The sequence below is a fragment of the Leucopleurus acutus genome (genome assembly GCF_964270905.1).
Source record: "Leucopleurus acutus genome assembly, chromosome: 9".
Classification (NCBI taxonomy): domain Eukaryota; kingdom Metazoa; phylum Chordata; class Mammalia; order Artiodactyla; family Delphinidae; genus Leucopleurus; species Leucopleurus acutus.
In genome coordinates, this window is record NC_139144.1 from 106,383,555 (window position 1) to 106,526,712 (window position 143,158).

General features: G+C 44.9%; 2 protein-coding genes across 2 annotated transcripts in view; one reads left to right on the forward strand and one right to left on the reverse strand.

Moving 5' to 3' along the window:
- The first annotated feature begins 8,366 nt into the window (after positions 1-8,366).
- Positions 8,367-119,494, forward strand: RBM33 (RNA binding motif protein 33). Its single transcript, XM_082846999.1, has 18 exons — positions 8,367-8,691; positions 22,395-22,473; positions 28,699-28,747; positions 30,187-30,263; positions 32,257-32,569; positions 48,376-48,547; positions 53,930-54,138; positions 57,993-58,281; positions 64,797-64,855; positions 84,345-84,477; positions 84,878-85,215; positions 86,654-86,917; positions 88,248-88,538; positions 91,923-92,561; positions 106,361-106,570; positions 108,911-109,099; positions 118,338-118,426; positions 118,645-119,494. Exons 1-18 carry the CDS (start codon positions 8,649-8,651, stop codon positions 118,691-118,693), a joined length of 3,492 nt encoding a protein of 1,163 aa, XP_082703125.1. The 5' UTR covers positions 8,367-8,648; the 3' UTR covers positions 118,694-119,494.
- A 20,760-nt stretch (positions 119,495-140,254) lies between these two features.
- The window catches only part of SHH (sonic hedgehog signaling molecule), a gene marked incomplete at both ends in the record, with an annotated part of 9,218 nt that continues 6,314 nt past the window's right edge, over positions 140,255-143,158 (reverse strand). The window contains one exon of the mRNA XM_082846590.1: positions 140,255-141,069. Within this exon, the coding sequence (XP_082702716.1) occupies positions 140,255-141,069 (815 nt within the window). The remainder of the gene's footprint in view (positions 141,070-143,158) is intronic.

Sequence of the window (143,158 nt, forward strand, 5' to 3'; positions counted from 1 at the left end):
ACCAGTCACTCTGCAGAATGGTTGTTCTACTTTATGCTTCTGTCGGCACCCGCGGCCTCACCAGCACTTGGTATTGTCCAGCTTTTAAATTTCTGCCAATCTGATGGGTGTGAATTTGTTTCAATTCTTATACTCCCTGACACAGAGTGAGGCTTCCCAGCTTCTCGTATTGTCATTAGCCATTTGAGAGTCCTCATCTGTCATCTGTGTGTTTATATCCTTTGCCTATTTTTCTATTGGGCTATTTGTTTTTATTATTGTTACCAATTAGTGTGTATATATGTGTACTCTGGGTACTAGTACTTTGTTAGTCATACATGTTGCAAATATTTTTTCCTAGTTTATGGTGTGTCTTTTCACATTTAAGTGACATTTTTAAACAACGGAGCAGTTTCAAATTTTAATGAGCTCCAATTTACCAGTCTCTGCCTGTTTTTGTTTTATGTTACGTTTTTTTAAATTCTTTAAAAATAAATCCTCATTTACCCACTGAATCGATATAATTCTATGAGGCAAACATTTATCAAAGCATTATTATTTTCCCTTAAGTTCCAATGTAGGTCAATGAGAGTTTTTTGTTTTTGGCTGCATTGGGTCTTCGTTGCTGTGCGTGGGCTTTCTCTAGTTGTGGAGAGCGGGGGCTACTCTTCGCTGTGGTGCGCGGGCTTCTCATTGCGGTGGCTTCTCTTGTTGCAGAGCACGGGCTCTAGGCGCGCAGGCTTCAGTAGTTGTGGCGCACGGGCTTAGCTGCTCCGCGGCATGTGGGCTCTTCCCGGACCAGGTATCGAAACTGTGTCCCTTGCATTGGCAGGTGGATTCTTAACCGCTGCACCACCAGTGAAGTCCTGGTCAATGAGAGATTTATTAGTGGCTTTTCCAATGCTTGCACTTAGATTATCTTCATAATCAGTCCTATAATTGTCTAAATGTTAACACTAACACTTTCTAGCAGCAAAATCTTTTTATAAGTGTTTTTCAGTTAAAACAAGGTATCCTATCTGGAAGTGATCTTTTTTAAAAAGAAGATCTTTTAAGTGCTTAGGTATCTAATTCAATACTGAGGACCTGAAAAGTAACAATGGCTTAGCATGTGTTCTCGGATTACCCATAAATCCGGGCACTGCTCCCCTAGATCCGCCCAGGCTGCTATTCCCTGAATGCCTCCCTTTCTTCCAGCTACTCCTCCAATTGCCTGCTGTTGCTTCACATTGATTTTTCCCTGGTCTCTTTAGCCACATTAAAAACTCCTTCTGACCAGATGTAGCTTAAACCGCTGTTTTCAGTCCCAGCACTTAGTGTAGTAGTTTATAAATGGAAGATGGTAAATGAAAAATTGAACAAACATTTGGTGTGCGCCACTTGGACAGGATTGTTTAGATGTCATACAGCTGGTAAATATTTATCTACAGCTCAGAAAGCAGCGATCCACATTCTCTTCATTTTCTGCTGGTGAAGATTCCATCCTTTGCGTAGTACAATATGTTAGCCTGACTTTGAAGTCGCGAGAAATTATTTTTGGACTCTGTCATTCCTGCCTCTTCCTTCCCCTCTTCTGAGCCCAGGGCTCCTGCCGTGGGAAGGCCATGGCCACTGACATCTTTCAGGCCACACTGTCCCAACGTCATTGTGTGAAAAACTATCCCCCCCCCCCACCAGCCACTCTGTGCAGCATCCTGAGGGCCCCGGCTTGGGTTACATACCCACCCCCGCGGACAGTCTCGAAGGTGGTAGGAGGGGGAGAGTGACTTCAGTTCTATTATACAGAAGCTACAGGAACTTCATAGCTCACTTTCTGTGCTCATGGTACGGGACTACGTGCCTTTTATGCGTAAATGAGGAAATGAAGGTGCAGACATGTAAGTGGCTGCCGTCAGGTTAGACACCATAAAAGGCACCCCAAAATGCTCAGGGCTCCCACGGAGGTGTGGCTTCGTGAGATTTCTCACTAGTCACAATGATGAACAGCAGTTTTAATTTTTAGTTGCAATAATCAATAACCATATTTCTTTTTCCAATCTGCAGTCAGTACTCGAGGAACTAAATTTATGGGTATTAGAACGCCAGCGCCAGCTATGGAACGCGGGGATCTCTAATTTCCTTCAGTAAGAATGTGTTTTAATGATTTGGTCTTGCAGCTTCACTCCGGGACCGGACTGTCCTCGCGTCAACCACACAGAGCTGTTGGCTCATGCCAGACGGGGACATCCTGGGGCAGGGCAGGATCTTGGTCATTTTGGCGCCTCCACTGCCCAGCCCCAGCCTGGCACACCTGCGCACGTGGTGGCTGGGTGGGTAGCTAATGTTAATGGGAAACGAATAAGCCAGAAACTTGGGTCCTCTGCCCTCTGGAAGGTAACCCCGAAGGTGAGGAGAGCGCACCCAAGCAACTACTTATCAATTGGTATAACGGGGGAGGGAACGGAAGAATGACGAGCATTCGGACAAGACAAATCATTTGGACTTGGAAAGATAAAACAACGTTAGCAAGAAAAGGATGGGAGCCTGAACTCACATCGGAAGCAAGATGTGTAGCATGGACAAGTGGTGAAAGATGAGCTATATTCCTAAGCGGCTAGGAGAATTAATTTAGAAAGTTAATATTCCCACTTTCAGGAGCACTGTTTTTCTTTTTGTTTTTACACAACTCTCAGTTTCGTTATTCACATTATGCAGTGACTTCACACAGCTCTCCACAACATGGGGGAGGATCAGACTGGAATCTCTCCTGGGTAGACCGCTGAGGTAGTGAGGAAATCTTGCGGGCTTGGTCTTATTCTCTGTTAAAACAGTGAAGGAAGACGGTAACAAGGTTGGGGGACCAGCCACTGCCATCTGTGACTCCCACGAGCACTGTCCAGAGTAACACTTTAAACAAGCTTCTGAAACACGACAGAGAACACCAACGATGTGTGTGTGTCACACAAGTCACCATTCGCAAAAAGGATGAAATCGTGTTTCAGAAACCATCCTGGTGCGAGTGTAGTTTCATTAGCAGATTTATACTTAAGAAGTGGGATACTTTTTGGAGAGGACCTTAGGCTAGAATTGAGAATCAGGCTTACCGTTGCTCTGTAATCAATTATCAGTTACCATTTAGGCTTATACTTAAATGCAACTGAAATTCAAGCAAACAGTGAAACTCAAGAGCTTGGATTTGCATACTACTGCACAGTTGCTTGTTCAGGTGTGTATTTAACATCTCTTCATATTCCAGTTGCCATTACTAAATGCATTATTTGACATCTTAAATTGAAAATCACTCAATTCATATGGGATATTTTAATCTTATCAATATGCATTAGGGTGATATCCTTTTAACATCTTTATAAAGAAAATGTTCCTAATAACAAAAGAAAAAAATAGGCTAAGAAAAAAAAAACACCATAAAAAGAAAATTAACTATGTTGAAAGTAATAACTGAGAAGTAAAATATAGGATATATGATTATGAAGTTTCTTTCTTTGTAAGCAACAGTAATGCATCCCTCGAAAGGATCGTACAGCAGGTATCTGTTGTAGCCACAGCTACCTTCTTTGCACCCAAAGCTCCCAAGTCCTCCAGTGATGCCTCGTGCTGGAATGAGGGCTGGGGTGCCGAGATGTGTCTGTTTGTCCCCTGGGTTGGGGTCTTCTCTTTGCACTGCACTCCCTGGAGAATCAGTCTTTGCAGCTCTCCCAACTGTATTCCACTGTTAGTTTTATTTGACGTCTGTTGGGCTGGTGGCAGGAGGTGCGAGAGGGGAAATCCGATGTTCTCTGTCAGCCTCTTTGGGCCGGCACAACGTCCTGCCCCGGGTCTCAGGGTGTGGACTCCAGTATTCCTGCTTCCACCTGTCGCCCGGGCTCCCCTGTGAGCTGTCCCCTTCTCAGAGTAGAAATGGGTTCCCCATTGTCCCCAGGCCACCGTTTTTGTTGCTTTTCCCTCTGAAGATTACAGCTTATTTTTATTATTATTATTATTTTTTTGCGGTACGCAGGCCTTTCACTGCTGTGGCCTCTCCTGTTGCGGAGCACAGGCTCTGGACGCGCAGGCTCAGCGGCCATGGGTCACGGGCCCAGCCGCTCCGCGGCATGTGGGATCTTCCCAGACCAGGGCACGAACCCGTGTCCCCTGCATCGGCAGGCGGACTCTCAACCACTGCGCCACCAGGGAAGCCCTACGGCTTACTTTCAGAGGGAAGATGAGGAGGGGTGTGCTCGGGACTCTGCCCATCTTCCCAGTCAGTGCCTGGTGGGGTTCATGGAGAAGAAGCTTGCAAGACGGTGCAGGTCTCTCTGCCTGTGCAGCCCTAAGGGGCTTCACACTCTCATGCTAGCCCACACGTGGCCTTTAGATGTCACTGAACATTTTTAGCTGAATCTTAGTTCCAGCTTCTATGGCATCCGGCCTTGTCTGCCCCAGGGAAGCAAAGGCTCAGGTCCTGCTTTTCTTTGCAGACGTCTGTCTTTCTCTTGATTTCCAGTTGGTTGCTCTGAAATCTTTTAATTCTCTCATTAAAGGCTCGAGGACATTGAAGGTGGTTGTAATTTTTCCTTGTTGTGAGCTTGGGAGTGATGCTCTTTCCAGCTCTCTATGTCTCTCAGATGAAACTGGAAATTTCTAATCTGCTTTTATTCCTATCCACTGAATAGTTAATTTCAAATATTGCATTTTTCAGCTCTAGAAGTTCCACTTATATCTTCCATTTCCTTCCTCATTATGGGCCCATTTTTCCTTAAATCCCTGAGCACATTTATAATTGTTAGAAATCCCTGGCCTGCTAATTCGGTCACCTGTGTTTCTATTGATTAATTTTTCTCTGGTATTGGTCATATATTCCTGCTTCTTCCCTTCACTAGTAGTTTTTTTTTTTTTTTTAATTAAATGCGACTATGTGAATTTTACTTTATTGAGTGCTGGGTTTGTTTTTCTTTAAAGAAAAATGAAGTTTGTTCTGGTAGGCCATTAAATTACTTGCTGATTAGCATAAACTATTTCGAGAGTTGTTTTAAAGCTTTGTTAGGAGATTCTAGCACTGGTTTGTCCTAGTCCTAATGCATTGGCCCTTCTTGGGTCTCTCCTGAATGTCCTGGGTGGTCAGCCAGGATCATGCACTCTGGGTGGTTGAAGGTCAAACATCTCCCAGGCTCTGTGTGAGCTCCGGGAATGGTTCCACTTACAGCTTTCTGGTTGTTCTGGTCCTCTGTTTATTCTCATGGGGTTCTGCCCTGCAGCAGCACATTCAAGGTGTCCCTGTGTGGATTTCTGGAGCTCTTCTTCAGCATAGCTCCATCATTTCCACTACCACCTCCCCACAATGCCCCATGTTAGGCCCTCTAAATTCTGGTCTGTCTCCTCAAGTCTTTAAGACAACTGCGTTTCACGTGTGTTTCCCCTCCTGCCTCATGATCCAGAAAGTGTTCCCAGGCAGAAAGCTGGATGATTGCTGAGGCCCGCTTCATTGGTTTCCTTTCTCTCAGTGACCACAGGCCTGTACTGCCTGTGGCCCAACATTGGAAAGCAGTTTTGTTTTCTCAAATTTCTCTACTTTTCAAGTTATGATATAAGGGCAGTCTGTCCCAGCATCTTCATCATGACCAGAGGTGGCAGTTTCTTTATGGTTGTTTTAAGATCTCCTTTGTGGATGCGGTTCAGTTTCACCACATATGTATAGGCATGAACTTATTTTTCTTGCTTGATATTTGTTATGCCTCCTGTATTTGTGGGTTTATATCTTTCACCAGTTCTTAGAAGTTCTCAGGAATCATCTTTTCAAACATTGCCTCTTTTCCATCCTCTTTTTTATCTACTTTTTGGAATTCCAATTTGACATTCGCATTCCAACCTCCCAATTTTGAAACCTCTCAGTCATATTGTCCCTCTGCTCCCCCACTTTTGTGGCATATTTTGGGAAATCTTTTCCTACCTGCCTGTAATTCTAAAATTCTCTCAACTGTCTCTTATCTGTTTAACTTTTCTTTTGCATTTTACTTCAACAATGAATTTTTTTAGTTTTATTGAGGCATACTTGATGTACAAAAAACTGCACATATTCAATGTACATAATTTGATGTGTTTGGATATGGGTATATACCAGTGATGCTATCACCACAATTAAAGTGGCATTTAAAAAAATTATTTATTTATTTTTGGCTGCGTTGGGTCTTCATTGCTGCACGTGGGCTTTCTCTGGCTGCAGTGAGCAGAAGCTACTCTTCGTTGTGGTGCGCAGGCTTCCCATTGCGGTGGCTTCTCGTTGCGGAGCACGGGCTCTAGGCGCACGGGCTTCAGTAGTTGTGGCTCACAGGCTCAGCAGTTGTGGCACATGGGCTTAGTTGCTCCACAGCATGTGGGATCTTCCCGGACCAGGGCTCAAACCCGTGTCCCCTGCATTGGCAGGCGGATTCTTAACCACTGTGCCACCAGGGAAGCCCTAAAGTTGCACTTTTAAACAATGTTCTCTTTGGTTCTTTTTTGTTGTGAAGCAGTAGAAAACAATATTTAATTTTATAGAAAAATTTAATATAGAGTAAAATTAAAACCCTTTTATTACGATCCATTTGAGAATAAGTTCCTGACTTGAAGCCCCATCACCCCCAAGTACCTTTGTAAGAGGGAAGAACAAATCTGACTCCATATTGGATCTGTTTCTTTTACTTTAACCTTTGTATTCTATTGCTTTTGCTACACATTAAGAATGTTGCCTATAGCCTGAACTATACAGGGTAGCCCATTCTCAGGGCTCTGACCTTTAAAGGTATAACAATTTTCCATTCATGTAGAATGAAAACGAGATAAAAAGTTGCAGAAGAGAGAATAACATTTGTCTTGTTGGAGGTTTATAAGGACATTGTGACCAGACCTCTGTGGACAGCTGCAAGAAAAAAGGATTCTGGCCCAAGAAGGTTGCAGTAATCAACCACACCCCCACCCCTTTAATATAAAAGAAGCCTGAATTCTAACTCAGGTAAGATGGCTCTTTGGGACGCTAGTCCATCATCTTCTTGGTCATCTGGCTTTCTGAGTAAATTCACTATTCCTTGTCTCAACACCTCATCTCTCAATTTATTGGCCTGTCCTGCAGTGAGCAGTATGAACTTGGATTCTGTAACACTTAGTATTTTCTACAAAGACTTTCTTCCTGCATATCACCTACAATCATCAAAATAAGGAAGTTAATTCTGCTATATAACTCCCATCTTATCTTCAGACTTCATCAATTTTTGCAACTTGTTCCAATAATATTCATTACAGTGAAATGATCCAGTTCAGAATCATGCATTGCATTCAGCTGTCATGTCGTTTTTTTTCTTCAGTCTGAAACAGTTCCTCAGTCTTTCCTTGACTTTCATAACTTTAACACTTTTGAAGACTAAAGGACAATTGTTTTGTAGTATGTCCCTCACTTTTTTTGTCCTTACTTCTTCAGGATTAGGTTCAGTTAGGTATCTGTGACAGGATCAGCACATAAGTGATGCTGTTTCTTCCTATTGCATCTTTTCAGGTGGGACACAATTTTGATTTATCCCATTGCTGAAAATGTTTACTATCATCAGTTTAGGTGGAGTTTTGTAGGCTCTTCCACGAGAAATTATTCTTTTCTACTAATACGCCAGCGCCCACGTATACTGCTTGCAGATCTGGAATCATATGAAGTCATTGGACACCTCTGCGCCTTTGCTCAGCCTTCTCTTTCTACCTAAAACGACCCTTTTCTCTCCCCATAATCCCCACACTCGTTGTTTTGGAACCAACGTCTGTAGCTTGTGGGTACGTAAAGGCCTAATTACATTCACCCCCCCCCCCCCAAAGGCCAACAAGTCATAAGTCGTCTTCGGACGCCTTATCCTGAGAAGCCCTCACTCTTCTCCGCATTACTGTCTGGTCCCTTTTCTGTCACTCAGTAGCATCTTGCTCTCCACCTTTGTCGCTGCTCAAACGCAAATTCTCCCGCACTCGCTCCGCGACGTCTGTCTTAGGGCCGTACCGGCTCAGCGCACCCGCCTCTGCCCGCAGTCCGCAGTGCGCATGCCCGGCACCTCCCGGCCCGCCCCAGGCGCGCTCGCTCCCCGCGTCGGTCCACCGCTCAGTTACTCCGCCCCCACCCCGCGCCGCACAGTCTGAACACAGAAACCAGGCTCAGGTCCCGCTGCGGGGCGCGGGTCCGCTCCCTCCCCCTTCCAACGAGACTTCCGCCGGCCGTAAAGCTCGGCGCCAACTGCTGCAAAGCGCCTTGCGACAGAGCCCGGGGCCGAACTACAGCCGGTAACCGCCCCCGCGTTAAACAGTAGGCTATCAGGAGCCGAGGAAGGCGGCCGCTCGCGTGTTTGATTTCCGCGCTCGGCCTGCGTTCCCCGGAGGTGGCTCGGAGCCGCCGCGGCCAGGAGGGGAGGGCCCGCGCCGGCGCCTCCCGGCCGCCATCATCCCGGCGTGCACCGCGGCGGCGGGCCGAGCCGGCCGCCATGTTGCGATAGTTTGTTGTTTTCTTCCTGAAGAGGAGCAGGCCGTAGGGCCAGCAAGCCGCCGGCCGCGCAGCCATCCACCCCCAGGCCCGGCCCGCTGCCCCCCGTGTCTCGTCCCCCGCCGTGCGTCTCCAGGCCCCGGCTGGCCCGGCGGCCCCCACAGCTGGCTTGGTGGGGCGAGGCTGAAGGCCGGGCCCAGCGAGCACTATGGCGGCCGCCCTGGGAGCGGGCGGAGGAACCGGCGCTGGAGGTAAGTGAGCGGCCCCGCGAGGGAGGCGGCGGCGGGGGCGCAGCGGGCCGCTCCTGGCCGTCTTTGTGCCCTCGTGTCCCTGCCTTCACGGCGGTGAGGGCTCAGGCTCACCTGAGGCGGCGGGCGGCCTGCGCGGGGGGCGGGGTGACAGCGCCCGCCCCCGGGCCCTTTGCGGGAGGGTCGCGGCCCAGGAGGTGTTGTCCTGTTGGGCTCCGGGTGGTTGACAGCCCTGCACTAGGCTCATCTACGTGAGGGGATGTGTTTGTGCGGAGTTTCGGAGAGCAAGGAGTCTGAAAAATATAACCTCCCCGGGCTGGTCTCGTTTTCCATGAACTCCTTAGTGGTCTGATACCGACCCATTAGGGCTTCGTGATCAGCGTCCTAAGAGATAGAAACGGGGCCGAAAAGGGTCAGGTACTGATGCAGTTCCTCTGGGTAGTTTGTCTTGTTTTCCTAGCGTAGATGAGTTCGATAGGGGACCTAATTCAAAACAGATTTCAGGTCAGATCACTTTCTGGTTGCAATCACATTTTGTTGATTGAGGTTTTTTTTTAACGTGAGAAAAACACTTGAAAGTGACTTTTACGATAGTTCGAAAACTTGGATAAAGGAGACTCTTAACTGGTAAAGTATGAACAACAGCAGTGTTTGGGCTTGGTTCTCATTATTGAAACCATCCTACTGCGTGTTCTTTAGGAATGCTTATTTATGAGTACATTGCAATAATCCTGTCTAGGTCTAAGTATTTTGGGCTAAGTATTGAAGCGCTCATATGGTGCAATGGAAAAACCCACAGACACTAAATGCAAGAAATGTCACTTCTGGCAGTATGATTTGGTGTATGCCATTTTTCTGTCACGTGATTTTTTTCCTGAGGCTTTCTAGTTAAATTTTGAAAATACTTGGTTTACTTTCCTTACTTGGTTACTTTCTGGGGTTCAAAATCATGGTTCTGTATCATTTTCAAAGTGTAGTCTGGGAACTCCTGGGTCAGAAGTGTTTCCGTTAATAGTACTAGTGTCACTTGCACGTTTCGCTCTTTCACTGGAGCACAGTGGAGTTTTCCAAAGGCTGCGTGACACGTGAAGGCATCGTTGTACAGGTGGCCAATGGAATGTGTGCTTGCATAGCCTTTTGAGTTTCTCATTTTTAATTTCGAAAATAACAAATGTCAGTGAGTGTAATTCACATAAACAAAAGCTTTTTGGTGTCTTCAATACATTTGAGTCCAGAAAGTTTTTGAGAATGGCTATTTTAGAGGATTAAGTAGGTTTTGTCCTTGATGATTTGGAGTTTTTCCTTCCATTTTGTCACAGGTGCCTGGTTTCCCATTGCTTTTAGACTAAAGGCAAACTCCTTACCAAGACTTGTGAGTTCTGCGTGACTCGGTCCCCCAGCCTCCCCAAGCTCTTGGGTCAGCCTGCTTCCCTCCAGGAGGACCGCCCCTGCCCTCCTTCTGGCTCTTCATCCCCCAGGCCTCAGGCTCCTTGGGAGGCCTGCCTTGAGCGTTCTTTCTTCCGTCTCAGATATGTCCATCTCGTGCTTGTGTGTCTCCCTCACCTAAATTCTGTGGCACCCTTCTTTCTTCAGAGCATTTATCTGAGTCTGTGATTTTTATTTGGTTATTTATTTACTTTTTTAAAATCTCCCTTCCCCAGGAGCCTGTAAGCCCCTTGAGGACAGGAATGCTGCCTGTTTTACCTGCCGTTTATTCCAAGTTCCCGGCATGTAGTGTATGTTCAACAAACACTTGACAAATTAGTGATTAAAGAATAAAGTATTTTCTTCATGAATCCCTTTGCACCCTTTTCTGTGCATATGTAAGTTGCACATTTACAGCTGTGTGGCTTTTTATGGTATGAATGGAATCCCGTAGTGCGCCCCAGTTTGCTTTGTTCACTTAGTAGTAGGTCTTGGTGATCTCTCCTGTGTTAGTAGGTGAGAGTTACATGGATCCACCATTTATTGATTAACCATTTTTGTATTGATGGGCATTTCAGTTATATGTCCTTTTCCACTGCTGTGGAAAATTCTGCACTAAACGTCTACAGGCACATCTTGGTGTGCTTAAGCAAATATTTCTGGAGGATTGATAACTCTAGAAGTGGAAATACGGTGTTGTAGGCTACATATATTAAAAACTTTTTTTGTGTGTGTGTTTTTTTGTTTTTCAGCCTTGCCTCTCGGCACGTGGGATCTTAGTTCCCCGATTAGGGATTGAACTGATCAGGGATGGAACCCGGGTCCACACCAGTGAAAGCCCGGAATCCTAACCACTAGGCCACCAGGGAACTACCGCTCCCACCCAAGTTTTTTTTTTTATTGAAGTGTAATTGATTTACAAAGTTGTGTTAGTTTCAAGTGTACAGCAGAGTGACTCGTTTATATATAATTACACATATATATATTTTCTTTTTCAGATTTTTTTTTGTCATTTGTTTTCATAAATTTTTTTCGTAATGGTGTCTCCATGCCAAGAGTTCCTCTGTGCTTTTAATACCTTATGCTTATGTACTTTTTTATGTTTAGCTTTTATTGCATATGGAATTTTATTTTGGGTGTGGTGTGAATTTGGGGCTTCTAACAGTTCTAATATGATTTATTGAATTCTCTATCTTTTCCAACTTTAGAACATATTAAATTCTCATTCATAGTTTTAAAAAATTACTGCTCCATGGTGTGTGTCTATATATATTATAGCATGTTTTTCAGAAATTTCAATGAGCTCTGCATTTAAAAAAAAGATAAACTTCAGAATCATCACATTCTATAAAGAATTCTGCTGAAATTCTTACTGGGATTGCATTGAGTTTATTAATATAACTTTGGGATGATGGTTACTTTTACAATATGGGTTCTTTCATTCAGCAACAAGAATGTCTTGCTGTCAAGCTCTTTTTTGCCCGTCAGTTATCTACCACATTTGTGAGTACCTGCTCTGTGCTGGGCACTGATCTAAGAGGTTGGGATACATAAATATTGGAATAGAAGAGATTGCAGATACGAAGAAAATTTTACTTAAGGTAAGTTCCATAGGAGAAGGGATCTCTGTCTTCTATGGAACTTAACCTTAGTAAAATTTTCTTTATATCGTTTTCATACATTTCTTGTTAGTTTTATTCCTAGATATCTTGTATTTGTTGTTGTGGATGGTATAGTTTTTCATCCTATTATATTCTGAAATTTGTTGCTGATCTACTATAGAAAAACTTTTTTTTTTGGTTATTGTGTATAACTGGCTTATTGGAATCTTTTTTTAAGAGTTTGGTGCTTTAGATTTTCTAGTCAGACTGTCATATCTGCAGTCTCTTCTATTTCAGTATTTATGTCTCATTTCTTTTTCTTGTACTTCTCGTTCTAGAACCATTCCTTGTCAAGTCCTCCAATATAATGTTGGGTAGTAGGGGTGATGACAGGCATCTTTGTCTTGTCATCCTGTCATGAGTTTAATGAGCGTTCTTTTAATATTTTACCAGTGAGTATAGTGTTTGCTGTAGTTTTCTGGTAGTTACTGTTTGTTTAGCTCAGAAAGTTTATTTTTTGAGTTGGGGTTTTAATTTTATCAAAGCCTTTTCTGCATCATTGAGGTGACCATGAGGCCCCTTCTTTAATATCTTACTGTGATGTATTGATAGATTTCCAATGCTGAATCAATCATGCAATCTTGTGTTCAGAACCTTCTGGTTCTGTAAGTCCTTTTCAGTGTTTTGTTGCTTTTCATTTTAGGGTTTATCTGTGATCATAAGAGAGATAGGCTTATAGTTTTGTATTTGTGTGTGCACATGGTGCTATCCTGTTTTTTGTAAGATAGGCTGACTTCCTAGAATGAGTTGTGAGATTTTCTGGACATTGTAAAAATCTTTTTATTAAATGTCGGAAGAGCTGTTGTCTGCAAAGCCATTTGGATCTGTTGCCTGTTTATTTTTCAGTTTCTTCTGATATTATTGGTCTATTTAGCTTTTTTAAATCCATGGGTCAATTTTGCTAAATTTTTCTGGGAAAATTATTCTTTATGTTTATATTTTCAAATGAACAAATATGGAGTTACAGGCTTCAGTTTCCTAAGAGTGGGTGTGTTGAAGGTAGGTAAATTTTTGAGACCCATGCATGTCTGAGTAAATTCTTACTTTATTTTCATACTTGATTGATGATTTGGTAGGCTCTCGAACTCTAGATTTGACTTAGATTCATTTTCCTTAGATTTTTGGTAGTACTGCTGTGTTGTTTTCTGGCTTCCAGTTCTGCTCTTGAGAAGTCTGATGACATTCTGATTCCCTGTCATTTGTATGTGACCCTTTTTCTCTTCCTGGAAGGTTTTAACGGTTCCTCCTTATTGTTATAAGATTCATTAGCATAGGTCTTTTTCTATTTCTTGTGCTGCATTTGGTGGATACCTTAGTCTGGAAATACGCATCCTTCAGTTCTGGGAAATTTTCTCACGGTACTGTTTTTCTCCTTTCAGTTCCTCTGTTCTCACTTTCTGAAATTCTTATTATTGGATTTTGATACTTCATTTGTATACAAAAGATAAGCATGATGAGACAGTTCATTAAGATTCTTTTGGAAGGATAGATATTTTGGTAGTTCATAGAGTCACATAAAGGAGTTGGACAACTAAGACTGCAGAACAACGGAAGTCAGGGTGGTGTGGGCCTTGGGCGGGCTTGCAGCTGCTGATGGGGCTTCTCCAGCTAGGCTCTGTGGCTGCCACTTCCTCGTCACTTACTCTTCTTATAGACACAGGAATTTTGTTCCTGTTTGGCCAGGTGCTGTTCACCTTTAGCTGATTTAGCTACAGCAGAATGTGGGTCCACTGTTCTAGATCTTTTGATATTTTTATTTTTTTGGAAGAAGCTGTAACTCTGGTACTTATATATAATTATATTTTTAAAATATTGGCAACCAAGTTGATTAAAAAAAGACAACATAATTCAAAGAGAGTGTGTGTCTTCTAGGCCAGCAGATTGCATCCTGTGCTTTAGAGTGATTCTGCCTTCATGATTTTGTAGGTTCCATGAATTAGTGGTCTTCCTACCTAAACATTCAGGAAGTTATGGTTACCCTTTAATATTTTTACATAGGAAATCAGGGTTTGTTACTGCAGTTGCTTCCTGAATAAATTCAAGAGCGTTGTACTTCGTGTTTGGTAGACCAGAGTTTAAATCTGATTTTGCTGTTAACTAACTTTGATTAGTCTTACTTTTCACATCTGTAAAAGGAGAATTTGGGGATGGATTAAATGAGAAAACAAATATAAAAATGCTAGCTTGTTGAAGTAAAATGAAACCTCTCTTCAGCTCTTCAGTAGTGCTAGGCTTATTTGAGCTTTATCAGTCTTGTTTTAGTTAGGACAGAGGCCATGCCTTGCATTCCAAGTATGAAGGGTTTTGACACAGGAATTAGAGGCTTGTACAATCCTTGGAAAGGCTGGGGGTGTGATGGTCAGGAAAACTTAGTCTGGTTATCTGATACTGATGGTTGGGAGCTTGCCCGGAAGCCCTTGTAACTGAAGACTATTGCGGAGGCTCCAGTGGACTGTCTCAAGTCTGCAGTACTGGAGGTGTTGACTTCTGATGGTATCGAGTCTCAAGAAGCTCCCACTGACCATCACAGCACCTACAAGCCCGGATGCCACACATGGTGTTCAAGAGCACATTCTGACCTCTGAGAACCTCCTATCTGCAGTGTGTGTGTCCGTCCGTCATCTGTCCTGCCTCTGCCTCATCAGAGTAACTGATGATAATTGTGACTCAAAGCTCCTGTGACTGCCTTACCTTGCATACTCTAACTCAGAACCACACAGGGAAGGAGGCTCTGGGAAGTCTACTCCTCCCATTCTCTGCACCATTGCATAGAGCGGTGGGGACCACAGTCTCAGCAGAGCTGTTACTTCTGTCTGTGGAAGGAAATACAGATGGGTAGAAGGAAATTGTCCCTTTCTTTGACATTTTTTCCCTTACACTTCACCAATTTAGCAACTAATCTTTAGCAATTGAGAAGGTTTCACTTTTTAAAAAGAAGGTGTGGATTCTTGGGAAAAGAAATGGGGTGTCATTTTCTCTAGATTCTAAGTCATGATGGGAACATTCAGTTGGCTGAGCTCTGACTTCTTGTCCTCTCCCAGCCTGCCCGGGCCAGTAGAGAACTCAAGGGTCTAGCTTTTATGGCTTCCGTAATTGGGAGGCAGAGCCCTGCTCTGTCTTCCTTCAGGACTCATACTGCGATTAACTTCCAACACAGGAAGAGGAAATTCAGTTGTAAGACCCGCAAACCAAATTGTCAGTGTGCACTGCACTTCATAAGCGAAATACAAAGTTCACTTTAGGGAAACCTCTCCAAGGTCCCATGAAAGTAAGAGAGTTTTAGAACAAGACTACAAATAATTTTTCAAGTACATGTTGTAGGGGTGCTTTCTGAAAATTTTGCTTGGTTACTCAAAATTTGGTAGTTATACTATAGGGCAAAGATGCTCACTTTGAATGTTCTTAAATATTAGTCCAATTCCTTCCTCTAGTTGCTGTTTAAATAAAGGGTCTGGATTTCCTCACTTATAAAATATGGAATTTTGACTCAGTTAGTGATTCAGAATATGAGCATGTATACGTGAGAATGGTGTTGAGGCGAAAGAAAGAAGGTTAGAACCTTTGGACTAGAGCAAAGATTGGCAAACTTCGTAAAGGGCCAAATGGTAAATATTTTAGGCTCTGCAGATCACAGGGCTTCTCTTGCAATCCTCTGCTGTGCCTTGTAGCTTGAAAGACCTATAGAGAATATGTAACTGAATTAGCATACAGTGTTCCAATAAAAGCTTATTTACATAAGTCAGGCAGTAGCCAAATTTGGACAAAAAGAGGTGGCAGACCCTACGTGGCCTGTGGACTGTAGTTTGCTGACCCTTGGACTAGACAGTTGCTAGAATCCTGTTCCAAGCTAATATTCTATAAAATTTCTAATCTAAGCTCCAGGTTCCTGGAAAGGATGAGGAAATAAGAATGATAAGTAAAAGAGTTGTGTTCGTTATAGATATCTAATTGCTGTGTAATTGAAGATTGTAAAAATTCCAGTAGCTATTTTTAAGTCTTGCAGATGAGGAAAGTTGATTCCCTTAATAACATAGCATGTCTGGTATAATGTTTAGCCTTAGAAGGAGAGTTTCTAGGTAAAGGCATTGACCACTCTTGTCCTGCCGAGTTAATCTTCCCCTTGGTCTTCAGGGATGTGCTGTTCTTCCTTTAAAACTCTGGATTAGTGTGGACATGCTTGGTTCTCTTGGTTCTGCTCAGTATGACAGATATAAACTAGAACTTTAAAAAAAAAGGATTTGTTTATATTCTAAAGGGAGAACAGAAGGGAAGTGATGCAGAAAATGTAAGAAGAATAAAAATAGGCATACAGAGTTCTTGTCTTAGTTTGTTTCTTAGGATTTTGAGTTAGAGTTCTTTTCATATCCATTTTTACATTCCATATTCCAGGTGGAAAGAAAGTATGTTTTTGTTTTCTGCTTTATCAGGTGTGGTTTTTCCTTTGCTTAATGTGGTTTTGTCCAAGCACAAGGTTACCCACATTTGCAACCTTTTGTGTCTCCTTTTGGGAATTCTAGTTATTTTCCTTTAGGTATTTAGTTTCTCTCGGCAGTGTTTCATAGTTCTTAATTTATAGGTCTTTCACAAATTTTATTATGATTATCCCTAGTATGTATTTCATATTTTTAAGCTAGTACAAGGATTTTTTTAATTTCCAACTGCTCATTCCTTGTTTGTAGAAAAACTTGATTTTTTAAATATTGTTCTTATATTCTGTGACCTTATTTCATTCACTGAATAGTTTCAGTACCTTTTTTTCATAGATTCCATATGATTTTCTCCATAGTTGATCATGTTTGCTGTGAATGATGACAGTTTTACTTCTTCCTTTTCTATCTGAATTCCTTTTATTTCTTTTTCTTGTCTGGTTGCACTAGGTAGAACTTCCATTACAGTGCCGAATTGCAGTGTAATGGAAGCCCAATCCCAGTCTTGTTCCTGATTCCAGCTGAAAGCACTGAGTCTTTGCCTTTACCTGTGATGTTTGCTATAGGTTTTTCTTACAGATGCCCTTTGATCAGGTTAGGGAAATACCATTCTATACTTAAATTTGATGAGAGTTTGTATAAGGAATGTGGATATTGGGTTTTAAAAAAAAATAAATTTATGTATTTATATATGTATTTATTTTTGGCTGCGTTGGGTCTTTGTTGCTGCACGCGGGCTTTCTCTGGTTGTGGTGTGCGGGCTTCTCATTGCGGTGGCTTCTCTTGTTGTAGAGTGCAGGCTCTAGGCGCGCAGGCTTCAGTAATTGTGACATGTGGTCTCTAGAGCGCAGGCTCAGTAGTTGTGGCGCACGGGCTTACTTGCTCTGTGGCATGTGGGATTTTCCCGGACCAGGTCTTGAACCCGTGTCCCCTGCATTGGCAGACGGATTCTTAACCACTGTGCCACCAGGGAAATCCCAGATACTGGGTTTTGATTAATGCTTTTTCTCCTTATATTGAGATGATAATTGGGTTTTCTACTTTTAGTTTGTTATTATGACACATTACATTGATTTTTAAAAAGTATTGATTTTTGGATGTTAAACGAACCGTTCATTTCTGGGATAAACCCATGTGGTCATGATGTGTATTATCCTTTTAATGTATTATTGAGTCCTATATGCTAATTTTTTGTTTTGTTTTGTTTTGTTTTTTGCTATATGCGGGCCTCTCACTGTTGTGGCCACTCCCGCGGAGCACAGGCTCCGGACGCACAGGCTCAGCAGCCGTGGCTCACGGGCCCAGCCGCTCCGCGGCATGTGGGATCTTCCCGGACCAGGGCACGAACCCGTGTCCCCTGCATCGGCAGGCGGACTCTCAACCACTGCGCCACCAGGGAAGCCCTATGCTAATTTTTTAAAAATAATTTTTGCATGTATGGTCATGAGGAATAATGGTCAAATTTTTTTTTAATATCTTTGTTTAGTTTTATAGTGGCCTCAGGAATGAATTTGAAAGTGTTTTACTAGTCTGTTTCATGTATCTCTGCTGTAATCTTTTTTTATTTAATGGACACAGTTTTCTCTTTTAAATACTTATTTTTTATTTGTTTATTTTTGCTGCACCAGGTCTTAGTTGTGGCATGCGGGCCTCTTTTTTTTTTAAATAAATAAATTGGTTGATTGATTGATTGATTGCTGTGTTGGGTCTTCGTTGCTGTGCGCGGGCTTTCTCTGGTTGCAGTGAGTGTGGCCTACTCTTCATTGCGGCCCGTGGGCTTCTCATTGCGGGGGCTCCTCATTGCGGTGGCTTCTCTTGGTGCGGAGCATGGGCTCTAGGTGCAGGGGCTTCAGTAGTTGCGGCATGCGGGCTCAGTAGTTGTGGCTCGTGGGCTCATTAGTTGTGGTGCGCAGGCTTAGTTGCTCTGTGGATGGAATGTGGGATCTTCCTGGACCAGATCTTGAACCCATGTCCCCTGCATTGGCAGGCAGATTCTTTTTTTTGTGTGTGTTGTATGCGGGCCTCTCACTGTTGTGGCCTCTCCCGTTGTGGAGCACAGGCTCCGGCCATGGCTCACAGGCCCGGCCACTCCGTGGCGTGTGGGATCTTTCTGGACCGGGGCATGAACCCGTGTCCCCTGCATCGGCAGGCGGACTCTCAACCACTGCGCCACCAGGGAAGCCCGGGCAGGCGGATTCTTAACCACCGTGCCACCAGGGAAGTCCACATGCGGGCTTCTTAGTTGCCACACTCGGACTTCTTAGTTGTGGCATGTGGACTCTTAGTTGTGGCTTGCATGTGGGATCTGGTCCCCAGACCAGGGATCAAACCCAGGCTTCCTGCATTGGGAGCATGAAGTCTTACCCACTGGATCACAGGGAAGTCCCTCTGCTCTAATCTTTATCATTTACTTCCTTTTGCTATCTTTTGGTTTAATTTCCTTTTCTTTCTCCAGTTCCTCAAGATCTAAATTAAGGTTGTTGATTTGAGATTTTTCTTCTTTGTTAATGTAGGCAATTATAGCCATAAATTTTCCTCCAAGTACTGCTTTTGCTGCATCCCATAAACTTTGGTATGTTGTATTTTTGTGTTCATTTTTCTCAAAGTACATTCTTATTTCCCTGTTTCTTATTTCTTCTTTGACCTATGGGTTGATGAAGTGTACTGGTTAATTTCCATGTATTTGTGAATATTTCAGTTTTCCTTCTTCTGTTTATTTCTAGTTTTATTATACAGTTGACCCTTGAACAATATAGGGGTCAACTGCAACCCTCTATGCAGTTGAAAATCCACGCATAACTTTGCAGCTGGCTTTCCATATCCATGGTTCTGCATCTGTGGATTCAACCAATCACAGATTGTGTAGTACTGTAGTACATATTTATTGGCAAAAAATACACACATAAGTGAAACCTATGCAGTTCAATCCGGTGTTGTTCAAGGGTCAACCATTCTTTAGTCAGGTTTGTATGCTTTGTATGATTTTGACCTTTTGAAACTATTAATTAAGAATTGTTTTATGGCCTAACATATATCCCAGAGAATGTTCCGTGTACACCTGAGAAGAATGTATATTCTGCTGCTGAGTTGAGTGTCCTGTATTTATCTGTTAGGTCTAATATCCAGTATAATCTCATCTTTTTAAAGAAACGATAGTACTGTACCATTTATTTTTAAAACGAGCTTTGCAAAGTCTTAAATTTCTATTTAACTTCCAAATACTCTGATCTTGATTATGTCTGCAGAGACCATGTTTCTAAATAAGGTCACATTCACAGGTGGGGGAATGGGGAGGTAGGACTTAAATGTGTCATTTTGGGGCACACAGTTCAATCAACTACAGAGTCAGTTAGCAACAGATTTCTTCTGTTTTTGTTTAGCTGTGAATGTCTTTTTTTCACCTTTATTTTGATAGTTTTGCTGGATATAGAATTCTTTGAGCACTTGGTATATGCCTCTGACCTCCATTGTTTCTGATGAGAATTAGCTGTTAATCTTAATCGCATTTGTTAAGTGATGAGTTGTTTTTCTCTTGCTGCTGCTGAGGTTTTCTCTTTGTCTCTGAAACATTTTGACTATGATGTGTGTATTTGTAGATCTCTGTGTTTATTTTACTTTGAGTTTGTTGAACTTTTTGAATGTGTAGATTAATATTTACAAATAAATTCGAGAAGTTTTCAGCTATTACTTCTTCAGATATTTCTCCCTGCTTCTATTTCTCTTTTTCTCCTATTACACATATATTTGTGTGCTTAATGGTATCTCATGTTTCTTTGAAGTTATGTTCATTTTTCTTCATTTTTTTCTTTCTTTTTCTTTCTTTTAAGTGAAGTCTGTTCCCACCCCACGCCCCACTCTGGGCAGTGTGAAGCTTCTGATGTCACTCCTCAAGGGGGCCACAGCCTTGGGCATGCCCACAGGCACCCTGGGATGGTGGTGCTTTGGCTGGGCTCCTTCTGTCTTTTTCTCTGACTACACCTTCCACAGTGCCCTGGGCCATAATTTCCTTTACAGACTGACCAGTCAAATTCAGACTCCTTTGATTGGATAGTGTCTGAGGTCAGTGATTGAGATCTGTTCTAAGTAAGTGAGGGCACTGGCCCCTGTCTCCTCATTTCTCTGGTCCACTAGGCATCCTGCAGTTCAGTCCTTATCTCCAGTGACTCTTATCTTTTTAATAATCTCTCTCCAAAACCTTCACTGTTTCTGAGAGTGCCTTTTGCTTAGGACTTTTTCTGTACTCTGTTCATAACGAAGTTAGTTCCTCTTAGAGAGTTTTGGAGCTCTGTTGTTACAAGGTTTGCTTTGCCTCTTGGGCTGACTCTGAGCCCCAACTCTTGTGCTGTGGGTGGGGACAGTGATGTACTTGTCTCTTGGGTGACACCCTTGCTCTCGGAGCCGAGTGCCTGGGTGGCAGCAGGGTGGGGGGCGGGTGCTGGCAGTAGCCCTGGATCTGCTTGCTTACCTCTCGGTATGAAATCCCCACCCCGTGAGCTGGGGCAGGGGTGATCTGGGCGCCGGAGGCGTCTGTACCACACTTGGGGCCTGGGTGAAAGAAGGGAACCCCTGCCTCCTTCTCACGCCCAGGAGTTAGCCTAAGTGCCAGGCAGGTTGCGTAGGGGGAGGAATGCGGAGGTGTGTGTTCTTGGCTGCACTGGTCTAGAGGGGATGGAGTTGATGCCTCACTGAGCTGCGAGGGGGAGGAGTGAGTGGGTCCTGGTTCAAAACCCACAGAATCCTGTAGCCGTTCTTACCAAATTTGAGTAGATTTCTTGAATGAGTGTTTTCCATTTAATGTATGCATTTAGAATCAATTCCAGAGACATTAGTCATTTCATCAAAAATAATTTTCACCAGTTTCACAGAGAGTGGGTTCGTGGAGCTCCTCCTGATGTTATACTGGAAGCAGAATTCCCCAAGGATGCTAATTCTTTAATCTCTCTCATTCTTCTTCTTTTTTTAAAGCACCTATTCTGTTTGGTAGTGTATGGTAGGAATTGATGTATGACCTTGCTAGAACTTTATTGGTTAATTTCTAGCCCAAGGCTGAAAAAATTCCTGGGGTTTTATGTTTATGTCAGCTCGCTCCCCTAGGTAGACTCTCTGGGGAGACATGCTGCTGCTTCTCAAGCCTCTTTGCTTGCATGTGTTCTAAGATGAAAAACTTAAATTCCAGTTTTTTGATTTTCCTAATAATATAAATTTGAAAATGAGGTAGGAGATGTGGTGTATATGTGAAATATACACTCAGTGTGGGAAAAAATGTAAAATATCTTAATCTTTTCTGTATCGAGTACATGTTATAATGATGTTTTTGATACGCTAGGTTAAAATGTTGTTAACATTTAACCTGTCTAAATTTCGTCTTTATTTAAAATTTTTTTTAATTCTTTTTTTAAAAATTGAAGTATAGTTGATTTACAATATTGTGTTAGTTTCAGGTGTACAGCAAAGTGATTCAGTTATTTTTTTTCAGGTTATATTCCATTATAGATTATTATAAGGTATTGAACATAATTCCCTGTGCTGTACAGTAAATCCTTTTTGCTTATGTATGGTAGTTTGTGTTTATTAATCCTGTACTCTTAATTTGTCCCTCCCTCCCTCCGTCGCTGTCCCCTTTGGTAATCATAAGTTTGTTTTCTGTGTCTTTTTCTTTTCACTTTTTAAAATGTGAACAGTAGTAAAATTTAAAATTGTGTATGTAGCTTGTATTGTATTTCTATTGTTTGTTAATTCTCTACATTATCTCTACTGCCCTTAAATAGGGTCTTTGTTTTCCATGATTAATTTGGAAAAATGTAAAAATTTCAAAAAGTATTAGAAAAGTCTCTTTAATTTTTGCAAAGGCGGCAATTTTCCCCTTTTATATAGTTGTAGTAAAAAAATATGTACTCAAAAACCATTGTTTTATAAAGAAAACAGTTTTACTTAAATTTATGATTTTAAAAAACTATTCTGTCAGTTTTCATGCCTAATAGTGTTTAGTAAGTTGATTTTCTTTAGGTAGATATGTGCTTTAAAATTTTTTAGTTATTAAAAATGGCTAAAGCATTTATAATTGTTGTATATGAAATTTTAGTATTTTAAAATGTCGTGTCAGGAATCCTTAAATGAAACAAGTTGTTTCAGTATTTGAATGTGTGTCTGTTTTAATTTAGTAAGACTGACTTTCGTGGCCTCTCGCTCACAGATGATGACTTTGACCAGTTTGATAAGCCTGGTGCAGAGCGGTCCTGGAGGAGAAGAGCTGCAGACGAGGACTGGGACAGGTGCGGAAACCCCTGGTTACGTGCAGGATCCATGCTGATTTATCTCCTGTCGCTAGGCCACACAGAGATCTTTACTGAGCAGTGTGTTAGCTAGTGATGCTCTTTCCTGGGTAGGCTGGTCCTTACTGGGCTAAAGTAGGGCAGGGGTGAGCACTCCAGGTGGAAGGCTTTGTAGTGGGCTTCTACCCCAGGCCTGTGCTGTCTCAGGGCTGCCAGCGGAGCACGGGGGGTCTTATCTCTCTGTTTTTATACAGTGATGGTATTGAGTTGGTGGGCACCCAGAGCTGTTATTGGAGTAATTGTATGCCTGCAACAACAATAGCAACAGAATTCCTCCACATCCTACATAATATTTGGCTAGACGTTAACATTTTTGCTATTTTAATTTGTGTAAAATGGTATCTCATAGTTTAAATTTGGATTTCTCTGATAACTAGTGAAGATGGAAATCTCTCTTTAGGAATACACACACACACACACACACACACACATACACACACACACACTCTATTAAAAATGTCGACAGTTATGATAGATGTCAGTTCCATGGAGTGATTACTTCTGGGAAGGCGCTCTAGTAGGGGTTAGAGGGATGTGCACTGGAGAAGTGCACAGAGGCCTTCATTTGAGTTGGAGGAGTTCTCAAATGATGACTATTCGTTACATATTTCTTACTATCTTAAATACTGTGTTGAAAATGTGAACATTACCTTGGAGTTGCAGTCAGAAAGTTTGATAATGAAGGTCAATAGACCTGAATAAGGAACAACAATGATATACTGCTGTGAAAAGAATACCTGGTTGCTGTTTGAAAACTGTGATGTCCCAGAAGTTTTACTGAAAAATCTACATTAAAAACTGTGTAATTCTTATAGTCTACATAAAGTTGATTACCCTCAATGACTCTTAAGGTTAGTCCATAAAAAAGTGAGAGCTTAGAGCAAAGTTTTCTATATAAGCAGTGGTCCTATTGGGAAGTACTGATAACTAGTTTTATTTAAAAGACTGTGATGGGGAGCTGAGTCAAATCTTGTGTATTTTCATAGTTTACTCATCATTTGGACTTTCTGTTCTGTTAGTCATCTGATAGTATTCATGTCTTTTTCTTTTGGGTTGTTTGTCTTTTCCTTATTGATTTTAGGGATTCTTTATACTTTTTGAAATTTGTTTTTTTGCACTTAGAGATATCTCCTTCCAGTCTGTGGCATGTATTGTCTTAAACTTAATAGTCTTCAAGTAGGTTTTTATAAATAATATCATTATAATCTTTTCCTGTATGGTTTTTGTTTATTTTTTTAAATTAAAATATGAAAAATGTATTTGGAAATCATTTTCAGACTTATGGGAAAGTTGCAAGAAAAACCCAGGAATTCTTATAAGCCCTTCTTTCAGACTCACAGTTGCTTTTTGTCATATTCCTGTTATTCTCTCCCTCTTTACATGCTCACATACACACACATAGAACATTTTTCTTTCCTGCACCTTTTGACAGTAGTTTGCAGTAGTTTGTATCATGCCATTTTCTTCTGAATCTACATTGGTTATCCAAGGTTTGTCAGTTGTCCCAGTAATGTGCTTTCTAGCCAAAAATGAGTTTCTTTTCCTCCTCTTTGTTCATCTGGAAGAATTCTGTCTTTAAAGACTTCTGTAAAGGCTTCTGTAAAGGCTTTGTCTTTAACGACTTGACATTTTTGAAGAGGACACGCTGTTTATCTTGTAGCAGCCCTCAAGTGTGGTTTTGCTAGTGTCTCCTCAAGCCTAGATTCAGGTTGTGCATTTGGTAAGTAAGGTGCGCTCTTCGGTGACACTGTGGCCTTCCTGAGGCCACCTCTTCAGGAGACATGTGATGTCAGTCAAGCTGCTTTCTGCCTTTTGTCCTCAAGAAATTCTTCCCTACCCTGTATTCTGTATGTTCCTATGAAAGTTTTAAAGTGTTTTTTGGTCTCCATCCCTCCCTCCCTCCCTCCCTCCCTCCTTCCTTTTCTTCCTTCCTTCTGTCCTTCCTCCTGAAATTGATTAAATTGTTTTTTTTTTTTTTTACTTATTGAGAATTTCAAGTGTATATGAGAATAGTACAGTGCAGGCAATATACCATCCTTCAGCTTCAACAGTGTCAGTGGGAAGCACTCTTGTTTTATATGTGATCTCTGTAACCCTCCTCACATCACAGACATAATTTCATCTGAAAATACATCAGATTGTATTTCTCTAAAAAATGAAGGATTTTTAAATATAGCCATAATAGAGTTATATCTAAAAAGAAGTCCCTTAATAGGAATGTCTTATTAATGTTCACATTTCCCTGATTGTCTCATGTATATATAAGTATATTACAAATACACGTACATATAATGTGGATATGTGTCCTTTTATAGTTTGACTTGGAGTCCAAATAAGATCCATATATCATAATTTATTTGTAGGTCTTTTAAGTATTGGTTCATCTGTAAGTTCTCTCCACAGTTTTTGTTAGTTCCCTGCAGTTTTTGTCGAAGAAACAAGGGGTTTATCTTGGAGAATTTCTACTTTTGGTGATTGCATCTCTTGGAGTGTTTTTAGTATGTTCCTTTATCTTGCATTTTCTGTAAATTCATAGTTAGATCTGGAGGTTGATCAGATTCAGGTTTGAATTTGGGCAGGAGTAGGGGCTCTGCAGTGTCTTAGTTGGTGGTATGTTCCTCCATCAGGAGCTTCACAATATCTTGTTAACTTTTTGTGGTGTTACCAGCCATTAGATGATCCAAGTGGTGATATTCTCATTCTGTCATTCCTTCTTTTTCTGTTAGTTGTGGTAATTCTGTAAACTACTTGGTTCCTCTGAGGTACAGAATAAGTGCTTGATTCTTTACTTTTATTTACCAGTTTTCAAAAGAATAGGTCAGTTCCTTAGCATCCTCGAGGTGAGTTCTAGTTTTGAATCATTTCAAATTCATAGATTTAAATACTGCATGTGTTTTTTTAATCCATTGTAGTTATTATTCTTATTAATGTTTGAATTGTCCCAGTATTTGTTCAGTGGGAATTTATTTTGGTTGTCATGACATTAGTTGGTCTTCTGCTATGAAGGAATTGGGTTTTGTTTGCAGTGAGACAGGGCTCTAGTTTTTCTTGTTCTTTCCAGTGTGACTAGCATTTGTCCCAGTGCCCTCTCTTCACTCATCTTCAGTGCATGTTTGCATATGAAGATTCTCTATCATATGTATTTCTTTATTTGATATTTTTAAAGCATAAAATAGCCTCTTCCATGTGCTGGATGGTAGAGGAGAAGTTTGAAAGTTTAGAAGAGTGAGTCAGAAAACATCAGTGTACGTCCCGGTAGGAAAGAGCATGTTGAGAAGGTCTCCACTGAAGGTCATTTGATGACGGGGATGTTTAGGGGCAGGGCTAAAGAAGCAGGTGTGACACTGGGGGAGCAGCCGCAGGCCTGCGGGGGAGGGCTGTCCGAGGGCCTAGCCAGGGCTGCGCTTTTGTGGGGTGGAACTGGAGCTGAGCAGGTGGGGGGGCAGTCTCTCCTCCCGCTTTGTGACATTCCGTTGGGACCTCCCATGGCTGAGCCCATCCAGAAGAAAGGCCAGGGGGAACGGAGAGCCCATGGGAGCCGTTCCCGGAGACCCCATCCAGGGCCTGGAGCCGGCAGGGACCAGACGAGGGTGGCCTGGAGTAGGCAGGCACAGAGACGATGAGCTCACGTGCAGTCTTTGTTGTCACTTAGATTTCTCATTTTGAAAGCCTGCAGCCAGGTGACTGCCTGCAAAATACCTGTTTCCTGAAAAAGTCTTTTAGTATAATTCTGTTTGTAGTAAAAATGTACTTGCTCCCTAAGAGATCGTTGTCTCTCATCTTTGATAAGAAATACCTGCCAAAGAGGTTGTTCTTCCTCCAGTAGTGTTTACTGGTGAAATCTTGTGGGAGCTCTGCCGGTGAATGCAGGAAGCCTCCTCATGCTTTTGGTACTCCTTTCACTTCCGAACAGTTACCGTTATTGTCCACGAGCATAACTGCTCACCCCTTTGAAAGGACTCGATTTGGACCATTCAGTCCCGTTGGTTCATTGTTGCTTTTGGTGACCCTTGGTGTAATTTTGGTAGTGTTTCGTAGTTTACAAGTTTCTTCCCTTTTGTGTACCTCTTTGTAAGGATCCAACTTTATAATAACAATAGAGAACTAACTACATTTAACTTTTGTGGGGTGTGTGCATAGATAGTAGTTAGTATTTGGACTCTGGAGCCAGACTGTCTCAACTCATCTACTGGTTTCTGACTTGGAAGCAGGGTGACCTTGGGCCAGTTCTTTAACATCTTGGCGTCTTTGTTTTCACGTTGAAAAAAATGGAGAATGATGTAGGTGTCTGGTTGCTGGGGTTGTGTTATGTCAACAAAAGAGCGAGTATGTGTGAAACGTGTGGAGTGGTTCTTGGCATGTAGCACACTGAATGGGCGTTAGTGATTTCTTGAGCTATAATTTATGCATATTGTAGTCGCGTGCACTTAATCCTTCTGTCTCCCGTCTTGCTTTCTTATTTCATGCTATTATTGCCTTTGTTAGTCATGGAAACAACTGTTCTCCACCTCTGTACACTCCACTCATTTACAACTGGTAAAGTTTTCATTTATCTTCTTTTAAAAAATGCTTTTGTTTAGAAAAAATAGGTGGTAGTCCAAGACTGATTTCTTATTTCCATATATTTGTCAGCAACAAATACTTTCTAGATTTTTGCTTATATGATTACCAGCACCTGTTCATATTATGGTTTTAAGAGTTCTCCTCAATTAGTTTCCCTGGGGCAAATGGGATTACCTCCCCTTTTCAGTTATTTGGAGGGATGCTTCAGGGGGTGCTTGTCCTCAAAGTGGTGCTTGTATTTTTGGGGGGTTATCTGGAATCAGATTCTCAAATGCGCTTATTGTAAATATTGTGACTAGAAAGCACTTTTTCCTCGTCCATGGAAAATGATTGTAACACTGAAGATACAAAAATTGTATCTGAAAGATGATTAGGTGATTTGTGGATTGAAAATGTTGGAAGAAGTTATACATTAGTCTCTAATAACTGTTTTACTTATACAGGTCCATGAAAGATTTTTTTCCATGAGCTAAGTTCTTGTCCTGAGTCTGTCTCTGCTGTGTGACCTTGGGCAAATCATTTAACCTTGTCCTTATTTCCTTTATCTATAAAATAATGGTATACGATTTATGTAGGGTAACATAAAATAATGAAAGAGGTATTCAGTGCATGAATGAAATGACTTGTTGTTTCTGGTTCTAAAAAGTAGTATATAGAATTTCTGTTGTAACTTCCTGTGTGCATTCCAGGATATTCTGGCATTCTGCACAGTAGCACACTAGAAGTAAACATGGGTTTTGGGTAAAATAGCACTCAAAACCTATAGAACTTATAGATATTTGTAACCAGAGCCCTTATTGAAAAAGTAGCAAATCATAATAAGAACATTGGTGCAGTTAAATCTCCATTGGCATTTGTACCTAGAATCATAGCCTAATTGCGTTTCCTCCTTTCTAGTTGTTGGTCCTTAGTCATCTGCTTTTAAAAGATGTAATTTAGTGGTAGCCATCTTCATCAGTTAGAGAAACATACAGTGGGAAATGTCTTCAGGTTTTTCATCTGGTAAGGGTTTCTATTTTAATTATGAGAAAAACTCCTTCTGATTGCTTCAAAGCATAAATATGCTGACAAAAAATTGCGGACAGCTGACATGACTCCCATGTTATAAAGATAATTCTCTTATGATTTACTTGAATGTCCTCATCAGCATTGATTTTTCATTTTTAAACTTCCTCAGTTTTCGCAGTTTGAGTGTTAAATGGTCTTTCAATGATTTTGGTTTTTAATTTTCCTAGTTAATGATGTTGAGCATCTATCTTTTCCTATTTCATCGTAGGTAAGAGAAAGCATAGATATTGTATTATAGTTTCTTCTTGCTCATTAATGAACAAGTCCAGAGAAATTAAGATCTCATATTGAGGTGAAAAAACTAAGATTAGAAGTCTAGTGAGAGCCGCTAGTTATAGCAAAGCTTCCCATACTTAAAGGACCAGATGTTCCCTATGTATTTGAAAATATGTTTTCATTATTAATAAAGGAAAATATAGCAAACTTAATGTGAAAGTACCCAAACCCTAAAGTCCTGGATAAATTTCCCAGTGGTCTACAAACTTCGCAGTGTGTAATAGGAATAATACATTGTCATGTCTCTTTTTTCCACAGTGAACTTGAAGATGACTTACTTGGAGAAGATTTGCTCTCTGGCAAAAAGGTAAGAAATACAGGTCTTCCTAAAACTAAATGATAGTTATTTAATTGCATTTAAAATATAGGAATACATCTTATGCATGGGATGTGTTACTGGAAAGTTGGGTATAGATTAAAATTTTGTGAATCGAATTACTTTTTAAATGCACAAAGAGTTGAGTGTTTAATTTGTTAGTAAGTTCTTTGATAACTTAGAATTCAAGCCCTAAACCCTTTGAAGCAAGTACTTTAGCTCCTGCTACGACAAGGCACTCTAGCAGGCACTGAATCTCTGAAGGCGGCAGCAAAGCTGCCACTTGCCTGAAGGAAGCGGCAGCTCCTTCCTTAACATTCATTGGTTAATATTTGCATATTGGAGCTGGGATTTACTTTTTGGGAATATTCAGAGATAAGCATAAAAATAAACATACTCAAATATGATACATTTTCAGATAAATAAGAATAAAAGTCTAAAACCTGATGTAGGTTTTTCTAAACTCTTGATCAAGTAAAAACTTGAAAGCAGTTATTGTTGATGTGTATATCTATTTATATATCGTGTGTGTATATGTATATACGTAACTCTACATATATATATATATATATTTTTTGGCTGCGTTGGGTCTTCATTGCTGCGCGTGGGCTTTCTCTAGTTGTGGCGAGCAGGGGCTGGTAGTCATGGCGCACGAGCTTAGTTGCTCTGCAGCATGTGGGATCTTCCCGGACCAGGGCTCGAACCTGTGTCCCCTGCATCGGCAGGCGGACTCTCAACCACTGCACCACCAGGGAAGCCCCATTTTTTTTTTTTTTTTTTTTTTTTTGTGGTAAGGAAAAATTACTTGTTTATAGGATACTGCCAAAGGACTCGTTCCTTTTTTTCTTTCATTAAGAGTTACAGTAAATATGATCATTATGCTTGCTGCTTCTATACTTATTTGACTGGGCATCTAAAAATTAGTCTGGGGTTTCCCTGGTGGCACAGTGGTTAGGAATTCGCCTGTCAATACAGGGGACACAGGTTCGAGCCCTGGTCCGGGAAGATCCCACGTGCTGCGGAGTGACTAAGTCCACGCTCCACAACTGCTGAAGCCCACACGCCCTAGAGCCCGTGCTCCACAACAAGAGAAGCCACTGCGGTGGAAAGCCCGCGCACTGCAACGAAGAATAGCCCCTGCTCGCTGCAGCTAGAGAAACCTACGCACAGCAATGAAGACCCAACACAGCCATAAATAAATTAATTAATTAAAAATAAATAAATAAAAATTAGTCTGGGGTAGTTAGCCAGTATGCCATATGTAGAATCTCGACTGGCAAATGGTTGTATCAAACTGAGAAAACTTTCTGAATGGTAGATGTTTTAATAACAAGGTTAGAAACAATCCAGTCAACGTAATTTTGCACTTTTGTAACAAGTCTTTTTTTGTGGAAGTGACATGCATTAATTAGATTTCTTACTTTAATTAGAATCAATCGGATTTGTCAGATGAGGAGCTAAATGATGATCTTCTGCAGAGTGATAACGAAGACGAAGAAAATTTCAGGTACTCAACATTAGCTCATTAAAAATGTTCTTTATGTAACTAAATTTCTAGTGACTAATTTATAATTATAGTGGGATATAAATGATAATGTAGTACTGTATCTTTAACATGATTATATTGTAAACAGGATATTAATATAACTCTTTGATGTGGAAGCCATATATATTTTTCTATAAATAGATCAACTGTTTAAAATCAGTGTTGGTCTTGCATTTAATGACCTCTGAGAGCTCTGTTGAGTGCTGGTTATAAAAGTTCAGTACAGGTATATGCACCGCTCTTTTAAAGAATTCTTTTATTTGGACGGGGGGCAGTGGCCCCCCACTCTTAATACTGTTGGTCACAGTTTGATGTTACTGCTTTTGTCTTCATTTTAGACAGTTTTTATCTATACATATCTAGTAACTGAATTGCCATTTTGAAAACTCCTTTGGACTGTACTTCGCCTCTAGTTGACTATCTGAATATAGTTGTTTTCGTCTGTTTGGGCTGCCATAACAAAATTTCATAAAAGGGTAGCTTACAAAGAACAGAAATTTATTTCTCACGGTTCTGGGAGGCAGGAAGTCCTAGGTTGAGGTGCTGGCCTGGTTGTGTTCTAGTGAGGACCCCCAGCCCTCTCACTGTGTACTCACATGGTTGGAAGGTGTGAGGGAGCTCTCTCGGGTCCCTTTTATAAGGGCACTGATCGTATTCAGAGGTTCCACCCTCATGACCTAGGCATCTCCCAAAGGCTTCACCTCCAGACACCATCACATTGGGTTTTAGGATTCAACACATGAATTTGGAGGGGGCGGGGCACAAATACTCAGTGCATGGCAATAAAGAATATCTTTCTGTTGCCGACATAGTAACGCAATTAGAAGAGGAAGAGGCATTTAGTATACTCTGTTAGGTGGAACAATTTTTTCAGTTTTATGAGGAAACATTTATTGTGAAAATATAGAGACGCTTCTTGCTTATAGATGTAGTTAACAAATATATTCCATTCATTGTTGAGCTATAGATTTGTAATAGTTTTTCTAACATAATGGGTAACAAGTTTTAAACTAATTTATTTTGTCAGTTATTTGTTTCCCAGTTCCATTCCATGACATCATTATTATATTTTGATCTTTTGAGTTAGTTAAATTGCCCTTGAAATAAACCTTTGGAATGTTTTTAGCCATATGTCTTCAAGTGTATGTGGCATGTTCAATTTTTTGTTAGGATTGGATACTTAATAAGTGTGAACTTAGATTTAGCTACAAATCCTTGTGTTTTAAGTGTTATTATGCATTTTTAATTGTTTGACATTTATCTGTTGTGATTTAACAGGTGGAATGTGATTTCTTCTTTTGCAGTTTTAAAACTGCCCTCGTTTATTTTACTCAGAAATTAACTTTTTAAAAAAAATTTGTGGCTAGTATAAACTTTAGTTGAACATTGAAATGTATTTTCATGCAGATTTTTAATATTTTGATTTCTTAAATAGGAGTTTATAGTTTGCGTCATAGATTTAAAAAAGAAAACAAGTTGTTCTTAAAATTCCATCTATGATTTTCTGTTTATAGAGTAATAATACTCCTAGTTTTACCTGGATGTTTTAGAAAATAGATACCACCCATTTCATTCTGGAAGTTAGAATGAAACGTAGTCTGTTTGCTTTCAGTCCTGGACTTTTGCCAGGTAGACCTGTTTCCCATGGTTGCTCTGATTCTCCTGGTCAAATACGCTGCAGCTGATGATAGAGGGGGCGCCTTATGCAGTAGGAGTCTGGTGCTGGCCCTGGCTCAGTGTAGTGCACTGAGCTGTGCGGTGTGCAGGAGGGCTTTGTAGTGCTGGCTTAGTAGGGAGCACATTGAGTTTTGCTTGCAGTCGTTGTTGTCACTGTGCATTGAGCAGCCACTGGAGTAACTTTTCACTGGTCTTTCTAACAGTTAACTTATGCAGTGATTTAGTTTTGAGCTTCACTCCAGTTGCCTGCCTTTCTTTGTATTTTTGTCCCCTCTAGTTCTCAGGGTGTCACAATTAGTCTGAATACCACATCTGGCATGGTCACATCGTTTGAACTGTCTGACAACACTAATGACCAGTCTGGAGAACAGGAATCCGAGTATGAACAAGGAGAGGATGAACTCGTTTATCCCAAGTCTGATGGATCTGAACTGTATGCTCCTGAGTACCAGGAAGAAGGACAGTATGAAGGCCACGGTGCTGAGCTGGCAGAAGACCACGTCGAGTACGCGGGGGAGCCGGAGGGGGAGCCGCTGTACAGCGACGAGGTGTTAGACATCGAGGTCAACGAGCCTTTAGATGAGTTCACAGTGAGTCTTTCTCCTTTGTATGGCCGAAGAGAGCATGGCTGCCTGGGTACAGGTTTCTAGACTGATTTGAAATCTGTTTCCCTCCCCTGGGAGGGCGGGAAATTAGACCTTATTATCACTGTCTGCCAGTTTCTTTATCTGCGCTCTGACAAAGTTTGTGTTGACAGCTTGTTTGGCCGGAGGTAATGCTCCTTTGTCATCCTGGAAGGCTGCACAGAATCGTGACCTTGAGGAAGAAAACAGCTTTGTGTGGTGGAGATACACTGTCAATTGTTAGAAGTACTTAATGCAGGGCTTTTATCCAGGCTTTAGACAAGATCTGATAAAGTCCTTCTAAGGTGAAAAGATTATTGACCTGCTAAAGACATCTTTAAGGTGCTAATATTCCAGAGTGATTGATGTCCTGTTCATTCATCCTTTTTTGTAACTGAGAACTGTCTAAACATGAATAAAGAGATTGGAGGTTAGTTTAGGAAATGTCACACATAATTTGTTATCTGTAATCAGGAAGCAAAGATTGCACTGATTTTTATTTCAGAAAGGTGGTTTTGGTTGGTAGCTTTTTTTTTTAGGTTGAACTGTCAAGAAAGAAAAAGGTATTATTGAAAGATTGCTCATCTGTCTTCATGATTTATCATTAAAAAAGATTTGTTTTTGAAATAAGCATTAAAAGAAATTTATGTTGGAAGGGCATGACCTCCATAGGTGCAGTAGAATCTTAGGGTTTTCAGGGTGCTGGTCTCCCCCAAGGTGCAGTGTGAGTGGGGCTGCTGGAATGGGGTGGAGGCATGCAGCATTAGGGCTAGAGTTCTGCCTTTATCTCTTAATGTTTCTATTCAGAGTAGGTAATTTTTCATTTGATAAAAAATTTGTGTGTGTGTAGTTTTGAAAGACACTAATCGTTTACGTGGAGCCTTAGAATATTTAGTTCCAAACACAGTTGCATTTATATATCGCAGTGTTATTTTTAAGATTTATTCTTTTTGAATGCTTTCTCTTTAGTAGATATAGTAATGAAAAAATATTTCTAGGTTTGGTAAACAGAATCCTGTAAAAGGCATCATGGGTCCTTGTTTTTTCGATAACTCTGTAATGGTTTCTTTTGGTAATAAATCCTTCAGTAGTGTGGACAGGTGCTCTCTGGTTTACTGGTGTGTCCATATACTATGTTAAAGTGAGACACTGTAAATTAAAATGATTCTTAAAAATTAAGCCAAGGTCTTTAAAAAATGTGCCCCGTTATTCCCTGGTTAGAGCGTTTTAGTATTTCTACTGCTCATCCCTGAAATAAGATGGTCAGTCAGTCACATCCCTTGTAAATTCAAAAGCTCAACAGATCTTTACCAGTGTCCAAGCAGTGGGGACGTAAGTATTGCTGAAATATGAAGCATAAAGCGTGGCCCCTGCCTTCTGTGAACTTAGACTTTAGTGGAACAAATCACAGTGTGGAAAGTGCTTGATAGCACTTATACATGGTCACATAAGAGGTATCTCTCACTTTGGTGTTCTTGCAGAGTTTGTTGTAAAGAGAATTTTTAGTAAGTGAGGACTTTCCCTCTCTTATTTTCCAAACTTGAGGTTACATTTAGGCCCCTTGTTGTATAAAATCCAACTTAACTATCCAGCATCTTGTGCCTAAGATTCACGTATTGAAAAGACAAAAATGCAAATTCATTATACTCACAGTACTTCTCCGCATTAAAATAAATTTTTTCAGAATTAAAAAAATCTTAAAGTAAATAAATTTACTTAACTGAACGTGTCCACATATTTTCACAGAGAGTTGTAAAGTTTAAAGGTACAAGGCGAAGTTAAATGTCTGTGAGCAATGTCAGCTCACCTCAGTATATCCGGCTTTACAGCCACACTCATTCTTTCCTTTCTTTCCGGTTTCTTTAAGATTATTGGTTTCTTTATAGACATCACAGTGGTAGAATCTGGCACTGCCTCTCCTTTGCATGTGAAGAGAAAAATGGACTTAAGCTGTGAAATACTTTTCTCCAGCTCTGCAGTGCGGGCCTCTTACTGTCTTAGGCTGTCACTGGTGCACAGATTAATTAATTATTCATTATTAGAGTAACGAACATATGAGTAGATTGCAGTCCTGTGTATCCCAGTGGTATTTTAGTTTATTAAATGGTTTATTTAACTGTGGTTCATGTCCTGCTTAGGACTTGTTAACTCATACTCTAAAGCTAGAATTAACTCTGTACTCATCACGAGTATGTTCTGTCTATTTGAGCTCACACGTAACGTCACAGGGAGGAATTTTGTGTATAACTGGGAGTGGAATCATAAAATCGCAGAATTTTACAATTGGAAGGGACAATCTTACATATGAAGAAACTGCATTTTCCCATAAAAAGTTGGTAGTAAATTGTGGTGTTCTTTCCTTTCATACTCAAAAAAATTTTTTTTGAATTTTGCTGTCCTAATCTTGAGAGTGAATTGGGATTTGATGTAAAAACTTGTATTCTTGTATTAGGAAGAGATGTATATTATTTATTATTCAACAGAATATGAGAACACTGTCAGATGATTTATACTTTTGAGCACAACCAGATTTACTTAGTGCCTTTAAAGTTAACATAGATTGAGATTTCATAAGACATTGTTCTGTAAGAACAATTTCAGATTGGTAATTTATGTAATGGATAGCAGATTTTTGTTTCCCAGTGAGAGTTCAGTGGTGTAGACTATTCTCCATTGTATGTTGGCTGACAATTTTGATTAGCATCGTATGGTCTTATTTGAAATCCGACAGTTCTGCTCTCAGTGAATCATGGGTAGTGATAGTTGCTCTTTTAGGTAGGATGGTAACAGTTTCTTTGGGGAAGTAAAATGCAGTGTGTTTGGACAGTTGCGAGACGGTTGTGGGGACTAAGGTGGTCTGTCACCTTGGGTACAGCTGCTGTTCTTTGTAGAGAGACTGTTGGATTCTGTGCAGTAGGGCTGTGCAGGTCCCGCAGCTGGTCCGCTCTTCCTTCCTGCCTATTGTTCACTTGAGCTGGTGGCCAGGGGCACTGGGGAGTTCAGCTCCCCTGGAGGGGTCAGATCTTGTTACTTGTAGTGATACCTGTAGGAGCCCTTCTTTCCTTGCAGTTGTTGTTTCTAGCCAGCTTGCCTGCTTCCTTCCCTATGCCCTCAAGAGATGCCTGCCTGCTGCCATGCCCTTACATTTCATGCAAACCTGGAATCATCTTTCTGATTCAAGGGAGCGGCTGATGGAGAAACTAATTCTGACATGTAATTTTAATACAGCTCCTGAGTTGAATTGAATTGCCCATACTTTTGTTGTCTTCTGTTGCTACAAAAACGGTTCGAATTGGGCATGATTCCAGCCGCCGTACTGCTGCTGAGCTGCTCTGTGCAAGCACATACACACTTTCTTTTTAAGATTATATTTCCTTAGTGTTGGATTTGAAGAAGAGCTACTTGTCAGGGCCCTTGGAGGTTGAAGCAGGGTCCGTATCACTCCCTGCAGCGATTGGGGTGGCATACTGCTCTCCTGCGCCCATGAACACTCAGGGGAGGCCCCATTCTGGTTTTGTGCTTAGTGCTTTTCTGCTCAGTCTGATAATTGCCATAGTAAAATTTGCTAACATAACTAAGCATGAGTCATGAAGGTGAAAAGTGCTTAAAAACCCCAAAGCTATATGAGAAAAACTTACTTTCTCTTTAATGGCTGTTAGGATGAAGAATACTTGCAGGCTTGTGGGCAACAAGGGATGAAAGAGCAGGAAGACTGTGTTGCTGAAGAGGAATTAGATGAGATTACTGATTCCCAGGTTGCTCCTGAAACTGAAGAGGTATTTGTTCATCTTTTAAAAAAAGTCCAAAAGTTTGCTGGAGTTTTTTTTTTCTTCCAGATTTAAAATGAGCATCTTTTTAATATTAGCGAAAAGTTGATACATCTCTTCTTTGAAGTATGAGTGTAGTTTAAAAAAAAGAGCAAAAACAAAACCCTGAGCTCTCTAGAATCTTTGGACAGTGAGTTCTGGTTAGCTGTGGCTTCCAGATAGCTGTTTGCCCTTTGAGTGTTAAGAATGTTTTTTTTGTTTTTTTGTTTTTTTGCGGTACGCGGGCCTCTCACTGCTGTGGCCTCTCCCGCTGCGGAGCACAGGCTCCAGACGCACAGGCTCAGCGGCCATGGCTCACGGGCCCAGCCGCTCCGCGGCATGTGGGATCCTCCCGGACAGGGGCACGAACCTGCGTCCCCTGCAACGGCAGGCGGACTCTCAGCCAATGCGCCACCAGGGAGGCCCCTAAGAATGTTTTAAATGTTTTATGGGAGTGTGGGTAGAAATGTTTTGAAATGCGCAGTATATGTTAGTGCTTTGAAAGGAGTGCTGTAATTATTTCAAATTAGTTAACGTTAGTTAATTTTGACCATTATTCAAAAAATACTGCAGAGTTCCCTGGATTTAGGTGCTGTGTTAGGTATTGAAGAAATAAGGATGATTGAGAAGCTTGGTTCTTGTGCTCAAGGTAATTGCAGCCTCATAAAAGGGAGAGAAGACGTGGGCAAATTCCAGTGATGTAAACATAGAAGTAAACCTCCTAGAAGAGAGGCTCAGGTACATGCTTTAGCAGCTCACACAGGGGGCCTCTCTGGTCGGGTGTGTGTCTTGAGGATGGATTGGGGAACCGGGGTGGGATGTGTTGAGGCTTTATGGAAGAGGTAGCCTGTGAAGTAGGTCTGGAAAAATAGATGTCATTGGATGAATAGAGGTGTGCTCTGAGATGGAGGCTTATAGATTCTGTTTTCCAACCTTAGAACTTGTCCCATGGGTCAAGCATGTGAGCCACAAAATCATTCTATAGTCTTAGAACTTGTGGGTTAAAATTTTTTTTTCCTTAATAATGTTTTTTCTGAGTTATTTTCCTTAATACTTTTTTCCCTCTTTTTCCCAAGAGATCATGAAAAGTGGTATTTCACTGGCTTAGGTCATTTCCTTTAGGTCTTACACCAGTGCTTTAGAAACTCAGTATACAAAACATTTACCCTTATCTTTTCCCTAATATAATGCTACGACAGAGTATATGATCACGTACAGACACTTTCTGGGACACCCTTGCTTTTCCCCAACGAGCTAAATTTGACTTCTCTTTTTGTGCTTTCTCTCTGTCTCTCTTGCTATTTGAAATAATTTGAAACTTAGAGAAAAGGTAGAATAGTAGAACGCTCCCTTTTCCCAGATTCTTCAATTGTAGGCAAATATATTCAGCCCAAGGAACCAAGACAAAGCTAAAGAAGACGTTAAGTAAGAAATGGTTCTCCTACCGGTGACTGCTCTGTTCTGAGTGATGAGCCACCGAACCGAGGTTCAGGGAGACCAGATTTAAGCGGGTCGTGTTTAGCACCACGTTCCGCCCAGTGCAAAGCCAGTACGAGCCTAGATTAGGTCAGACCTGTGAAAGGGTGTTTTGGCAAAAGATCTCTGAGAGAGAAATCTAAGAAGCTGTTAAGGCGTTGGGGGGGACAGACGGAAGTGGCTGTGGAGGTCATTCTGGGGGTGAGTAGTTGAAAGGGAAACCTGGGAATCCAGCGCCCATTAATTAGTTCATTTCCTCTTCATTAGTTTGTAGTATTTTGTAGTTGGAAAATTAATTCCATTGTGTTTTTTTTCCGCCCAGTAATTTATTCTTTCAGCATTTTAGGTAATACTTCTCCTTACTCGGATAATGTATTGTGTTTGTAGCATATTTTAGAGTGAGAAAAGGTTTTGTAGATTTTAAGCTTTAAATGATCTCTGGAGATATAAACTATTTTATTGTAAAGCAGTTAAAGAATAAGAATGCTGGTAGGTGTCATGCTGTTGCTTGGGTGCCTTCGGGAACTGATAAGGTATGACTTGTAGATCTAGATGTTTCCGACTTTGGTTCCTGAACTGTATTCATTAAAATATTTAAGCAAAAGTGGATTATTATTTAAAAAAATGGTAATCTTACCTTCCATTTTCAGTGTCTTCTGAACAGACAGATTGAGGGACAGACAGATTGGAGGAACATGAATGATCAGACCCAGCCCTCAAGTAAATGAACTCATAACATGTATGAGTTAATATAACAATATCTCAGACATACTTAGGAAGCCTTAGTCATCGGGGGAAAAGTTATATACCTTTCTTGTACCTTATGCCAATGTTGATCTCAGATTAATTCACACCAAACTTTACATGTATTAGAAGAAAATGTTTTAATGTTTTAATAATGGTGTGTTAGCCTTAGGCTTACCTGCAAAACAGAAAACTCACCAAATAGTACAAGTTTATTTCTCATGATGTCAAAAAATTCCAGAAGGCATTTCAGATCTGGTATTGGCCTCACAAGGTAATCAGGTACCCAGGCTTCTTCCAGATTTCCATGGTACAACTCCAGGGCTGCTGGTCTTACCATGGTCCACATCCAAACAGTGGATTGCAGGAAGACTGAATGAGACCATGCCCACCCTTTGAAGACATGTCCCAGAGTTCTCAAACAACACTGTGTAAACATCTCATGAGTTACGTCTTAGTTACGTGGCTGTACCTCACAGCAAAGGAGACTGGTGAATATAGTGTTTTATTAGGTGACAGCATATTCAGTTAAAGCTGAGAGTTTCATGATTAAGGACATGATAGAGAATGAGTAAAAATGAGTACCAAGTTGTCTTGGTTTCACTACTCTGCTACTCTTGGTATTGGGCCTTTTTAAGCCGTAAAGGAAAAGAATGATTTGATCATACAGAAATACCCCAAAACACTATAAACAAGTTTAGAAAGTCATAGAGAAATACCCCAAAGCACTATAAACAAGTTTAGACAATATGAGGAAATATTTACACATGAGCCTAAGAATTAGTATTTGTAGTAAAGTTAATATGTTCGGTATGGAAGAGTTAATATATTCAGTATGTTCCATATATACAGATGAGCACTCCTGTAGAAAGAAGGGCAAATAATGTGAGAAAGTAATCCAAAAATAACATAAGCAAATGATCGCTAAGTATATAAAATATATTCAATAAAATAAAAATTATAACAGTTGAGAGTTCTAACCTGTCTTAATATTGGCAAAAATCAAAATTATTGGTCAGGTATTTTTTATTCTGTTGGGGGGATTATTTTGGAAATATTGACTGCCAGAAGAATTTTCCACAATTCTGTCATGTCTCTGCATGTTCGGGGGAGCAAAGCACCTCCTTTGTTCCCGACAGTCTTTTCAAGGATGTTTTTGTAGCAGCATCTAGGAAAGACGTATCTTTCTCTGGAGTAGGGGGCAGCCGTGCCTTCTGCTCATTATAACAGTTCCCTAAACTCAGTGCCCCTCCTGTAATACAGCTACCTTTGCACAGGGTCACCTGGCCCTCTTCGTCAGATGGCCCAATGGGAATTGGGGCTTAGGGAGCTGGACCCAAATGCTACTGCTATTGTTAAGAGTAATAAATTGTCCTAGTCTGTGGCTGAGAGTCTCGTGCCTTCTCACAGCCTCCATGAAACAGTGGCAGGCTACGTTATTAACTTGCAAGAAGAGTAAAATTGCAGACCCTACACTGTTCGTGACAGTATCAAAAGCCTGAAAGTCCTTTGGCTCAATAATTCCACTTTGATGAAGTTATCCAAGAGTTAATCTAAGATGTGTTGTTCAAGGATACATGCAGTGGGTATTTGTTTGCAGCGTTGAAAATAAGTGGAACCAATGTAAATAGATTTTTCTAAAAGGTTGAATAAATGATGGTCAGGGGACTGCAGGTTGCCAAAGGATGCCCTTGCTCTCTTGGACATGGAAAGAGGCTCGTGATGCGTTAAGTGAAAAGAGCAAGCTAACAGATTTCCTCCCCTTAGGTTCCTCCATAGCTTTGCATGTTTAAATGTGTGTGTGTGACTCTCAAACACATGTCTGGATGGATAAAGACAAATGGTGATAGTGATCACCTCTGGATGGTGGGATTATTTTATACTTTCTGTGTCAAATATTTTAAAATGTTTTTGCCACGAATAAAATAACTTTTGTGAACAGGGAAATACAGAGAGGTTAAAATTTGACCCTTGGTGATTTGGAGGGGAAAGAAGTAGAATGCGTTTGTTTAACTCCTGTGATTTCTAGTTGCTGCTAACTCACTTGAAACATTTTAATGCTTGTTTTCTATGTGACTCTTTTTATAGAGAAGAAAGTAAACTCTCATCCAGATTACATAGTTTATACCATCTGTTAAGAGGTATATTATCTGCTTTTTCTTTTAAGCTGTATGTTCCATAATTTAATTTTATATCTAGTGTTTAAAAATATTTTTAAAAAGTCACTCACACATTTTCCTTATCCTCTGTCCTTGATTGTTGGTTTGTTTATTGCCTTGTTTTTGTTGCTTGTTTCTGTACTGACTGAAAATTCTTTGTATTGCTCTTTGCTCTCAGGACTTAATAGTCCTTCTTGGAGGCAGGTGTTGTGCTGGTCTTTTCTCCTGGCAACAGATGTTTTGGGCTTGTTTTCTTCCTCATAGTGGAATCGCTGAATGTCAGTCAAAGAGATCATTATTGAGAACTTGTATGCATGGTACTGCTGTGGGTGCTGGGAGGTATTATTTCAGTACCTTTTGGTAGGCTTTGCTTTTGGAGGGCTGTCCTCCCATCCTTTTTAGTAGTATAAATAAATTATATAGTCCTCAGGGAAGAGCAGCAGTTTCATTTTGCCACATACACCTGTGTTTTGGTGTCTTCCTAGTTTTTTGACCCATTTTCTTAAATTAACTGTCTGCAGCGTGTTGATGAACCAAACCTTTGCACTCCACCTTGCGTTGCAGTGCTCGTGGCTCTGGGTTGCTTAAGACGGAGGTGGAAGGCACATTGCAGTTTTTCAGATGACTTCTTTCTAGGAGTTATGTTTAAGTACACATTAGAATCTGAATTATGGAACTAAAAAGTAATTTCAGTTGAAAGGTCTATTTTCAGTGGCTCCTTTTATTTAACTAATGTTCTTCCTTGGTTAATACAAAGGAATCACTGTACTCGAAACAAATTAGAAAGACCTAATTATGAAGACTAACTCTCAAGCCTTTCTAATTATACAGCCACTTCAGTGTCAGTGATGCTTTTGTCTTCAAACATGGTTAAAAAGGTTTTGGCTTGTATAGAGGAACAAGTGAGAAGTTTAAAAATATCTTTGCACTAGTTAAATTTGAAACTTTTAAAATTGTGATAACATTTACATTCAGTGATAGGCATAGATCTGAGGTATACGTTCAGTGTTTTGATACATCCAAGTTACTATCCTTCTGTTGGTGAGAAACAGTTCATCACCCCGGAAAATTCCCCCTCGTTTCTTTCTAGTCTGTCCTGACTCCTCTCAGAGGCAAGCTGTGTTCTTAGTTCTGTTGACTTAAATTAGTCTTTCCTAGTCTTTCCTTTGCATACATTTATGCAATCAGTTTGTGATGATGTAATGCCGTGTGCCTAGCTTCTTCTGAGTTTCATCCAAGTGGTTGTGTATGTCAGTAGTCAACAGTTCATTCCATTTTATGGATATACCTTATTTGTGTTCTGATAATAGATATTTGGGTTGTTTCCAACCCAAATGAATAACTCAAAGCTTATCTTACACAGCGTTTTGTGAATGTAATTTTTCGTTTCCCTTGGCATTAACTAGGAGTGGAATTACTGAGACAGGGTAGCAGTGTGTTTAATGCTATAAGAAACAGCCGAATGGTTTTCCAAAGTGTTTGTACCGTTTATACTCCCACCAGTCATGTGTGAGAGTCTCAGTTCTTCCATTAGTTTATCTAGTTTTTGTACCATTATTTGTTGTAAAGGCTTTCCCATTGAGTTGCCTTAGTGCTTATGTTAAGAATCAATTGCCCACTTAAGTTTAGGTCTCTTTCTGGAATCTCTTTTTTGTTCTATTACCAATACTGCACTATCTTGATTACTGTGGCATGAAATCAGGAAGTGTAATTCACCAGTTTTGTTCCCTTTTCAAGATTGTTTTGGCTATTCTCAGTCCTTTGAATTTTGCATATAAATTCTGTAATTCACTTGTCAATATCTATTAAAAATCTGGTTGGGATTTGTATGAAAATTACATTGTATCTTTAGATCATATTCGGGGAAAACTAACATCATAATAACCATGTTGCCTGTTGATAAACAGTTTAATTCTTCCTACTAGTTTTTTTTATTTCTTTCTTTTGCTGCGATCTCCAGTGCTATGTAGAATAGAAACATTGAGGGCACTGGTTTTTGCCTTGTTCTTCATAGTAGGTGTAAAATATTCAATATTTCATCAAGTAAGTAATATAAGCTACTTGGAGGTTTTTCAGTCAAATTGAAGTTCTTTTCTGTGTCTAGTTTGCTGAGATTTTTTTTTTTTAAATCAGAAATGAGTGTTGAATTTTGTCAATGCTTTTTCTGCATCTGTTGAGATAATCTTGTGACTTTTATGCCCCGTTTTATTAATGTGAATTAAATTGGCTTTAAAAGCTGTTAACTATATTCCCAAATTAATTTCCGTTTTGCAGGTTTTTCCATTAATGTCCTCTTTCTATTCTGGGATCCAGTCCAGGGCACCACATTGTTGTCTTGTCTCCTCTGGTCTGTAATAGTTTGTTGGTCTTTCCTGAGTTTCACGACCATGACAGTCTAAAGAAGTACTGGCCAGGTGTCCTGTGGAATGTCTCCCAACCTGGGCTCGTCTGATGTTTTTCTCATGATTATACTGGGGTTATGGGTTTTTGGAAAGAATACCATGGAGGTTAGGTGTCCTCATTCCATCATACCACTGGGTACAGGACCTCCCTGGCAATGTCAGCCTTGATTATGTGGTGAGGTGGCCTTTGCCAGTTAAAGATTGTAATTCTGTAAAGTTACTATCTTCTACTTTCTCTGCTCTCTTCTTTGGAAGCAAGTAACTAAGTCTAGTCTGCACCCAAGGCGAGGGAGGGGAGGGACTTGAGGTCCACTCCTGGAGGAGGGGGGAGTATGTACATATATTTGGAATTCTTCTCGAAGTAAGATTTGTTAAATTGATTTTTGAATGTTAAATCAACCTTATGCTTCTGGCTAAACCTCACTTGGTCGTGACGAATTTTCCTTTTATTTTTTGCTGGATTCCATGTGCTTTTATTTTCTTAAGGACTTTTGTGTCTGTATTCACGAAGGAGGTTGGTCTGTAATTTTCTTCTCTTGTAATTTTTGCACAGTTTAATTGCTCAGTCTTTCCAGCTTGTAAATTTTAACTGTTGGTAGAAATAGATACTTTTTGTATATCATGATATAGTAAAGAAGTATCCTCTGTCAAATATTTTGTAAGCACTAAAAACTTCTGGGAAGTTTTTTAAAGCAGTGTTCTCTATAGTTGTTTTCTATTGGGTTGGCCAAAAAGTTCCTTCAGTTTTTAAAGTAAAAATAAAAGACACATTTTTCATGTTCATCAAGAACTTTATTGAACAACACATTCACCCTTTTGTTCCACTACCTTCTGCCAAGAACTGCAAATAACTGTACCAGGTGCCCTTTACAGTCTTCCAGGGAATTGAAATGTTTTCCATTAAGAGAAGTTTGTAAATGGAAATCCGAAGATGCAATGTCTGGTGAATACGACAGATGAATTAGAACTTCCCAGCCAAGCTGTTAACAGTTTTTGCCTGGTCATCAAAGAAACATGCGGTCTTGTGTTACCCTGATGGAAGATTATGTGTTTTCTGTTGACTAATTCCGGATGCTTTTCGTCGAGTGCTGCTTTCAGTTGGTCTAATTGGGAGCAGTACTTGTTGGGATTAATTGTTTGGTTTTCCGGAAGGAACTCATAATGGAGGACTCCATTCCAATCCCACCATATACACAACGTCACCTTCTCTGGATGAAGACTGGCTTTGGCGTGGTTGGTGGTGGTTCATTTCGCTTGCCCCACGATTTCTTCCATTCCACATTATTGTACAGTATCCACTATTCGTCGCCTGTCACAATTTGTTTTAAAATGGAACGTTTTCATTGCAGTTAAGTAGAGAATTGCATGCAGAAATAGGTCAGGAAGGTTTTTTTGCTTAACTTAACCAAGCTGGTGCAAATGATTTTCAGCGCTCGTTTGGATATTTTGTGTATGTCGGCTGTCTCCCACTTGGTATAACATTGATTGTTTTCAATTAATGTCTTGATTTGATCGCTGTCAACTTCATCTGGGCTACCCGACCCTGGAGCATGGTCAACAGAGAAATCTCGAGCACGAAACTTTGCAAACCACTTTTGACACGTTCAGTCAGTCACAGCACCTTCTCCATACACTGCACAACTGCACAAATCATGTTTTGCATTTCAGTTGCATTTTTGCCTTTCTTGAAATAATAAAGCGTAATATGCCAAAAATGTTGCTGTTTGTCTTCCATCTTCAGTATTAAAATGGCTACACAAAAATTCAACAGTTTTGATACTTTTTTTTTTTATGCATGCTGATATGACAGCTGTCACAATACAGTCTAACAAAATTGTTTTGAATGAAGTTAGAGACAACTACGTGCTCCTGGAGCCACCTTACAGGAAAAACCAAACGAACTTTTTGGCCCACCCAGTATATATGATGAGACTTTAGTGGACTTGGCTATTTTTAAAGAACTTTCATGATGGTTTTCATATGCACCCTCTGTTAAGCATTACAACTACATGTTTCAGGTTTTCAGGATAATTAAATAGCTAAAGATCAAACCTCCAGATATTTCTGGCAGTGTCTATAATGAAATCAGAGATTTACATACGTATTTAAATTCTTACAAAATATAATCTTAGGCTAATTAAATTATTATATTGTTATCCAGCACCACCCTTCAGTGGAATTTTAGTTGTGAATGGAATATTGTGAATATGTATGAATATTCCATTCATAAGTATCTCTCTGCAGAGAAAGTCAGCATTTTGGCAGGTAGGTTAGTTAGTTAATTCTATAAGCGCATAGGCAAAGGAGACGCCCAGTATTTAGAGTAAGAGGTAGTGACCAGTGGCTGAAGGAGCTAGTCTAGCTTAGTGAATGTTGCCAGGTGGCCTGCACTTGAGGCAACTGAGACCAGGCAGTGTTTCAGTTTTAGCTCAGGGCTTGTATAATCCTTGATGTAGTTCAAAGCTGAAGTGGACCCTGCGACTTGGACCAGAAGTTTGCATTCTAGGACATTCCATCTCTCAAAAAGCTACCTTGTGCCATCCTTTTTGTAGTCAGGCCCTCCCTCCATTCCTAATCACTGGTAACCAGTGCAGTTTTGTTTCTTGGAGAGTGTCATGTATGTGGAATTGTCGCAGAGTATCACCTTTTGAGTGATAAACCTTTTGACTTCTCTCAATCAGCATGATGCCTTTGTGATTGCACCCCAGTTGTTGTATCAGTAGTTCATTCCTTTTTATGGCTGAAAGAGCATTCCATGGTTTGGATGCACCATAGTTCGTATATCCATTCACTATTGTTTCTGTTTTCGGTGATCCAAAAGAGAACTGTAAACATTTTCCTGTAGGTTTTTACGTGAAATGACTATTGTAATAGAATCTTTGCTTTATTGGTAGTGATTTCCTTTCCTCCTCTGTGGCCTTGCTACTTAAAGTGTGTTCTGTGGACCTGCACGTTGGCTTCACTTGGAGCTTCTTGGAAATACAGAATGTCAGACCCCACCCTGGACCTGCGGAATCAGAATCTGCATCTTAGCAGGATTCCCAGTGATCGGTATAAACCTTAAATTTGAGAAGCACTGCTCTGGAGCATTAATGGCGGTGGAGAAGAGTATTTTGTAAGTGAGTTGACGTTTGCTCAGTTTGAACGTAGTGCAGCACAAACATAGCTGGGTCCATCTCGCACGTCACTCATTCTTGGTTTCAGATATTCAGTAAGACAGAAGTAATCGTATTAAACCATCAAAATGCAAACATTTTGGTACTTTAAAATTCTGTAGTGGAGGGGCTTCCCTGGTGGTGCAGTGGTTAAGAATCTGCCTGCCATTGCAGGGGACACGGGTTTGAGCCCTGGTCCGGGAAGATCCCACATGCTGCGGAGCAACTCAGCCCGTGTGCCACAACTACTGAGCTCGTGTGCCGCAACTACTGAAGCCCACGCGCCTACAGCCTGTGCTTGGCAACAAGAGAAGCCACTGCAATGAGAAGCCCACGCACTGCAACAAAGAGAGTAGCCCCCACTTGCTGCAACTAGAGAAAGCCTGCACACAGCAACGAAGACCCAGCGCAGCCAAAAATAAATTAATTAATTAATGAAAAAAAATTCTATAATGGACTTCCCTGGTGGTGCAGTGGTTAAGAATCTGCCTGCCCATGCAGGGGACACAGGTTCGATCCCTGGTCCAGGAAGATCCCACGTGCCGCAGAGCAACTAAGTCTGTGCGCCACAACTGTGTTCTAGAGCCCGCAAGCCACAACTACTGAAGCCCCCACGCCTAGAGCCCGTGCTTCACAACAAGAGAGGCCACCACAATGAGAAGCCTGCGCACCGCAACCAAGAGTAGCCCCCGCCCACCGCAACTAGAGAAAGCCCGCGCGCAGCAACAAAGACCCAACACAGCCAAAAATAAATAAGTAAAATAAATTAAAAAAAAAAGAAATGGACTAAAATTAAAAACAAAAAATTCTATAGTATGCTGAGTATCAGAATACTGAAAAGTGGTTTTGCAATCATTAGGCTAAAAGTTACAGTTTACATTCATTATTTTATTTTCAGGCATTTGTTTCTCTACTTTAGGGTTTATAGCAATGAGTGTGTGCATTTTTTACACAGAAGATGTTGGGGAAAGAATCCAAAATGATTGTATCTTTTTTTTTCTTGCACACTTTCTAATGAAGTAGTTTATATTTGTTTCTGTTAAGAGTAAAGGACCTGTAAGAATTATGAATGATGAGACTAAAGGAGTAGTTTCTGGGTCTTTTTTTTTTTTTCCAAGTTTACCAAAAGTCTAAGTGAACCTAACGGTCAGAAGGTACCTACCTTATTACCTAACAGTAGGTCACTAAGATGTAACATGAGGTGAAAGTGATTAGTGTCAAAAGGAACATGAGTTATACAGAAAGAATTGATGAAGAAATTACTTTTAGTTTGGGACCAGATTGGGCAGAATTTTTATAGGAATCCTGATGTAATGAAATATAAGATAAAAACTGGTTTTAGTGTGATGTGAATGAAGAAAAAAATAGTTTTATGGTTAATAATCTGAGCCAGAGGTGGTAATGAGCGAACACTAGGCAGTGGAACGAAGTAGAAAGGGGTGAGAAATGTTACAGGAAAGATTATGGAGGCTGAAAAAAACCAGATCAACCCAACAGCAGATTTGGAGCGCTTGCCTGGCCTTGAAAGTCAAAGTAGATGGGGTCAGGAATTACAGGAAATGTGGAGCCTGTTTAATGGGAAGGAGTGTGCTGTCATCTAATGTGAGTTACAGGGTGGGTTATATGCTCATAAGCTCATGGAACACTAGTGTTAATTTAATTAATATATTGAACTTTGTTTAGCTCTGAATTAGACTCCAGGCCAGCAGGGATTTTTGGAATTCATGTTTGTTCTCTTAGAAGTATAAGTAGTAACAATGTGTAAGACTTTGTTTATTAACCAGGAGTAGGAATTTGAATATTTTCTAACATTGTTAATTGTTAATGTTTGAGATTCTGTCTCCTGGGATCAGTTTAATGTTTCACATGGCTTTACAAATAGGACATTTTGCAGTATTTTTACATCTTAAATATAAAGAGCTTTTATGTGTGCATACACATATGTGTATACATAACCATTATTCAATATTTAATTCAAAAGAATATGAACTCACTTTCCCTCCTCTTGTTTTTTGTATGTCTGCAATGTAGGGAGGCATGGAAACTTTGGAGCTGCAGAAGGACATGAAAGAGGAGTCAGATGAAGAAGAGGATGATGATGAAGAATCTGGACGATTACGTTTCAAAACTGAAAGGAAAGAAGGAACAATTATTAGGCTCTCAGATGTAACTAGAGAGAGAAGGAACATTCCAGAAACTTTGGGTAACGTTTTTTGCCTGTCTCCCATCCTTCACTCCCATTTCAACTTCCTCCATAGTACTGTTATGATTAACGAAACAGATTAAAAAAAGTTGCCTTTATAGAGTATTATGCATGGCATTTACAGGGTGGATGGTCGTTGTGAGGTGAGAGCTGAGTTACGGTGCTGTACAGGTCAGTCTATAAACATGACTTGTCTTCTGGATTAAAACATGTTTGAATAAAATATTTGATTGTTTTTTTAATAGTTTTTCTTTTGGAGTCTGTGGCTGCTCTCATGCATACTGTGCGGTTCCTGGCTGGCTCTGGGAAGGTGGTGTGGGGTGGTACGGGGTCATTTTACCCTTCCCGAGACTGTCCAGGTTGCCAGGGCTAATTCTGGGCCAGACTGTTTTTATTTTGTACCTTTTAGTGTTATTATAACCATCTCTTTTTGCTGCTCTTTTATTATAACCATGAGACAAGATGACTTGTTTGTAGCACAGTCAGTTGAACATCATTCCTGTTACAGACCTACTGCAGGCTGTTGCTAATCAGCAGAGCCTTTTCCAGTATTGACCCCCCGCCCCCTCCTGTCTGTGGCTCTGTCTAGTGCCCATTGCAAAGAATAAAGCAGTGGTTCTCACATTTGAGCGGCAGAATCACCCAGAAGACGTGTTAAAACACATATTTCTGGATGCACTCTCAGCTGTTCTGATTCGGTAGCTTTAGGGTGGGGCCCAGGGAAGTTGCGTTTCTGGTGCGTTCCCGGGTAATGCCGTTCCTGCTGCTCTGGGACCCATACTTTGAGAGCCACTGGGATATTGTCCCGTACTCCAAGGAGGAGGGTAGGAGGGTGGAAGGATGGAAGGACAGAGGGTTGTTGTTCTTGTTCTCTGGTCTTGGTCAAAGTAAAAGTCAAGAAACTAACCATTAGTTACTACCTTTATTACTTCATAAAAGTGTTATTTGTAACCGTTTTCAGTCGAAACCCTGAGCGTGTGTCTTTAAGTGGCAGATAGGAATTCTCTGTCAGGGCACTAAGCTCACAAGATGCCAAAGTTAACAGTAGTGAGCCAGTCTTACCATGTTCCTTTACTGAGTAAGGTTTGTGGAAAGGTTGACCTAGAGACTTAGTGTTCTCCATTTCTTCTCCCTCCAGTTTCCTCCTCCTACCTTTTGGCCCAGGATTTCCCTAGACTGTTCTTAAGTTATGGTATAAAGTTGCCGGTTAGTCTGAACCAGTACACCACAGGTTTCTAAGAAAGCAGAGCTGAGAAGTTGGGCTTGGGTAAAAGGAGATGAATCAAAGGTCTTAAAACGGGGATGAAAAGACTAAAAGTATCCGTCAGCAGAAGTAATGGGTAACATTACAGAACAAGCTTATTGGAATAGATAGACATCTCAATCTTGGGCTGGGATAAGATGAACAAAGGAAAGATGGCGCCCCTGGCTGAACACCAGAGGGCAATGGGCAGCGGCTTATTAGGGAAGGAGGGTGGCATGTGGGGCGGGTGGTGGTGGTGAATCATCCCTTTTCTGCTTCTGTGTAGCTGGCCTGTGGCTTTGTTACATAAGTTGGGGAACATATGTGTCAAATCTTAATAATTGGGATAGCTACACGTTCTAAGGATGTGAAATCACTTCACAGACACCGTCAGGAATGGTGGCCTTCCCTCTCTGCAGCCAGCTCCTATGGGCCCTGGTGCATTTCATGGTCACCCTCCCCGCATCCTCAGCGCCCTTGCTTCTCCCGTCCCCTGGTCCTCAGCTCCGGTCTTCTCATCTCTTTTCCCTTTACGTTGACCCAAGCACTGACGTGTTCTGAAATGTCCTGCTTGCCTGTGTTCATAATTTGTACTTGTTTCATTCCTGCATCTCTTTCTTTTCAGGATCTTTGCCTCATTTCATTCTTTTCAGGGTCATTTGTACTTCCTTAACTGAAAAGAATTTGTGTCGAATCTTTTTTTTTTTTCCTTTTTTTCTTTTTAGGGCATTTCTCAGTTGCTATAGTCATGTCATCCTGAGACAGGAGGGTGGAAGGTGGGTAGTGATGGGCAGGTTGGCCCTTTACATACGGGCAGAGAGGGCCTGGGGTTCTTAGAGGCAGAGTATCTGAAGCATAAACAGTTTGACCATTTACCATTTTTTTAAACGTTAAGAAAAAAGGCTTTAAATGTATTTGTGCATGTGAATTCTTTGTGAATTTTGTGAATGTGATTCTTTGGCTAGATAATAGGGCAAGTAAAAATGATACTTAAAAGTATCTTTCTCTGTTCCCTATTTGTAAGCCCTAACTTAAGAAAGCTTAGTGTTTGAAAACATGAGTTTTCTAATACCTGAAAAGTTAGGATTATTCCCAGTACAAAAACGATTTTTCTGTTCATTTTAGAGATTGGTTTCCTAAAGCAGTGAGCTCCCTTATTTCCTTAAGACCTCTCCCCCCAACAAAAGGTTAATTTTATATAGAAGAAGAATATTCAGTGAGAAAGAGAAGCTACTACAGTATTTGGTATACTAGAAATTCACATAAATTTGTGCTCATCACTTTGTATACTCCTGGTGATAGAAATACCAGTTTCAGGTTCTGTATACAGATGCTTGCACTTATCTGATTGTATAAAGCTGCTTACCTACTCTTTGTAATGGAATTGAAATACCTTGCTACCGGAGTATATATGTCGTCTCATATGATATGTGTTTCTTGACAAATGGTGTCTTTTAACATTCTGAATACAAATAAAAACAATCATTTTGTGATATCATTGATTAATGTTAAGAACACTCCACTCTAAAAAGAATGAAATGATGGTCTGGCATCCCCCATTTCTGACCCTTCCATCTGCATGTGGACTAGTGAGTTCTTTTCAAAATCTGGAAGGGCATTTGGTCACTTTTAGTCTTCTTTACATTCAAATATATGATGTCATCCTTAAATATGAAGAACACTAATTCATATTTATGACAGTCTTGACCATTGTAGAACCTGATTCACAGTTGTTGATCTGTATTTTGAATTACAGATTGGATTAGATACGGAATTTTGGGCTTTTACCTGAGTTACGATCTTAAGTAGTGAGCTTTTATCCTCAACCAGGATTCTGGGAATTAAATACCTTAGAGAAAATGTGACTGTTTCTCAGTTTTCCCAAGGATGGTACAAAACTACGTACTTAGGAAATACATTCATTCATTACATAAAAAGGACCCCATTGGGTAAAAGGGCTTAATTCTCTCACAGAATGCAGTTGAGACGGGTTTCTAGCACATGCATGTGTAAGGGAAAGATTTATTTTGAATGGAAATGTCAAAAGCCATCTCTAAAACGTGGGTGTCATTGACCAGTTACCCTGAAGTGTCAGCACAGCAGTTCAGAGCTGCCAGTTCTTTTGCCCTAGGAGGTGGACCTCAGATTCTCTTTGGAAGCAGTACAAGCAATAAATGAAAAACTATGTTTGTTTTAGTTAGGCTTTGACAGTTCTTTCTGTATGAGGAGGCGCCTAGATTTTGCCGTGTCCTCAGTTTCACTGGCACATGTAATATGTTAAACCATGTTTTACTGCTTTAACCTGAAGACCGTTGTTGTTATGCCCACATAAAGTCCTCTTGAAGTAATGTCCTCGGCTAATTTTGCTTAAGGCAAAGGATCTTTGGGAAAAATATTTTCATCTAGTAATAAACAGTTTAAGGTCACCTAGTACCAGCAATAGGATACTGCCTTCAGTTTACACGATGGTCCTTGTATTTGCAAGATTTTCACAAATTTCTTGATTCAGTTACCTGTTTAAAAATAAAAAAACTCAGACTGTCATTTGTTTTTATTTTGCCAAGTAAACTGTTTTATAGATATTCATTATGTATTAGTTCAACTATTATGAAATTATTTATATGTAAATATGTTTTTCTTAAGCACATTTTAGAAAGGGACAACACTGTAAAACCTTGTTACATTGAGCTATATCTCTTTACTTTGTAATATGGACATAGTTCAGAAAACACTTAAAGGGAAATTAACATTTCAGTTGAAGTTACAAATGTAATTTTCATCCTGTCATATTTTGGTGACCTTTTGTGACAGCTTGTCTCAATTGGAGGAAAGCATTTTTACTTGCTGATTAAAGATGTCATTTGAAACCATTTTATTACTGGGGATAGTGAAATTAATCTTGACACTTAGAACCACTAGCAAAATAATTGCTGATTCACTGCATAAAATGTGTATGTGAACCAATCATGTAGTCAAGATGAGAATAAAAGTGTGTGCTTGTTAAGAAGAGATTAAATTTTCTTTTGTATGGAGTCAAAGATTCATTTGAAAGGGAGGGGAATACCATAGAAACAATTTCAAGAAAATGAAATGTGGCTTAGAGGTTTTGGAAGAGTTTGGAGATGATTATGGAATCCAAGGTAGGAGATAAACTGGTAATATTTAAAATTTACCCTTCACTGTGGAAGAGGGCATAACAATCCTTCTTAGTAGAATTCAGTGAAATCTTTAGAAGGTATTCATTTATTAATGGAAAATACATTATCATAACTTAGATAATATTTTAAAATAAAGGAACCATATTTGAATAAGTTAGCATTTTTCTTCTAGGAATTCAGAATAATGTGCCAACTGAAGTTTCTTAGGGCCAGAGCCTATATGTTTCTTGTATCCCTAAAGCATTGGTCAGAGAGGTGAGCAGCCCCTACTGGGTGTCCCAGAAATACCTGCATTAATGAGTTTTTTTCTTTTCTGGCTTTGCTCTCATTTGCTGTAGCTTCCCTATCAGACTGCATGGATATAAGCCTTTCTTCACAGAGTAAAGTTGTTATTTAAAAAAACATAAGTCTGAAAATCTGAAATGACAGTATTAAATAAGTTTCCATTTCTTATGAACTTAAGTATTTGACTCGAGAGTGATTTTATTAGTTCTGCTTTTAAAGCAGAACAATCAGGAATTTGTCATTTTTGAGTCTCTGTGTCACTGTGTAGTAACTAATACTTGTCCTGGTTCCGCTTAGAAGAGTGTCCTGGTTTAAGACTGGGGGAGCCAGGTCTTGACCAGCGTCATCCGCCATCACTGCAAGATGCCTAGCAGATTAAGGGCGGTGGTTGGGTTGAACTTCAGCTCCTCCTTTTTAGCCTCCCTCAGCACAAATGAAAACACTTTAAAATTTACAGGCGATCCTTGTATTTTATTACAAGGGAAAGGCATGTCTTCCATTTAACTGGTCTCACTCATGGGGCCTGAGTGTCTCTGTGATTGTATCCTACTTGATGCTGCTAGTTGAGTTGTTCGTAGTGGGTGAAGCACTTGCTGTTCCTAAGTTTCATTGTCATGTAGTTCTTTCCTGTTTTTCCCTATAAATCTGATTTAGGCTATTCGAAGGTATCTAACACATATGCATCTTTTCAAATAGAGCTTTCAGCAGAAGCCAAAGCTGCGTTGCTTGAATTCGAAGAAAGGGAGCGACAGCATAAACAGGGCCGCTACGGCTCGAGGCGGGGAGGAAGGAGAGGAGGTTCGTCCATGTGTCGCGGAGTGGGAGACCAGAGGAGAGAGAACAGTGAGAGGGGAAGAGCCAAGGATCACAGGCCCGCCCTGCTGCCCACACAGCCACCTGTGGTGGTAAGTTGTGTAGTTTCATTGTGGGAGCTTTTGCAATTTCAGATGAAAATATGCTTTTGTGTGGGTATCATATTTTGCATTTATCTTAGTCTGAAATTAAAATTGAGTAAAAGGCATAATGGCTCAAGTTTCTCTGTAATCTATAGTATGATTTCGTGTATGGTCACACACATTCAGTCCTCTAGCATTCAGGTAGTGCAAACTAATTCTCTGCACATTACTGATAGAGAGAGAGGCGGTAAGGAGCCTGGTGTCCTCGCGTGGCCAACCCACAGGGGAGCCTTGCTTTTACCTTCTGCTTGTGGGGGCGCGCGGCTCCTGTGAGCACCATTCTGAAAATACTGGACGTCTTACATCTAGAGTCTGGCAGTAATGGCGTATTTTATAAAATATTTTTTCTTATACACTGCTTACCGTAGGTTTTTCCTTAAATGTAGCAGTTTCTCTTACAAGTAACTATCATATCCTATCCATAAAAATGGAGATTGTCATATCCATAAAAAGTTTTCATAATTTAGGAAGAAATCAAGTACTTGTAATTTCAGCTTCCTTTGAATTTCCTCTGTATTTCAAAGAGGAGACATCTCAGGAATAAAGACAGGGATTGTAGTGATGTTTTGTTGTTGTTCCTTCAGTTAGCTGCAGGATCTTATAGCTTTTTCCTTCAGAAGTCAGTCTTCAAGGACAGATTCATTTAATATAAATATGTGTCCACACTGTCTACCCTCCTACATTATTATCTGAGTTTAGGGGGAAAACCACACTTTGCCTCCGTGTACAAATGTTATGTTTTAGGAGGCATTCATTTGTGAAATAACAAAGTAGAAAAGATGACTTACTGTTTTTTTGTTTTGTTTTATTATTATTACTTTTAATTAATTTTTATTGGAGTATGGTTGCTTTACAGTGTTGTGTTAGCCTCCACTGCACAACAGAATGACTCAGCCGTACACATACAGAGATCCCCTCCCTTTTGGACTTCCCTCCCATTTAGGTTACCACAGTGCATTAGGTAGAGTTCCCTGTGCTGTACGGTGCGTTCCCGTCAGTTGTCTATTTTATACATAGTATCAATAATGTAAATGTGTCAGTCCCAGTCTCCCAGTCCCTCCCACCCCACTCCTTTCCCCCTTGGTATCCATACATTTGTCCTCTAAGGATGACTTAACTGTTTTAGCATGAGAATTCTAATTTTGATCTACAGGGAAGAGAGGTAGGTGGGTTGATTACAGCATAAAGAGGTTGATGATATTAATAACTGCTGTCTGCTCATACAACTGTTCTTAAGCTTCTCTGATAGCGAGAAGACTGGCCCTTCAGTTTTTTCTTTTTCTTCTCCATCCCATCTCCTCGCCCCCAACCTCCACTTGCCGTGTATTAAACAGCCAACTCCGTTATTTTGGCCTCCTGGAGGGGAACCAGCCACACAGGAGACCAGTTTTTGCATAATTGTGTCTCCATGATCCTGGAAAAGTAACTGAACTCCCTGTTTTCTTATCTACATAGAGGAAGTATGCGCCCATATGTGCCTCCTTCAGAGAGGCTCAACTGAGAGATCTGTGAGTGCTTTAAAAACGTTGCCCAAGTGTCAGTTGACCTGAGTCCCTCCCGACAGTGATGCCATATCTCTGGAATTCTGTAGATGCTATAGGGCTCCCAGTGAGCTGGGACTGAACCCACTCCCGGAGCTTTGGCATATATGCTCTAGGCTCATCTTTGCTAGTCAGTGGTGTTTTAAAGCTGCAGTTTACTGAAACGGTCACAACTGTCTGAAATGACCTTAACCTCGCTCACACTTGGGTCCACCCTTGATCCTGGCCACTCCCCACCCCAGAGCTGTCTCTTTGACTCTTCACCCTCAGAGTTCTGGAAAGAATAACCTTTGCTCACCGTCTTTGCTTGTGTCCATTTTCTCGGTCCGTCCCTTGCTGCCTGGACTTCGTGCCTTTCCCTCTCCCGGATGTGCTTCCAGAATCGCCACCTGACGTTTGCAGTCCGTCCTGTTGGACTGCACTCTGGGACCTTGGGCATCACCCACGAGCTCCTCTTTCTTGAGCCTTTCTTATTTTGAGTGTCTGAGCTTGGGGTGTACTCTCTTCTCTTCCAGCAGGGCCCCTTCTGTCTCTCCTGTTCCTCTGGCTGCGTTGTTCTCAGGCCTCTTTTTAGTCAGAGCTCTCAGTCAGCAGCATTGACCTTCCTGCCATCTGCTGTCTCCACACGAGTCTGGGTCTGTAGCCCTAGCCTCTTGCCAGCTCAGTTTCTTCATTTCCTAGCTGCCCTGGGCCTCTCTGCATGGGTGTCGCCCAGGCCCTAAATTCCCCTTGTTTAAAACACACGATTTCCTTAAAAATCCTTCATGCTCTTGAGTGAATGGCCCTGCACTGTGCTCATTCCCAGTTCTGTTCAGATTTAGCTTAGCTGTCCCTCTGTCAGCGTGCTCTCCGTGTGGATTCAGTGGTGAATGAGATAGAAAAGACTCCTGCACCATGTGCAAATGTGCACATTACAGATGTCATGAGTCAGAGGAGGGAACAGACTGGTTTCTGGGAGCATATGTATGTATCCACGGATTTAAGCCGTTTCCAGAATCTTTAGAGAAGTCCTCCCTGAGGAAGGATAGGTTAGACAGGGTCATGTACACTTTGGTTTCAAAATTCTCATTGTTCCGTTGAAATGTCTTCTTCCTGCTGCTCTTGTTCAGACCGCGGCCGTTTCTTCCATTCAGCTCCCACCGTAGCCTGTTAAGTGGTCTGTCTTGTTCCATCCTCTTTCCCCTCGTCCATCTCACACACTGTTAGTCATCGTCGTCATGCATGCTGTGACAACTGAGAAGCCTCCGTAATTTGGCGTCATCCCGGGGAAAACAGCTCATTATACGAGACACTTTGGTCGGTAGTAGCCTGCTGCCTCTACTGCTGCGTGTGGCCAGTTTGGTTAGCGGCTACAAGCAGGACTTGTGGAATCAGATTCTCTGCTCTTCTGCTTACCAGCCACTTGATCTTGTAAAAGGAGAGTCCTAACAGGGGCCCACTGCATAGGGTGGTTGGGAGTGAGTCAGTTACGCCACATACTGACCTCTGAGTAGGTGCTTAAAACACAAGAGCCCGGTGCTCTGCAGCTGTTGCTGTGGGTGGTGGTTTCCTGCTCTCCAGCGAGTCTTCCATGAAACAGCCCGAGATCCTTGACCACCTTGAGGGTGTATTTTCCCACCTTCGCATCCTCCGGTCTTCAGATGTGGCTGTAGCCACACTGGTCTCCCCCTCGTGTACCCAGCAGGCATGTGTTTCTGCCTCTGCTGCTCTCTGGTGATTCTGTTCCCCTCCTGGCATGGCACGTCTCCTTCCCCTCCTTCCTGGTTCGGATGCCGTCTTCTCAGGAGCTTCCCCCCACTCCTTTCAGGGAGCCCTTTGTCCTTTTCTGCAGCCTGGTTTCTAGCAGGGTTGTTTGTGCATGTTCTCGCCTGGCTCCCTAGGCTTTCTCAAAGAGGGGCAGGGCTGGCTGTGCAGGGACAGCCCAGGGCAGGTTGTGTTCCGTCCCCAGCGCAGCGCTTGGCTCGTGGTGGGCAGTTTTGATGGTGGAACTGCACTTTTTTTGCTTTTGGAATCCATGCGTGTTATTCTGGGGCTGCGGTTTTCCCTCCTGGCCCTGAGGTCGACTCGTGTTGTCCGGCAGTGGCCCTTACTGTGAGCAGGCGAGCAGCTTATTTATCCTGCTGTTTTACACAAGCTGCTCCTGTAAACTTATTTCTAAGTCGTAACTTCACAGTTCAGTCGATGTGAAATCTGTAAGGCACTGGCTTTTTTTCTTCTGAGCGTTGATCTCTGTGAATGTGTCTCTTTTCCGGTACTCTTCAGGCGCACTCTCCGAGGTTAATTCCTCCTCCACAGCCTCAGCCTCCCCCTCCGCCGCCACCGCCGCCGCCTCAGCAGCAGCCGATCAGAAGTCTGTTCCAGCAGCAGCAGCTCCAGCCTCTGCTTCCCCTGCAGCATCCCCACCATCCCTCCCCTCCTCAAGGGATGCACCTGCCGCCCCAGATTGAGGCCCCGAGGGCGATGATGACCCCTCCTCCTGTGACTCCACAGCAGCCCAAGAACATACACATAAATCCCCACTTCAAGGGGGCAGTGGTGACGCCCGTTCAAGGTACGTGTCTCCGTTGCTGTTGTAAAGTTCCGGGTTCCTCTGGCAGATCATTCTCACGTGCAGGTCTGTAAGGACCACGTGGATTCCCTGACTCTTCCCCCACCACTCAGATGCGTGCTGCCTGGCCAGGCCACGCTCGTCTGCTGCAACACGTGCGTCTCTTGTTGTATCATTCAGTGGCGGGTACTGAGAAGGCGCAGTAAATGTAAAGGGCATCAGAGGTAATTGTGGAAGTGCCTGATTGGTGTTCTTCATAAATTCCCAGGTGGGGATGTTTGCAAAGTGAATGTTCCCTTCAGGTTCCACTCGGTGTGCTTGCTTTGAGTTCCAGAGGTACAAACCCATCTTTTAGTTATTAATTCTAAGTGAATAACCTCTTCTGTTATGATTACAGATGCATGTTCCCGAAGCTGGGAAACTAGTTTTGAGCAGTTGATATGGAGCATATCTTCATGCATCTGTTCAACACAGTGTTGATTGAGATCCTCCTCTCCCTGGCATTGGAGATATATTGGTGAACAAAACAGACAGTGCTTTCTGCAGTTGTGACCTGGCTTTCTAGCAGAGACAGTGAGCAGTAAACGTCATAAAATAAGAACGCTGTGTGGCGTGTTAGAGGGCAAGCATACGGTGACACACATGTGCAGGGTTGGGGGCATCGGGGTGGGCTTCAGCCTTCCATGGGGTGGTGAGGGCCGGCTTCATTAAGAAGGGAAGAGTTGAAGGTCCAGGAGCTAGTGACGTGACTCTTTCGGGGGAGAATATTCCGGGCAGAGGGGTCGGCAAGTACAGGGGCTCTTACTTCTGGTGAGACTATGCCTTTTGTGTTCAAGTAACTAAAAAGAGACCATGTAACATTAAAAGAGTGATAAAGGTGGAAAGAAGTGCGGAACCTGGGTCAGGTAAGACCTGGGAACCATCCTGAGAGCTTTGGCTTTTGTTCTGAACGACGTGGGCTGTGATTAGAGCAACTTGAGCAGAGGAATAACGTGATCTGGTGTATGTTTTAAAAGGGTTATTCTTGCTGCCGTGTTGAGAGTGGGCTTGTTAGGGTGGCAGGGGTGGAGACCAGGCATTCAGCTAGGAGGTGACCACGGTAATCCAGGTAACAAATGACATGGCTCAGGTCAGGGTGGTGGTGGTGGTTAGGGGTCAGATGCTGGATGTAATTCAAGATGGAGCTGTTGGGCCGGATGAGCATGAGAGGGGAGAAGAGGCGGAATGATGCCGAGGGGGCCTGAGCATTTGAGGGGTGGAGTTGCCGTCACCTGAGAGCCCTTGGGGGAGAGCAGGTTTTGAGGAGCAGCACAGCAAAAGTTCTGTGCTGGAGATGCCACCTAGACGTGCAGGTGGAAGTGTCACGTATGAAGTTACTGGGAAGAGTTGAGACGAGGGGTCTGGGCGCAAAGCAGAGGTGGGGGTTTGTTGGCACAGAGGTGGACCTAGAGTCTGCACCCAGTGGGAGACCCAGGCGTCATCGTGTCGGGGAGACTGAGGCCTGGAACCTGGGGCCCTCGACGTGATAGGCGGGGGCCCGCAGGGAGTCGGAAACCCGAGGAGTGTAGAGGATGGGGGCAGCAGGGGACCCACTGCTGCCAGGTCGTTGGGGACGGGCTTCAGGCCGCGTGCTGCACGCGGCGGTAGAGGGGTCTTTGGGGTTTTGACAGAGTGGTTTTGGTGAAGTGGTGGCAGTACATGCCTCACTTAGGTGGGTTTGAGAGGGAACGGGCGCACAGAAATGGGAGATGGTTGTACTGACAGTTGTCAAAGGTGTCCTGTTGAGACAGAAGCTGGGGAGTGGAGGTGCTGGGCAGCATTGGCGCCCACTCGAGCTGTGGGTCCTGACCGGAGACCCGGCCGCGTGCTTGCACGCTCTTCTCCAGCCACACTCACCTTTCTGTGTCAGGTGCAGCCTAGACAGAGCTGGACTTGCTGGAGTCCAGGTGTTGGCAAAGCAGTAGAGAAGGCGCTTTGCTCATAATGAAGGGCTGTGGCGTGTATGGTGACAAGGGGCCAGGAGATCTTTGAGGGTCCAGCAGTTGGAGGAGCTGGAGTCCTGGAGGAAGAGGAGTGGAAAGGTAGAAGGTAGTGCAGCAAGAAGGGGGACTCGTAGAGATTGTGTACGGTCGTGGATAATGCCCAGGTCTCAGGTGTGGTGGAGCTGGGACAGAGGCTGGTGGCCGGGCGCCGGGGTGGCAGGGTGCTGGAGCCTGAGCATCGCTGCCGAGGCCTGAGGCAGGGCTGCTGTTGAAGACGGTGAGCTAGGAGCTGGACTCTGAGACACAGGAAGGAAAGAGCAGTGGTGTGACCAGTACATGGGCAGCAGTGGGGGTTCCTGGGCCGTGTTGTCCGATAACATGAGATCCGAATCTGGGGTCTGAAACAGCAGTGAGGACCGAGAAGGATCCCCCACCCCCACCCCTGCTCCAGAGCCAGCGGGAAGAAGGCTGAGGGAGACAAACAGCCTCATCCTTTGGGAGAGTTAGATTTCCATTAGACCAAGAAGGGGAAGAGCTGAGGCCATCACAGCTTCTGCTGATGGTGAACTTGGAATTCGAAAGGGTCAGGAAGTTCCAGAAGTTGGAGAAAGGCCTGAGATAGGACTTGGAGTATGGGAGAAAGCCAGGCCCTGGCACCACCATGAAACGGTGCTGTGGTCTTGGAGCAGAGGGCTGTGAGGGCAGCTGGCTGGCCGTGGGTGTCAGTGTCCGTGTGTGGCTCTAGGAGTTGCTCTTGTTTTACACACCCAGGAGGGTCAGAGTCGGGTTGGTACCTGTGGGTCCCTGAGCCTCCTGCCCTGGCCCCTTCCCTTGTCCCCATGCTGTGCTGGAGTCACTCGTTGGCCTCACCCCCTCCCAGGGCTCTTAGCTCCCAGGGGCAGGCAGTATGGCTGCTGCACTTAACCTTTGTAGTCCCTGCAGCTAGTGCACCGGTGGCCTGGGTCTCCTTCAGCAGCTGTGGGATGAAGGAACCAGCACACGCTGCGTGAAGGGGGAGGACGACTCATTGGGGAAGCCTGTTCCACAGCGGCTTCCCAAGACATGCAACTGCAGTAAATCTAATTTGTCGAAATAATTTTACTGATGTCAGCATCTGTTACTGTGTATTTCTTTCTAAAATCGAATGGAAAACTGGCAGTTGGTAAGGTGCACAGATTTTCTTTAGCTTAATGAAAATAAACAGTGTTGGAACTACACAGTGGGAAAGCTATAAGGAAACCCCAAGCTGTCCTCTAGGCATGAAAATAGTGTGCCTTGCGAGAGTCAGTTGCCAAATGGGTACAGAATGCAGGCCTTGCATCCCAGTGCTTGTGCCTGATTCAGTAGATACAAGATCAGCTTTCTGACAAGAGTTTTTAAACTCTTAGAACCAGCTAAATGTGTTCTCCTCATGAAGCCAGGCGACTCAGTGCCCCATCCACGTTCCTTCTCTTTAACGTACCTTTGATCTTGAGAACCCTGACACAGGGAGAGAGAGAAATTGCCTTTGCAGGGTATACACTCAGAACACTGTCGAAGCAGTTGTTTATTCGATATTAAATGAACGAGCTTAATGAAATAGAAAGCCTCCGTTATTCTTGAGAGAGGCTGAATGTCTAGTGGTGTCCTGTACATGAGAGAGAGATTAACCCGTGATTCTCAGAGCCTCAGGCAATTAAAAGATATTTTAAAAAACTGTTTTTAGGGCTTTCCTGGTGGCACAGTGGTAGAGAGTCCGCCTGCCAATGCAGGGGACACGGGTTCGTGCCCCTGGTCCGGGAAGATCCCACATGCCCGGAGCGGCTGGGCCCATGAGCCATGGCTTCTGGGCCTGCGCGTCTGGAGCCTGTGCTCCGCAATGGGAGGGGCCACAACAGTGAGAGGCCCGCATGCCGCAACAACAACAAAAAAAACAACTGTTTTTAAAAAATTTAAAAATGTATGCACACCATTGCCTGATAGCACATATTTTCTTTTCAAGGATGAAGAGTGTTCTATCATATTGTAATTAACGAGTTTTGGTGGAAATTTAACTTGTTTTCCAGATTTTCAGTATTAGAACTGTGGTAATGAATTGAAACATTAATCAATTTAGTTCATTAATTCGTGGGATAATATGGGAAATAGATATTAAATATCAAATATAAAGAGTTCAGGGTTCAACTAGAATGATCTGTTAGCATTACAGGTTTTATTTTATTTACTTATTTTTAAAATTGATTTATTCATTCATTCATTCATGGCTACGTTGGGTCTTTGTTGCTGCATGCAACAAGTTGCGGCCAGTGGGGGCTACTCTTCGTTGTGGTGTGCGGACTTCTCATTGCGGTGGCTTATCTTGTTGTGGAGCATGGGCTCTAGGCGCCTGGGCTTCAGTAGTTGTGGCACGTGGGCTCAGTAGTTGTGGCATGTGGGCTCAGTAATTGTGGAACGTGGGCTCAGTAGTTGCGGCACGTGGGCTCAGTAGTTGCGGCTCACAGGCTCTAGAGCTTAGGCTCAGTAGTTGTGGGGCATGGGCTTAGTTGCTCTGTGGCATGTGGGATCTTCCAGGACCAGGGCTCGAACCCATGTTCCCTGTGTTGGCAGGCAGATTCTTATCCACTGTACCACCAGGGAGGCCCTAGCATTACAGGTTTTAAATTCTCTCCTGTTCACAGTGAAGAAGGAGGCAGATAAGTAGAAGTGTTCTGCTTGCAAACCAGGTCGTGGGCTACGAGATTTCTGCAAAGATGCTTTGCAAACACGTTGGCAGTCTGACCACGGCCCCCCTGGGTTTGGCTAGATTTCTGATCTGCTTCTATCACACCTGTTCTCAGATGCTCTCTTCTGTCATCTTTTGTTCTTTTTCTCTTCTTTCTCTTTCCTTGCTTTTTACAGTTGATTAAAAAAAAATTGCCACCTCATCAGAAGGCTTCTGTGTAAGAAATCTATTAATTATGATGGGATTTCTTGCTCTCATCCATCCCCCCTCCCCGCTCCCCCCGAACTTAGAGAGACTTAAAATACTTACCCTTTCATTATGTTGGAATTATTTGATAGGGATTGTTGTTTAAATCCCAAGTTTATAAATAAGTGGTACATATTCTTGGAGATCTGTGTATTTTCTATTTGGTAGTTAATTTTAAAAACACTGTATTGTTTACTATGTAGTTTTTTTTCTTCCTCACTTTCATTATAATCTTCTGAGGTCAGAGATACTTTCTTTCTCCACTTCACAGTCTAATATTTTGCTTCAGGTATATAATCCATGTACCCCAGTGCCTGTTAGCTAGCTGTATAAAATTTTATATTGTCTTGCACAGTGACCCACTGTTACTTTGAAATTTTGACTCATTAGATTAGATTGTCAAGCGGGACGGACTTCTCCCATTTTTACATTTTATCAAAGGAAGTTTCTCTCGGTCTCACTTTTTGGCTTTGGTCAGGCAATTGACACAGGCCCTTACACTGTATCACTTTCAGTTGGACCTGTGGAAGTGTGATGTTAATTAGAAGCTGAGTTACGGAATTCTTTGAGTAATCATAATAACTAAAAAAGAAAATTCATCCTTAGCACTTTATTTTTATTTTATTTTTTTGTGGTACGCGGGCCTTTCACTGTTGTGGCCTCTCCCGTGGCTCTGGACGCGCAGGCTCAGCGGCCATGGCTCACGGGCCCAGCCGCTCCGTGGCATGTGGGATCTTCCCGGACCGGGGCATGAACCCGTGTCCCCTGCATCGGCAGGCGGACTCTCAACCACTGCGCCACTAGGGAAGCCCTGGCAGGACGTTTTAATGGAAGATATAGCAGGCTACCGTGTAGCAGTCACCACTCGGGTGGGCATTTTTTTTCACCCCCAAAATCAAAATCACTATAAGGCATATGTTTTAAATAGCTTAAACATATCTGATTTAGCCCCATGGTGTGAAACTAGCATCTGGCTTCTTCCCTATGATAAAATGTCTGTTTTAAAATTATTTGGCTCCTTGTTCTTCTGGTAAGTTGAGAGTTCAGCCTGTTTAAACACAAAACTAAGACAAGCTAGTAGTCTTGGCATAGCAGGTTTTTGTGTAGGTCATTCTTTGTCACAATATCCTGGGTGTGTGTGTTTTCCTTTCTCTGCCTGCTTCACTTCCTCCTTCCCTCCTCCTCTCTCTTTCATGATCCTAGAGGATTTGGGTTTAAATTCGTATTTGATTGGAGTCAGAAAATATAACTCGGATTAGATAGCCTGGATAACCTGGGTATGGATGTCAAAAATAAAGTAGGTTTTTTATTGTAGAGGAATAATATCTCCTTTTGTTGCAAAATATTTTAATTCTAAATAAGAATTCACTGTTGAAATTTAAGCTTCTGCTCGTGCTATTGTATACTGAAGGCAGAAGTTCTCTCCCCTTTCCCTTTATGGAATTGTGAAAATATTCAGCACTTAGCTTAAGTGTAAACTTATTATATGTATTATACACACAGTATATATTTTTCATTAAGCTTAATACATTGTACTCCTTTTCTGGTGGGTTTGGATGTGTTTGTAATGAAAGGTGTTTTTCTTGCAGTGCCCTTGCTGCCAGTCCCGAGCCAGCCGAGACCTGCTGTGGGACCCCAGAGATTCCCGGTGAGTAGCAGCTGCCCCTTCTGCTCTGATAGGGATGAGCATGCCTTTATTAGGAAATATTACTATAGCAAATATAAGTGGTTCCAGCTAAGTATAAGTTGAAGGAGTTGTAAATATTGACAGTAAGTTTTGCAGTGGAAAATGTTTGTTAAAAGCTTAAGGTCAGTGGATTTTTGAGAATGGAATTAATTTTGTTTAACTGTAAAATTGTTGAATCAGGATCATCAGTAGAATGGCTTTCGTCTTAAAGAATATGAATTTTGATTTTATTGTTGCCTTATGTTAAAGTGAAAAAGGGCCTTTATTATCGTGTGTGTGGGGGGGAACATGTGCATTTGGGTAAGTACGGGTATGTGTGTGCACTTTTAGGGAATAATGATGAGATGTCTACTTGATTTTAAGAAAACCCTCAGAAGTCTTCATGAGCCATTGGTTTTATATTTTAAAATGGAGGTTTTCTTTTTAAAATATCTTTAAGAGAAAACACTCCTCCCCACACTTTCCTGTAGTTCCCATAACTTTATCCATTCTTGTAACATGTTTTAAGTAGAAGAAAAATGTCCATTAAATAGTTATATTTCGTTTTACTTGAGTTTTAGGTTTGATGTGTAGTTAATTCATGGTTTTGTGAAATCGGTGAGAACGTGTTCTCTCTAAGAACAATTTTGAGGAAAAAAGGACCAGACCATAACTTTTTAATGTAGTTTGTATGTAAAACAGGTGTAGTTTTGTTGAGGCTAAACAATCTGATATCCAGGAAAGGCCTAAATGACCTATTTGACTCCAGCTTTGATGCTACAGTAGATACCATAGTTATGTGGGGCATTTAGCAAAAAGGTTTTAATGAAGGATATGTAGATGTGTAATCAGATGATTATTCAAAAAATCAGTATTGGATTTAAGTTTCAGAGTGTTTTTAAGAAAATTCCTTGATTTGTAATTATTATTTATGAATTATGATTTCTGAAACTGCTTCTTACTGGTTTCATACCCTGTATTAGCTAATTTTTAAAAATTACTTATCAAGTTCTAAAAACTAGTTATTTTTAAAAATTAGGTGATGTTTATTGAGTACAATTCTGTATTTGAAGCACTTGTCTAAATAGCTAAGATTTATTAATTGTATTACTCAAGGATAAGCGTGTATGATTTTAGTCATTAGATATATTTCTTTTGGTGAAGTAGTTTAACTGCTAGTTATTGTAAAGCACTGACATTTAAAAAACTGTACTTTTTGCTATTTTCAGGGTTGTGAGCTTCTGCGTTAGAATCCTCATTGGACTTGTGTTTGTGTTTTATTTGCAATATAGCGATAAAACTTGATGTGAAAAAGCAATTGTAGCTTAAATCATAAGGCAATGTTGTATGTAAATATAAAATTAGAATAATCATTTGCAGTTTTTATCTACTTAAAATTTTTGATTGTGCAGATATAATTGTATCTGATACTGGAAGAAGCAAACCTCATAATACTTGAGGATTTTACAAGAGGATAATAAAACAGAATTTCTTTGTGAGAAATTGAACTTATTTTTAAGTTATATTGTACTCTGAGGGTAGTAAATATTATTGAACTGCTCTTGGAAGTTTCTGCAAGGCGTAATGTTTTGTTACTGTTTTTAAGGTGGGATGTGTGTGGGGGTGATGGGAAGGAGTTGGCCTAGAAATTAGTCATGTGTGTGATATAATTTCAGAAATATTTACTGCTGTTTATTATGTATCTTTTATTTATTTACTTATTTATTTATGGCTGCGTTGGGTCTTCGTTGCTGTGCACAGGCTTTCTCTAGTTGCGGCGAGCGGGGGCTACTTTTGGTTGCGGTGCGCGGGCTTCTCATTGCGGTGGCTTCTCTTGCTGCGGAGCGTGGGCTCTAGGCACACGGGCTCAGTAGTTGTGGCTCGCGGGCTCTAGAGTGCAGGCTCAGTAGTTGCGGCGCGCGGGCTTAGTTGCTTCGCGGCATGTGGGATCTTCCCGGACCGGGGCTCAAACCTGTGTCCCCTGCGTTGGCAGGCGGATTCTTAACCACTGCGCCAGTATGTATCTTTAAGCCCCAAATGCTGTTTCTTAAGCTGAAGTTACAGTAAACTTGTGATCTTGAAAATGCAGTGCTCTACTTACTTCTACAATCAGTCTCCCTTAGAGAGAACAATCGGATTTGGAATCCGTTTTTTAAAAATTACATTAGAGCTGTTACGTTTCTTAATAGTCCATCAAAATATTGTTGGGAAGGGAGAGTAACTCTAGGCCATCTCCTGTCATTTTATGTATGCCAAATTATTTTTTTTAAATATCTTTATGAGTATTAATTTTTAATTTTATGTAATTTTAAAGGTTTCTTTCCATTTACAGTTAATACAAAATATTGGCTACATTCAGCATGTTGTACAGTGCATCCCTGAGCCTATGTTACACCCAGTCGTTTGTAATTCCCATTTCCGCACCCCTGTATACACCCCCCCGCCCCCGCCCTTAGCTGCTGGCTTGGTCTCCATATCTGTGAGTCCTGCTTCTTTTTGGTTATATTCACTAGTTTGTTGGATTTTTTTAGATTCCACATATAAGTGTTATCGTACAGTATTTGTCTTTGTCTGACTTATTTCACTTAGCATAGTGCTTTCCAAGTCCACCCATGTTGCTGCAGATGGCAAAATTTCTTTTTTTACAGCTGAGTAATATTCCATTGTATATACGTACCACATCTTCTTTACCCATTCATCTGTTGATGGACACTTAGGTTGCTTCCACGTCTTGGCAATTGTAAATACTGCTGCTGTGAACATTGGGGTGCATATATCTTTTCTGAGTAAAATTATTTTTTTCCTGGAATATTACTCAGCCATAAAAAGAAACAAAATTGAGCTATTTGTAATGAGGTGGATAGACCTAGAGTCTGTCATACAGAGTGAAGTAAGTCAGAAAGAGAAAGACAAATACCGTATGCTAACACATATATATGGAATTTAAGAAAAAAAATGTCATGAAGAACCTAGGGGTAAGACAGGAATAAAGACACAGACCTACTGGAGAATGGACTTGAGGATATGGGGAGGGGGAAGGGTGAGCTGTGACAGGACGAGAGAGAGGCATAGACATATATACACTAACAAATGTAAGTTAGATAGCTAGTGGGAAGCAGCCGCATGGCACAGGGATATCCGCTCGGTGCTTTGTGACCGCCTGGAGGGGTGGGATAGGGAGGGTGGGAGGGAGGGAGACGCAAGAGGGAAGAGATATGGGAACATATGTATATGTGTAACTGATTCACTTTGTTATAAAGCAGAAACTAACACACCATTGTAAAGCAGTTATACCCCAATAAAGATGTTAAAAAATTATTTTTTTCCTTTTCTGCTAATAGATTATACTTGGATTTTTATCAATGTAGGTATAGTTTTGTGACCATTTAGTGAGTTTCTCCTATGCAGAATGCTCTGCACAGAGCTAGTCCTTAAACTATAAAACGTATAAGCATAGGTCACTGAAGCCTAACAGTACTGTTGTGGCTTAACAAAGCCCCTTGGCAATTTCTTACTGATGGCAGTGTGCCCTGCAGGCTCTTTCTTGGTACTTTTCCGTAGGGGACTTCAGTCATTATTTGTTAAACTGAATTTTGCTTTGTAAAATGACTATACACACACACACGTGCATGCGAGCACGCACACACACACACGTTGGTAAAACATGTTAGGAAACCTAACTTCAGTTTCATCATAGGGTCTGTTTGAATCAGTGTACTTCCTTGGCACACAAAAAGATTTGAATTATACAGAAATGTATTGGGCAAAGCAAAGTTGATTTTGATCTTGTCTTTCCCCAGCCTAAGCCCCCTTTATGAATTCCCATTGCTTCTAGAGTAGGTCATGCTCTTGTTGACAGCTTCATACTTGTATTGATGTAAGGACCCGATTCATGTCTGTATAGAGTCCCAGGCATCCTGTGTCTTGTGGAGATGACCTGACTCCAGGCCTTGTGCACAGAAGTCCAGATAAATAGTTGTTAAATAAGTGTATACAGGGATTTAATGTTGTTATCTTGCTATTTATTAGGAACCTACATAAAATTAATAGTGTAGAGAAGGGGTGTATACTTTAATTTTTTTACTTTTTGTTTTCAAGAATACATAAATGATTTTGCACAGTAGAATTACATTATCCACATTTAACTATACAAGAATTCAGCTCTACCCGGTTGACTAAAGAGTGAAAAAGGCAGGCAGTAGACAGAAGTACCACTAGATTTCCCAGTTTTAAAGGGATTAGGATACAGTTGGTATTAATGCTAAGATATTCCTTCTCTTCCCCAACACTGGTAAACTTTACTTTGTTAATGGTCCAGTTTGTTTGGCAATTTTGTGAAAACTTGAGAACTAGTATGAAAACTTGAGAACTAATATGCCTAGAAATTGTAAGAACTAGTAAGAAAACTTGAGAACTAGTATGCCTAGAAATTGTACTAAGTGATAACACATCCAGTTTTTTAATTAAACAATCACAGAGGACTCTAGACAACCTAATATGAAACACAATTTTTTTTACAGAATTATTCAGTTATTTTTTAAAATCACAATCTTAGACCAAAATATGGTATTCTAGGCTATGCTTAATGTAGCAATACTAATATTTTTATTTCCTGTTAATGAATTCTATTTACAGAATTGAATAAACAGTTTCTGAAACAAAAGTTTGAATGTCAAAGTAATAAATATCATAAGAAAAGGATTCCTTATTTTTGATCATTTTAGAAAATACTGCTTAAGCTTTTAAGCTCACTGCCAGCACTTCTTTTGTCATGTTAGTCTTTGCATCCAGATGGGATTTTTTTCCCCCTTCTTCCTTTGTTTATGGAATTTAGTGAAGTGCTTTGTAATTTATGTTTCTAAAAATTAGATTCACGTATTTAATTTTAGTTACAGATATAGCCATTAGTGCTTTCTTCTCACTTAAGCTTTTATTCCCAGGACTATTTTAATTTTTCATATCAGAGTTATGAATCTTTTTTGGAATCGTAAGTATGTCTCAGTTGATAGCAAGCATATCAGAGAATGAATCTTTTTCATGCTTATTTTCATATCAGAATATTAATCTGCTGAATGTAAAATGTACCTTAGAAATAGCGACTACTTGCAAGAGCAGATTGGCACAGGAAGGAAGCATGTGCCTCAGGAGATCAGGGGGCCATCGAGTGACTGTTCGTCCTTCCTCCATTTCAGCTCCTTCTCTTCTGCCCCATCCTGCCATCTAGCCGCCTACTTGCCCGCAGTCCACTCCTGAAGCATTTTTTTCATGCCACGACCTTTTAGTGTGATTTCACAGGACACTTGTGGTTTTTTCGTGTGTGTGTGTGTGTGTGTGTGTGTGTTTTAAAAATAAATTATTTCTTCATTTTTGGCTGCATTGGGTCTTCGTTGCTTTGCACGGGCTTTCTCTAGTTGCGGCAAGCGGGGGCTGCTCTTCGTTGCGGCGCGCGGGCTTCTCATTGCGGCAGCTTCTCTTGTTGTGGAGCACGGGCTTTAGGCGCACGGGCTTCAGTAGTTGTGGCACGTGGGCTCGGTAGTTGTGGCGCACGGGCTTAGCTGCTCCGTGGCATATGGGATCTTCCCAGATCAGGGATCAAACCCATGTCCCCTGCATTGGCAGGTGGATTCTTAACCACGGTGCCACCAGGGAAGCCCTCTTTTTTCTTTTGTTTTTGCAAGGGAGCGAGGATGGGGAGACTAGTTTACCTTTCTGCAAGTCAGCTTCTGTTTTTGTGTCTATCTGAATTCTGTTTTCAGTTCCATGTTCTTTGTTGACATATTAGTTTAATAGATCTCTCTTTCCACAAGGCTGTTCCTGATGTTTTTGTCATTAAAGTTTTAAGTCCTTTCCTTATCCATAAGTATGGCTATCCAGTTATGTATTTGTCCTCAAAGAGATGTTTGTTGTTTTTAAACTTTGTCCACTTGAAAAAGCAACTCTGAAGTGTTGATTAATAATACTTTTAAAGTGTTTTCAGTGTCAGGTAAGCATACATATGAATTTCAGGTAACTCACATTGTGAAGATTCTTGACCTAGGCTATTTTAAAACTATTTAGTCATTCACTTTGCATTGGTGTTTCTGGTAAATGCTGCTATTTCAGGGTAGCCAATTAAATACTGAGTAATTTGGCTACTGAATAATTTCCTAGTGATCTTTGTTTAAATGAAAACTAAATATTATGTTTAAAAAAGACTACCATACTAAGTTTAAATTAGTCTCCTTAGTGATTACCTTATTAGGTAGACCCGATAAATGAGATTTCCATTTGTGTTTACTGTGTAGTTATAGCACCTCACAGGTAGGTCTGACTGCACTGTGTTTCCATGTAACGCGGATGCATGGTATCAGGTGGTGGTGATTGACACTTCTTGGATGTATTTTATATGGCATTTCATGCAAATCATGTTTGATGAGACTGCTGCATCAAATTACATTTCTCTCTGATTATAGCCCTTGCAGATGTGAGTCCAGACTTTGTTCCGTCTAGGAAAAAGAAGTCTTTCTTTTGAACCCTTGTTTTTACAACTTGCCTGCAATGCCTTGTAATTATTAGCACTTAAGATGGGTAAGAAATGCTGGGCATTTTCTCTTACCAGATCTCTGAGTAGTAGCAGGTGAATGTGGGAGGAGGTCCTTCCCCCTGTCAAACATTGTCAGGCTTGCAGCAAGAGAATGCGTTTTAAAATGCAGGTGACATAATACCCAACATCCTCCATTTGCTAGTGGGTTTCTGATTAATCATGATTACCATACATTATCATACCATCAGATTTAATCATATCAGTGCATTCCCATCTGCAGCAGTAACAGGAGCAGCTAAGCACTGTGGTAACAGCTATTAAATATGGTGGTTATAAAATTCAGTGCCCTGTTGACTTGCTGTCCTGTCAGCAAGTGTTGTGTGCGTTGGGTGGAGAGAGGGTGGTGGGCATCCACACCAATAACTCGAAGGCCAGGGAATACTCATTGAGATCATAAAGTCCAGCCATTAAGTCACAGTGTAAAAACTGCATTGTAAAAGTGTGATGCACTATTTTGTTTCATTTTTGGCTAAGTAAAACTGTTACATTGAATTGAATACCTTTCATAAATCCTCCCAGATACATAGTGCCATTCATTGTATAGTAGACTTGAACTTTGAGTATGACTTGCCCATCTGTAATTTAATAACTCAGCCAATGAAATGTTGACAATAACACAAAGTCTCAAAGTCTTAGAACTCCTTCCATGCCAAGAAAATCTCTGTCCTGTTTTTACTGATTTGTCCTGCAAAGCACACCAATTTTTTTTTAATGTTTATTTTTCCAGGAGTCCTTGAAGATCCATAGTTCTGTTTAAACTTTGAAAGTGGCCCTATTTTATTTGAAAGCACCTGAAAGCACTTCTTCCAAAAGATGTGAATTTTTTTAAACTTTAAAAATTTTGTCCTTTTGACGTACACTCTGATTTTTAACAAATACATACGGTTGTGTAATCACCACAATTAAGATGGAGAACAGTCCCGTCTCCCCAGAAGACTTCCTTGTGCTGCCCCTTTGCGGGCAGCCCTTTCCCCACCCCAGCCCCTGGCAGCCAGTGATCTGCTTTCTGCTCCTCAAATTGTGGCGCATGAATGGAACCACATGGCATGCTTCATTTCGAGCCTGGCCTCGTGCTCCCAGCACAGTGTATTTGAGGCTAGACCATCCCTTTTGTCGCCCCTGCCAGTGGTTTGTCCTTTCTTATTGACCAGCATTATTCCATTGTGCACATATAGCCCAGTTTGTCTGCCCAGTCACCATTTGGACATTGGAATTTTTTCTGGTCATAGCTGTCAGCGAATAGTTGGGAGGTGGGGATTGTGGGTCATACGGTAGGTATATTGAGATGAGAATTTTGAGACAGACTGTGTGCTTTCAGTCGATAGAGCTGATACCGCTGCTTTGCTTTCTTAGTCCTTCATTGAATGAGGAAATACCATCTTCCTAGAGCATATACTATTGACGACCAGTGGGAAATGAAGAACATTATTGAGTGATTACAATATTCCAGATTTTGCTCAAAGCTTGTGTTCAACAACCTCATGAAGGTACCATTTTCTCCACTTTACAGATAGGGAAACTTTGAGTCTTGGAAAGATGAAATCGCTCAAGTTCACATAGCTGGGTGCAGGAGGTAGGATTTGAAGCAAGGCGACCTGAGTCTCTTAATTGTGCTGAACCTTCTCCCTTTCTCTCTGAATATTAAAATGCACCTCAGTAAACTGGGTAAAAATAATTGGATCTGGTAAGATGCATCATAACTGTAAGATTGTGGCTGTCAGGAGTGCTGAGGTGGAGAAGTTTACCACGGTAGGGCCTGACGTTGGGTGAGCTTGTTTCCGGAGGGGAGTGGGGGGGGCGAGGTATAGGGATAAAAGGTTGTTTGATTTATGAAAAAGTGTAAACAGTCTTCAGTAGGTTCATCAGAAACAGTATTTTGTACTAAAGTAACAGTGTTATAACTTGCAGTGCCTGCTCTAGCTTCACCGCTTGAAGCAGTAACCTTAAATACCCTAGCGTACTTAAGTTCATGTGGTGTCCTCCTCTCTCCCCCACCACCTCCAGTGTGAAACCTAGCGCTTGCTGCTGGGTATATGGTGCTTCAGAATGTTAAGAATGCATCTGCAAATACACAAGTACCTTCTAGGAAAATGAATGTAGGTATTTAAACAAGGCATAACCTGAAAGAAAAAAATCTATGGAAAATACTGAAATAAGAGGATTAACGTTGTGACAACGGGCTGTAATTCTAATTACGTTGGGGGTCACTAGTGGTCTTGATTCTTTGCACTTAACCCATCATTTAATCAGAATTAACTGAGAGGCATTCTCAAGTGTCTATTGGTTTCTTATATAGTTCTTTGCATTTTAAGTGAGATTAATAAATGAAAACATGTTGTAGCGGAGGCTGTAATTTATTGAAAGATTCATGAAGTTTCAATGACATTGTTAAGGTATTCAATTAGTCTTATTAAAATATACCAACTGACCCTTTCAGGGAAGCTGATAAGTCACATAATAGCTGTTAGAGCCTCTTTATTCTTTGCATTATACGATTAACTTTGTGCTAAGCAATTTATGCAAAGTTTTCATCTTTCTTTTTTTGTAACTGAAGTTATCAGTTCTTCCTGAATAGGATTAACATAGATAACATCACATAATTAACAAGAGATGCAAAAAAGAGAGTACAATTTGTATAAGAATTATATGGGAGAATGATAATTTCTTACCTTGGACTTTTAAAGGGATAAAGCAAAAAAAAGCAAAACAGAGCAGTTATTTGAAAGGATTATGCTAGCTTTTTCTTTCAAAAGGCAGAATTACGGTAGTCCTAAAAGTTCTGTTAAGTGAGGTATTTACAGCTCACTAACAGTCTTAAAATAGTTCTTCATTTTCTAGAGCGAGTTGGTCATTTATTATCCTTTCTACTTGTGAAATGGCAGGTGCTATTACATGAATGATCGCATCAAGAGAATTTAGGTAGTGAACGCCAGACTCAGGAACGGCCGTTTATTCAGCATTACCAGAGGACAGGCTGGCCGCAGCGGAAGCAGTGCGCGAGGGGAGAAAGAGCATTTATAGACCACAAGTCAGTGTAACTTTGGAAAATTGTTTAACTCTGTAAACCTGAGTTTCTTCATCCCTTAAAGGAAAGGTTACTGGTTCTGCCTGATTCTTGCACTGTATTTATGAAGGAAACTTGGTTTATCAGTCAGGATGTGAATGAGGCTGCAGGTAACGCAAAACTCAGTTAACAGGGAGTTAACAAACTGAGTGTCCTATTCTTTGCATAAAAATAAAGTTCTTCTGGGTGGGTATAGCAGTTCTGTGTTGTTACCAGAGATCCGTTTTTTTCCCCTACCCAAGTTTCAGGCTGAAAGAGGAGGAGGGTCAGGCAGCCCCTAGTGAGCCTTCCCGGAGCCCCTGTCCAGCTGTGCCAGCTTGCCTTGTCCCAGGCTGGGGTCGGTGGTCTTCTAGCTGGGCACAGTGTTGTCCTTCCGTTACTAAGGAGGAAGTGAGAATTTATACTAGATAAGCAATGAGAAGTCTTTTCCATGTGGCTAAAACTTGTGGTCAGAACTTAAGTTGTGTAAATCGAGAAAAAGAAAGTGACATCTGTGTTCCAAACAGAACAGAAGACAATGAGGAAAAATGGTACTGTGAGCTTAATGATACCTCCTATCTGTTAAGTGTTTACTTCATAAAGCCAATACTGACAGCAGTCAGCAAGCGGCTTCTAGGACCTTAAAGCGGAAAATTTTTCAGTTTGTTTACATATTCAAGACTCTCAAGTTCTGTTATCCATTGAGGCAAATGGAGGCAACTAGGGGCCCGCTTATCTTCCCAGATGGTTTCTCCCTAGTGTCCGGCATGGTCTGACATTGCCAGAGAAGTAGCCCTTGTCACTGTGGTTTATTTCATGTATCAGCCATTGTCTTTCTTTCAGAATAATATCTTGTATTATCTGCCCTCTTCTTTCTAATCCTCTTACGTAGGCGTTTGCCCTCTTGGAAACGGGCTTCTTCCTCGTTGGATATGATGCGTTTATCATTAAAGCTGTCTCTTTGCCAGTGTCGGCCTCCCTCATTTGTACACCTCAGGGTGGCTTTCAGCTTCTTGGGGGCCTGCGGGTTAGCTGCCGTGATCTTAGCTGGCACCCGCTGCCTTCCACCTGGCTGTCCCAGGTTCCCACACCTTGCTAGTGTCACTTAGTTTCAAGGTTAAGCCCACAAAACCCCTCTTTTTCCATTCTTATTCTATTGAGCCAACTTCCAAAGCCAGAAATTTCCTTGTTTACTCAGCTTGAGTCAGCTATTTCTTTCTAAGCTGTAGATAGCATCTCTGGTCCTCCCTCCTTTATCAGTCTCTCAGGTTGATCAGATAAGAGCTGCTCATTTGTATTAGCCATTCAGGCCAGTGGAATGTCCATGGCTGTCTGACTTGACTGGATTTAGTATTTAACTGGTTTTCTTAACTCTAAAGCGCACACACACTCTCACGCACTTACATATACATATGTGATTGTAAGACACTGAGACAGATAAGGGGATGTGAAAGTAAGTCCCTGCCGTTTGCTGTTCGCAGCAAGCAGTAGATAGCACGGTGGGTCCGAGTTCCGTGCTCTGGCCATAGGTGACCTGTGCTTTCTAACCTTGTGCTTTGTGCAGGTGATTTAAGTGCTCAAAAGATTTCTGTGAGCACAATAGCTCCCTCGTAGGGCTGTTGGCAGGATTGAGGGAGATAGCAGAGGCGCTCTCTGCAGAATTGGCAGCAGCAGCAGCAGTGTGGGTTGAGCCTTAGGTGGGCAGCAGCAGGGCCCGGGAGGGGCATTTGGGGTGCCAGGACTAGGTAAGGGCGCAGGGGATGCAGGATAGGAAGGAGGCGGAGCCCCCAGGGTAAGGTGTGGTTTCAGGTGAAAGTCCCCAGCCCTGCCCTGATCCCCAGAGGGTAGGGCTTTGGGGCGTTAAGTTGTCCATCCTGGGGCAGAGGGCAGAGTGCGTGGCCATGTCAGGCAGTCCTTGGCGAAGGACGGCATTTGCAGCACCTGGGGCATGTGGTGCTGGCCCAGTGAAGGAGACTCGGCGTTGGCCCCAGAGCGTCCAGCGTGGGAGTATCAGCCAGAGTGGACTGACTTCACAGCGCCACCGGGATGCCTATTTCTTGCTCAGATCACCCTCTGGGCATCTTCCTCTGGCCCTCTCTCTCCACCCTCTGGCAGGTGGGGAAAGAGGGAAGATTATTCACGGGAGGTTGTCTTTCAGTAACCGGGCCTGGAACCAGCCCACATCACTTCTGCTCACACGCCATCTGCCAGGAGCTTGGTCATGAGGCCGTATTGGCTTCATTCATGTTACAGGTGCATTGTTCTTCAGTTGGATCTACAGGCAAGGTGGGGACACTGGCCTGGGCTGTGTTCCTTAACAGCAGTGCTAGAAGTATACCCTACCCACTATCCACTTCAGTTTCATTCTTCAGGGAACAGCCCTCTTCTCTACAATTAGGGACGTGGTCATAGGGTGAGGATGAGAGTCTCCAGGTTCATGTCACCTTTCCTGTCTAATTATATTACGTCATTACAGGACAAGTTGCAGCAAATTCCCTCCTACAGTCATTAGGTTGCAGAGTCCGGCTCTGTTGGTCTTGCCTGCTCCCTGGTGCTGCTGCCCTGTCTGTGCTCCGAGTCCGCTCGGCTCGTGGCCTTGGGGCTGGTCGCTGGTGCCCTGGGCAGCACAGTCCACCCTCCTCTGCTTGCTTCCTGGGGCTTTCAGCCGCTGCCTGACCGTGTGCTTCCTGGGCAGCCGGTTGCTGGGCGTGCTGTGGCATTCTCCATTAGATGTGGGGCCTGGCTCCCCTCACCTTGGAGTACGGCAGTTCATCCGTGCCTTACGTGTTATGGGCGTCTTTGTGCCCAGCTGTGTGCCGAGCGTGGAAGTGCACTGGTGAATGAAGCAGTCGTGGTCTCGGCCCTCATGGCTCTGTGGGTGAAGGGTAGAGAGAGGCGGGGGTGGACTTGAGGGAGATTTAGGAGGTAAAATTACTAGGACTTGGTAATACCTATTCTGTGAAGGCTTTCTGGTTTGAACTCAGAATGAGAGCACAGGAAGGAGACCTGTGCTGATTTGTCTTTCACCTTACAAGGAAACACGTTAATTGTCAGAAGCTGATATATTTATTAATTGTAACTGTATTATAATTATATCAATATAATATACTGTATATTATATAATAGAGGGTCATTTGGAAGTAGGAATAAAGTTCTAGTTAAATATTACTGATGGAGAAAGAATTCCGGGGCTTTGTTCAGTATTGCTGACACTTGAATGCCTGTGTATATGCAGTTAGCACATGGATGATTAGTAAAAGGGAAGAAGGTTTGGGGAAGAGATGAAAATCATAATATTAAAATTCCAGAGGGGGCAAGATTTATGATCCCAATGTATCTTCAGTTTAATACCAAAAAATGTCTTTAGAAGTTAGGAATATTCAATATAATCTCCCAGGAAATCTGAAAGTGCTTAGAGACCCAAGAAGTAATGTACCTAGTTCTCAGGCAGCTTGAAATTATCAGTCTCTCTTTGAGTTTGTTCTTGTAACTCAGTGACTTTTTTTTTTAACTTTTAAAAAAAATTAATTTATTTTTGGCTGTGTTGGGTCTTCGTTGCTGTGCACGGGCTTTCTCTAGTTGTAGTGAGCGGGAGCTACTCTTCGTTGCCGTGCACGGGCTTCTTGTTGCGGTGGCTTCTCTTGTTGCGGAGCATGCGTTCTAGGCGTGCAAGCTCAGTAGTTGTGGCTCGTGGGCTCCGTAGTTGTGGCTTGCAGGCTCTAGAGCGCAGGCCCAGTAGTTGTGGCGCATGGGCTTAGTTGCTCCGCAGCATGTGGGATATTCCTGGACCAGAGCTTGAACCCGTGTCCCCTGCATTGGCAGGCGAATTCCTAACCACTGTGCCACCAGGGAAGCCCCCTACTTCCTTTTAGAAAAGGATGAAGGGGCTAAGGGGCGAATACTTTACCTGATCTCAGCCTGTGGCAAAGTAAAAATCAAAATTTATCAGACTTTCTACTTACGGTGGAGGGAAGCCAGTCTACTTTTCCACTTACATTTTGCCTTATCTGTAATGAGAAAACCTATCTTTGGGCGGACTTGAAATTAACTGTCTAATGGAAGGAGGAAAAGAAGGTTATAAAGAGCCCTGTTGCAGCAGCCACGTGACCAGTGCCGGTCAGAGCTTCATCAGCAGAGGGCGAGGCTTGTGGCACTAAAATGCACTCATGGAATTTACAAATAACTACAGATTTCAGAAGAAACCGAGTACTTTCCCGGCATGATGCGAGCCTGCTAAGAAAAGTGGTAATAAATATCGGGGCTTCACATGTTAAATAATGAAGAAAGCTGTGTTTATTAGTCAAGACAGAAAAGTCAGGAAGCTTTTCCAGGCTTCTTCCAGTTGTGAGCAGAATCAGGGAAGTAAGACAAAGAGAGTCTGTCACTCCCTGGCTTCCATGAAGCTGAGTGAAGGAGCAGTTCTGGAGTCATTCTTATGGGGCTGAGTTCTGCCTTCTAGGTACTGGCAGTGCCGATGTCAATACTGTGCAAAACCCCATGTGTCCTGCAGTGACCCACACCGGACAGAAGTGGAAGTGGGCCGAGCTGGGGTGCGGGAGCAGTGCTGGACTGGGGCCTGTGATCACAGTGGTTCTGAACAACAGAGGTTAAGTTTTGCTTTACCCCTTATGGGAATCGGCGAAACGTTCGTAAGGTAGTAAAAGTTCCCACAATGAGTGATGCTGCTTTCTAGCTATTCATACAACACAGTACTGAAGGGCTAAGTGGAAATAGCCCCAAAGGACTTTCCCTCTTTCTCAGAAAATGCGTTTTACTCTTCCCGTCTTCCTTTCTCCCTGTGTCTGTCCTTTTTTGTCAGCTTGTTAGCATAGTGGTGACTGATACAGCTAATGAGTTTATGAGTCCTGAAGTATGCTGACTGTAGTTCAGATTGAAAGCTTGTCAACAAATTAGTAGTGTATTTCAATTGCTGTTATAATTCAGCATACTGTTCCTATCTTTTAAGTGAAAAATCTGACCAAATGCAGTAATAGAATGAGAATTAAAATTTTTAACAAATAGACTGCTGCTAAAAATTAGCAACAAACACATGATTCATGCCAGAAAATTCTCTGTAGTTGTAGCTGAATGAAAGTGGAGGGGACAGAAAGGAAGCGAGAATGCAGAGAGCACTGTTGGCCCCGGGGGTGGGGGGCGGGGGGAGAGGGGAGGGGGACTCCTGACGGGGGGTGGGTAGGAAGCATCTTACCTGGTAGGAGGGTGAGAGAGGGCAGGTCAGGAGGCTGAGGGACTAGAAGATGCTCAGAGAAGGGAGAATGTCCTGGGCAGTGGGAGGGCTGACCAGGAGGAGGGGAAACTGTGAGGGACCTTGCTGGGCCCGTTAAGAGTAAATAGAAACTCGGCTTCCCTGGTGGCGCAGTGGTTAAGAATCTGCCTGCCAACACAGGGGACACGGGTTCGAGCCCTGGTCCGGGAAGATCCCACATGCCGCGGAGCAGCTAAGCCTGTGTGCCACAACTACTGAGCCTGCGCTCTAGGGCCCGTGCGCCACAACTGCTGAAGCCTGCGAGCCTAGAGCCTCTGCTCTGCAACAGGAGAAGCCACTGCAATGAGAAGCGCGCGCAGCGCAACGAAGAGCGTAGCCCCCAGAGAAAGCCAGCGCGCAGCAACGAAGACCTAACACATCCAAAAATAAATAAATAAATAAATATTTTTTAAAAAAGAGTAAATAGAAACTTAGAGTGAGTCTGATTCAGCATACGGAGAGTATCACCCAGCAGTACTCAGCATCCCGTAGAGAAGCGGGGCGCTGGGGCCCACGTGCATGCAGGGTCTCCTGAAACAGTGTGGCTGCAGGACGACGGGTCGGTGAGAGAGTGAAGGAGGGACAGGAGAAAATGAAGCTTGTATAATGCGGGCTTACGAGAGGGCTCACGTTTTGGCTGAAACAGAAGTATAGAGTGAACATTTCCTGAAGAAATCAGTAGTATATGGAAGTTTGTATGGGATGTGATGGTTTCCAGAATTCACGTTCTAGACGATCATTTTCATATCTAAGTCAGGGGAAAGTATGGTTTTTAAAATCCCCAAATTTAGTCTTTTTTTTTTTTTGCGATATGCAGGCCTCTCACTGTTGCGGCCTCTCCCGTTGCGGAGCACAGGCTCCGGATGCGCAGGCTCAGCGGCCATGGCTCACGGGCCCAGCCGCTCCGCGGCATGTGGGATCTTCCTGGACTGGGGCACGAACCCACGTCCTCTGCATCGGCAGGCGGACTCTCAACCACTGCACCACCAGGGAAGCCCAACCAGATTTAGTCATTTTGACAAGGTTTATACCATATGGGATGAAATTTCCCCTACCTCATTTTAACTTGTTTTTCTTGGGTATTGAAATCTGTGATTAAAAAAAAAGAATGGTGTCACCTTGGACACATTATTTAATGGCCTAAGTTTCGATTTCCTTGGCTGTGAAGTAAGACACGCCCGCCCCCCCCCCCCCCCCATGTCACTGTGCTGTGCGTTCATGAGCTCAGGTGGTCAGGGGCTCTGCACAGGGCCTGGCGGGCAGTGCGTGAGCCACAGGTGGGGGAAGCTGCTGCCGTCACGCCTGGGTCCTCATTATTTCTTACTGTGAAGTAGATGCTCACGCTGGCTTCACAAGGTTACTTGTGTGAATTACGTGCCAGTTGCTGCCGTCGTTATCCGCTGTGCGGTGGAAGTGTGTCAGGAGCATGGGCTTGCACACACACAGGCTGAGAATCCTTGTGAGTAGAAAGGATCATCTCCCGCTCTGGTTGACGGTGCCCAGACCTGAGCCTTGGTTCAGGCTTCGGCCTGGGTTCTTACGCGGGTCCCGAGTCTCTCACCAAGCTCCCCCAGGGCTGTCAGACCAGCCAGAGAAGCAAGAGAATTGACACTGAATCCAGGTGACTACACCAAGTAAGCACCCACTGAGTCCCAGCCCCTGCATTTCACCAAGCCATCATCCCCCAGGTCTCCCTGTCCTGCCTGGCGCCGTCCTGATGCCACCCCGTGCCCAGCTCAGCAGACGGACCTGCAGGTTGCTAGTTGCTCCAGCGGTGGCCCAGGTTCACAACTCGGTCTTTCAGCTTGCCGCCTGATTCTCAGAACACGGACGGGCCTGAAGTCCTTTCCTGGTGCAGCAGTTCCCCTGCTGTGGGGCAGTTCCATACGCAAGGGGCTTTTCTGAGGCTTCGTGGTGCCGTTCGCTCCCTGGCTGGGATCTACCCCACCAAACCCGTATCCAGGCAAACCCTGCCCTAGTGACCTGATGCAGGCTAACATACACCTGCTTGTAAGTGATCGCAGCTCAGGTATTTGAAGAGAGCTATCGTTTCTTAATACACTTTAAAGGCTGAAAATGTTTTCTGTCTTCAAGTAGGTGTTAATATTTTACTATTTGTAAGCTAAAGCCTCATGAAAAATACATATATTTCATTTTTAAAAGATTTTAAATTTCAGTGATTTCTTTTACCTTTTACGTCCCATAGCTTGTTTTAGGCTGTGGTGATATTAATGAATCTTATCTGTCCCTTCTGTATTTATCTATTTGAAACTCCCTCTTGGTGTTCCCCCCTCCAGAAGAGGGACAGTCAGGTATACATCAAATTAGTTTAAGGAAACAAGCCATATAGCTGAAACCGGGTTTTACTTAGGTGAACATTGCTAATTTATGTAGTCAAATTGCATGGATTGGAGGCAGCGTGACCAGTCAAACCTTGCCACAACCCAGAGGGCAGACAATTTTCAATTTTATTTTCTGGGCCACTCCACGAAAAATGGTTTAAACATTAAAAAAAAAGACTGGGGACTTCTCCGGCAGTCCAGTGGTTGAGAATCCATGCTTCCACTGCAGGGGGCACGGGTTCGATCCCTGGTCAGGGAACTAAGATCCCACGTGGCACAGCCAACAACAACCAAAAAAATGACTGAACCTTGATTGCTAATTTGTTATCATCCAGAAAGTTTTGAAATATGTGTATACATGAGGGAAAAGGCCTGTAAAACTATACACAGGATACTAATGCTATATTTTATAAAGAAATACTTCATTAATAAATGTTCTTTTTAAGTTACCTGGCAAAATATCCATGCAAATGCACACCACGTGTTTCATCGGCTTCACATAAAAATAAGAGTAGTTTCAAAACAAGGAAAGAACGCGGCAGTGAAAGACAGAAGGCAAGTCCATCGAAACTCCTAGTGCAGATGTGATCAGTACCAATGTCGGATAGCCGATGCTGTTAGAAATGTGTTTTTCGAGCGTATTATTACCATAGTAAAAAGTAGTAAATATTGAAGAATATCCATATCAAAGCATCATATTAGTAAAGTCTCAAATAAACATCGCGATAAAATGTATGCATTTGTTAGGGGTCAAAAGCTTTTGGTTTAGTGTGAGTGTGTACAGTATGTATTCTCAGTTATAAATCCAACATTTCTCTGATGTTGTTTGCTTCAGTTGTATCTTAATTGATGCCTTTATCTAGAGTGAGAAGTGATGTTCCCTAATGTCAGATGTCAAACACTGGTGGGGTGAGAATACCCTTGATTTCACCTAAACTGGTAGACACAGACTACAAGAATTTAAGCTTTGCAACTTTCTGATCCATATGTTTCAGTACCATGTGTTTTTATGAAGATGTAATATTTGTGTGTAAATCTAATTTCATTAATGTTATATAGCCAGTGGTCATATGGGTTTGTGGTGTTTATTGTGTTCATTTTGCATTATTCTTACAACACTGTGGATAGAGCAGACCTTTAAAGAGAGAAGGAAGGCAAATGTAATTTGCAGAAGCATTTTCAGTGTTATAATATGATGTCACATTTAGAAAGAACAGCTAATTCATAATAAAATGACAGAAAAGTCATTAGAATTTTAAGTTTATGAGAAAGAAGTGTGGTTTTTGAAAGTTGAGAAATACTTCAAAGAATGAGGTGTTATTAAATGAATATTATTTTGATGATACAGTATGTATAATCAATGAATTTCTGGATAAAGAAGTGAAAAAAAGTTGTGAGGCTTTCTTAAGTAAATGTGGTGTTTTAAAAGAATCTCCATAAATGCTTGAAAGGCCAACTGAAAAATGAAGTAATTTTTCAAAATTGAGGTATAGTTGATTTACAATATTAGTTTCAGGTGTACAATGTAGTGATTCAAAATTTTTATAGATTGTACTCCATTTAAAGTTATTATAAAATATTGGCTAAAAAGTGAAGTAATTTGTCTTTGTAGAGTTCTACTGGTAACCTGCAGTTATTGAAAAACGGTAATCTGTCTTAAGAGTTCAGAATTTTTAGCCAGTGGAATCTGACTATTATTTCTTTTGTAGCAATGTGGTTTCTTAAACATTTCACATTTTCCTGTTTCGTCAGCGATTGCTGATTTTTGTTATGGTACACATTCAGTTTCTTTTTCTTCTGTTGAAATAAAGCAACTTCATAGCTGTGGCTTATGGTTGTGTGAAAAAGGTAGCAAAGAATAGCATGTTTGAGAAGAGTGTCAGGAACACTGAAAGTAGACATTTAGTCTCTTGGATTAGTGGACAGGAAGCTCAGTAATTGCATGGATTTCAGTAAGCTTAAAACTAATATTCTTCTGGTTTTGTAGTGCTGTTAAAACATTGAATTAATTTTTAGATGCTGTATTTTGACATTTGACTGTTTCACTATGGCAGAATCACCTATTTTGTAACATGAGGTTATATATATATATGTGTGTGTGTGTGTATATACAGGGGTGGCGGCTTCAGGAGATAAGTTCCTTGACGTTTGCAGAGGAAAACTTAAAACATGTACACCTTTCTGAAAACTACCGTTCATTTTCCTGCCTTCCACCCTGTTTTCCTGCTGTGCTTCAGGGCCCTCCAGAGTTCCCACAGCACACACCTGGACCTGTTCCCAACAGCTTCAGCCAGCCCCCGCGGCTTCCTCTTCAGGACCAGTGGAGGGCCCCGCCGCCTCCCCAGGAGCGAGACCCTTTCTTCTTAGGAGGTAAAGGATGGCGCAGAGTAACAGAGCAAAGCCGCGTGGGGCGACGTGCCTGAACATGCTTATGTTTTAAACGGTATTTAGCTCCCAATAGGAGATTTTGTTAATAAGAGTGTCAGATTTTTGTCCCATAGCCCTTCTGCCTGTCATTTCAGATGCTAAAATTGGACATTATTGGTATCTGAAATGTGAAAATTTCATACAAAGGAGGAAATCATCTATAGAAAATGACTAATGAAGCAGTCTAGAAATAAGAGGCAAACTGTAGAATTCTTTTCAGACATTCACACCCAACCTCTTGTAATTTTCGTCCATAGTAAGACAGTACATAAAACTGATTTCTGTGAAGTGTGTGTTCTGTGTGACCAGAGGGCAGTAACGTTGCAACGCCCTTCCGTTTCAGGTGAACCAAGGTTCCCGAGCCATCTCTTTCTGGAACAGCGAAGTCCCCCTCCCCCGCCACCTCCTCCCACGCTTCTTAGCAGTGGTCACCCTGTGCCCACTCCCAGCCCCTTACCATTCACCCAGCCTGGACCAGCGTTTAATCAGCAAGGACAGCAGCCTGTGTTCCCCAGAGAGAGGCCCGTGAGGCCAGCCCTCCAGCCGCCAGGGCCAGTGGGGATTCTGCACTTCAGCCAGCCAGGGTCTGCAGCAGCACGGCCGTTCATCCCTCCTCGACAGCCCTTCCTGCCCGGCCCTGGACAGCCCTTCCTGCCCGCCCACACACAGCCTAACCTTCAGGTAGGCGTCAGGGGCTGGTTTTGTGTTTCAGAATTCAAGTTAAAACCTTTCACATTTTTATTCTAGTCTGCCAAGATGTGGAGATTATTTAAAGAACGAGGGTATTCAACTTAAATGTGCTCTTTATTAAAGACAACTTCCTTAACAATATTGCTTATCTCCTTAATCGTAGGAGAAATGGACAAAGTGATTGTCATTTTTTGGGAAATGAAAAAACTCAGTAGTAAGATTTTGTAAAGGATATACTATACATTGCTAATGAAATTAGGGCATGTTTTGATAATACCTTTGCTTATCATTGCAAGATTCTTAAAAGGTTAACAGGAAATAAGGTTCTTTGTCAAATTATGTTTCTGCAATATGTAGTGGGGGAAAAAAAGCGTTGCTGCTCCCTCATTATTTGAGAGATTTGAGTGCCCTCTGCTGGTGTTTTATGTTTCATCAGCTGCCTTGAGTCTGATACCTGTCTTACCCAGTATGTTTTTTCTTGTGTCTTAAGTTTCCTGTTACGGTATGTAATGATGATGGGCTTGAACCGATTATTTAGAAACACATGGAATATGTACCTAAAGTAAGAACAGGAAAATGGTTATTATATAAGGTGTTACAGTAGGATAAAATGTTTTTTTCTTTTTATTAAAAAAGTATAATTTGGGAATTTCCTGGAGGTCCAGTAATTGGGACTCTGTGATTTCACTGCCGAGGGTGCGGGTTCAACCCCTGGTCGGGGAACTAAGATCCCACAAGCTGCTCTGCACAACCAAAATATATATAAATGTGTGTGTGTGTGTGTGCGTGTGTGTGTATATAAATATATATACATAATACAATATAATGTAATATATATAATCACTGCATTGCAGAAATAAGTATAGATAGGAATTTGAAAAGGAAATGAAGTCATCCCACCATCTAGAGACAGTTACCACTAACATTTGGGTGCACATGTCTTTCAGTCTCTTTAGTGCTTGCATCCTCATCATGATGCTTTCTTTTCCCAGTTAACATGTTATTACCATCTTCTCATGGTGATGAGTTCTCTTTCACTACGGCATTTGAAAACACTGCACAAGTTGACATTTTACGGCTGTCACTATTTCTGGCCGTGTTTATTGGTTTCAGTCCTTGGGTATTGGAAACAGTGCTGCAGGAAACATCCTTGAGGTTGTGTTTGCTCGCATCCTTAGTTATTTCCTTAGGATAAATTCCTGGAATTTCAAGATCTAAAGGATTTAGGGCAAATATAAAATGCAGGGTAGTAGCTTTTGGTTTATCACTGCATTTAAGATAGTATCAGCTTCATCAACAAATCTAAAATGAAATTTTAGTGCCACTTGAAGCTTCTTTCTGGTGTTGGGGTTTTTAAGGAAATGGCTGAATTGGAACACGAGCAGTACATACATGATAAACTGTTGCTTCTCTCTTGTTGGCTTGGAAGGGGCCCCTGCACCCTCCTCTGCCCCCTCCCCCGCAGCCCCAGCAGCAGCCCCCGCTCCCGCCCCCGCTCCAGCCACCTTCGCAGCACCAGCCGCCGCCTCCGCCGCCGCCGCACCCGCACCCGCACCAGCACCACCACCTCTCTGTTCCTCCCCCGCCCCTGATGCCCGCGGCTCAGCCCCAGTTCAGGCCTCACATGCAGACGGGGCCGCCTCAGCCAAGCAGCAGTCGGACGCAGTGCCCCCAGCGCCAGGGGCTAAGGCATGTAAGTGTCCAGTTTCTCAGCTGTCTTCCGGGGGCACCTTTTATGTCGCGGGGCCTTGTGTGTCTAGATCCTCCTGTAGTGCGAGATGGCCTTAGTAATTGATGCATAACTTCAGAAAGTAGTTTTGGGTGATAATCATTCTACCTTTGCCAGTGGCTGTCTATCTCCTTGGGCAGTGAATGCACAAGTAAATGAATTCAGGAAGAATTTCTTGAATATCCTTTGTTGTTAGGCACTACTCTGGTTCCTGGGAATACAGCAGTGAATGAGAGAGACACATTTCCTGCCTTCATGGAGCTTATAGTTAATCGTGGGGGATGGACTGCGTTGATCTGTGAGGTTACCTCTCGAGTACCATCGGCAGATGTGCGGCTTGTCGTGTATTGAAAGAGACTGGGAGATGTGTGTCGCTTTAAAAGTCAAAGACTAGTCACGGTTACTGTCTTATCCTCCATTAAATAACTAACCGTGTAAAGAGGCTCAGGGTTAGAGTTCCAGGCTGTAAGGTGAGATAGTTGGGTTTTCCCTTTAACACTGGTCCTTTTGACCTTGAGCTTCAAGCATGTCACTTAGCTGCTTTTAATCTCAGTTTTTTCATACCCGCCTCTTTGTTTCTTAAAGTAACATTGAGACTAAAATGATGTAAGAAGTAAGAAAGGATTTCTAGATCTGGAAAGAGGGTGCTTTGTAACCTGGGCTTCCTTTTGTAAGAACAGGGGCAGACGACACCCCCAGTCTTGAGCTGAGCAGCCGTGGAATGCAGTCCTCCCCCAGCCATCTCACAGATCTACACACTCCTCTAGGCGTTGGGTCTCTGTTAAGGATCCTCAGGGTGAACATGACTTGACTGTCTCCTCCCCGATGAGAGCTATGGGCATCTTTCTCCTTTTTCTTAGGGCACTAACTTAATGCTTCGTTCTTTGTTTGTTCTACCTTCAATTTAGGGGACCCATTGACAGTGGTGGTGCCATTAACCCAGCTGACTCCTTGTGCGGGAGTCCTTGTTGCACTGCTGATTCTGTTAAAAATGTTTGTCCCCATCCTGTAAGTCACCTGGTGTAATATCCATAAAGAGGAGCCTGTCTGTAGGCAGGTATGGTACCTTTCCCAGCCCCAGTCCTTATCAGTAAGGGTATGTTACTATGTAGAGCAGAAAGCATTTATGCAGGGAAAAAATGTTTACCAACAGGAAGGTATCTGCCCCCCAAAGGAGAAGTCACGTATTCAGTTAGAATGATTTTTAAAAATATTTTAATCTAAGGTGCCTTTTTATGTTTCTTCTCCCAAGTTTCCAATTGTAATTAGAATTTCTTTCTTCTTGTGATGATAGAACACAACTTCTCAGAATGTAACCAAACGACCAATGCAGCAAATGCAGCCAACTGCTCCAAGAAACAGTAATTTGCGTGAATTACCAATAGCACCATCACATGTTATAGAAGTGAGTAACAGTCGCTGCTCCTCCGCACCAGCCGGGGCTCAAGTAAAGCCTATTATCAGCACGTCACCGCCCACGAGGCCCGGGGTGGGGCCCAGGACTGCGCAGGGGAAGGCTGATGTGAAAGTCAAGCCAGTTAGCCCTGTGGGCCGGCCTAAAGAGGAAGCAAAAACAGAACCAGAGGTAGGACTTTTCTTTTTCTAATTAAAAAATAATGTTTGGTCTCAAACAGGGAGACCTTATAATCAAGGTCTGTACCTCTTATCTCAGTTCACTCTCACCCAGTGAGTTCTTCACAAAATCATCCCACCTTCTTTTAACCTAACAGCCATATTCATATAAGATACACTTTCATTCTCACTGGTACTATATCAGATTGTATTCATGTATTTATACAGTTATAGTTGTGTGTTACAGAATCTGTGTATATCAGGGATCTTAACCAACTGTTTCTCTGAAGGGCCCAGATAACAAATATTTTAGGTTTTATAGTCCAAATTGTCTCTCAGAATTACTCAACTCTGCTGTTTTATCACAAAAGCAAACATAGACAGTCTTACATCAATGGGCATGGCTGTGTTCTGGTAGCACTTTATGACAAAGTCAAGCGTTGGGCTGGATGGGCTCATGGGCCATAGTTAGCTGACCCCTTACATTTACTCTTATGTTCCTGTGGCTTTTCTGGTTTTACACTGTGAACTTCTAGAAGGTAGGACCAGTTTAGACCTTTAAATAAGATGGGGAGGGGTGTTTTGTTCTGAATTGTGTATATTATTGCTGATTTCTAAATAGGTGTAAATGTTGTAAGAATAAATAATAAATGCAAGTCAGTATTCTACATGATTTCCAATTGAGATGTTATTTGTACCTTCGTTTAGTTTTGGCCACTTGATTATGTTTTGCTTAGAGGCAGTTCAGTGTTAATGCAGTATTAGTCACAAACTTTTACATTTTTAAAAAAAATTTCTTTACGTCAGTAAAATTTATGCCTGAGACAAACCCCTTGAGGCCCTTGGTCTCCTGTAAAAGAAGTGAATGCGCTTGTCTAATGCTTCCCTGAAGTCAGGATTCCATTGCGGGCTGTTCCCTGGAATTATAGATACAAAAGTTGGGCAGTATCTGTATAATGTAGGTTCTGATGAAGCATAGGCATCTAGTGTAGCACAGGTTAGAACACGCCCTTGGAATGGTCCGCTGTCGCTAGCAGTGCGGCTCTGAGCCAGTTCCTTCACTTATTCCAAGCCTCAGTTTCCTTAACTATTGGGTGTATGTGCCTGAGACGTGGCAAGAGACCAGTACGTGGAAGTTACGTTAATAATAATATATATAATGTAATAAGTAAGTATATCTATTAACTTCATAAAATAATGGCACAAATTTCCTTAGATGAGAATATAAGCCCTTAATCATAATAAAAACAAGCGTTAACTGTTTTTTGCCTTTCAATCAATTAAAGTGCGGGGGTGTGTGTGTCAGATTTTCTTCTAATAAATTATTATAGCAGCTGTAATGTAATGTTTCCAAGTCAGAAATGTAAGTATAAAGTGAAAATACTGAGTTAACGTTTAATAAGATCTTATTAGAAGAAGGGTGACATTTCGGTTTTAAAATCAATATATGAAAAAATCATGTAGATTTACAGACGGGATTGGGATAGTTTATAAAAAGAAATCATTGCTAAAAATTTTATCCTGCTTTTTAGTTTATATAGCTAGCTCCTGACTCATGTGTGTAAATGGATTTGGCTCAAAAATGAAGTCACATATACTTTTGTAGTAACAGTGGCTAAATAAAAAGAGAAAAGTGACTTTTTAGGCATACCACTAGCCACGTTTGTCCCTTTCATAATAGTTGAGTTAATAAGCAGGCTTCTGAAGAAGTCTTCTGTAGGATAAAATGGATGCTTTGTGCGTGAAGTGGAACTTGCAGGTGGCCATAGTGTAAGTGGTGCGTGTCTTAATTTGTTTGCTTTTAATTTTCTGTGCGCATAGAATGGGACCAGGAGTAAAGTGTTTTTTATTTTTAAAATCTTCTGTTTGTTTTGCTTAGGTAAGTGTGGTTTATCTTCTTATATGCACCCAGTTGGTAATGATATAATGAAGGACAAATCTATTTAGAAGTATTTCTACCTATATTCTTGAACATACTTTAACTGTTTTTTGATTACATGGGGAAAAATCCTAGTGAATGTTAATTATTCTTGCATTTGAAACAGTGGGTCCTCTGGACCTGTTATTATTTCCCCAGAATGCCCTGGCCCCTGTACTTTTTGAACTTCTGTTTTTCTGTCTTCCCCTTAATGTCGCTTCTAGCTCTGTGTAGCCCTCAGCCAACTTAAGATTTTCTGTTTCAGGTCTGTCCTAGACTTTGAAATTAGGTGACTGAGTTGATCAGGATTGCTGCTAAAATGACAAGCAAGCCCCAGTGAGGGCGCTTGGCTCTGTGTCTTGTAGGTCAAGTGCACGGGCTCTGGGGGCACCAGCCAACTCTTCAGCTACATTGTGGTCTTATAATTCCTAACTTCTAAGGTTTATTTGCTAACAGCTGAATTCTAGATAGAATAAATCCTATTATATTCTTTTGCAAAGAATCTGTGAGTGATGATATCTATGATTTTTTTTTAAGAAAATTATTACAATTTTAAACAAATGCTAAACTTAATAAACTTTCCTCTTCGGATGCTTTTTTTTTTTGCGGTACGCGGGCCTCTCACTATTGCGGCCTCTCGCATTGCGGAGCACAGGCTCCGGATGTGCAGGCTCAGCGGCCATGGCTCACAGGCCCAGCCGCTCCGCGGCATGTGGGATCTTCCCAGACCGGGGCACAAACCCGTGTCCCCTGCATCGGCAGGCAGACTCTCAACCACTGCGCCACCAGGGAAGCCCCTGGATGCTTTTTTTAAGAAAATTATTGGACTTTTACAAAGATTCTTCTGATAGACTTTCAGAATGGTTTGGGACTGGCATATTAAAGGCATTCCTTATAATACCATTAATATTCCAATACTGCAATTGGCCGCATTTTGATTCTGAGGAGAGTGCATGAGTTCAAGGTCAGAGAGATTGATTTGTGCTGTTCATTATAAGCAATTATTCTGTGACAAATGAGTTTGAGATCAGGCTGAAAATTCTGTACGAAAAATCAATAGTTCTAATCAGACCCTTTCAGGTCATTTACACCCCACCTTTTGTTGGTTCGTCAGAGGAGAGCTAGATAAAACCTGTGTGACAGCGAGGCCTCCCTACTGTTGCAGTTTCCATTTCAAACATATTTTGATATCTTAAATGAATAGTTTAATTGGTTTCAAAGTTGTAAATGAGTGGAAATTTACATTATTTCATTTTTAATATTCTGATAAGATTTTCCAAATTAGCTTTAGCTGTGTAATTTTTTTTTCCCTCCCCAGGGGAAGGAGTTACACTTAAAGTCTATAAGCAGATTTTGAATGGCTTCATTTCAATCTTGAATTAAAGGGTTTTTAGAAAGTGCCTTTTCTTAAGTTTGCTGAAACAGACTGGAACTGTCACCTAGCCTTGTACTCTAAACCATGCGTGTTTTCTGCTTCAGTTTCCCGATGAAGATGAAGAAACGAGGTTATACCGCTTAAAGATAGAAGAACAGAAGCGCCTCCGAGAAGAAATCCTGAAGCAGAAGGAGCTGCGGCGGCAGCAGCAGGCCGGCGCGAGGAAGAAGGAGCTGCTCGAGAGGCTGGCGCAGCAGCAGCAGCAGCTCTGCCCCCCACCGGCCCCGGCTGGGCAGGAAGAGCAGCTGTCGGCACCGTCGCCCACCAATGGTAACCCACTGTTACCCTTCCCGGGGGCACAGGTCAGACCGCATGTGAAAAACAGACTTCTCGTGAAAAACCAAGATGCCACTGTTTCAAATGTTCCACCCAAAACATCCAATTTTGTGCCATCTGGTGCTAACACGCAGTATCAAGGACAGCAGATGAAACCACTGAAACATTTGAGACAGGCCAGAACCATACCTCAGTGTCCAGCTCAGCACAAAGTCCTGCAGGTAAAGCCTGCAGACGGGGAGGGACCGCCACCTCCCTCGCAGACTGCTCGAGCCGCGTCCCTCCAGGGCCGGCCCCCGGAGGCCAAGCCTGGCGCGAAAAGGACTGTCATGCACCGGGCCAACAGCGGTGGCGGAGACGGGCCGCACGTCAGCTCCAAGGTCAGGGTGATTAAGTTGTCAGGCGGGGTAAGTTGACGAGGTCACCAGTGCCTCTTGGAATCTATGTTTCACTTAGTATGTCCTAACTCCCAGAGAGGATTTTTGAAGGAAGGGAAGTAAAGTTGCCTGTCTTAGAATCATGTGGACCAGCCTCTCCCCACTTGAAGCTGGTGTAAGAATTGTCGTTTAAATCCTGCTTCCAATTGGGACCCATGTTTCAGTTGTCTCTTGAGTCTTAGTGAAAACCCAGTGTGACAGTTCCTAAATTAGACGTTTCTCAGTTTTAGCTTCTTTTTATAGATAATTTATGCTAGCATCATCAAGTTTGTTTCAAAAATAAAATTTCCTTTACCACAGAACACATAATTTGTTGTGTGTAGCTTTAGATTCAGGGAGCATCTATGGCAGCGGGGGGCGGGGGGCAGTGTGTGTGTTGCTTTTAAGCAGCGTTGTTTCAAAGACTGTTTCCCGTCTTCCAGGTGATGCTAATTGCCCACCATCCCGCCCCCATTTGAGGGAAAAAGGGATTGACAGTATTCTAAAGTGAAATCATGTGTGATCCTACTATGTGCTTTCAGAAGTGGGGCACCCCTCATTTCTTTCTTCACCTCATAACAGTGCCCATTTTAGAGCATTTTCAGTAAAGCACAGTAATTGCAGCTTGGATAAATTCAGTACGTAAACTAAACAGAGTTGCTGCAGATAGATTCCCATTGCAGGAGATTCTCCCGTCAGCGTCTGTAGAATACTTGCTTCCTTGATTCTGCCGTATAGTCTTTATTTATTAGAGAAGGTAGCACTCATCTCTTGCTTTAATTATAATTAATTCTGCAACAGACTCTCTTTGGTCCGAGTAACTGTCGTGCTCTCTGTCGCAGCTCCCCATTGTGTGCAATTTGTGTTACAAACTGGGGAAGAAAGGGGGAGAACCGTAAGATACAGGCTCTTAGAGCAAACCAGCTACAGATGATTACTTTTAAAACCACAAAATATTTACAGGAAAAAAAGAAAGGGACTTCTAATCCTCAGTTCACCCAGGGACAGCAGCACCACTAGGAACGGGCGGGAGCTGTTTGCTGTGCTGGATTAAGGGCGGCTCCTTGTTGCTGCTTAATTAGTCGAGTTTTAATTGCTTTTGTTTCTAGGTTTGTAGACTAAGGTGTGAAGTTTTTCACACGCCATAAGAAAATTTGTGATAGAGCAAATCTGTTGTTTCTCACCTCGGTTCATGGTGATTCAAAATGTTGATAAGTAGATGGCCTGTATTATATCAGATTGCTTAAATATTGTATGAATTCATTATCTTTAGATGAAGACCCAAGTGTTCATCAGTTTCCGGTGTCTGTGTGGCCTTTTGCTTTTGACCATATTTTAATCATACTTTTTCAGTGTCTCATTTTTTTACTTGAGTTAGAAACTTCTGAGGATGGGCCATGGGGCGATGGTTTGGGAATAGGCCTTTTCCCTGGGCAGCCACAGTGGTGCGGTGTGGGCCTGGGCACTCTGGGCTCCGGCAGACTAGGAGGTGCGGGGCACAGCTCTGCTGTCCACAGGCAGCCTTCAACTAACGAATTTATCTACTTCAGCAGAATTTATCTACCTCAATTTTTGCTTTTTTCTCCTGTGGAAAAAATATAGTTTTTATATCAGACCATATTCCAAAATCATGCTGTATAATTTTACAATACACAGGAAAACAACAGAGGAATTTTACATGAAAATAGCTGTCTGCCAAACATTGAAATGGTTTTTTAGCTCCCTTTTTAATTCTTAAGTATTAAGTTAATTAACCAACATGTTCTATATATGAGGATTTATTCCAAAAATTCCTCCAATAGCATGTTGGCAACTTTCACCTTATCAGAGGATAAATGTCTCTCGTTTGTTTGTATCTCTCTGAACCAGAACAAACAGTGTTTCCCTAAAGGCCTGGGTTTTTTGGTGTGTTTTTTTGGTGGGTAGGAACTATTTGTAACATACCCATTTGTGCAAAAAGGAGACAGTTCTTGTAAGTGCTAAGTACGCTCTCATTTTTCCTTTTATTTCTGTCCCTGCTGGTCCTTCTCTCCTTTCATGCACCATGGCATTAATGCCCAGGGCTGTGCTATGTTGTGTGCTTGGAGCTGAACCAGCCACCCTGGTGAGGGTCTGACAGGGGCTTAGCATATGGGAGGATTGACTTGTATATCGTACCTGTGCAGAATATTATTTATGCATTTCAGGTTTATAGTTACTTGTTTAATAGAAGCATTTCATTGTCAGTTCACATTCTTGTATTTTGCTATGAGCCCAGGACTTCTTCACATTCTGTTAGTGCAGAAATACAATAGACATCCTATTTACAAGGTTTTCTAGAGAAATTTACTTTTCAGAGAGTCAGTTTGACTTCTTTGACTTCTTTCTAACCTAAACTGGCATCGAATGTATTAACTAAACTATTCTTTGCATTCAGTGGTCTCCTCGTTCTAGTAGTTGGTCTTCAGACAGGACACAGGACTATCGCAGTACATAGTGCTGTTCTAGAAATTGTGCTCTGGCGGTGATCACAGTCAAAATACGTATCTACAGGATTGTTAGGGAAGCGGAATTTTCTTGGCAGTCTTATTCTGATGTACAAATTGAAAATATATTACAGCTTAAATTAGTTTTCTTTAGGTGAACTTTTACCTGTGAGGCAATTGTGAATCAATAAGGTCTTCTCTTTTGTCATTTCCATATTTCATTGTCTGTAATTCAATAATTTATCTTTGGATTTTATTAAATTGGGTTTTTTGAAAGGTGAAAGAGCCTGCGTCTTAAGACTATAGGTTTTTCAGTGTGCCCTTTCATTAATTATACTGTCTTCAAAGTGATTTTAATTCATACTGATCATCGAAGGAGAATTTCTAGTCTTTTTATATTGTTCCTCTTTGTTAGAGCTAATGCATTACGGACATGGGAAGCATTTTCAAAAGGACGTAATGAAAAGTATTTCTTGGTGTTGGTTCTCACACAGTCCCTGACCAGGTCTGGGTTTGTAGCTCGCAGAGTCGTACCTGACTTTCTTTGGGAGCCGTCTTGGCATCATGCGTTCTTTGTTGGCCAATCCGAAGCTCCTGTGTGGGGGGCGTGGAGGTTGAGGCCCTCAGTCACCAGGAGGGTGTGATGAGGTGAAAACAACGTGGCTGTGTTTGAGGAAGACCTGTGGCTGGATGCTTGTCTACTATTTATTGTCTTGGGGGCCCTTCTAACACGTAGAAGGTACTTTATAAATGTCCATTTTCTTTTTGGAATGCTCCTAAGGCCCCTTCTAGAAATACATTCCCTGATTTTATGCCACATAATAGGTAGTAGCTACTGTTTATCAGGTGTTTAGCATGTATTCACAGCGTCCTTATGAGTTAGATCTATCATTGCCATTTCATAGGTAAGTAAATTGAGTCTCAGATAGTAGCCCAGGGCCACTCAGCTACTGACTGGTAGAGCGAGGCTTCTAAGTCCTGTGCTTTTACCCTTATTTACAGTAGCTATTTTTACTGCTCCTTTTCCTCCTGGGTTTCTTAGTTCTAGATTAGGGAGAGTAGTCTGCTCTTTCCAGTGAGTTTTTAGGGGCGGCTTCTAGGATGAGGGGTGATCAGGTTTCATTTTGCTTGCCAACCCCAGTTGGTACTGACTGGCTGCAGAGTATGTGGAGAGGGTTTAGAGGTGGGCCACAGAGCCCTGACTGGGGAGTCTGGACTGGGGAGTGGCTGGGGTTGCATCACGCCTGTGCTGGAACCTGTGTGGAGTAGCCTGGTATGGTGAATCAAAGCGAGGGACGGTGTACCCTGGCTGGGTGTAGCTATGACTATAGCTGTGTGCTAGAAATGTGTCTTTGAACATTTTTGTGTAGATCAAAATAGATCCGATTTTATATTTAAAATTGAAATCATTAAGGGAATTTGAAATTTAAAGAGACCTTTTGTTATGAGGCTAATCAATCTCTTTGTGAATTTCAGTTTTTTCCCATTTATATTGTCTGGATTTGTTGGGTGAGATTTAAAAAGGAACAAATTAATGCTACTTGTAAAGAGTGTTAAATGTTGGCAAATATTGCTTCTAAAATTTCATGTGCCTCCCTGAATAATATTTACATGAGTAATCTACTTAAAGAATTGTATTTGATGGCATGGTTCTCTTTTTATTATTTAAAACATAGGAATAGTCTCCATTTGCTCATTTCTCGGAAAGCTACTTTTAAGTATTTAATTTTCAGAAACCAAAAGAGCAATCTTGTTAAATCATAATTTCTGAAATTCCCTGGTGATCCAGTGGTTAGGACTCCATGCTTTCACTGACGAGGGCCTGGGTTCAGTCCCTGGTTGGGGAACAAAGATCCCACAAGCTGTGCAGCGTGCCGTGCCCCCCTGCCCCCAATCATAATTTCTCTCATAACCAATACATAATCCAGAAAACCTCTTCAGGTTAATAACAGAGCATATATAAAAATGTAAAGTGTTTACTTAGTGTAAACTTAGTATAATCATCCTCAGCCGTGTTCTGTGATTAAACACCAGAAAAAAGAATTAGGACGAGCAAGTGCCATGCAGAATTTGTTTATTCAGGAGTTTCATTAGGCCTGCAGCTCTGTCTTCCAGGTTAGGGGAAATGGGGAATCTTTGAGATGTTTGCATCGGGTTACCTGGCCCAGATGAACCTGTGTCCTCCTCAGAATGAGGCTAAGCTTCTCCCAGGGTGGCTGTGAGGGTTAACTGTCGTGACATGGGTGAGATGAGTGGCACAGTGCTTGGGCACATGGCATTGGCTGAGTAGATGTTACTACCCTTTCCTTTTAGTTAAAGGAAGAAAAAGTGTGTTCTTACAGTGTTCTTTAAGAAAATGAAAGCAAATTCTGAATTCAGCTGCTTTATTCTAATTGAGGTCATGAAAATTTTACGAATTTGGCAGCAAATTAAGTAAAGAGCCCTTTGTTCTGCTGGCCACACAGAGAAATGGGAGAAGCACAGAATGCCTCAGCAGGAAAGCCAGCTGTCCAGTCATGATATTCTTGAATTTTACTTTTAAAAGGCTGTCAGAATGCTTCACGTAAAAGGTCCCAATTTGTTTGTGTGAGCTTGCTTTTGGGGGTTGGTGTGCATTTGTAGATTTCTTCTCTTCCTTAAAAGTTATTCTCAGATTTTCTCTAGCGCGATGGTGTGTGCATACCTGATCTTTTTTTGTGGAGTGGAGGACGTTTAATTTTGATATACGTAATCTCAAGAGAAGTTGCAAAAGTAGTATAAGGAGTTTCTTACACTGTGTATCAGATTTACTAGAAACAGAAGTGCTGGTCTTGGAGTCATCTGTCAGTCTTCGGGGACTCTAGTCGGAGAAGGAGTCGCAGGTGGGGGTACAAGTGGTCACCCTCGCGGCCTCCTGTTCTCCAGACGTGCCCTGTTTTTCCGTGGTCTGGCCGCCTTGCTCTTGTAGTTCTGTCTCCCCGCTCCGTCCACACTCAACGCTGCGCCCTTTCTTGGCGCCTGCACGCCCCCGCCGCGCCCTGCCCTTCTCTGCCCACTGCTGGAGCTGTCTCCTAGTCACTGCTCCTGACTGAGGCTGGGTTTCCACTTCAGTTCATTTTTTGTCTCAAATACATTATAAATATTTAAGAAACATTTGTTGAAATAATAGAGAAAATAAGTAGCTTCTCCCTTTAAAAATACAGGTATTGTTTACAGTTTCTTTATGGAAATATCCAAGGAGGAGGAGTTAACACAGTGTGGTGTTGTCGTCGTTTCCTTCCCCCCCGGCCCACAGTACTTCTGATTATAAAAGTAACAGCTGTATATTGTAGACATTTAGATGACACTAGTAAGCAGAGTATGATAACACCAGAAATAGCATTAATCCTTGTTAATTCAGTTTACAAGATGCGATTGTATTGTACATTTGGCTGTTTGATGAGTCTGTGGTGATGACTCGTTCTTGGGGAGACCCACCCCTCAGGCCAAGGCAGAACAAGAACAAGGCTCACGTTGTGTATGTCATTCTATGACTCGCCAAGCTGCCTGGCCACGGCTGGAGGACTCAGCTGTCCTGACTCATTGGTTTCTGGTGGAAGCTGACTTGATGCCATGGTTTTGGGCAGTACCCAAGAGCTGATGCCATGCTAGAGGACCAGGAGAAAGCAAGTCAGATGAAAGTGAGTTGGAAATGGGTAGTAAAGGACAGAACTGCAGTGGGCTTGTGATAGAGAAACACCTCTGGGAAGCTGAGTGTAAGAGAAGCTTCTTTGACACAGGTAGGGGAGCCAGGAGAGGCCCTGCCCAGATGGACGGGGAGTGGGGGTGGGTGTGAAGGCACCACTGTCCAAGGAGGTGAGAGCCCAGACTCCCGCCTTGCTGACCCCTGGTTCCCTCTCGTCCTGCCATCCCTCTCCTCTCTGGTGGGGAGAGTGGCCAAGTGGCTGGTTGTAGTTGGGCCTCATTTGTTGCCTGATCATTTCCCTGTTAGAGGAGCTGATGAGCAGTCAGATGGCCGAAAGGCAAATAAGAGAGGAAGAAAAATGGGGCACGAATCTTGATTAATCGCTTGTTTGATAAGATGTATATTCTAGAATCTTGTTTTGGAGGAGAAGCTACTGTGCATAAGTAATTGTTTTTAAGAGCTTTGAAACACTTTGGTGCGAAGAACTGGTAACTTCTAGAGGTATGACGTTTTCAGCATTCTTAAACATGTGACCTCTAAATTTGGGCAAAATAGACTACTGTTCATTAGAGGACAGGCATCAGTTTTAATGAATTAGAATGTCTACACATGAATTTATAGGTGTTTTTAGGCATATGGTGTTTCTTTCAGAGCGAAATAAGTGGTTAAATCAGAAATAATTCTCTTGTAATTAGGAATCAGGATTTGCTAACCCACCTTCTCCAGCAGAAAAGGAATCTGCTTTCTCCAGCGTCTTGGGTAACTTCCCTCTCCTCACTTCGAACGGCTACCAAGAATAGGAGCCTCGTCACCTGCGCCGGGAGGTCGCCTAGCGCTCTGAAGTAGGTCCTTCCCAGCTGCCCATCCGGGGCAGGTTGGAAGCGTCTGCTTTCCAGAGTCTGGAGCTTCATCCGTACGGGGGCGCTCTTGCTGGAGAAGCCGGAGTTCGTGGGCCCCTGCTGCTGGGTGAACCGCAGTCTCACTTCTAGCAGTCCTTTCCTTTTTTTAGATTGGTAGGTCTGTGCTGTAGAAATTGGAGAATCCTGGGGCATCAGATCCCCTCACAGGCTCAGGGCTTTGGTATATTTCTCCAAAGGCCAATTAATTTTGCTTTTAAAAGATTGCCCAAACCTAACTAGTTTCAGAAAGGTAGAATGTTGAGAGAGAGAGAGAGCGCACTTGAATAACTGTGCCGTGTTATCACCATAAGGCGAAATCCTGGTGCACCTACCGGTTGAATCCTTTTTTTCTCCAGGAAGCCCAAGCAAGCACTTGTGAGATCCCTTTAACCTTAAGGATTTTGTTTCAGTCCAGCCCGTGTAGACCTGTTGCTGGAATTTTATGGGAAGCAGTTTAGATTTAAGTTGCTGCTTTTACACGTTCTGCATGCTTGCCGTATGGAGGGATCGCTTATTGCGTAGAATAGATGGACACTGCCCATGTGAAGTGTCCTCACCTTATATCATATTGCAGCAGTTTAATTAGGGAATTGACAAAGGAGCCTGGATAAGAATGTTATTAGCCTGTTTATTTTCTTTTATCTTTTCTCCTTTAAGTAGTAGTCTCAAAGACAGACTAGAGCATGAAATGTATTTGTGTTTAGAAACTTCGTAGAGCATGCATATCATTTATTGTCCAGATTCTGGGCGAGCTTTCTAAAGATCACAGGGCCAGGCCCAGCATTGTTGTAGTTAATAGAAACCTGCTCTGTGACGTCTGTGGGCTGGCAGATCAGCAGCATTGCCATGACAGTGAAGTAGGCCTTATCGAAAGGAGAATTCATAAGAGGCTGCCCTGGGACCCTAACCACTGTCCTTCTCTGTGTCCCGACAATGTTATCTGTCCTCTCAGTACGGAGTATCAAATGTCTGTCATGAGTACAGAAATTAATTTAATGTCACCTGAAGACATGCAATTAATCTTTTAGAGGTTTTCATAATACCTTTACAGAAAGAGTTGCCAGTTTGGCGGATTTGGATTTTGGGGTTTAGAAGAAGATAAGGAAAATTAATTTTTCATCAGGGTTAATACAAGCTAGCAGGGCCACAAAGGCTGAGAAAAATGGTTGGGGAATTTGTCAAGTGTTGTCACTCTAGAATAATGCTGCTTAACGTCTGATAGGTGTAATCAAGAGTTGAGATTTCTATAGAGAGGGATTAATCAATTTGCTCACTAGTGAATGCGAGCCAGCGATACCACTTCTTCATGATGTTTAAGAATGAAAATAAGATTTGATCTGTCAAATTGCAGGCTACCCTGACAATATCAATGGGCATTTTTATCTATACATTTAAACAATTTGTTATAAATAAATTTGTCATGCTAATGTTGGTGGCTACAAACCTCATTTTTTGTAACGATTAAAGCTGATAAAAAGTGTTCCCTAAGCTTACTTAATTCAGGAAGTGCCTTTTATATTTAAGAAAAACTGCCCTCAAGAGACATTTTTATAGTGTGTTCATTAAAAGATATTTATCTGCGGAAGAAAGCAAGGAAATATTTCCAGGTTGGCCTAAGACAGGTCAAACTCCTCTTCTCTTCATCTGTTTTGGAGGAAGTAAAAGGTATTTAAAATCATGTCTAAACACACTGCTGTGCAAAGAATTTAAAAGGGAAATGTGCCACCCTAGAGAAATGCACTTTCAAAGTGGATTTCCTTTCTTTGAATGGAATGTAATCTGCCATCCACAGATGACTCGTTATTTCCTTACATTAAGATGATAATGTAACTTAATAAGCTTTTAATGAAACTTTCAGGTTTCTGAAAGTCCTGATTTGAATCGACAGTATTTTAAAATTTACATAAGTAATAATTTTGGGATCTCCTTCAGTGCTGTTAACTATATGCACAAGTTGTAGAAGACTTCTAAGTAAATAGGCGGGTTCAGTTTGGCTTGGTTCTCATTCACCTTTTTTCTCTGTCTGTGAGAATGTGAGAGTAGGTGTAAAAAATATGTTTCTGGCCACAGCCTAGAAGTTAGTAGGTTGAATGTTGCCTAGTGTTAACCGGAATAACTCTGGGATTTAAAATTTATCCTAAGAATTAGCTTTTCGTTGTGCTAATTTGAAAGAAAATAATTGTTCTCTCAATTGAAAAAAAAATCTGCTTTTCTTACAAAATGAAATAACATTACTTATATTTAAGCCTTGAGTCCTCAGCATGGTTTCCAGAAAAATGTCAGAGCAGAGCATTATAGTAAACCTTCATTTCCTTAAAATGATTTAATTGAATGATGGTTAGTCCCTTTGTTTCTAACCCTGCTAAAAATAGTTATGTTAGTATAAGCTCCTTGCCTACGAGGTTGTGTGGAGTCCATGCTTTGGAACCACTGAGACAGGAAGTCCTAAAAGCACTTACTGTGTGACCAAGGATCTCGGGTTTTTCATTTGGAAAGTGAGAATAATAATATTTACCTTGAGGGAGGATTGAAGGAAAACAGTCTCTGTACAGACCCTAGTGTACTACTTGTCAAGTTGAAGACATTCAGCAAACAACTCCATCCATCTTCCCATGAGTGGAGCATGTTGAATGATGCCATTCAGCATGGTGATGGAGAGCCTAGAGTGCCCTGGAAATTTCTGTTATAAAGTTTATTACATCATTTGTAGCTGTAGAAGGTGTAAAACATTGTCCTGAATATAAGTAACTCCAGAGCTTACCCAGACCTTCCCGTCACTTGTCAGTAAGCTGACGATAGCAGTTTTTCCCAAAAGTTGGGCCTTTGTTATAATCCCTGCCTGAAGCATCCCTCTTTCTTGTTCATCGTTGACTCACCAAGTGCTTGTCGTCTTCCTGCCCAGGGCTCGGTCCTCTTCTCTGAGCCGAGGATGCGTGGCGACCAGTGCTGCCCGCGGGGCTCCCGTTCTCGTGAGCGTGACAGGACTGTGAGTGGTGATTAACGCTGTGAAGAAGAATAAAGCAGTTACGTGGCCTGGGAAACCTTAGGGTTAGAGATGCTGGGGGCCCCCTCGAGTGAGCAGGTCAGGCTGGCGGCTGCTGAGGCTCCCCAGGCGGGGAGGAGTAGGGGTGCTCACCGTGCCCGTGAGTTTGTGAGATGCAGACGGAGCGGGGAGACCTCCAGGCGGCGAGGTCCAGACCTGCAGGCACTCTGATCACAGACGTCCTTTACTGTGTCTTCTCAGGCCATCTCCTAGGAAGTCCTAAATGGAGAGGCTTTTTGTGATAACTCTACCTGTATTTCTGAACTGCAGATGGGAATCAAGCTTACTTTAAAATGTAAACTTGTTTTGAAAGGAAAATAAAAGTTTAGAACTTTGTTTTTCAGGGTGTTCCTCTGACCTAATATTATCAGACATAAATTAGCACCAGTCTCTTAACTCAGAATAACAGCAAAGAGAATTTTTGTTTGGGGTGTTTATTGACTAAATGTTTCTGTTCTTAATTCCCAGTTTAAAAATCATCAGATCACCACAGCGTTACATATTTATCACCCAAATACATACACACAGTGTATACCTTAAAAAAAGGCAGATATCCTACTTTTGGTGCAAGCTCTTCTTTTTAAATAAAACTTCACTATCTAGATCATCTACTTTTTTTTTTTTTTTTTTTTGGCCGCTCCTCGCGGCTTGTGGGATATTATTTCCCCAACTGGAGATTGAACCCAGGCCCCCCGGCCGTGGAAGCACAGAGTCCTAACCACTGGTGGCGAGGGAATTCCCTTTTTCTTCTCTCTCTTTTTCTTTCTTTTTCTTTTTTTGTTTTCTATTTTAAGATCATCTACGTTTTTAGCTCTGGATTGCTAAAGATAATATCTGCAACGATATTCACCATGTTGTCCACCGTATATATGGACATCATTCCTTTTAGACCACATGTACCAGCTGATTACCGATTTGTACAGCATGACAGTATGTTTTCTGGTGCACCCAGTATCAGTGCTGAACTGAAGGCTGGCCTCTTTAGTATCACAGTGGCATTTAGTAAATACGTATGTACTAATTGACAGTGGCTATAACCTAGTATTCTGATACTGTAATCTCTTTTTTAATAGCACATTCAGAGCTACGTAGTTTTTAGAAGCCTGATCTACCATTGATTGTTTTATTCAGTAAATATCTCATTGCCATCTATATGCATAGGAAATTTTGGCTTGGTAAACAAAAACAGACTCACCCAAGTCTAAGCCACTGGTTTCTCTAAACCATACATAATAGCCAGTTCATCTATCCACATTAGTGAAAAAGGTAGACGGTGGAGAATCAGTCAATAGACTGTTAGGTAGCTGAGCTGTGTGGAGAATTTAGTGACCCAGTGCCACCTGCATCTATGGCACAGCCTCTGGTGGGACCTGGGGGCTGGTGTGAAGTGTCAGCCCATGTAAAGAGACGTGTTTAAGAACAGTGAGACTTAACATTTGAATAGTGAGTTTATGAATCTTATACTAACATAATTTGAATATGATTTTAAGTAAATTAATAAGTGATGGATTACTGGCTTTTAAAGATAGGAATATGTGGTGTATACCCTTAAAATTTTCAACTTTTTAGTATAGAAAATTTCAAGCATATACAAAACTGGAGAGTGTTCACATAGCTTTTCAAGATATGAACTTTGAAAAATTGTGTGCTGAGAATAGGCCATCATCCCTGCCTGGCTGGGGTACCTGCTCACACCTTTTGGATGAAAGATGTAATGGAGAAGTTTCAAGAAGCACAAGAAGCAGTCTGACTTCATGTGGATCCTGGTCCTGCAGAACGGCCTGCCTTTCCATAGTGCGTCCGTTTTCATTTGGGGAACAGTCTCCCATCAGGTTGGAATAACGCCCAGCAGGATCACATTTCAGACAATTATAGCCGACATTATAGAGTCACAGAGTCACAGAACATTATGGGGGCAACCACCTGGTTCAGCCATCCTCAGCCCTGGCTGGACGACATCACTGGAAGAGCGTTTAAAATATGCTCATGTCTGGGGCTTCCCTGGTGGCGCAGTGGTTGGGAGTCTGCCTGCCGATGCAGGGGACACGGGTTCGTGCCCCGGTCCGGGAAGATCCCACACGCCGCGGAGCGGCTGGGCCCGTGAGCCATGGCCGCTGAGCCTGCGCGTCCGGAGCCTGTGCTCCGCAACGGGAGAGGCCACAACAATGAGAGGCCCACGTACTGCAAAAAAAAAAACCCCCCAAAAACAAAAAAAAAATGCTCATGTCTGGGTTCCAGCTCCAGAGGGTCTAATTGGATGGTTCTGGGTCAAAGTCCAGGAACACTAACACATGAGAGCTCCCCAGGTGACTAACGTGCAGGTCGAATACCCGTGACTAGTCTCACACTAAGCATGATGTGAGCGGTCGATTTTTGGTAGATTTCCTTTGTCAGGTTGATTTGTCCCTTCTGTTCTAGTTCACTGAAAATTTTTATTATGAGTGCTTTTCCTGTATCAGTGCAGGTGGTCATGTGGTCTTTTCCTCTACTGATGTGGTCTGATAACTGATTTTTGAGTTAAACCAACCTTGCATTCCTGGGGTAAATCTTACTTGGTTATGGTGTATGATTCTTTTTCTGCGTTGCTGAATTTAGTTTGCTAGTGTTTTGGTGAGAATCTTTTTCATGTATATGCATGAGGGATATTCTTTTGTGGCTTTTGTTTCTTTTGATGTCTTTGTCTGACTTTTGTAAAAGGGTAATACAAGTCTGAGAGAATGAGTGGGGAAGTTGTCCCTCTGCTTTAAAGTTTTCTGAACCAGATTGTGTAAGATTGGGAGTCTGTCTTTCTTAAACAGTTGATAGAATTCACCAGAGGACCCGTTTGGGCCTGGGCTTTTCATTTCTTCAGCTGGTCTCCTGGGAGGCAGCCCTGTCGCTGCCCAGCTTAGTGCTCAGCCAGCGCTCGGGGATCGGTGGTGCTCGGCACCCCGCCCCGCCCTTGGCCGGCGAGCTGTGAGTGCGTTGCCCCCTCAGACCCCTCCTCAGCTCTTCTTCCTGCTGTCCCCCTGCAGTTCCCTGTCCGCCATGTGGGGAGGACTTGTCTGGGCCTCCAGTAACTCTTTCATTTCTAGAATTTCCTCATTCAGTTTCTCAGACTCCTGGCTGGTCTGCTCTCGTTCCAAACAGGACTGAGGCCGGAGGCCAGCCTACGTGTGGGTACTTGTGACTCAGAGGAGGAGGGGCGACCAGGGTGCTGCTCAGCCTGCGGGCGCTCTGGGGAGCCCAAGTGTTCAGGGTTGTATCTGCAGGGAGGAAGGCACTGGGGCGCGCCTGGGATTCACGACCAGTGCCGGGGGACAGCGGGGCGAGTCAGGATGATGACCCGCTTTCATTAGGTTTGAGTGGGAGTTAAAAGTTTAAAACCACTGCCTATACAAACTGTCAGATTTTCACAAGAATGCTCATGAAAATGGAAAAGGCATGTCGAGTATGAAGTATTTTTAAAGTCAAGCACTATTTCACTGAACTCAGCAGCACTTACTTTAGTAATTATAGACCTCTTGAGTGGGTACAGTAATTAAAGATCTTAGTTTTAAATTTGAAAAATACTATTAAAACCCAAACCCCCGTCAAATAAGAAATTCCCTTCGTGGCCCTAGTGAATGGCAGGCTTGACGGTTGTGCTTCTCGGTTGAGCACTGATCGAGGTGGACCCCGATGCTGGGGAGGGATGCCTGCTCGTGCGGAGACTGACCAGCGTGCTGCCTTGGTTTCAGCAGGGAGGAGAGAGCGATGGCTTTTTTCACCTGGAGGGCCAGCCTCAGCGGCTCCCTCAGCCCCCAGAAGTGAGACAGCAGCCTGCCCGCAAGGTGACGCTGACCAAGGGGGCGCTTCAGCAGCCCCAGCACCCTCCGGTGGGGGCCCACGTGCACTCAGCCGGCCCTCCAGGCATCAAGAGCATCCAAGGAATTCACCCGGCCAAGAAGGTACTGCCTGTTACTGCCCCTGCCCCAGGAGCGGAGCCCCGTGAACCCACTGATGCGAGTGCCTGGCGCAGCAGCAGTGCTCAGATTGTGGATGAACGAACCATAGTTTCCTTCGCCCTGGCTTTGAAAGCTAACGTGTTCACAAAAGCGCTTTCCTCGTGTGACATTTTTAGTGGTACGATGCTGGGCAATCACCCTAAACCCAGGCTGCGGGTATTTCGGGCAGCTCTGAGCTGTGCTCTGGGGACAGCCCTGCACAGAGCCCGGCCCAGCGCTCCTTCCTCCCCTGCCAGCTGCTCCTCCAGAGACTGCTTCCTCCTCGCCACCCCAGTTCGCAGATGGGAAGCCTTTGGGGGTGAAGTACCTTGCCCGAGAAAGTGCCTCTCCCCCGGCTCTTCCCTCCTCCCTCCCTTGCTCTGGGGGTCGAGGGTGTGTTTTCCTTCTGCGAGCTCAGTGTGGGAGACGAGGTGTGGGCATCCAGTACCCCTTGTGAATTTAACCTTCCCGAGGAGAGGAGCGTCCCCCTTGTCCCGTCATGTCCTGGTGGGACCCCCCCCCCAGCTTCTGGTGAGGGTGTCTTTGTAGCTTTCCCAAGGGCCCCCTCTCTGCCCGACAGCAAGGTCCCCTCTTGGCGCAGAAGCCAGATGCCCCTTGCCTGATGACCTTAGGGTGGAAGAGGGGCAACAATACTTGCTCTGAGTTTCTTCTAGAAAGCTCTGAACTCTGCCAGTTCATCCTCTCTGCTTGCCTTGCAGGTGATATTAAGGAGTAGTGTTAGCCTGAAGACCGTTACAGCTCTTTGAAGTAATTCAGTTACTCCGGATTTATTTTCTTATAAATACCTTATGATACAGGGACAAACAGAGTAGTGACATTTTTGCTGCAGGTGGCACAGGCACAGACACATTAAGTCGTATCTTCAGATATACTCTTTAAAAATTGCTCCAGTATAAATTTTCTTTGGTCAGGTGTTGTCCCTGGGTATGCTATGAGAAAGATCGTAGAACACCCCTCCCCCCCATAGTCTGTTGTACACACAGATAAAGCCCTCGTGTTTCTTCATCCTCAGCCTCAGGTTACTCTCCTATAAAAGTGAGGACAGTAATCTTTCCTGGCTTATTTAGGCTCTTGCGAGGGTTTTATAAGAAGATACAGGGTGCCTGGAATGTGAGCCAGCACTCGGTAGAGAATGTTGTTATTAATGTTACAGAACACACTGCTGGTTTCCAGGCAGTGAAACTTGCACTTTTTCATGGTGTTTTCCCATGTGCCTTCTCTTGAAATACCCTTTTGCACTCTAGGAACTCACTTCACAGGAGTAGTTGTGTCGCCTCCTGTGGAATGTTCCGAAGTGTTGCGTTCTTTTCTCAGTTTCCCTTTATGTGGCACCCATTCATGTACTAAGGTTCCATTCTGATTTCTGTCTGCCTTCCTCTGTGCCCTTCTCTGTGATGGGGCGGGAGGTCATTTTTGGCTCTTTCTACCCGACTCTCGGGCAGAGTTGGGCAGGACGTCTGGAAAGCGCAGCCCAGTCACATCCGCGTCTGCGTTTCACTGCTGTCCTGGTCTGGGGGCACTGGCGCTTTATCTATTTTCCGGATTAGAAAAGACGGGAAAGCTCAGCGGTTCCTTCTTGTTTAAAAGATCCCAGAACAGTGGTTTTGAGCCCTGGATGGCTTTAAAAAATGCTAAGGTCTGGGTCCTACCTTAGGCCAGTGCTGTTGTAATTTCGGTGGGGGACAGGAGCACTCAGTCGTTGTAGTTTGGGTTTTTGGTTTTGTTTTGAAAGCCCTGCAGAGGAGTGTAATGTGCAGTGGTGCAGCCGGTGGGAGACTCCTGCTGCAGAATCTGCCCTCCAGGGTACGTAGTGTTGTGGCTTGCAGTGACAGGGAGGCGGCTGTGGGGAGCACCATACACAGTCCCCTGGTCCCCGCTGGGTTTGCCTGGGGTACAGTGGGAGAAATTTGGGCTCCGGGGCCGTTAAGGACTGGACCCAGATCTTTGTGTTACTCGCGGCAGGTTTCTGAACCCCTGTGATCCTGCTGCTTCGTCTACAGGATGATGGTAGCACAGAAAGTGCCTACCTAGTACCATGCTTGGCACCAAGATAGGTGCAGACTTTGCTGCTTCCTTTTCCTTCCTTTTCTTTTACTCCAGTTTGCTGGGTACTGTGGTCTTATTTGGACGTTAAACCCTTTTCTGATAGTGGATAAAAACTACAGAAGGTCCTGTCGCTCACGGTATATTTTAATGGATTCTGATTTGTTCACTTTTGTATCTTAGTAGCTGTGAAAAAACCCCCAAGCTTCAACCTTGAATAGTTCCTTTTGTTGTTGCCAGGTCATCATGCACGGGAGAGGCCGGGGAATGGCAGGTGCGATGGGCCGGGGCCGCCTGATGCCGAACAAGCAGAATCTCCGGGTGGTGGAGTGCAAGCCTCAGCCCTGCGTCGTGTCTGTTGAAGGGCTTTCTTCATCCACTACTGACGCCCAGCTGAAGAGCCTGCTGATGTCCGTAGGACCCATTCAGGTGGGTCACCTGGGGCCCGTTCTGTCTGTGCCCTTTGTCCTTCCCAAGACTCGGTTATTTCTTCATTTAAGATCCCTTTGTGTTGGTTACTTCATGGTAAAACAGTACTCTCGAGAAGAAAGACAAGTATTTTCTCTGCTGTGCACACTTGATGCCAGAACTTTGCCTTAGGCTTAGATTACTTGGAAATTATCAGGTGCTCAGAAACCTTATGAAATAGTTATTCTAGCCGAACAGATTGTCCTTTGAAACCCTCATATTACCCTAAAGTTCTTATATGCGCCCAAACACACAGTCTTTTTGCTCTATCACACACTTGTTTTGTGTGTAACAATTTTAACATTTTAAAGTATCTAGCCTTTTGACCTTAATTTTCAGAAATAGCCTCACATGTTAACACCTGTGGAACTTGCTTTAGACTTTACAAATGTGAAATAATGTGGACTATATTTTGGTCTCTTAATTTTTAAACTGGCTAATTCTAAATGCGTGAAGATCTCTGCCGAGCTGGTTGCAGATGGGTCTCCAGTTGTGTTGTAAACAAAAATTGCCACTGAAATCCCTGATTGCTCCAGCCTCTAGAGCCCTGGAGGCAAACCAGCGCAGTGGGTAGACCTGGTTTTCCTTGAGCAGCGTGTCTGTAGTCCCCAACTCTGGCCTTTCCTGCCAGCTCCCTGCCTCCCGCCCGCCCCCGCAACCCCCCTACGCCCACCCCCCCCCCGAGCAGCACAGCCCTCCATCCTGCGCCAGGACCCATGTCTGAGGCTGGAGCGCTTGGGAAGGATGTTTGATGCAAATCGTAGGACGTGGATGTGAATGTTAGATTTCTGAGTAAAAAGTGCACAGAAAGGGGACTTCCCTGGTGGTCCAGTGGTTGCACTGCAGGGGGCACAGGTTTGATCCCTGGTCGGGGAGAACTAAGGTCCCGAAAGCAGCATGGCCAAAAAAAAAAAGAACACAGCACAGAGTGCTTTCTTTTAAGGTCTCTTGCTTCATGGGGAAACAGAGCTGACACAAGTACATTACATTAATTACATTAAGTACGATACATTAATTTTTAGTGTATTTTAAGCCTTCGTCTACCATTGAGTGTTGACAAGAGTGAGGCGTAGATGGAAGCCCTTCTGAGATGGTTTCGTTGTTTAGGTTTAACTACTTCTGCCTTCATCCTTGGATTCTCAGAGATGGCTAAGCTTAGTTTTCATGTGTATGTAACAGTGAAACGTTAGCCAGAGGCTGTGGCTTCTGTTTTTAGGAGGGTCAGTTTTCCAGCTGTGTGGTCAGGAGCGGCTTGTCAGTCATCAAGAGGCATTAAGCTCATGGCCAAGGAGAGTTGTCCTTGGACAGTCCGTCATAACACGGATTAATTTGCAGGAACAGAACTGGCATTAGAGAACTTACGATGCATTGAAATATGGTTAAATTACGATAAATTAAACTATGGTTATCCTGAGTGGATTCTCAAACAAATGGCGGTTGAAAACTTGGGGTCAAATCACAGTTCACCAGGGAGCCTGGAGTTAAAGACCTGGGGCCTAGTCCAGTCTGTTCTCTGAGGCCTCGTGTTCCTGGTGTCTGTGTTTGGGTGGGAAGTGGTAGCACTGTTGCTTTCCACATGTGACCGGCTCGTTTTCTGGGCTTTGCTTCTTCCTACGTAGTCTTGATAATTCTCTTGAGCATCCCTGAATGTGATTCAGTTTTCAAGAAGTGTGAAGGGCAGTGCTCTTGCTGCTTACAGCACTGCGTGAGGTTGACTGCCCTGCAGAAGTTAGCTTGGAGCCACTGCTAAAACACCTAACCTTGGTTTTATCCATCTTAAAAACTGAATTTTGAGTTCTGCATTTTGGGGGCCGTCTTTCCTCCCATTTGCCTTTTTTATTTATTTTTCTCCTGTTCTGGAAAGAAGGATTAGAGATCATTGTGTTAAGTAAAGTTTAACTGAGGGCACTTAAAGCCAGGCAAAAACAATGCCAAGTGTTTTAAGGCTTCTCTTAACTCGAAAGGGAGAGGAAGATAGGAAAATGAGAGTGGTGTTTTCTGAGTTACATCAGGTACCCTGAAAAGGCCACCGTAAAGAATCCCCGAGGGTGATGGATGGATCTAGCACTTACTAGTAGGGCATGTTCGTCCATCCCAGGGAGCAAAAGGCAGAGCTCTCATTTCTTGCCAGTCTTACTTAGTTCCGTGGAATGGTTTTGAGGGAGAGTTTGTAGATTTTTAAGCACCGCATTCACAAAGTGCTGAGTTACTCAATTTAAAAACAAACAGGGTTTCCCTGGTGGCCCAGTGGTTGAGAGTCCGCCTGCCAGTGCAGGGGACGCGGGTTCATGCCCCGGTCCGGGAGGATCCCACATGCCGCGCAGCGGCTGGGCCCGTGAGCCATGGCCGCTGAGCCTGCGCGTCCGGAAACAAACTGATCTGTCGATAGCAAGCTTCTGCCAGCATTAGATAGCTAAAGAATAATATTGCTAGGTATAGATTTTTTAAAGGCGTTTATAACAAGACTTCATTGTGGTTTAAGTATAAGTGCACTTCAGAGGGAGGGTTAGGGGACCCAGGCCTCCCGGCCCGCCGCGCTGGCTGAGGAAGAAACGTGTGTCAAGTCTCTGGTGGGCTGGGCTGTGGTGCCACCTGGCGTTCACTTAGTGTAACAGCAAGAGGTGGTGTCTGCACCAGGAAGGCCGGTTCCTTTGGGCCTTTAATTATGGGAACGGCAGTAACAGCACGTCAGCTCTGCTTGTTTTCTGTGGCGGCGTCACTCCCCGGTTAGTGTGCTGTCCCCTTAACCTGTTCTCATAAGCCTCTCTAAAGAGTCCTTTTTAAAGACATTTATCTGTAGTCTCCCTGACAGAATAAGAAAAAATGACAGAATTTTGTAGAAGTGTTCTGACCAGTGGTAGAAATGACACAGGAAGCATCGCAGCGTGTTTGAGAGTTTCAGGTGAGAGGGTGCAGTGAGAATAAGCCCACCTGGTACTCTCTAGCAGTGATAGGGAAAGAATCAGAAAGAAGGTTCTGCCCGGACACTGGGGGGGTCTTGCTCTTAGGGAAGGGAGGGGCCGGCTGGGTGCACGTGGGGCTCCGGGAGGCTGACTTGTGCGGGGCATGGGGGCTCCACAGACAGGTGAGTCTCGCGCAGGTGCCCCTCCGGTGACCGGCGCATGTTCCCCCAGAGCGGCCTCCCGCTGCGTTCCGGAAGACTGAAGTCGAGTTAACTCTTAGGGTCAGGAAGTAAGGTAGTTATAACTTCTGAGCCCCTTTGCTTAGTTATCCTTATTTCCCTGTTTGAGGGATTTTACCTAAAACTGTTAAGAAGAAAACTGTGTTATCCTATAGAGAAATGAAATTCCACGGTGTAAAAATAAAAGTATTTTCCTAAAATAAAAAGGCGGGCGCTGGCCATGAGCAACGGCAGTAACAACGGCTGAGGCCTAGATTAGGCCAACACGTGCCTGGCACTGTGCTGTTCACTTTTCCCTGGCTTCTTTCCTGATTTCTCCAACAACCCTGGAAGGTAGTCGCTAAACCGAGAGCCCGAGTGACCGGAGTGGCCATGGCGGCTCATTCTCGAAGCTGCCGGGCCCTCTGGGACGCGGCAGTGCAGCAGCAAGTGTCGGGCTTTGAGAGAGGGCTTCGGTTTTGGTCCCAGGTCTGCCGTTTATTGGTGTGCAGCTTCCCAACCAAGTACTTCACCTACGTGAGTCTCACGAACCACACAAGCTTGCAAACGCTGTCTCCTACCTCTTTCACTGTTCCCTGGCGTCACCCGGAAGGGGGAATGGAAGAAACATGGAGGCCTCCACATGCCATTGAGGGGGAAAGCGTGTGCTCTCGAAAGGCGGCCTGTTGTCCCAGAGCAGAGTCCTCTGGGGGGTTCGCTTCAGGCTGCTGAGGAGAGGCCGTCCGGGACCCACCAAGTTTGCCAAGCTCCCAATGTGGTAGTTCCAGGGAACCAGACACTTGGAAAGCCCTCATTCTGGTGGGTATCTTGGGCCGCCCAGTGAGGGGGAGCCCTTTTGAGCAGTCGTGTAAGTTGGGGTCACGTTAGAATATATCGCCTTCTGGGATGAGACCATCTTACCTTCTTTGCGTCTGGTTCTGACTGACCAGGGATGTCTGGTGGGTGATGTGGAGAAAGCTGGGATCTCAGTGAAAGCAGTTCAGTCATTTTGAAGTTCAGGACGTTTGGGAAGGAAAACACCAGGCATAGTCAAATGTAGACTTTCTGAAAACTGACATCACGAGGTTTAAAGAAAATATAGGCATGGCCGCATGATCTGAAACCGTAATGGGAAAAACTGTTAATTGGAGGCTCCCACACAAAGTTCTGAAAACACTGTTGTAAATAATCCCTAAAGAAAAAAAGAGGATTCCAGGCAGACCATGTGATAAGACACGGGCTCTTACCTGCAGGACACGTTTGTACAAGATGAAGGTGAGTGTGGAAGAGGAGGGCCTCAGGATGTCTTTAAACTGTATCAGAGCAGAAAGAACAGCACTTACGCCGTGGACACAAGAAGCCCCAACACAGGACTCGAGGAAAAAACAGAATCGGCATCAAAAAAGACCACACACGCTGCGATGATTAGTTCAATATGAACAGGCACTGGAGGAGTCGTCGATTTCCGCGAGAAGCGGCCTGAGACGCTGCCCCGTCACCAGCGAGAGGGTCGGGTGGGCTGCGTGCAGAAAGGGTCCGGAATGAAGGGATCCTGTGCCATGCTGCCCGAGGACTGGCTCGAGGAGCCCGGCTGCGAGGCTGGAGAAGGAAAGATTTAATGGGCATAGGCCAGCTGCCACCACCACGTGCAGGTGCCATCGCGTGAGAAAGGAAGACCTGGTGCGTGTCCCTCGATGGTTCCCAAGCTGTCCCTGGAGGCTGGGCCCAACCCAGGGTGTCTTACCAGGTCTGGGGTGGAGCCCGAGAGAGTAGATGTCTAATGATTGATCAGTGGGGCTCTTGTTTGAGCAACTTCACTTGTTTAAAACAACTAATATCAATATCATTTTTGGCTTTAGGTTGATTCCTGAAGGTGCTGGAAACTGTTGGCCAGAGTGGGAGAATAGTTTAATTGATTTTCAGGACTGCAGAATCATTTCAGAATCCCCTTAACATTCATATGGGGATATAAGTATATGTATAGCTGATTCACTTTGTTATACAGCAGAAAGTAACACAACAATGTAAAGCAATTATACTCCAATAAAGATGTTAAAAAAAAAAGAATCCCCATAATATTGTAATTTATTAGTATACATGGACATGAACACAAGCTCTTTCTAGAAAGAGGAAGAAGTTTTCCTAATCAGGGAAAAAACGGCCAAGGTTCTGAACAGCATGGACATTTTTCTGGACTTTAAATTGTGGGTTGTCACAGCTCTTCTACTGTTAATGTAGTGCCTTGTGGCAGTTCAGTCAAATGGCCCTGAATGGGATGGCTGAATATAAACAAAGGAAGCGGCCAACTAAAGGAGTATTTTAACAGGTATTTTGCTACTTATAGTAGCACAGTTATTCTCAAATTTTCTGCAGATGTCTTGTCTCTGAAAAATGAGAAGTATATCAGGGTGGGCGTGGGCAAGTTAGCCTGTCTCTCCGAGGGCCAGTACCATATTTGTGGGGGAGATGGGGCGGGGTCAGAGTGAGTGTGTAGACTGGAGACAAAGTTTAACTCTTCGTTCATTCTGGGTGAATTGAAGTGTTTAATTGTTTGGAAATGGGCTACGGATTAGCAGAAGCACATATTTTCAAAGTAGAAGCTGGTGATCATAATAAGTTTTTAGCTTATTAGTGGACAGCGTCTTTTCCTCTCTTTGCAATAAAGTGATCGCTAATACTTGTCATTTTGGTAGGTCAGACAGTTTTAGCAATTCAGTGTTATATCTGAAAATAGGTTTGGTTTTTTGGAAAAGGGTGCAGAAATGTCAATAAAGGGGAACAGACAGAAAACAAATTTTAAGACAGTGTTATTACTTTTGTTGACTATTGAGCACCGATCCTGCATGCCACAACTAAGACCTGACGCAGCCAATAAATAAGTAAATATTAAAAAAAAATTTCATTGAACGTTTATGCTCTCTTGATTGATACCTTCTCAATCAAATTGAGCTTTAAACCACTTAGATACAGATAAGCTATCTTCTTACCTCTTACCTTATAAATTGGTAAATGGTAAAGAGGAAGCTTCATGCTTTCATTCCACATTGTGAAATCACCCAGAGGAAATGACATCTAGACATGCTTTTTCTCAAAAGAAGAGCATAGTATTTTCAAAATCCAGATTCCATCTGTGAATTGTAGAGTGTGGATAATCACTTGTGGTGTCATAACAAGTTAGTTTTTTCTTGTCTGTTCCTAATCGAGCGATTTTTGTAGTTTTGGACAAAATAAGTTTAGGTTAAGTTCTTCTAAGTCTTGTGGTAAGAACTGCCACAGTGCTGGCCGCAGTTCATGAAGAAATGGAGCTGTGCCTACACCCCAGCGCCCTCGAGCACTGCGGCCACGTGGCCGGAAGAGGAAAAGGGTGCCTGAGGCGCCTGAGATGGAATCAGAAAGCAGGGCCTGGCGGGAGGTTCTGCTGCAGTGCTTGGGTTGGACCTGGGCTTGAAACTGGCTCTTACCCACGTTCTTCTCTGGCCTCCTCTGGTGGTGACAGGACAGCACGGCATTTCCTCTTGCATTTTCTCTTCAAGAGCAGTTCCAGAAGAGCTTCAGCAGCTGGAGATCGTTCAAGGATAAGGCACAGAGTGGGCGTGAGCCGAAAGCGGGGGCTGGCAGAGAAAACAGGTCTTTGTCAAGTAACGAATTTGAGAGGCCAGAAAAGCCGCATGCTGACCGTGTATCCAAGAGAAGTTAATTGATGGCATTAATTAAAGACCAGGTTGCTGAGCTTTACTTGTCCAGTTAACTTAATGATAAGTGAAATCATCAAGAAAAATCTTCTGCGTCTGGTTTTTATATCTGAAAGAATAGGAAAACTCTAGTATCTACTAAACTGGCTTCAGAAAACCAGGCAGACGGAGCTCACTGCAGCCTAGTGGCTGCCTCTGTCACCTCCGGGCCTGGTCCTTGCACTGGTCCGGGTCCGGTTGGTGATGTGCCCCAGACTATCTGACTGCTCCTCCGAGGGGAGCCTGTGTGTAAACCTTAGTGCCATGTAATATGGAGACTTGAAACTGTTTATTTCTGTGTGAAGCACTGAAAAGTAACTTTTTGGAAAGAATATTTTTTTAGCGCTCTCCTGGTCATGTTTTACTCATGGGAGTTCTGTGTTTACTAAAATGGAGAGTGCTTATTTCATATACAGTATACTTTTTTTTTTTTTTTGCGGTACACGGGCCTCTCACTGCTGTGGCCTCTCCCGTTGCGGAGCACAGGCTCAGCGGCCATGGCTCACGGGCCCAGCCGCTCCACGGCATGTGGGATCTTCCCGGACCGGGGCATGAACTGGCGTCCCCTGCATCGGCAGGCGGACTCTCAACCACTGCGCCACCAGGGAAGCCCCCAGTTTACCTTGTTTGAACGTATTTCAAGGAACTGATATTTTGGCTATGTGCTTTTGTTGTAGGTCTTTGAACAAATGCTTTAAAATGAAACAGCCACGTGTGTAAACACTTCTAAAGGGTTGTGTTTTACCATTAGATATTTTTTCTGGCTGTTAAACGTCACTGGACAGAAGCCCAGACACAGCAGACGGTTCCCCGCCACTGAGTCCTCTGCTACTTCCTCAGGCTGTGTCCCCGTGGTAGCAAGGCCCCCCTGCCACTTTGCTCATTGCCGTAGACACACATGGCAAGTCACCAAAATGCTTGAGAAGGATCAGACTCTGGAGAGTGGGACCGGCTGAGAAATCCGAATTCTCCTCCGGCGCATCCCTCCCGAATCCTAGGATCGATCCTACGCCCCCAGGCCTCGGGGAAGCACGGAGCTGCCCCTTGTCCTCAGGGCAAGTGTGAGGGAGGACCAGGTGAAAGTTCACTGTCCCTGCACCAGTCTCTTCACTTGATGGATCCATCTTCTTCATGAACTCACTTGGTTTTTACTGCAAACAGTAGCCTCAGGAATGGTTGTTTCAAATCCTAAAGATTTAATTTTCTTTTTAAGGTTTTTTTTGATGTGGACCATTTTTAAAGTCTTTATTGAATTTCTTACAGTATTGCTTCTATGTTTTGGGTTTTTTGGCTGCAAGGCATGTGGGATCTTAGCTCCCCGACCAAGGATCAAACCCGCACCCGCTGCATTGGAAGGTGAAGGCTTAACCACTGGACCGCCAGGGAAGTCCCCTAAAGGTTTAATTTAAGATGCCGCCTCTCTCAGACTTTTTAAAGCACAGACTGTGACCAAATTATGCTGATGGCTGCCACAGACACAGCTGCCCCTCACTGTGGCCCACCTACATATATGAAACCCTTAATTTACCCCAGTGATAATTAGGAGATAACTACCCACTCCGACCGTGGGGTCCCGTTGCCTTGCAGCAGTTCCTCCTGTATGATGAGTATTGTGCTTTTAAAAAGCTTACTGAGGGCCCCGTGGAAAATCGCCTGACAGGAAGATGTGAAAGCAGAAAGTAACTCTCCAAGGACACCTGTCCTGGGCCTCCCTAGGAAGGTTTAGAGAGAAGATTGGGTGGCTGACGGGGCAAATGATGGAAGGTCTATATGTATGTATATATATATATATTATTTTTGGCTGCGTTGGGTCTTCGTTGCTGCGCGCGGGCTTTCTCTAGTTGGGGCGGGCGGGGGCTACTCTTGGTTGCGGAGCACGGGCTCTAGGCGCGCGGGCTTCAGTAGCTGTGGCTCGTGGGCTTAGTTGCTCCGCGGCATGTGGGCTTTTCCCAGATCAGGGCTCGAACGTGTGTCCCCTGCATTGGCAGGTGGATTCTTAACCACTGTGCCACCAGGGAAGCCCGCTGATGGAAGGAAGGTCTTAACACAAAGCTGTGAGGACACGAACGACTGCTGCTCAGGGCAGTGACTTCGCGAAGCACTGTTGCTGGATAGATTATCTGGATAGATTACAAAAAATTGCCAGGGAGGTAGAATTAGTTTGTTTTAGTGATCTAAGGGTCAGCCTGGACTCAAATTTTGCATTAAATCTGATGTATAAAAATGAATGAACGAATGAATGAATGTATGTATGAATGTATGTATGTATGTATGTATGTATGTATGTTATATGTATATTACACCCCATACAACAGGATTCTAAAGTGTTTCTGTAATCTTCCTTCAGAGTTTACAGATGCTTCCCCAGCAGCGGAAAGCCATAGCCAAGTTCAAGGAACCCGCCCATGCGTTAGCGTTTCAGCAGAAGTTCCACAGGTAGCCTTGGAGCCCCTGGTGACAGGTGGGAGATGGGAGGAGTCTGTGCTGCCACCTGCTGTCTGTCTCTGCGGAGACGCGCCGCCTCCTGTGACGTGGGTGGTCACCCCGGGTGTGGTGGATCCTCTCTGTCAGTCTGCATGTTTCTTCCGCTTGATCCCGTGGCTGCTGATGTGCACAGGTAGCTTAATGGTCACTGTTTCTTTAAATCCCCACAGGCATATGATAGATTTGTCCCACATAAATGTGGCCCTGATTGTTGAGTGATTTCTGGCAGGAGAGCCTGACCGTAACGCTGCACACGCGCTGTGGAATTTCTTCCCGGGAGCTGCTGCGCAGAGCCCCGTGAGCTTAGGTCTCTCCGTCCGCAGCCCTGCGTGGCTGTTGTCCGGAGCGCCCAGCGGCCCAGCACTGATTCCAGAAGAGCTGACCTTACGGGACGCGGCAGACTCGACTCGGTGTTAGATCGCTTCACATTCTCTTGTCACCACAAAGAACTACAGGTTTCGCTTTCTCATGTTTTCAAAGTGCTTACAATGCATGTAGACATCGTTCTTCGTGATCTTATGTATGATCGATTACAGCGACTTAGAGTGAGTAAAGACATTAACGTCACAAATTCTCAGTAGTTTTCACAGCAAAGAATATTTGATAATGGTTGCACTTATCTTCAGTGCAGGCTAGATGAGCGTTTTCTCAACCAGCTTCACTTGTTTTACCGTCTCAGAAAGCCCTCAAAAGGCTCTTGTAAAAACGTAGGTTAAAATTCGGGTGATTATGATTGGCAGTTGCATATCCTGGAAAGCAGGGTATGAGGGTGGTTGGGAGTGCTGCCAATTGTGTGGCCGATTCTGCTTCTTGTAAATATTCCCAAAGCGCCAACTGTATAGTCCTAGTTCCAAAGGGAGCGCCCCTTTTTATACTCGTTCTGAATGCGGCGCAAGTGCTGCTGGGCATCGTCACGCGCCCCCAGGCTGAGCGCAGGTGTCCGGACGCCCTCACCTCCAGCCCTCGCTGGGCTCCCTGCTAGGCGAGCGTAGCATACCTGCCAGGTGAGGAGGGTAGGACAGCCTGTTTGGTTTTTTCCTCTTTTTAAGTGCAGCCCCAAGTGGCATATTCATGTCACCGGCTCTGTGACGCATATAGAACATTCTTGGGCAATCTGTGATTAAGATTTTCTTTTTTGAAGGCCTTTTGAGCAGGGGCTGCGCTGTCCTTCAGTGGACCCGAGAGCGAGGGGATGTTTGCGCTGGCTTGTCGTTCTCCGTGGCGTGTGGCGCAGTGTGTCTCTGGGATGCTGGGTAGGCTCCTTCAGGTGAGAGACGCTTCCTCCCCTTAAAGTCATCTGTAGTAAAATTCATTCTGGGCAAATGTGGAAAAAAGTGCCTTATTGTATTTCTGCTCATGAAGGAGTTTCACTATTTTGGATTGATTCTAATGTGGACCTGAACTAGTTGAGCAAATGATACCGGGGCATACTCAGACTTTTTAGCTATATTTTATACCTAAGATTTCCTGTGAGATTTATTAATGGAATTAAGGGAAATAGAAGCCTGTTACCACCGGTTAATGCGTCTGGTTAGCCCAGCGAGGACCAGATGTGAGCAGGCAGCCCCCCCTGCAGCAAGGCGTCCCTCCTTCTCAGCCTTCTCTTGGGAGCTAAGACACAGGTCACGTGAACTTGTATCTTCTTATTTTCACAGTTGAAATTTTTTATTACTTTTTCAAATTAAGTTACCAGAACCAGAGAAGAGCATTTCAGACCCTGTGAGACTTCCTGTAGCATTGATTCCACTGTGGTACCGTGTGCTAGGAGTGAGTCTGGAATGTGAAGGTGGGTGTTGATGGCTGCTCTTCAGAAGATTTCAGTTCCGGGAAACTATAGGCACTCGTAGAACACGCTAGAACACCCCCTTGCCCCCCTGAGCTGAGGTGCCTGGCCACCCGTGCTCCAGAAAGCCCCTGCCTAACCCTTGGGAGGTGGTGGTGTGTGCCAGCCTGGCCCCGGGTGCTCCAGCGGAGCATCCAGATGGCCAGTGGCCGCTGCCGCCGTCCTCACAGGTAGAGATAAAGTCACGTTCACAGGTTAGGAGCTCAGTCCACAGAGAGCCGCGTTGAAGTGATGAGTTGGGTAGCATGCAGGCACCACATAGGAGAGACCCACACCACTTCCCCGCCCTGGGCAGCAGGAAGGCTTACAGTTAATGGACTTATTTTATCACCGAGGACTTAATGACGCAGTGAGCTGAGTATACAAAATTTTACCGCTTTTTGAAATAGTCTGAGTGTGTTGTGGCTTTGAAACTAAAAATCTGCATGTTGTCTCTGAAAAGTAGCCATTCAGGCGTACTTTCTTCTAGTTAGTGGTAAGAAACGAATCCTATTTGGGCACCTTTGTTCAAGGCAGACCTCATGGCTACTTTAAGGTCTGTTTTTGTGTTGTCTGAGTCTGACAGGGGTGCCCCGGAACAGGTGTGTGTCTGTAACAGTCTACGCACACAGAGAAGTAAGCTTTCTCTTGATAGAAAGTTCTTGAAAGGCCTAGTCGAGCCGGGCCTTCCGGTAAGGACTGGTTAGAAAGGCTTCCCGTGGTCGCTTCCTGATGCACACGGCCCCTGGGCACGGGCTCTGTTAGTGCCAGCCAGGCCTGGGAACAAAGGCTTTGCTTTCCTTGAGGGAAACTGGAAAAGGAAAGAAAGAAGCAGAATTAGAAAGGAACGTTATTTCCATTTTCGGTGCACTTCTCGCAGTGAAATCAGACCACGGTGAGCTGAACCCTCTTGGAAGATCTGCTGCAACCATTATCTTTGTTCTTTCGTTATCATGCATTTAAAGGGTATGCAGGAGCAGTTAACAACCATGTAAATATGGACCTCTTAAAACTAAATGTTATTGGAAATGCTTTCAATTCAGCAGCATCTTAGCTATTTGTTAGTTCCTTTGTGTTGTCTTATCAAAGTTTAATGGCTGCAGTTCCATAACTGTTGATGTGTTTGTGTGTATATTCGATTTTTATAAAGATGGTAGTAAGTCAATACATTTATCCTGACCTGTGTATTATTTGTTCACAAATTCAAGAAGCCAGTAAATATCAGTATATCTCATAAGGTAAAGACAGTAGGTGACTGTGTGGACCTGAGGTGCTTTTTCTTTTTGCATTATATCTTGTTTTGATCTTATGCTGTAACAGAACCTCACTTAGCTACTTATCTGAGCATAACCTTGCACTACCGTTGGTCTGGCCACATTTGTTAAATTCTTATACTGATATCCTTCTTAAGGAGAAATATCGTCTCTTTTTTCCAAAAGAAATATTGCGGGTCCCCCCCTTTCTGGACAGGCAGCATGCTAAGTAGGTGTCTGTGCCCTCTCCCCACCGGGGAGGGCGGGGGAGGGGACGGGGGGAGGGGAGGGGGCGTCATCATAACTATTTCTAATTGGGGGTCTTCCTTCTCATGATTTGTAAAGGTCCTGGATAAACAATTGTTTATGCTTGGTTTTGTAGCGTTTCTGAATTGTGACAGCTTAGATCCTGCACAAAGGGGTCTTTTTTTTTAAAGGGCATTTGGCTTAATTATGCAAACAGACTTTGTTGCTGGAAGGAGGCTGGGAGGAGGTGTCCAGGGTGCGGGAAGAAGGAGCCTAGAAGTGGGGCGAGGAGAGTTGTAGCACGGAGGGGTGCTAACGAGGGTCCATCAGAGGCTTTATTCTAACACGCTGGCTCTGCACAGGAGTCAGCCGGTCTGGTGGGGAGGCCTGCGGGCGGGCGGCGGGCACGGTGGGCTCGGTAGATGTCCCGCTGGCGGCCCGGGCTGGAGGAGGGGCGTCCGCGCCAGGCCCAGCCCCTTGGGCTCGGTGGACCGCCGGGCTCTTGGACAGGAGGAGGCCTGGCTGGCTTGCGTGGAGGGTAGATGAGAACTGAGGCCGTGTTGTTTTGAGAACCTGTCACTTTCTTTTTTTGTTTTTTTTTTGTTTTTTTGTTCTTTTGTGTGTTTTTTGGCTTCTGGTTTTTGTTTTGTTCTGTTTGGCTTTTGTTTTCTTATTTTTTTAAATTTCTTTGTTGTTTAATTGAAGGTAAGCTCAATGTGCTCGTCGTCCCCTCCTGGGGACGGTCAGGTTTTGGTCAAGGTCTGTGTGCAGAGCACCTAGAGCCGCTCTTGGGGGCTTCTGTGCTCCCTTCTGTCCCTTAGATCCTGGAGAGGCAGCGGGCCGCTTGTCCAGAAGCGCGTCCCGGCGGGCGCAGGCCCGCGCTGCCCTTGCTCTCCTGGTGCCTCTCTGGGCTTCCCTCACACCCCGGTAGAGCTGCTTTCACTTTCCTGTAGTCAGCTAGAGGCGCCCGGCCCTGCCCCGTCCCCCCACAGCCCAGCTCCTTTCTCTTTGTTTGTTGGGGGAGGGGGTGGGGTGCTTGAAAGGTATTTGATTTTTTACAGGGTTTTAAGTGACAGAATTCTAAAAGGGAATTAACCAACAGAGGGAAGGGGGGTGGGTGAGGCGAAATAGGACCAGGAGATGCCCCCACCCCCCATGAAGGAAGCCACAGGAGTTACATCGATAGAGGGAAAATTTAGATACTCCATTGTATTTAATGAGCATTTTATCAATTAACCTTCTCAACTCTTCTTAAAACTTGTGAATGATGCATTATTTTGGACATTGGTAAATATGATCTCTCCAAAGGCAGTCAGCCTTGACTTCTATTAAATCCTAAGGATTTTGTGTAAGGTTTTTTACAACCTGTTTAATTTTTCTCATTTAAAGTGCCCATGGTTTTGTGTCCTAGAACCAAACAAAACTCACTGATTCATATTGGATCCCAGGTATACCTTCTGGTAGCGTGTGGTTGGGAAGGATCATTGGTTTTACACGTGTGAGCTGCCCTTTCTAGAGAAGGTGCAGAAAGTCTTAACTCGCTCTTTTCTGTGCCGCGTTTTGGTAGGAGTCTTTGCACTAAGATGGGCAGAGGCAGAGCAGGTGCTTCAGTGAGAGCTGCTTTTTGCTTTTACTTCTCACCAACCAAAATGTAAAAAGGCCTCCGTGTTGCTGTTTTGTTTTACTTATTTTGAAAGGTATGTAGAAAAATATAGGCCTTTTAAAAAGGAACATGATGTAGTCTTTGAATTTTAATATTTTCCACAGAGTGGACAAACAGTTGTGCTGTTTTAATATATTCTGTATGTAGTCATTTATATACTCTAGAAAGTAGACCTCTTGCTAGCATGATTTTCTTTTAAACTATTTTTCATTTTAAGGGCACGTAATGGAACCTGATTTTTAAAGGACTATTTAAATTGTGTGCAGTCTGCAGTATTGTCTTAGAGTATATAATTCATGTTTTTGAAGCAACACGCATGCATGCAATACACATTTATACTGTTGACTGAAGAGCAGATGATAATCATTTGTTTTTATAATTCAGCTTTGCTTTTCACAGGCATGGGATCCAGAATTGTTCTTCCTTTGTGAGGATTTTAACTCTAAGGCTTTAATTCCACTGTTTAATTTTCAGGTTCACCAACAACACAGCCTGAAATCTGATTTTTTTTCTCTCCCCGCCCCCCCACCCCATTTTTGAGTTGGTTCTCTTTGCTGGGCTCCCAGTCTGGTCTCGCTTCTGCTGCTGAGTGTCTGGGCCACGTCAGCCAGGCCTGCTGTGCACCCTCCTTCCTTCCTTCGGGGGTCTCCCTGCCAAACCCACCATCCACCGTCCTCAGGCGCGGCCCCTTCTTTCACTTGCCATTGCTGGGTGTCCATTCTCTTCTCCTGCCGTCTCCCCTGGTGACGGCTTCTTCATCTGGTGACGGCGCTCCTTCCTGGCTGCTCTGTCCAAGTGTTAACGTTTAGAATTCCACTCTCAGTGCCATGAATATCTTTGTGCTGTGTCGGCAGCTCGATTACATCTAAACCTTTGCTTTGACAGGTTTTACTCACGGTTTGTCCCCCCAGGTCTTTGGTTGGCGAGAGTAACATCTGGATTCTGTTGTTTTGCAGTCCGACTCAGGGGCTGGGGCCCCGCGGAAGCCAGCGTCCTGCAGCCTGCGCCGGCCGTGCCATTAATCACCCCTTCTCTGTTTTTATCCACTTTTGCAGGACCTCTTTTGCATGGGTTCAGTGTTAGTGGTAGCGTGCCTCTTCTTCCACTGGGAGGTGACGGCTTGTTTGGCTTTGTTGCCGCTCTCGCTGACTGTGACCCTTCCTAACCTTGTTGCTAATCGCTGTGAGCTGGTCTGGGCCAGCTCGGCGTCGAGTCTGAAGCTGTGGTTATGGGGCGCGCAGTGGGAGTTGAGACATCAAGAGCTGAGCGAATTGCTTTCCTCTGGGTGATCTACTCGTGTTTTCTACCGAACGCTACACACATTTGCGGGAAATGACGTTGCCTTGTTTTACCCCATTTCTCACTTTGCTCTAATCACTGTGACAGCTTTATCAGGAATATATGTGAAGAACAGTTGTGACATGGTTGGAAAAAATGTATTCTTGTGTGTATCATTTGTGTGATTCCATGCTGAGAAATATGTTTTGAACTGTATTGTAATTTGGAAGATGTGTTAATAAATAGTTCGCAGTTTCTGCTTTTGTTCTGTAGCTTTTATTTTTTCTCGCGCTCGGGTTCGGTCCGTTCCACGACTTACCCGTGTGGACAGAGGGCACTGGGACCGTCCCTCAGAGGATGGGGGTTGTCCCCAGGCCCCCAGATCCGCCTCCTCTGGTCAGCGCTTGACCTTGAACGTGTCTGATTCATGGAGGGTCAGGGACGGCCTTCCTCAGTCCACGGTCTCACGAGTCTGAACCGACCAAGCAGACAGCGTCCTTGTGTGTTTTGTTTGTTGGAAGTGGGAGACTTATATTCTCTTCTTTAATTTTTTAGAACATCACGAATAATCTGTACAGGTTTTCAAAGGAGATCTGTACTCCAGCACGAATCGTGACACTGAAAGTGGGGAAAATCCGTCGCCCATGCCTTTCCACCGCCATTGCCCGGCGCCTTCTGTTTCTGTCACGTGCACACGGCCTGTCTGAGAAGCCGCATGCGCTGGCGCTGCTGTGTCCACTTCCCACTTCAGGCATCCTCAGAGCTTTTCACGCTGCTACAGATTGCTCATAATTCATGGTCTATCTGGAAAATACTAAAAAAAATAAAGGTTCCCCCCCCTCCCCCCACACACAAACCAAACATTGTTAAAGGAAAAGCTTGAGGAGGAGAAAACCAGAGGTTCGCCCCTCCCACCTCCCGCCATGCTGTACAGGCCAGGAACCTGGGCTCCATCCACACACACCCGCTGCCTCACTGACAGAAATGAGGCTGACTTTTCAAGGTAAGCCGTAGCTTAGCACTGCTGTCCCCACGGGAAGGCTGAGGAGAAGGATCCCAGGTCTCAGGTAAGGACGGGAGCAGGCGAGAAAGAAAGCTGGTTTGGGGAAACAGAAGGAAGTGATGTGTCACAGAGGCCAGCACATCTAATCAGCTTCTCAGATCTGATTTAGTGGAATTTTTACACCTCAATCAGAATCGGAAAATACCTAGTGAATAAAGTCAAAGCCGTTTTTCTTCTATTTTAACCCATATTCCATGGATAAGTCATTCTTTTTCTAAAAGGCTGACCTTTGCGTTGAGTGATGGGATCTCAGGAAGATGGACTCAGCACCTGGAGATGTCAGGTCGAAAGTGGGTTTCTCGCAACTGGGGGGATTCCTTATGAATGGAGCTCCTTTGAAAGGTGCTTTCAGGTCGCCAGCCCTCTGTACCCCCGCCCGGCCTGGGGAGGTCTGGGCGAGTATCCCTGCAAGGGCTGGAGGAGAGAGCGTGTGTCTCCGGCGGGTGGGAGCCTCCTTGCAGGCTCGGGAGGCGGGGAGGTACTCTGTGCGCTCCCATGACTCCTGTTGAAAGGCTGCAGCTGTCTCCACAGTTCTCACCCAGCTCTCATCTGACAGGCTCTTTTACTCAACAGTGTATTTCCGTATTTTGAAGGAAATTATAAGTCTGAAGAGAAAAATAGGTCGTGAAAGAGTTCTCTAGGCGAGCACAGCGCTTAGGAATTGTGGCTCCAAGAAAGAGAAGCACAGGAAGTAACATGTCTGCAGCTTGAGGTGTGGCTTCCGGATTTAAAGAAGTGATGAGCACAGCAGTTTTCCAGCTTCATATGCTCACAAATAACGTCTCCTCGCTCCACTTGTGGTGTCGCCTATAGACGGGGTGAGAGGCAGAGAGGTTTAAGTTAGATCCAAACCAGAAAATAAACCCTGAGCCTCCCACCAAGTACCTCTCCCTAACCTGCGTCCACACTTGTGCCTGGGTGATAGAGGAGGGCAGGACGCGTCAGGGACCCTCGCGGACGGATCCCCCCCGCCTTGAGGTGAGACGGCTGAGCCCGGCCTAGGGACCAGGGTGGGCGTGGGGAGGAGAAGAGCAGAGGTTTGGCCGGAGGACAGCGCCCCCTGGGCCCGAGCCCCCATGGCGGCCCCTGCGCTGGCGGCCTGGTCGGGAGGTGTCCTCGGGCGGACGTGGCTCGCGGTGACCGGGCGGTGGGCTCTGAGGGCTACGCGACCACGGGGAGGCCCTGCCCCTGCAGCTTCCAGCCGTGAGCGCTGAGCACTGGCCGGGGAGCACCCTGCAGCTGCCCCGAGGATGCAGGTCGCGGCACAGCCGGGTCGGCACCGCCCGGGGACCCACCCTGCCCTGCGCCCGCCCGGCCTGCGTCCTGCGTCCTCCGCGATGCAGGTCCCAGCCCTCCTTCCCTCCTGAGCCGGTGGGCCAGGAAAGGCGGCTGCACGTCGTGTGCTCGGGTCTGCGTGACCGGGAACCCCTCTCTCCTCAGGGGTACTTGCCTAAGGCCTGAATCCTTGGACGGACCAGAGGTGGGACTCTGCCACCCACTGCCCACTGTGGATGCCATCTCCCTAGGGTCACCACCCTCCCCCATGGTCACACACATCCCCCCCGCGCTCCCCCGCCCCCCAGTGTCACGCCGTCCCGGTTTCTCTCCCCCATTTCTTTGGTCGTTACTCTTAGGAAATGTCACTCCCACAGCATGATACTAGATGGAGACTCGGTCGCTTGCCTTCCTCTGCGCCCTCAGCTGCCCCCACCCACCCCTTGTCGGCCACCGGGTCATGGCCAGAAAGTATCCCCCGTGGCCTGTGTGGACACCTCCTGGACTCCAGATCCGCGGGCGCCCCGACTAGCTAGCGAGTCCCACGCCGCCGGGATCCCCACGCCTCAGCCCCGCCTCTTCTGACTGCTTGTCAGCTGACGTCGGCTTTTTCTGGCTGCTGCTGGGAGCCAGCTCCTTGAGCTCTTTCGACTCCCTTGCTTTTGTTCTCTTCCTGCTTTGAGGCTCCCTGGGCAAGACCCCAGTCCTCCAGGACACTTGCCTCGCACCCCAGCTGTGACCACGGCTGGAAAAACGGGCAGCCACACTGCCTGGCCTACTCTGAATTCACAGCTGCAGACCTCAAAGGTGAGCCCCACGTGTAGCCGGGAAACCCTACTGTATCTCCCGACCAGGTCAGTCACTCTCACGGGAGCATTTTCACATCTCCTCCTCTCTTCAGTGTCAGCAGCCTCTTCCCCGCTCCCATTTCCTTACTACAACAGGAGTGCTCAGAAGAGAACTCCCACATCCCCTCACCACGAAACCCCCAGCATGCCTTCGGGTGCCCTGCGTGAACCACCGGCCCCTGCTACAGTAGGCGAGCATCCTTGCTCCTGTGCAAGGCCAGCATCCCGGCTGCACTGCCTCCCGCCCCCCTCACTGAAGGACCCGGCACCTGCAGGTGTCTCTTCTCACCCCTGGATTTTTTCTTCTGTGCTGGACCTTTCCTGTTAGCAACAAACATGCAGCAATATTCTCCATTTAAGAAAACGATCCTCCCTTGACCGCATAACCGCTTTTGGTGATCAGTGCATATACTTCTTTCCCCCTTTTGGTAAAACTCACTGAAAGAGTTATCTTTTCTTGCTGCCTCCATATTCTCTTTTAAAAATTCTCTCTCAAATCCACACCAGTCTGGCTTTCGAACCCAACGTTCCCCCAAAACTTCTCTTGCTAAGAATGTTCCTGGTGCCCATGTCACCAAATTCAAGGATCAAGCCTCAGGACTCCTCAGTCCATCGGCGTGTGTAAAGCAGTTGACTTCCCCTGGTGTCCAGGACACCGCCTTCTCTTCGTTTTCATCCTGCCTCACTGGAACTGCTTCTTGGTCTCCAGGTGGGGTCCTCCTCACTTGCTGTCGGCTAAAGGTCGGAACCCTTGGACCTCCCCCTTTCTCAGTCCACACACACTCCCTACATGACCTCAGGCAATTCAGTACCTTTAGAGCAGCAGCAGGCCGCTGAGTCCCATGGACTTTCCCATCCTCCTGTGGACTTTCTCCTGAACCCCAGACTCGAACCTTCATTCCTCCTGAGATGTTCAGTACGCAGCTCACACCTAATCCAGCTGAGCTCTTGATCTCTTCCCTTCTCTCCCCATCTCAGGAAATGGCAGCTCCTTTCTTTTCTTTTTTTTTTTTTTTTTGCGGTACACGGGCCTCTCACTGCTGTGGCCTCTCCCGTTGCGGAGCACAGGCTCCAGACGCGCAGGCCCAGTGGCCATGGCTCACGGGCCCAGCCGCTCCGCGGCATGTGGGATCTTCCCGGACCGGGGCACGAACCCATGTCCCCTGCATCGGCAGGTGGGCTCTCAACCACTGCGCCACCAGGGAAGCCCAGCAGCTCCTTTCTTAAGGATGCTCAGGCCCCAAACCTTGGAGCCATCCTTGCCTCCCCTTCCTCCCTAACGCACCACCCACACTCAGCAAGCCCTGTCCTCCAAGTGTATCTGGAATCTCACCACTTCTGGCTCCACAGCTGCCACCCCAGTCAAAGCCACCAACCTGTCACCTGGAAGGCCGGCCTGGTCTCGAGACTGATTTCCCTGCATCCACTCTTAACCTTCTACTGTCTGTGACCAGACATCAGCTGGAAGCATCTTACTTAAGATGTAAGTCAGGTGACGTCACTCCTCTGTTGGGAATGCTCCGGTGATTTCTCGTCTTACTCGGGCTAAAATCAAAATCCCCACAGCAGCCTTCCGGGCCTTGGGTCCCCTGACCCCCATCATACTAGCTCATCTCACACCCTTCCGCTCAGTCGGCCCAAGCAACACTCGCTGCCCTGCCCTTTCTTGATAAGCCAAGCAGGATTCCACTGGCTGTGTCCTCGCCCTAGGATGGTCTGCCCCTGGGTGTTTTCCTGGCCTTCTCCGTGCACACTCTCCGAGGCCTTTGCTCTCTGTCGAAGCGACCACTCTCTAAATAATCTCCCCGTTCCCTTGCTTCCATTATTTTCTCTCTCCTTATACTACTTAATTCTCCTGGGAGTTTTCACCCTGGTCTCTTCCTTCTTAGAATGTCCAGTAATTTTGGATTGTATATTGGACATTTTGGACACATCATTTTGGGAATCTGGAATTTGTTGTCCTGATTTAAAGAATGTTCATTTTTGTTCTGGAAGGCAGCCAATCTCATGGAGGGTTGGCACGAGCCTTTGAGATGTCGTTTCAGCTTGGTTTGGTCCATCTTGGGGGGCCCTTGCTCAGGGCTCCTGGGGCTGGAGTTGCAGATTGATTGCCCAGGATGTTCAGTGATGTTTCCGCTGTGTCTGGTCAGAGCACCTCCTCTCTCAGCACTGAGTCCTCTGCAGTCAGCGTAGCTCACGGTTCGTGGCTGATTCCTGCCAAGCCCCACGGTGTCATGCCCAGAACACGTGCAGCTTAGTAGAAAGCCAGGACTCACGGGGACCCCCTGCAAGTGTCTGGAGTTCCTCCTCTGCTTCGTCCTCCCCAGGACCCTGCACCACAAATTCCAGTCTGCTCGGCTCAGCCGAACTGGTGTGCTGCACTCGGGGTCCACGGCCCTGCACTGAGGTCTGGAAGGTTCCTCCAGGCAGAAGCCGGCTATGTGTGATGACAGCCCTGTGTGCCTGTGGTCCAGCACCTGGCAGAGATGCTGCATACATTTCACTCCATTTCACGCCTGGTACAGGGGCAGAACAAGTTGGGTTGTGGTCGTTCTGTCCTGGTTGGAAGCAGAGCTCCTATCCTGTTGGGTGATATAACCTAACTTACTACATTTTGTATGTTTTGTTGATCACGTGCCTCCCTTCACTCTATAAGTAAGTAAATTCTAGAAAGGGAGGAAATATTTCCTGTTTTTTTTTTTCTTTCCCTGCTGTATCCAGAGGGCCCAGAATTGTGCTTGTCACTCAAAAGGTGCTCAGTTCATAAGTGAACGAGTAGAACTTGTCCCCAGATGGTACCACATGAGCTCCTCTTGGAGGAGGACCATCTGGGCCCTGATCCTGCCCCGCACCTGCTCCCACGGGGGCCGCGAGGACCACAGATTCAGTGCTCCCGTCCGCGGGGCCCGCCATCCCTGGCTGCCCGGCACACTGGGAAAGCCTCTCTCGTTCAGTCTGCTGACGGGGGCTGAGTGTGCAGTGAGGAAACCCTTCTGTTTGAAGAGAAACTGTAAACGTTTCAAATGGGAGCGACCGGCTGCAGGCGCTCCTTGGAATTCAGGTGTTATGACCTGTGCAGGAGTTGGCGGGGCGCGGTGACCACCTGGGACACGGCATGGAGGGGGGCGCGTGGCCACGGGAGAGCACGGCCTGGGCAGGAGGCACGGAGCCTGAGCTGGGTCCCTGCCACCCTCAGCTGCAAGACGTCTTCCCCTGGTTGGGGCCCAGAAACCAACGTGGCATGAGGCCCAGAGACCAAGCAAAGCTGTCAGCCCTTCAGTAGGAAGCGGCTGCTTCCTGGGAATCCTGGTGGGGAATCTCGGAGGATGAAAGGCCCTCAGGTCACACCTGGACATCAATGACCTCTGGTCCTCACCTTCCACATCCCCCTCCTGGATTTCATGGTGACGGTCCCGTCATCTTGTAAGCCCCAGGCTTCAGGAAAAAACATTTTTTAATATATGTATGTAAATATCCATATTGATTTTTATAAAATATGGCATTGTGGCCCTTATTCTTTGCGAAACAAATATAAAGTTCTCTAGAGAAGAAGTCTACACTGCACTGTGGTACGCTGACTGTAAGATACTTTTTTTCACCCTCGGCATCTCTGAGACGGGGTGTGCCTGACGCCATCAGCCAGGAGGCACTCCAGATGCAGTCGCACACGTCTTGTTGTTCATCTCGAGGGCATCGTCAGACGGCTGCAGCGCCTTGATGTTGCAGAAAACGGCCATTGAGGAAGGACCGTGGTGCGTGAAAACTTCCATTGGTACCGCCCACTGGTAAGTTAGGCAGCTTCGATTGGACAGAAGGTGTAACGGCTGCCACTTACCGAACGCGTGTAAGTGCTGGGCCCGTGTGATGTGCGTTATGTTGCTTACAATACATAGCGTACATGCACCCCAGATACACACACACGTGTTGTCCAGTGCACAACAGCCCCCGTGTGCTGTGAACGGTGACGTCGACTACAGCCCGGTTTGGGCCAGGGCCACACGGCTTGGCATGTTGCTGCCGCAAGTTTGGGAAATCGCCCCTGTCCTGGTTGAGGGTATGAAATCGTATTAACTGAGGGCTCAGGAGCGGAGGGGAGGGCGGGGCTGGGGAGAGGGAGCTCACAGCCTCCCCGGGGCCCCCCTCCTCTCTCCTCTACGGCCCCTCAGCTCTGTCCTCCGCCTGCCCCTCCGGCGGCCCCGTGGTCCCCGCGTGGCCTGTCCCAGGACCCCGTCACCTGCCTGTTCCGTTCCTCTCAAGACCCATCCTCAGAGGAGGAGTCGCTACTGAAGAAGTGACAGAAAGGCGTTCCTCCCCAGGGGCCTAGCATTTCTAGCCCAAGCCGCCTCTCTCGGCAGGAAGACAGGCGCCTTTAGCTCGCGCTCGCCCCATCCGGGTGCCCTTGGACTCAGAAGGCACGTCCTTACTCAGCCAGTCTGGTCCTCGCTCTGCGGCCCGGCGCCTGCGCACTCCTCCCCGACTCCGCCGCTCACGCACACGCGTGTGCGCGCACCCTCACAACTCCCGCGGTATACTTGCGTACACGCACGCCGCACACTCACGTACACTTGCACACCCAGCCACACCCTCAAGCGCTTAATCCAGAAGCTCATGTGCTCATCTGCCTGTCTGCACCTTCCGGGGTGGGAGGGGGAAGCAGCGGGGGCCCTGCCGCTCCTGGAGTTGGACTTGGTGGGGGGGGGTCTGTCTGCCCTGGGGCGTCTTCCCTGGGGACTGGAGGTCACAGCTGGCAGGACAGCAGGAGGGCGCCCGGCGCGCTCAGAGGGTCCTCCTGGAGGAGCCTGAGGATGGGAAGGCTGCGCCCTCCAGCTGGCTCACTCGCAGGCAAAGTATTTTTAAACTCATTTCCTTGACCTAAAAAGGTTCTTTTTGGACTGAACACCTCGTGTTCAGGACCGACGTGGAGCACTGCCTATAAATAGCTCGGAGCGGCGGGGAGGGCGCTGGCATCCGGGGACCCCGAGATAGAGGCCCGCGTGAGGGCCACCGGGGTCGCTTTAAGTCAAGGAACCGGGAAGGGATGAAACAGACCGTCCTACCCCGCCCCCGAGTGCCACGCGGCCGGGGAGCGAGGGGCTGCAGGGCAGAGGGTGGCCTGACCGCACGGGTGGGATCTGAGCTCCTGGCATTTAAAAATCACTTCACTCTCCCCACGACAAAAGTGCGCTCCTTCCATGGAACTGGGGAAACACAGAGAATGCAACGAATCGATACGCATCCACGAAGCTCCTCACAGGTTGTTTCCAGGCCACGGAAGCCAAGTGACGGTCCACTGTGATGGGCGTGGCTGGGCTGAGTCCCCCCGGGCCGCCCCTTCCCGGCTCAGCCTCCTTGCCGACCAGGGGTGTCGGGGCTTCTCTGCTGAGGGTGGGCAGGCTCCTCAGATGCACCTTGGACCATGGGGGCTGGTGGCTGGCGGCTGAGACCCCCCGGGCTGCCTCAGTTTCCCCTTTTCCTTCTCACCCCCGGTGCTCACCTTCCTCTGCCCTCCGTGGGTGGGCTGGTGGCCAGGAGGGCAGCTGGGGGGTCTGGGGCTGCAATGGGACCCAAGCTTGGGGCCGTCTGCAGGGGGTGCCCTCCGCACGCTCTGTCTGGTTCTTGGCTCGGCCCTGGGGTTCAGGGCAGTCACTTGAAAGCCTCTCCCGCAGGCCTCCCGAGGTCGTGGACCCCTGGATGCGAATAAACGGGGAGGGGGGGGAGGGAGAAGGCAGCGTGCGCGGCAGGCAGCATGGCTGTGGTGCCGCGTGGCCAGAGTTGGGGCAGATGCGGCTCCTCTCCATGGACGGGTCGTATCGCAGAGGAGCTCCAACAGGGAAGGGGTTCTGGACGTTGGATCAGCGTTGGTCTATTAGGTTTTTACTTTTTTCTTCAACTTCTTCCTTGAAAAAGAGGAAGAGAGCTGAAAGGGGTGCTTTCCCCACAGCAGCGGCTGCGCTGGGGTCTGCATCTGGGCGGCCTGGGCTCTGTCTGGGAGGGGCTGGGAGGAAAGTGCTTTCTGGTCTACAGTGGATGAGGACAGAGAGGGATCTCTTCTCCCCGTCCCCAGTCGCCCTCCGCACAACTCTGCTCCCGCCACAGCCAGCCCTGGCTTTTAGGGAGGGGGCATTTCTCCTACAGTGTCTCTGGTCCCCAGGTGTTGCTGCAGAGGGCACCGGGGCGGGGCAGATGCTGGGTTCTTTCCCACTGAGGATGGCGTCCAGCACAGGGACGGGTCCCCCGTGAAGGCCTCTCGAGGGAAGAGCCACGCCCCCCCCCACCCCCCCCCCGCCCCACCGTGCTTTGTTGCTCAGGACACAGCTGGTGTCGGCATCAGCGCTCCACTGTAGCCGACCCCAAACATCGGTTCACAGAGACTCAGATGCCTTCATCTAGAATTTTCAAAGACTGTAAGGTCATCTTTTTCCGTGTGTGTAGACAGACTCCATCAGAGTCTCATCTGAATCCAAGTGAGGCCTGAGTACGGGGCAGAGGAGTGATCCAGCCTTAGATCAGGGGTATTTCTGAGCTTAAAGGAACCTCAGGGTGCCCTGTCTCATCTGCCCTGGGGTGGAATGGAGACCTGGCGGAGTTAACCCCCCAGTCAGAGGGCTGGGGAGTGGGGAGCCCATCGGTTCCCTCTTGGTAAACGAGAGGCCACCATGATACTGTCCACGTGTGTGGCCCTGTCCTTCCTAAGAGCCTCTCCCAGGTCATCCACTCACCCCAAGATGTGGGAAGTTGTTTCCAGGCCACGGAAGCCAAGTGACGGTCCACAGGTCCAGGAACGTCCGGACGCTGCCACCCCGACCCTCGGGAGGAGGACTCGCCAAGTCGCACCCCTGGCCACACCCCTCAGCTCGGAAAGGGCTGCAGCTGGGCCCGGACGCGGGGCCTCCCAGCCCGGGGACCCTCAGCCCCAGTTAAGGGAGAGGAAGTCTCGAGGGTGCCCTGCCGCCCTACTCAGCGCACGTTTCTAGGCTTCAGTTTTCCCAGCACAGTCATCGTTCACTTCTTCCTTCTTGGACTACTGGCCGGAATAAAGAAGCGATGCTTTAGAGCGCTGACCCGGCCTGGTGCAGGGGGCAGCTTTGATGGCTGGGCTTCAACTGGTGGGGAGGGGATGCAGGACAGGGCGGTGCTGTCGGCTCTGACCCCACACTCACCCCTCTCTGGGGGCTTGCCCTGCCGCCATTGGCCTCTTTTTGAAGGTACTTTTGATATTTTGTGTTGATCAGCCCGCGCTGGCGGCCCCTGTCTGGGCGCGAGGCCCGACTTTCCCACCGTGACCAGCAGAGGGCGCTCTGACTCCACTCAGGGGAGTTTCTCCTGCCAGCCCGGCTGCGTCTCCGTGATGCTGGATCCCGGGAAACTTTCTCGGCGAGCAGGCTGAACCAGAGGCATGGTGCCACCCTGAGCCAGCAAGTCCGCAGCCCAGCCCTCTGCTCCCAGCCGCCTCCTGCACTTGGCGCTTCTGCTGCCCGGGGCGGCGTCGAGGGGAAGGAGGCTGCCCGGAAGTCCCAGCGAGAAGCGGAGCGGCTGCAGGCTCGGGAGGGCGGGCGCCGTCCCGGGAAGGCAAGAGACGGGGCCGGCCGGGCCAGCCGGAGCGCGTCCGCGGAAGGGGCGGCGGCCGCCCGATGCTGGCAGCGGTGGGGCACTGACCCGCAGAGCCCCGGGCTCGGGAAGGTTGGCTGTGCCCTCCCACATAGGCCACGGAGTAACACCACCAGCAGCAGGGGGAGCGCTCAGGTCCAGCTCCACCTGGCGGTCCCGTGCTGATGCCAACGCTTTGGGGCTCTTTCTGAAACAGCCCCCCTTCCACGCCCACGTCTCTGCCCAGGCTCCTGCTTTCTTGGCCCATGTGTGGCCTGCCTGTTGGGTCTGGCTGGAGGGTTTCGGCTGGGATTCTGATGACTTGGAACCGCAGGGTGACAGACACAGGGACCCGGGGCCCAAAGCTCCTTCCAAAGACACCGGGTTTGTTTTGCTGTCTTTTGGTTGTGAGGCTCAGAAAGGGAAGCCTTGAGCCTTTCTGGGGGGCGGGGGGGTCTGGAGAAAGGGAATTTCCCGACTGGGATGAGGCTTGGCGTCCAGCAGAAAGGGCATCACCTTCCCCTGGAAGCAAACACCCAGGCCCTCACCTGGGACGTGGAAGTTTCCACCCAGGAACCGGTTCAGTTGTACGGGGGAAATCCGTGGGTTTTCAGCATAATATTCCTTCGAATTGATCATTTCAGATTTCTTGAGCCTCTTATTTAAACCAGTTTCCCCCTTCTGGAAGCATAGCTGCCCTCGTCCTGAAAACCAAAGACACCCATTGAAAACGCCAGCCTCATGCAGTTTCCCTGTCTTCTTGGTGGGCCCAGAGCTTGTTTATAGAACGTGAATTACTGTCAGTTTCTTCTTCCTTTGAGAAAATCGGGCTCGGCCAAGAAAAGCCAAGAAGGTTCCCTCCAAACACGGGCTTCCTGTTTCCCCCCGGGGGCGATTTGCACCAGGTTGGGATGAAGCCTGCATGGCTTCTGGCCCCGCTCGCTTGTGGGTCTTTACAGGTGGGTGTCTCCTGTTTACCTCCAGGCTAGCATAGGGTTCACCTGTCACACCACCAGGTCTTGCTGGATTTGTTACCCCAGCAAGCAGCGATGGGAGCCACCTTTGAATTCCAATAGAGAGTGAGCTGTGCTGGCCTCACCCCACTACGTTCTGGCCCCACGACAGCGGGCTGGGTTTCCATGAGATCCTAGATGGGGGTTGGCGAACGTTCTCTGTAAAGACCCGGCTAGTACATACTTCAGACTCTGTGGGCTGCGTGGTCCCTGATGCAGCTTCTCAGGAGCCGTGGGAGCCTGAAGGCCCCCCCCCCCCGGGACAGCAGGCAGAGGAATGAGCCAGCCTGGGGGTGGGGTGGGGGGAGTAAGATTCCAAGAGGAACTTGCTGATGGAAGCTGAGTTCAGATTTTATAGAATTTTCACATATGGAATATTCTTCTTTAGCTGTTTTATTTTCAACCATTTAAAATGTAAAACCCGATCTCAGCTTGTGGGCTGTATAGAAACGGGCCGCTGTCCAGATTTGTCCCTGGGGCCATGGTTGGCCGATAAGAAACTATGAAGGTCGCTTCCCGGGACGCCTCAGCCCCCTTGAGTGGACGGTTCTTTCACAAGGATAGACCGGCCACTTTTCTGCGTCACTGGGGCACCCAGATGCTTCCCCCCGCCCCCCAGCCCTGGAGCTGGCTCCCAGGCAGGCACTTGGTTGCTTTCTTGCCAAATCTTGCAACCAGCCGGCATTCTTTGCATGTCAGCCCAGTATTTCCCATGTGGATGTGATGCTGACAGCAAAGGGTCTCCACCAGGAGAGGATGGGGCTGCCTCCCTCCCCCACACACACGCCACCGCGTGCCGGCAGCTTCCTCAGATGGACGGGCCTCGTGCTTTGTCCCACACGCAAGAGCCCATCACCACCCCTGATGGATCCGAAGTGTGCACTCTCAGTGACATTTCTTCTTTCACATATTTGGGACAACCTGGTGGAAGAAAACGGGAGTTGCAGATGACAGGATGGGACGGGAATTTTGCCACAGAACAGACACGGCACAAAGTCTCTGTAACTTCTTTAATTATTCAAACAACAGAGCACAAAGATAACAGTTTCAAGTACATTCTGGTACGCGTGTTTGACAGGAATAGATATGCAATTAGTCACGAGGGAGGCCGGCGGCAACACCACGCACACGCTTGGCACAAACTCTTGGTCCTGTCAACCCTGAAGATGGAGCAGTGGGCCCTCGTCCGGCAGCCGTGCTGCACCTGCCCGATGCCCTGCACTTCCTTTCTCTACGCGGCGGACGTGAAAAAGAGAATTCTCACTATAAAGCTGCGAAGGGTCTTAAAAGGTGGGGAGGGAGGGGGGGAAACAGGCGAGGGTGCCACAACCTTGCCCGGCCAGGAGGAGGCGCTGCCAGGGACCTTCGGGCCAGGCCAACACCTGACCTTCCTCTCTGACCGCTAACTAGTCCGGGAGCTCAGTCTGGCCAGAGCTGCTGGTGTGCTGCGTGCTCCTGGTTTGACTTAACACTCAGACCTGAACAGTCATCAGAACAGAAACCACCAAACTTACCAGGGATCGTAACCCTGCTGACCACCTAGGAGACCAAGGGGGACCAGGGACCACTCCTGCCCGGAGGGTGAGCTCTGGCCCCAGCGCCACCCATCGGGGCCCCTGGCCTCCTGGAGGGCCGCATCTCACCAGACCTCAGCACAGAGCCCCCCCAGGGACCTGAGCCCTAGCCTCAGAAGCAGCTTCTCCAGACCCTGACCAGGTGGGACCGAGACTGGCCCGAGGCCGTCGAGTTCAATTCGGTTCCCCTAAACCCAGGCCCGCCTTGTTTAATCTTCTGAGAGGCCCTGAGGCCACACGGCCCACCTTCCCAAAGCTCAGCCTCAGAGGCATGTGGGCCCAGAGCGCAGAGCGGGACAGCAGCCTTCACTAAACCAAAGCCCTCAGAGTGAGCGCCCAGGGCGGCCGAGCCTATGACACAGCAACAGGCACGGAGGACCTGTCTCCCCGGCCCTGCCAACACAGGGCACTGGCCCCAGGGCGCCCGCAAAGGAGGACCGCGACCTAGGGACAAACGTCCTCACCTGACAACCACTCAAGACAGACAACTTGGAGACAGCAGCGTGGCCCGAGGACCCCGGCACCCTGAGGCTCTAGTGGGTGTGACGGGAGAGGGGGGAAGGCCGGGCCGCACAGAGCAGGCAGGGAACACATCCTCCTGCAGACCGCCAACACCTGGCCCTCTCCTTGGGGACCCTTCTGAAAAGGGCGCCCCAGGACTTCAGAAAGCAGTTAGGACCTCCTCCCTGCAAGGCCGGGGGGACAGTGCACCCCAACCTGGGTCAACAAGTGGAGGGAACAAAGTTGGCCACCAATGACGCGGGGCCTGGGGAGGAAGTTCTGGGTGACTGCCCCAGGCCATCTCCTCCAGGCAGCCACTGAGGCTGTGCTGGTTAAGCTGGGGGAGGTGAGGGCAGAAGGGCACCCAGCACGGCACCGCCATCCTTTGAGTAGAGAGACTTTCACACAATAAATACAAACAGAGCTGAGGTTTCTCCAGTGACGAAAACAAACAAGTCGATTCGGTTACCTACGTAAGTGGATCTGAATTCACAGTATAAGCAACACATCTAAATATAATACTGGGAACTCCTGTCAGCACTAGGTTTCCCAAACAAAGAAGCCAAAAAAAGGAAAGAAAAAGGGCTGCAACAGGAATTCTTAGTTATTATATACTAACCAGGCTGTGCGTGGCACATTTTATTTCTATAAAACTATTACAAAATATTCAAAAATACATTTTAGTAAATTTACAGCAGTTATTTCTCAATTTATTAATGCAAAAACATCCTTTGTTTTTCTCTGTACAAACTACAGGCTCCATCCTTGTGGGATCATCACTATGTGCGCTTTTAAAAAATATTATTTTCTAATAAATTCTTTGAAGTTAAAAATAACAGAGTTCTTCCAGTTTGTCCAAGAAAAAAAAAGTGTGTGTGTGTGTGTGAGTGTGTAACAGTCTTGACTTCCAAGAATGTGGCCAAAATGGTGATGACAAAGCAAATATTCAACCCAGAAGACAAAACAGGAGATGGCTGTTACATCGGAAACTAGTTAAATTAAAATAATATATTTTCATATTTTACACTATTTCAAAAATGAAATGTAATTCAGTTAAGTATTGATCTCTCAAAAATCTAATTTACAATTCTGTGTATAAAAATATAATTTGTGGACCCCCATGAAGCATGTTTTAGTTTACACTTGCTGAAAAGCAGGAGCGTTGCAAACGAGGAATGGAGAGGACAGAATTTTGCTTTCTGAAAGTCAGGACGAGGGACATGTAGAAAAATAGACTCTGAGCGGGTCGCTTGGCTTCACAAAATAATCTTTCCCCCTGTGAGTACAGTTCACATGATAATAAATTATCCAAGAAACAAACTATTTAAGGCTCTTGAAGGTCCGGTTCATATTATTTTAAAACATCTATTCATACCAAACAAATAAATAGCCAGGAGAGGTGAAAAAATAACCAAAATTAAACAGGAATCAAAAAATTCAAAAATATATATATATAAACTAAACACAACAACAGAATTTCTCGGGGTCTTTGATTCCTTATAGTCTACTTTGGACTGTCCTACTTTTTTATTATTATTAATTATTATTATAATTAAAGTCTCATTTCGTGCGCTTTTTCCGTGTGTCATTTGCGGTATCTCGCCCCTCCCCCCGCCCGCCCCGCCCCCTCCCGGTGCCCTCCCCGGCCCCCTGGCCTTCAGCTGGACTTGACCGCCATGCCGAGCGGGTGCAAGGCCTCGCTGTCCAACAGCCAGGTGCCTATTTGGTAGAGCAGCTGCGAGTACCAGTGGATGCCCGAGGCGCCTGGCGCGTCGGTCGCACCTGGCGCAGCCGGCGCACCTGGCGCGGCCGGGGGCACGCGGCCGCCGCCCCCGCCCCCGCCGCGGTCCGTGCGCGAGGGCGCCAGCGCGGCCAGGAGCGCGTGCGCCAGGCGGTAGGGCGCGAAGGCCCGGTGCGCCCAGTTGTGCTCCTCTATGACCGCGTAGCACGACGCCAGCACCCGGTTGATGAGGATGGTGCCCTGCGCCGTCAGCGGCGCGTACGCGCCCGTGCTCTCCTCGCGCAGCGTCACGCTGTGCACGGCGGCCGGCAGGAGCCGCCGATCCCCGCCGCGCTCGGCCACCACGTACACGTGCTGGCCAGGGCGCACGCTGCTGGCGAAGAGCGCCCGGCGCTCCGGCGCGCCCCCAGGCGGCCGCCCGGCGCCCGACAGCGCCTCGGGCTCCCGGCCGGCCGAGCCGTTGTGCGGCGCGACAAAGAGCAGGTGCGCGGCGGTGAGCAGCAGACGCTCGCGAGGCTCCCGGGTCTCGATCGCGTAGAAGACCTTCTTGGCGCCGTGGTCGCGGTCCAGGAAGGTGAGGAAGTCGCTGTAGAGCAGCCGGCCCTCGTCGTCGGCAGCCAGCACGCGGTCTCCGGGGCGCAGGTCCTTCACCAGCTTGGTGCCGCCCTGCTCCAGGTGCACCGTGGCCGAGCCCGGGAAGCAGCCGCCCGATTTGGCCGCCACCGAGTTCTCTGCGGGGGGAGAGAAGGGAGAGAAGAGGAGACAGGGCGGTGAGTCCCGAGAGGAAGACGCGACTGGGAAGGGGGGCGCACTCTTGGTGTCCCGCGCGCCCAGACCGAGGAAGCGCGTGGCTCCGGGGAGAGGTGCCGGGTCGGTCCCGCGCGGACCTCCCTCTCCCCATCCCCACCGCCTCGGTGACCAAATTCAGATGCAGACGCATTCCTTAACGACTCTCTTAGGATTGGACTGGCGGTGACAAAGGTCGATTGGCGTCTCCGGCGGGAGGCCGGTTACACTCCTTCCCTTTCGCCTCCCCCCTCCCCCGCCCCTCCCCCTCCCCCGCCGGCTCAGCACACACCCAACCTCGCCACGAATTCAGAGGGTATTTGTTCTCCACTTGGATTCCTCAGGAAGCCTCCTTGAGCTCACCCGGGCGCCGGGGCGCACCCTCCTTTGCTCCCGCCTCCGGCGCGGGGCGCGGCGCCCCCTCGTGCGCTCCGCACCCGGGCTGCACGGCGGGGACCCTCGGCCGCTCCCCGCGCCCCACCCGCCCGCCCCCAGCGCCCAGCGGGGAGCCTTGGTGTCGGCTGGTTGGTGTCGGCCGGTTGGGGGCGAGGGCGGGGCTGAAAAATAGCTGTAGTAGTTGTAGCAACTGGACAAACATTCCAGAGAATTGGCCGAGGTGTGAAAATCGGGGCTTGTGCGGATCTTCTAATTAAAATCCAATAAAGGGCTCGCCATTGTCATTGTAATTTCTGCAACAAATGGGAGGCGCTCTTGGAAGAGGGGCTCCTTCCATCCCCCCACCCCTTCCCGGCTCCCTCTCTCTCCAGCTCTGGGCCGCCCCCTCCCTATTTGCTCAGGTGCAACCCCCCCGCCGCACCCCCGGCGATTCACACGCGGGCTCTCCAGAAGCCCGGGCCTCACAAGCACTATTTGCACAGCCAGGCCTCTCTTCCAAGCACTCGAGATGTGTATTTGAATTTTAAATGGCGGGGCCTGCTCCGAGCTCTGGAAGCGCCGGGTTCTCAAGGCCCCTTGACTACCCGCTTTCTCCGGCCTCTGTCGCTCTCTGAGGCTCACTGTCCCGAGGACAATAATCGGAGTCGGGCGGCGCGCAGGGGGCCGTGGAGGAGGGGCGGGGACGTCCCCGTCTTCTTTGCATTCCAATCTCCGGGATCCTGCTTTTTGCAAATAGAGATCGCGAGAAAGAATCTTCCTGCTGGAATTACTGAGGGCTTTTAATCTTCTCATCGTTTTCTCCGGCATGAAGTGCGGGGCCGGCCTTTGGAGGCCCGACATAGCCGCCCAGAATGCGCCCGGAACGCAGGCGAGCCCGAGGCGTCGAGTCGCACGACCCTGCTTGACACGCACCGCCCCGCGCCCGGCCCGTGTGCGCGGAATGCCAATGAGCGGCTCTGCGCGCCGGGCCCGGCTCCCCCGGCGGGGTCCCGGGCCGGACGACCGCTGCTCTTTTGCGAGGAGACTTCGAGGGACCCCCGCCAGGGGGACCCCGCGGACAGGGGTGGCCCGGAGCCGGCGGCGCGCCGCGCCACGCCGCCATTTAGGAGCCCCGCGAAGTCGGGGCGCGCCTCCCCGCCCTGCTGGCGTCTGAGACCCTTTCCCGGGCTCTAAGCCCAGACCTTCTCCCCAGGCTTCCACACCTTTTCTTTCTGTTACAGGAGGCCACTCTTTTCCTTACCTCCAAAGTGTGCCTCGACACCTTGAAAGTGTTTTTCTACTAACATACGCTATTAAAATACAGTTTAGGTCACAAACAGGCGAAACTGGGGGCGGGGGGAGACGCAGTTCCTCCGAAATTCACTGTGAACTGTCTTGCTAAATGCGCCGGCTTCTGCCGAGAGTTGGAGAGACCTGCTTCAGTGGAGCTGGGGCCTGTGCCCGCGCGCGCCTTCCTTCCGGAGCTGTTCCTCGCCAGCAACAGCGTGTGGCGTTGCAGGCCCAGGGAAGTCAGCCTCACGGAGCAGGGCGGGGGCTCCAGCTGCAGGCTTGGCTTTCCTGGCCCTGCCTGTGGCTCAGGGCAGCCCAGCTGTTTCCTAATAAGGACGGATGCTTCTGGGCTTGCGGCCTCCAGATGTT

Bases quoted from the DNA above. Each gene is read 5' to 3' on its own strand.
- RBM33 (XM_082846999.1), top strand. From the start codon at position 8,649: ATGGCGGCCGCCCTGGGAGCGGGCGGAGGAACCGGCGCTGGAG. The intron at 22,474-28,698 runs GTGCGGAAACCC...TTTTTTCCACAG, and splicing joins GCAGACGAGGACTGGGACAG to TGAACTTGAAGATGACTTAC. The intron at 109,100-118,337 runs GTGGGTCACCTG...ATCTTCCTTCAG, and splicing joins TGTCCGTAGGACCCATTCAG to AGTTTACAGATGCTTCCCCA.